At 47.3% G+C, this 144,179-nt stretch overlaps 1 protein-coding gene and 1 non-coding gene across 2 annotated transcripts; both read right to left on the reverse strand.

Annotated features, from left to right (window-relative positions):
• Positions 1-39,004: 39,004 nt before the first annotated feature.
• On the reverse strand, positions 39,005-108,888 carry LOC120849660 (cytochrome P450 2J2-like). Its single transcript, XM_040221879.1, has 8 exons — positions 108,871-108,888; positions 108,591-108,732; positions 102,645-102,751; positions 100,648-100,952; positions 89,578-89,693; positions 68,206-68,464; positions 39,892-40,082; positions 39,005-39,244 (listed from the first exon to the last, which is right to left on the reverse strand). The coding sequence occupies exons 1-8, from the start codon at positions 108,886-108,888 to the stop codon at positions 39,063-39,065; spliced, it is 1,320 nt and encodes a 439-aa protein (XP_040077813.1). The 3' UTR covers positions 39,005-39,062.
• Trnac-aca lies at positions 79,843-79,924 on the reverse strand. Its single transcript has one exon. It is a non-coding gene; the product is annotated as a tRNA-Cys (tRNA).
• Positions 108,889-144,179: the final 35,291 nt, after the last annotated feature.

A 144,179-nucleotide genomic window follows, 5' to 3' on the forward strand; every position in this document is an offset into this window, starting at 1 on the left:
TTCTATCTTTCTTACTTACATTACTCATCCATTCCTCACCCTTTCTCTGAATTTTCGCATTGATCAAACTGGATGCCTCTCGGCGACATGTTACAAAATTGTCCCATTTTCTTTTTACTTCCGTTTCGGACTCCCCACTACGCTTGGAATACCTGTGTTCTCTAGAGGCTTCCTGACGTTTTTGTATCGCTTGCTTCACTTCTTTGTCCCACCAACTTTTTGGTCTATGTCCTTGCTTCCCCTTTCGTTTACTCTTAACTTTGTCTAGTTCTAGAGAAAAAAGCCTAGTTAGGCTCTCATAGGTCCAATCTGTATGCCGTTGCCCTAAAACTGCTGCCTCTATTCTTTCAACAACTATTTCCAACTCTTTGTCGCTGCAGAAAGTTTGCTTTGAATTATGTTGTCTAGTTTCAGCATTTACTTCTCTGGCAAAATTCAGCTTAATACGTTTGTGATCACTACCAAGACTTTTGGAACCTTCTTCATCTATTTTCATTACTTGTAACTTACCATATATTTTGTGTGACATAAGTACGTAATCTATAGTTGAATGCAGATTGCCAGTTTCCCAAGTTATGTGCCCGTCACACTTCTGACTGGTATTACATAAAACTAAGTCATGTTTTTCCACCAGTTCTAGTAATATGCTTCCAGTTGAGTCCGTATACCCATCCAGACCCTCAATATGGGCATTCATGTCTCCCATAATAATTATTTCGGAGCCTTCCCCTAGTTCACTAATGTCTCTTGATATACAATCAATCATTTTTCTGTTTTCCTCTTTAGCACCTGTCCCTGTCCATAAGTAAACCACTCCAAGGACTGTTGATTCCCCAGCGACTTTTCCTTTCAGCCACAAATGTTCGGCGCACTCCTTTCTGATCCTTTGAAAGTTCATATTCTTCTTAATGAATGCTCCAATTCCACCTCCCTTCCTCGTTCCCTCCATTCTGTTGCATTCTTCCCACACATAGTCAGGGTTGCAAGGTGGCTGCTCCATGTCTCTGAGATGTGTTTCCACAAACCCATACACCATTAAATCCTCCTTTCTTAGGTGCTCCTCTACCTCTTCCCATTTTAACCTATTTCTACCACCCTGCATGTTAATATATCCAATGTCTGATTGTGCTGATTTTTTATACCTGTTCTTACGTTTTCTCCTCTTTTTAACCCTGGGTGCCTCTCCTGACTTTGTTGGGTTTTCAGTTACTTCAGTGCCCCCAGGGCCCTCGGTCCCCCCAAAAAAGCAGTCACCGTGCGGCCCATCCTATCCCCCACCCTGTAACCCGTGGCCTCACTGTAGTGAATGCCATCTGCAAAAGGGCGGGAGCCAGCCTCGTACACTTCTCTGTTTACTTCCATTACGTCGTACCGAAGCTGTCGACTCATACCCTTAATTACTCCGTTGGCTTCGACAACCCTCCTCTCCGTTAACCCGGACTGCCCCCGAACTTCTGGAATGGTGCACACAACCACATGCACATTCTCAGACACGTCCCTCAGCTTACGTATTCCCACGTTTAGCTGCTTTCCGAGGTTCTGGCTCCTACCCTTCAGCACATCATTAAGCCCCGCATGAACTATTACTAGGTTCCTTCCCTCCCGGTTATCCCACACCCCCTCACGTGCTGCGGTCATAGCATCCACCATACACTTCCCTGGCTGGACCTCTACGGTTACCCTCTGGTCTCCCTTCACCCTGTTATGTACACCCCTCCTAACCCGTGCTACGTTAGAGCTCCCCACTACCAGTACCCTAGATCCCCCTGGTGCCTGCGCGCCTTTGTCCTGCGACTTATCTCCTGTCACCTGACTGCCCGACGCCTGCTGCTCGAAGGCGCCATTGAGCTGAGGTTCAATCAGCTCTCCAGCGTCGTCGAGCCCGCCTGCCAACAGGCCGGACTCCCGACCACCAGGGACCCCAGCCTGCAGACTGGTGGTTCGTCCCGCTAGAACTGACACTTCCTCCTTTCTTCCCTCGCTACTCTCACTCGCTCGAATTACCCCTTCCAGGCGCTCTACCCTACTGTCACACTCCCTCTTACGCTCCTCTAAACCCGCCTTCCATACTTCCCCCAGCTCTTCCGCCTGCTTCTCGAGGCCGACCCGCTGCTCCCTCTCATGATTAAGCTGCCTAGTCAGCTCCTCTACCTGGGCCTCGAGACCCACCCGCTTCTCTCCTTCTGCCTTAAGCTGGGCCTCAATCTCCCGAACTCTACCCTCCCATTCCCCAGTTACCTGCTGAAGCTTCACACAAAGCCGACACTCGAAACTCACCTCCGCCGCCACCTCCAGGCTCCCGAAACCCGTCTCCTCCAGGTAACACCACCTCCCACACCCCTCGCACTGCACCAACTCGTCCCCACCCTTGTCATGCCGACCCAAATCTAGACCCATGTCTAGACCGGGAACAAACCGTCCCTTCCCGCCAAAAATTCAAACAGAGCCTACTTTGCGAAACTAACGTTAACTGCTGCTGTTCAAACCTAATACTGCTACCGCATAGTCACTTCCAATCAACTCTCAAAAAAAGAGAGAGAAAAGAAGAAAAACTGGCACTTAGCTTCGGATGCTCGAGGAGAACCAGGAAACACGTCCGCTCACCGCAACTCAGTCGAGAAGACTCGCCGACGCGCCACCAAGTGGCAACGCTCGTAACCCCAACTTCCACGCCGCAGCCTTTCCCGTCTGGCACAAGTGACGTCACGAATGCGCCCAATATCCCAAGACGCATCGCGCTCTCCGATGGCTGATTTTTGAGCGCGCGCCCAATCGGGCCCCTCAGGGTGAAAAATATAGCCATCCGTTCAAAATACAAACGCGCGATTACGATTTACGGATATCATTGATCATATTAAACCTTTTTTTGACCAGAATAGGTGTATTTCAAGTTTCGCTTCAGTATCCCTTTAAAGAAAAACATAAATGTTTATTTATGGTCCGTTCAAAAATGACAAGTCTTTTTCGTGTTCATTTTTTTTTTTTTTTGAAAAGGGGGGGGGGGGGCTGCAGCAGTTCCTTGCAGATTTAAGGATTTTTTTTTTGTAGAAATGGCTGGTTGGCTGTACTATATTGTTTTGTAGCCATTTTGTTTACCGTGTTTGTGCAAATATAAAAATTTATGTGCGTCGTTGTTTTTTTGTCCAGCGTGGAGGACAATCTGGTTTTAGTTCCTTGGTTTTTGTCTTTGTATACAGTGTTTCTTTTGCTGCTTGGGGGTCTTATGTTTGATCTGTCATGATCAAGTAGTTTTCGTCCTCTGTGAGACTTTCATTTTGTCTGGCTGCTGGATGATCCGGCCGTGGAGAGAGAGAGGAGGGGGGGGGGGCTGTCGCCTAGTCAGTCATGCCGATGCCTTTTGCGGCGGCTCCCCCAGACAACTGTATTCCACACGGTTGGCTGAATAAACTTTGGTTTGATTTAATTTGATTTGAAATCGTCGATTTCACCTGCTGGCTTTCAGAGATGAGCTAGTCCAGCAGCTCTTGGTCATAATGATAACGAGCAAATCAACAACCCACCCGCGCCCCCGATTGCCTGTGTTACAAGCCTGAAAAATTTCAGAAGCGAAGAAACTGCAAGAAATTTTATGAAGAAACTAAGATCTAAAACAAAACAAATATTTATAGTACATGTGAGGTGTGCCTCTGCCTCACTACTGTGCGGAACTACTTCATGGAATGGCACAGGCGCCACGAAACCTACTCTAAGAAAAAATGGAGGAAAAAGGTAACAACGGCACGTCTTCCTCCCTTCTACTGACGCGCCCCCAAGCGGACACGAGAAAAAGGGAAGAACAAAACGTTTTTCTCCTTCTTCAGGCAGACGGGAGAAAACCCTTCCGCCCTCCTCACTTATCTTCTTTCGGTTTCGTTTTTCGAGCATGTCGCGCACGTTGCTTAATAAATGTTGTTGAGTTGATTGAGCTTCAGCGGCAGCGAAGGCCGCCTATAATTCCGTCTTCTAGTCCAAACGTGCAGAACATTTCAGTTGCACTGATGTTTTTATCACGAATTTCATCAAACGAGTTGACGAAGCCGCTAGAAACAGCGAAGTTCCGGAGCAGTGCCAGCAGCGCTACGTACACAAGATGGCCGTCTCCGGATTGCGGAACCCACGTGGAACTACAGTAGCGGAACCACGCGGAGCTGTGTCGACGTTTTCGACGTTATAGAAATCGCAGGAACTGCGTCCAAGACCGGCAGGTTTCGCTGCCGGCTGCCTGGGGGCCTTCCGCGCTGAGTTCGGTTCTGTTTTCCGATGTCGAGAGCCAACCGGCAATCAACATAGCTCAGTATTTCTGCGTGTCAGCAACACAGCAGCAACATCGTGATGGCAACATCATGACGGTGGTGCCTTGTGAACAGAAGACTGGAATTATCGCCGATGTGACCGTGTGTTCGCGTATCAGTGGTGTAACAACAAGAGGAGATTACGTAAACTGTCGGGCATTGATGCCGCTGGTCGGGCCGTGATCGGAAGGGGCGGGGTGTCGCAGGTTGACATTCCGCTTTACATTAAAGAGTATAGGCGTAGACTACGGGGGTCATCGGGGCTCGTGCCCCCCCCCCCCCCCCCCTTTGGTGAGATCCAGGGAAAGCTCATCGGCTGCATTTAGATATATTATAATGCGCCATAACTCAATTAGTTACATTTTTTTTTGTAAACTTGAAATGTTGTTTTTTTTTTTTCTCATGGTCCACAGGTTTCTGGGTATCTGGTCTTTAATGTTGCCCGCTAAATTTAGTGGAAAATTGAAATCACGTGACCTATGTACCAATTCAGGTTCCCCGCTAAATTTAGCAGAAAATTGACATCATGTGATCTATGCACCAAGAAGTTTTCCCGCTAAATTTAGCGGAGAAATTGACGTCACGTGACCTATGCGCCAATTCAGGTTCCCCCTCCAAATTTAGCGGAAAATTTGACGCACGACCTATCTACTAGTTCAGTTTCCCCGCTAAATTTGGCAGGCTAATTGACGTCACGTGAGCTTAGCAACCTCAGTTTCCCCGCTAAATTTAGCGGAGAAATTGTCCTCACGAGGCCTATGCACAAATTTAGTTTCCCTACTAAATATAGCGAAACAATTGGTGAATATAGCTAAATACTGCTAAGTATTGCGAAAAAAATCACGACCTATGCATAGTGCATCAATTCAGCTTCCCCGCTAAATATAGCAGAAAATTGACGTCAGGACCTCTGCACCAATTCAGTTTCCCCGTTAAATTTGACGGTAAAATTGATGTCATGTGACCCAAGCTTCAATTCAGTTTCCCAGCTAAATTTGGTGGAAAAATTGATTTTAAGTGAGCTGACGTTACGGGACCTCGTAACCTAAGAAGCAGATGATGAATGTTATCGCAATACATAGACAACCAACAATAGTGGTCTCAGCAGCCATTTTTTATAAACAAATCATCTAGATACAGTCATTGATGTTTTCAAAAATATCCCGAGATTTTCTTTTTTCTTGTTTTGTTGTCAAACGATAACAAACATGGCTGCTGGAGTATAGGGCGTGCTCAACAAGCATAGCTCGTTGAGTCTATTTTTATCAGTACGGGAACTAATGTCTTTGTTTAGCATCGACACACGCTAGACTAAGAAATCAAGCCAGATCAAGCAGAATAGTTGACGTGAGACTCTAGGATAAAGTCAGCCCCGCCACTAAACCAAGCACCCACACAGCCCTTCCGAAATCGCGTACTTGCGACAACTGCCTACTGCAAATTACGTTGGTCGAGATCTTCCTCTAGACTCCTCGGAATGGAGACACTGGCCCATTCCCACTCATGGAATTGAATGAACTCCTCCATTCCATTCCTCTAATTTTTAAACGGGAAGGAATGGGCATTCGCAGCCACATATATTGTTAGTGGGGAAAAGCACCATAAACCTTCTGACTTTATCAAACGCGGAAACGACTGCAAATGTATGCAAAAGCTTCGTCAAAGCACTCATTCTACTAAGCCGAAAAGTGGCCGCACAAAGCGCTTCGCAGCATTTGGTGCCATTGCAGACATCTATCGCTTAGTCAAGTGTAAAAGGCTAGCGAGTCGCAACAGACTTCAAGAAGTAAGACCACCCATTTTCCTTGCAAACGGATCGTATGCCCTCAAGAAACATGGTTAGCGTGTTCTTTCTTTGATTAGGGAGTTTTCCCGCGTTTCCCCCTCCGCTAAGCCGTCTGCAACGAAGTTGCTACTGCGCCTGCGCGCCGATAGCTTTGACTGTAGAGTTCCGGGTATCGTAGCGGGTTGCGTAGAGCGTTGCGGGACGGCGAAAACAATCTACGAAAACTCCCTATTAAGGCTCTAAACTCTCTATTTCTTGCGTAGCGAACAAAGGGGCTCGTGGCTCGCGGTACAGGCTGCGCAGCGTGGAAGTGGACCTAGGGGCGAGGGAGAGGTGGCCTACTCAGATGTGTTTACGCCCTTCGCTCGGGCGCTCCCCAACCTTCGGCAGTGCGCCTCTAAAGGCCGATTCAGACACTTGCGTTTGAGTGCGTTTGACTGCGTTGCGTCGAGTACCGAAAGCGAGTCACCGGCACATCTGTGCTTCGTATGAAGCGTGGGATCCAATTCAAGGAATCATCTTGGCACGCGATATAAGCAGCAGGGATGTCCTGGTTTCTCGCTGCCGCAACGCAGTCAAACGCAGTCAAACGCAACTGTCTGAACCAGGCTTTAGTGCGCTGAACGCTATCACCGCTATCTTTGCTCGATCGGCGCGTGCGGCGTGAGGAAGCTCGGCGCTGGTTGTATCTAAAGCCCGCGCTGGCTGAGCGCGCGCTTTAGCTGCTGCTAGCGTCCCGTGACGTCGTCTTCCTTTCGCCTTGGTCCTTCACTGCTGTTCTCTCTACGCGGCGCGCTTCCCTTTGCTCTGGTTTGTCCGCAGACAGACGGCGTCAGTTTATCGCTGCCATGTAGATAGTAATGCCAATGCATTAAAAGTATGGGCCGAAATCGCCGCTGCCGCCACGCAGATTCTCGAGGAAATACGTTAGCATTTCGGCCAGCGCTTATCGATAACAAAGCATGGTGAGCGGAGCTTGTGAGCACTTTTCAGCTAGGTGAACATTCCAGAAGCGCCTCTCCTCCCTAGTGCAGGCACATCAGGTCACTTATAGCGCGAGTATAAAGGACGCGCGCGCGACGCGCGAAAAAACGACAAAGTCATTTCGTTGTTATCCATACATGTTGCGCGCACAGGGGCGACGACACCGTGCGCTTACGGCCTGGTGACGTGGTAAGACGACTGCGTGTCAAGAACGGCGTGGCAAGCCGAAGAACGGAACCGCAGCCCGTGTTCATCCACGGGTCACCAAAGCCGACGCCAGTAGCTTCCAGGGCGTCCAAAGCGCACACTCGCACGCCGGCCACGTGACGTGAACGGGGGAGGGGGGGGGGGGGAGTTTCCTGCACGACCCCAGTGATACACCCGCTGTTTCCCACTCCGCCGGCGGTCTTTAGTTGCTAGGGCTACAGTGTTCTAGAGGGTTTAGTGGCAAGAGCGGCGCCCGCTTACAATGAAGCGCGTGAAGACGGTCGATGTAGGTACCGCAAGTGGCGCTGGAGTTCTGTGCCGTAAGAGAATTAACGGCACGTGTGCGATGAACGAAGAAGACGACGAGGGTGACGCGGTACGCTTCTCCGAAATGTAGCACCGTAGAACTTCTTTCGCAGCTATTAAGCCTGCAGCCCAAGTGATAGCGTTGCTGAACGATGTGTCAGTACTGGGGGGGGCGGGGGGGGGGGGGGGGGGAGGGGGGGAGTCAATATTAATTAAATAATCTCCCTCAAAACACGGGAATATTTCAAGTAGAGGATAGCACACACTCTAGAAGCATTAGTCCAAAGGCAGAACTACAATTTACTATACTTCGTTTCACGTTATTTTGTACCACAGCGAAGGCTAGAAGCGCGAGCTCATAGCGTTGGCAGCTGCTCTTAATTCACGAGAGCGTCTGCCGCCGAGATGTGCCCCAGAGCAAAGAGCTCGCGCTTGTAGCCTTTCCTGCGGTACATCATAAGGTGAAACAGAGTATACAGAACAACATTAGCAGTTGTTTCGCACCTCGAAAAGCTCCAGTCAAACCACAGTAGTAAGCGCCTAACAGCGCTGATGATGGGGCTGACGGGGGCGCGCTCCTAGGGCACAGAACAGCAGCGCCATGGTGTCGTCTACGCGCAAAATCTTCACAAAGAGGCCGCCGCTCTTGCCACTACAACCCCCTCTAGAACACTGTACTAGGGCTATGGCGCCATCGTTCTTTCTGCGCGCTCTCGAGCACTCTTTCCAGAGAGCGCGAGATCTCGTGGTGGAGAGAGAGTGCGGTGGTCTCAGAGCCGTATATGTAGAGAGTTTAGTTTGGCCATTCGTTGGGAAGTATAGGAGACAAATGAAGCGCCGCCATTGGCCGAAAGCGGGCTGGGCGTGTTCCAGGGCGTCTTCACAAATTCGAATGTGACCAACCAGAAGCCAGAAATAATACCCTGGCGGTGGTCGCGAGAAACAAACCTGATAACTGCATTGGAGTAACTCTCGATGGCTGAAAATATGGTACACGTGATGTTTCAATCACACTCATCTAAAATGATGGTGGAAGAGTGCGACTAGCGGAAAGATCGACATAATCCTTACGCCAAACGCCGAGCGCCGGGAATCTGCCGTCAGAGCGGTCACACACTGTCCGCGCAAAACAGAGTTGAGCGGCGCATTCGTTTCTTACATCTTTCTGCATGATCATGATGAAACAACACGTGCACCCTATTTTCAACCACAAAAAGTCACTACACTTCACTCTTACGCACTTATTAAAACCATATACGAACATAGACCTTCGATGATCGATCGGCTCAGAACTGTTTCTCGCTACCACAGCTAGGGGATTCTTTTCGGCTTCTGGTTGGTCAAGAGAGCCTGCCAAGCCCTCTTTCCGAGTCTGCCGCACGCCCTGGCTCTGCCCGCGCCTCCCATTGACCAAACTCTCTACATATACGGCTCTGGGTGGTCTGATCGGGTGGTTCTTTCCGAGGGTGCCTCTCCCTCTCAGAGTGCTCCCTAGAACTCCGTCTCTAGACGCCGGAGTGCGGAGCGGCGCAGGCATCACGTAATACTTGGACGGGGATCACGTTTCAGTGTTGCCAGGTCTACTGATTTATCAGTAGATCTACTGATTTCGTTCCGGGTCTACTGACTCACTGAAAAAAAAATCTACTGACTTCTTTTTTGTAAACATACTAAAATTTATTATTTGGCCCCTTCAGTTCCCAGGGTCGCCCATCAAAGAAAACTGATATTCTCCCAGAATTAAAAACGAAGCACCGTCTAGATGGCCCAGAAGCCCGTCCTATTCGAGTGACTTGTCCGTATATTCATCTATCTATTCACCCAGAGCAGGTTTCACGGTGACATCCGGGCCAGAGCCATACACGGAAAGAGTTTGGCCAGTCGATGATCTCGCCGCCGTAACGTCCCTCTCCCGAGTGAACCAATCAACGTGTGGCGCAGAAATAGAGGCGTGAGCACATGCGCGTGAACTCTCGGCTGCTCCCAGCTGAGCGGAGAGGGCTGCCATTTTCATTCATTCGCCCGGCGGAATGCATGGGATCGACATCCAAATTTCGGTTCTTTCCTTTTATTTAGCAGGCTGTGGCACGAAAATGATATGATGTTATTAATCGGTGGCTTAGAAAGTTAACGAATTAAGTTTCTCCACGTTTCAACGCAAACTTTGAGTCAGGCGAAAAAGAAATAAGCCCGTAGCAGACGACGCGTAGCCTCAACAGTGCTCCGCAACCGCAGCGTTACGTAAAAAACTTTCCACAGTCCAGTAAGGAAAGATGGCAGCTTGCAGAGGACTTCCGTTGGACGCGTACGCGCGCACGTGTCACAACGTCTTGTTTTGGTTCGTTTTAGTCACTTTAACAATAACAGTATGCTTTCAGCATAATGTTATTGTTAAAGTGATTATCGTTATTTTTACGTGCATTCAGTTCCTTTTTTTCTTTTCATTGTGCTATGGGCGCGTCTCGTACCATATTTTGTAAATACGGTGTTGTTAAGTTTTTATTGGATGTATGAACTGTATCGTTTTGTTATATTTTATTCCGCCCTGCCACGGCCCACGGGCCAGCAGTGTGCATAAATAAATAAAAAAATAGCGACAGGTGGATGTCACATTGTCGCCCTCATCTGTTGATTCCAAAAGTGGCTCAGTCTCGATTTCAAAGAATAATCCTGGAAATCACAACACTATTCAATGCTGATAAAAAAAATTAAAAAAAAACATTCACAGTGTGATTTTACTTTGTCCTCCATAAAGAATTACTCGAAAACTGGCCTTTTTTTCGCTTTTTTTGTGTTTATTACCATGTTATTTGTTACTCTATACTATTTATTCGAAGTGTGGTTTAATGGAAATAGCAAAACATGGCAAAACACACATTTTGTAGTATCTACTGATTTTTGTGCAAATCTACTGACTTTCTGGGGATCAATCTGCTGACTTTTTCTTCCCCGTCTGGCAACAATGTCACGTGGTTTTGTGGGCGATGGCCGGCACTGGTCTGTGCTGGTATGCGGGGTCCGGTATAACGGCGATAGACCGATCTCACCAAGCGTTTGGCGCATGCGTGACGCCGCCATAACTTTAGTTCGCAGGAGGCAGGCAGCAGTGCACAAGACGGCTCGTGCCGCCTCATGCTCCACACGCGCAGAGCTCCAGCGAGGTTGCCGCACGTGCAGAAAGACTAAAGCTCCATCGATGCATTGCGGCAGCGGTGGCGTAGTCAATCTGGCTGGTGAGATCGGTCTATCGATATCTGGTTCTACAAGGTGCATGTGCATTCAACGGTGCGAGGATTACAACGAACGGGACGACATTCATTTGTGACCATAACAGGAAACGTCGACGTGGGAAGCATTCTCAGTGCTTTCACGAGATCCTTCATCTCACGGCGGTAGATCCGCTAATCGTAATCGACGAAGAAACACCTCGCCGATCTCGCCGCTGTTTTACCGGGTTTTGTGGTCCCTTCAAGAAATTTTCACGTCTGGTAAATGCGCGTTCAAAGGTATGTGTTGTAAAATAAAGGGAGAGCCGCAGATAATGCGCTGTGATTTGTATCATATGGCGAAATTAGGCGAAATCTGTCATATCCTGCTTACACGATATCCCGCCGTCGGAAAAATAGGGTTTATTAACCATTTTATATTTGCCAGTTCTTCCGTACGCATGACCGCTATCGCAGCGTGTTCGCTGTCGAAAACGCGATGAGTTGAACATTTTTTCCAAACATTGGCTTTTGTTGCGTTCTGCGAAAATTAATTCGCATACTGCTGATTTTACAGCGAAGCTGTTAAGCGCTAGTTCCCCCACATCGTGTCCGCGGACAAGCGGCGTGTCGACAGAAAACTCGAGCCAGTTCACCGTCGCCCTCACTGGCGTACGACAAGGAGAGTCGCCCATTGTGTTCCCTGCCATCTCTCCCCCAACGCTGTCGGCCACAGAGGCTAGCCGGTCCAAAAATTGGGTTGTGTGTGTGTTTATACAGCCTAGAACTTGGTCTGCCTCACAGGGGCGACGAGTCTCCCAGCTGTAGATGAGAAATTTAGCCAGTGCGGTACAGCCGCTAGCCTGGGGTCTTTAACGTGCATCACGCAGTAGTGATACACGACCGCACGCCGGTACGATGCTCATCCAGATCGAAACGGGCAGGGGTGGGGCTCGAACCCAGGATCCCAGGGTTCTGCAGCGCGAGCTTTCGCTCCACGTGCTCCGAGCTGGTGTGCGCTAGACCACTCGGCCACCGATCCCCCTGCTAGCCGGTCCATTGTGCTGCCACGCAGCTTCACCTTCTTCCCCGGCTTCCGCGTCAGCGTCCACCCGCGTTCGTGCCATCGAGCACGCTCCGTGATTGGCGCGGCCCTACTAGAATAAAACGTCATTGTCCCACCTACCAATCGTGTGTGTCCTGTGTCCCGTAAGTTGTGACGTCGAGATCGCGCTAGCGCTCTTATCAGTTGCCCTTTCGAATCAGGATTGGTCGGCCGCAGTGCCGTTCGTTTAGAGGAAGAAGAGCTGGAGCGCAAGGAGCGGCGACGTGCGCGGCAGCGCGAATGGCCGCACAAAGGGCCGCTATCGCCTCGAGTTCCACTGCGTCGTCTGGTTCCGAATCTCTTGCGAAAAAAGAGCAGATCGCTCGCCTGGAACGCCACCGAGAACCGAAGCGGCGATGTGACCGGCGCCGGCGGCCAACGCCACGGACGACGATTGTGCCACGGAAGCCAAGCGCAAGCGGGCTTCCGTGGCCCGGCGACAACAGGACGCCACGCCTGGCCCTGAACAGTTTTTATAAATACTTCAATCCCACCATAGTACAGCTTCGCTGGTCTTCCATCTTCACCAGTGCGGAAAGGCTGAAGGTTTTCTTTTCTTTTCTTTACATACGATGCGCTAAACAATTCACGTCACAACCGTTATTAAATCACGTTGCGAGCGTAAATTTTGCTCAATCGTCCACAGTATGCAGTAATAGTTTTTTATGCGTTAAAAATGTTAAGAGGTCTTACTTCCATGACTAGTCACAAAATGTCCGAGCGCTCTGAACCCAGCAGTTTTGATCGTCTGAAGAGGATCCCGAGTAGCTCTGGCGGCAAGGAGGGGGCGCTCTGCTGAAGCAAGGTCAGAGGGGAGAGGCGACCACCCAAATTCGCCAAAAGGCCCAAAACTCTATACACGAACTCATCTCTGCTACGTCACGGCGCGGTGGTGGGGCGTCGGGCGGACTTCCGGTCTTGGGGCTGTGGGCGGAAGTTTTCATGTGAGACGTGAATTCCTGCGTTGTTTTGAAAGTGTTAAGAATGGAACCTTCGGCGACCTTCTTCCGAGTTTCAACGCTGCGGAAACGAGTCAAGACGAGTCCGGGACCGTCGCCCGCTTGTCGGGACCGTCGCCCGCTTGTCGGGGCCTGCGCGAAACGAGTCCCGACGAGTCCGCGACCGTCGCCTGCGTGACGGGGCCTGCGGCAACAAGTCTCAACGCGCCCGTGACGTTAGCGGGACGTGTGTGTGTGCGTGGTGGTTGGTGTGCTCGGGAAAGGGAGAGAGGCATGGCTTAACTGCGGAGAACTTTGGCTACGTCGCACTGGACGGCGGACTTTGCTGCATCGCACTTGACGGCGGGTTGCTGCATCGCACTGGCTGTTGACTGGCTGCCCTGGCGGGGGGGGAGGCACTCACTTGATCGAATGACGTTTTAGCGAACGCCCACGTTTCATCGAACGACACTTAGCGAATAGTCGGACGCCGCGAAGCGGCGTTTTCGGGTGGGCCAAGTGAGTTCATATTTTTGTAATGAGTTGCCGCAGACTGTCGCCGCGAAGCGGCGTAAAGCGCAGCGCGACGGATGGGTTAACGCGCGCCCCCGTTATTCGCTAAAACGACCATTCGCTCAAATGTCGCCGTTCGCTAAAATGTCATTCGCTCTTGTGATATGGACCCCTGGCGGGGAGTGAGCGAGAAACGGACCCTATATAATGCGGAGCGCGAGGCTGCTCCATTGTTCTCTCGGATTTGACGACTGTATCGCTACCATGTAATTAAACCGTTCGTTACGTTACCAAGTCTCCCACCTCCACTGGACCCCTGGGTTCTTCACTTCGGGGAATGGACGTCGTCTAGAGCCAGGAAGCTTCCGGACGTGCGGCCTAAACCCCGCCTCGAACAACTGGTTGGCAGCGGTTGGGATCAGACCATGCGACATCGTGCTACATCTGTGGGTGAGCGTTTGGACTTTGCTTTGAGATTCGCCAGGCTTCAGATTATGGGTAATTAATTTTGAACTGCTGGGAATCCTTAGTTTGGACTCGTGCGCTAGGTTTTGGTACAACCTCGCGACAAGTTTTAGAACAAAGCCAAAGCTAAAAAGCAGCGATCATGGATCTAATGAGGTTAATGAGAACAGATTTACTCTGTTTATGTGAAGAATTGGGTGTGGAGGTGGAGCAGAAGATGAAGAAATCTGAGATCAGTAAAGCAATTTCAGAGAGCGCGGAAGCAGAGGAAATTAAAATTGCGTGGGAATTACTTCAGAACGCTAAAAGTGAAGCTGCGGCGAGAGAGGAACGAGCGCAAGCTGCAGCGAAAGAGGAACGAGAACAGGAGCAGGCTGCAGCAAGAGAGGAACGAGCGCTAAAAAGGCTAGAGCTCGAAATTGAACAACAGCGATTAAACTCGCAGAACAGTAGAGTTGGGGCTCCGGTACGAGCAAGTGAGGCCGAGTCGTATCAAATGAAGAAGCTCCTGCAGCCGTTTAAAGTTGGGGAAGACGTGGGCCTATTCTTAGTTAACTTTGAGAGGACATGTGAGAAGTTGAGCTTCGCCCCAGAAACGTGGCCGCAGCGGCTTTTGACTTTGTTGCCCTGTGAGGCTGCAGAGGTTGTCGCGCGCCTTAGTACTATAGAGACGCGGACGACTACGACAAGGTGAAGTCGAGCCTTTTGAAGCGGTATCGCCTTTCTGCCGAGGCATTCCGTCAAAGGTTTAGAAACGCATCCAAAAAGAGCAGCGAGGGCTACTCGGAATTCGCGTACGGGCTTAAAACCAACTTGATAGAATGGTTGAAGAGCGAGGAAGTGTACGAAAGCCGAGACAAGGTAGTCGAGTGTGTGTGCCTCGAACAGTTCTTTTTTAGCATTCCGCAGTCAGTCAAGCTCTGGGTGCAGGATAGGGTGGGAGTCGACTCTGTCGAAAGGGCCGCTGCGCTAGCCGAAGAGTTCGCGACGCGTAGAAAGCTGAGCGGAGAGGAAAGCGAACCAGGCCGGAGCGATCGCGCTGTACGTAAGCCCTTCCAACACCAACAGGGAAACGGCTCGCGAGATAAAAAGTCCGAGAAGCCCGAAACAGAAAAAAAGGTCCCCGAAAAGAAAGCAGATCACTCGAACGGAGACGAGGCGCAGAAAAACCAAAGAAAGCAGTTCGAGGCAAGGAAGCCGCTCCTGTGCTACAACTGTCAGGAGCCGGGGCACATAGCGGCCAGATGTAACAAACCGCGGGTTGTGTTCTCGTACGTGAACGGTAGTGACGAGAACCTGAAGCTTCTTCGTCCCTATCTTCACGAGCTCCAGGTAAACGGAAAGCCGTGCAGGGTGCTTAGGGACAGTGCAGCGACGATGGACGTTGTTCATCCGTCGTATGTAACTGCATCTGACTTTACTGGAGAGGTAGCTTGGATCAAGCAGGTGCTCGAAGAGCACAGTGTCTGTCTGCCTATGGCGAGAGTAAAGATAACTGGCCCGTTCGGAGAACTAGGGACAGAGGCGGCTGTCTCGCAAACAGTCCCGTCGGAGTATCCCTATTTGTTCTCTAACCGGTCAGATTTCTTGCTGCGCGAAAGGGGTCAACAGTTGGGGAAGGACTGGTTCAGGCGTTGACGAGGTCCAAATCGCGTCAGCTTGCCCCTTTGTTGACCAGTAAGCCAGAGCCAGAAGCAGCTAACGGGGAGCAAGCACTCCCAGAGTTGGAGGCAGAGAAACGGGATGAGGGGGACCAGGTTGTAGAACAGCCCGACCTCGTAGCACCAGAAAGCGTACGAGGCCCCAACGCGTCGGCGCAGGAGGCGGAGGAAGACGGGGTCGTTGAGGGGTCTCTCGTAGCTCCGGCGTCACGTAACTTTGGTCCTCCGTTACGAGTAGACAGAGTGTCTTTGACAGTCGAGTAGAAGAGCGACTTTAGTGCACTCTAAGAAAAAAGGGTGTATACGGGTACTCCCCTCAGGGGAGTTAGACCGTGTCCCATATGTGACTCCCCTGGGGTGTTTGTGGTATCCTCTCAAGTTGGGGATTTCAAGTACTCCCCAGATATACGGGATCACTTAGCAGCCCCCTCAAAGTCCACGGGCCTCAACCGACACCCCTCACTTCGGGTGCTGTTTGGCGCCCTCTGTTACATTCGGGTACTTATATTACACTGCTAATTAGAGGAATTATTTGAAACCATTTTCAACTCTCAGGGAGTCAACGGATCCCTTCTAAATAGAGTGCTTTTTGGCGCCTTTTGTGACACCCAGGCACTCATGTGACACCCGTAAATCCAGGCATTATTTAGTACCGCTTACAGCTCTCGGGGAATCACTTGATCGCCCCTAAATTGGGTGCTTTGTGATGCCCGCTTTTATACCTAGAGACTCGCGCGATCCCCTAATTGCGAGTGTTGTCAGACACTATACACAACCTTCGAGGTTTTCCGCGACTCCCCACTTTTGGGGTCGCTTTTGTACACCATGGTTCTCGCGGAGCTCCAAATAGTGAAGACACTTTTCCAGACCCCGAGACTCAGCTAACTGGCTTGTTCAGGTGTGCTGGAGGGGCGATGATTCCTAAGGCCAGCTGTCATATGAGAGAGTTCTGAATTCTTCGCGTGTCAAGTTCCTTAAGGAGGCACTTCGAGGAGGTTTCAGGGATAAGAGAATAATACCCACGGGCAACGTGCCGGCATCAAAATTTAACTGAAAACTTCTAGAAACACAGAATCCAGACATTTAAAAAAAGTCCTGCCAGTCATGTCAGCCAACAATTATGTCAACCACGTTTTTATTGTAAAATCAAAAACTTGATACAGGGCAAAAGCTTAAAAAATAATTAGTAAAAGCTTGTAGCCTGCCAAGAAGCTTCAGGGCAACCCTTTCCAGTGGAGTTTCTTTCAGCCCGATCGTGCGTTCAAAGAGAGCCAAGGCGGACTTGATCCCCGTTGCATATTGAATATCAAAAGTCTAATAGATTATGAGGCTGCAGCCATGGATGACGTCGCCAACATCCACCGACAGGTCCTCCACCTGGACTTGGACAGCTGCAGAATAGAAGACGTCCTCTGTAGAGAATAGCACCGTCGGATGAGTTTATCTTTCTCCTGGAACCTGCAATATAATAAAGTACCACACTTAAAAAAAAGTATGCAAACATGGGTCATGATTATACGTTCTATTATTTTTCATATTTAGATATCATAATCAGAGATTGCCTGCTTCCGTATGTTGTGTGAGCGATGTTCGCAGCCATTAACTTTGCATAGACTGTTGAGGCCTTTCACCAAATGCTCACATATCACAAGATGAAGTGAACAGGTAGTGTTTAAACTATTTTAACATACATATGACCTTCATGTGCCTAGTACGAAGCGGGCAAATGTTTAGGGGATGCATATAATTCGAATATGAATTTAGCTCACTTTGGACCCAATTAGTGCAACGCCAATTCTCGAAACGTCGCACACGATTTGGTCATGTACTAAGCTAGAAAACTGGGCCAGTTTAACTTCGTTATTTGTAAGGACTCATAAGGAACCCCGCCAGGCACGCACAGGAAAAGGAAAATATTGTCCTGCGCAGATCGCGTTTTCGATGTAAACAGTGTTATGAGCTGCGTCATTCGCTTGAAGATCTCTGTAGATCAAAGTGATTAACCCACCGCGTATTCTGTGAGGACATCGACACGAGTTTCGCTGCATTTTTGTGATAGGTAGGTTTTCTTGATCGGTTGCTTTAGCTATACTCTGCTCCAGCTTCGCATTTCTGAGGAATAGCGAGGCGTCCTTCGTGAGCCCACCTTCTCCATATCAGTTCAAGGATCTGCTAGGACTTTGGCTCGAAAAATACAGTGAGGCTTTCATAGGGCATTTTATCACTGCGCTGCTCAAATTTGTTGAGAATCTGTGGAAACAAAAATGATTGTCTGAAATTAATATTGTTCTTAGAAATAATTAGTATAAATCTGAAGAAGCGTAAAAGGTTGAATATAGTAGATGTTAAGCATAGATAAAACAAGGACCCTACTACCTAGTGAATAAAACAACAATCTCTTCGCATTCCCTCAAAGTCCTCAAGAGATCACCAACGATAAACACATCTTCGTGTGGTTATACGTGTCCCAGTAACGTTCAGCGCCTGGCGAGAGTCTGTTTAGGGCATAATCAAAGCAGTTCGCTATTGCCGGAGAATATGAAGGAACCTCTTTGCCTCCGCGGCAGGAGTAATAAATTGGGAGTGTGAATGCCTTTTGGCTGATTTCAACTACACATCAAGGTTGATTTAAAATCCTGAATTGTATATGGCGCCGTTTATAACAATATTCAGCGAAAGCAAAATATCCCATTTTGACTTTTTTAGTCTATTATTCATGGTAATAAACGAAACCGAATAATCAATTAGTTAATCGAATAAGAGAAAATATTTAATCGTGCTAACATGTTTTTTTACCGACGTTTAGCCCTACTAGTAACCAAGCGATTGAGATGCTTTGAAAGACTAATACATGAATGGTTTACTGAATTTCCCCTGAGAGCTCTTTCATTTTGTAGTCTTTTTATTTAAGCAAGAATTTTCTAGACAAGCCAATAACTATGTCAATATTTCGGTATTTAACATTTCGGAACCTAAATAAATATTCCAAAAATATTCCTGCTTACAACATGAGCTCGCCAATTTCGGCAAACCATTTACTATGCGACTTTTGTTTTCTAGCACGAATTATTCGACTATAACACCAGTCGACAGCAGACTATTCCGATGGCCTTAAATATAAATTGACGTAATCAGTAGGCTCTAAGCAATTTGCACTAAGAGAAATATGAAGCGCAACATCTTACCTGAATCATCAGTCTCGTTGACGAACACCTTGAGGGCCGATTCTAAAAACGTTTGGCGTACTCTTTTCTCTGTTCGACTGCCACCAACAACGATAATTTTCGTAGATGTCTTTTAACAAGTGACACTGGCGCACGCCGTTGAAAGTTGGACGGGAGGAGGAAGCAGAGGGATTGCTGGAGAGGAGAGGCGGGAACATCCCCTCTCTCCACCATTCCGCCTGCTTCCCCCTTCCCAGCGTATTTTGCCCTCGCCCTGAATCTCTAGTTGTTGCTTTTTTATTTTTTATAACTTTTTTTTTCTTCTTTTTTTACAACACCCGTAGCCGTACCACGTCGCCGGTGACGCCATAAGAGTACGGGATGACACGGCTGTGAACCGGACTTTGGAGGAAAGTCAGTGCTCATCCAAGGGCAGAAGGGAACAACAAACCTGTCGAGTCCGTCCTTCCCCTAGCTTAGCGAAATCGGGTTGGGGGACGTAAGGGATTATAGAGGAGCGGCCGGTTGCTGGCGCACCTGTATCCATTGTGAGCGCACGCTGGGAAAGCTTCAGCGAAAACATTTTAGAGCCTCGGGAGAGATCACCTTGACGTTAGTTTTTATAATTACTTCGTCTTCTTTAGGCCGCGCTCTGTATTCTCCATCGTGATTTTATGGAAGAGCAGAGCAATTATTAAAACACTGACCAGACTTGTTCTGACGTCCTGTATATTGAACCCCGTCTTGTGTATAAAAAAAAAGAAAAAAAACTGCCTCGAGAAACAAATATTTATGGAAGTTTTTAAAATTATTTTTAGCTTCTCACTTTAAGTCGTAATACTGCTTATATAATGGGAGAAAAGGTTGTGAATTTTTGTAGAATTACTGATTTAGATCCCGGCCACTACCCCATTGGATCCGGATTATCATCGTACAGGAGCGCGATAAAGGGACAATAAAACTGTTCTCCACTATCGTCAGAGAACTCCAGTTTATAACCTATCAAACACTTATTAGCACTTCTGGCCACGCAGGAGTAGGCGCAGAAAATGTTTATTAAAAACAACTTGCTTTTGCACTTTGAACAGAAAAAGCGGCCACAAGTTCGAGGCAATGAGCTGTGTTGTCTACAGTTTACAGAGTTTACAAATACAGCATGTTCTTTTCCAACCAGCTCGCCTGCTCTATGTATTTCTTGCACATGATGTGCCGCGAATGATCATTACAGCAATCCGCAGCGGTTGTCAATGAACGGTGCACGCGCCGTTCAACACAGCAATGAGCTGTGTTGTCTACAGTCTACAGAGTTTACAAATACAGCATGTTCTTTTCCAACCAGCTCGCCTGCTCTATGTATTTCTTGCACATGATGTGCCGCGAATGATCATTACAGCAATCCGCAGCGGTTGTCAATGAACGGTGCACGCGCCGCACTCCGCACTCCGTACACACTCCCCACTTCGTACATTTGGCTGTTCCGGCCGTCACTGCAGTGATTGAGCTCGAATCAACCAAAATTTGAATGTCCCGCAAGGCGTCAATTGCGGCTAAGCCTAAGTGCAGTGCCAACGCAGTGCTCGAGTCCAACACATGAACCCAATTCAAATATCAGTCACGACAGTTCAGAAGGTATACCCGTGGTATATCAACATCGTGGTTTCCCGAAACTGCGTCAGTAAGCTTTGCGTAGGAGCGACTGCAAGAGGAGTTCGCTTGTGCTTTTAAAACTATACAAAAAAAAGCACAGTTCAGAGGCATTGCATGTGAGCATGAAGTTCACATACTTCTGTCAGCATTCTTTTTTGAAGTACTTAATCTTTAAATTCAGTATCGTTTCATGGCAAAATTTATTATTATTGCATGATGAACATTAAGATCCCACGTTAGCTTCCGCACTGCGGTGGCAAAACTATTCGTCTACAGTAGGAACAGTTTCCATCCAGAACAACTTTTGATTGCCTAGACCTCCTCACAGAAAATATGTACATACTTTTAAGTTTGTGACATGTCAAATAGAGTGGATTGCACCAAACACCCGAAAACATAAACTAAATTTGTTAAACTTAATCACGGAACTGTTTTTGTTTTGTTTTTGGAGCATGTGTTTCGAACTTTCGATGAATGCGTGGGATTCCTAGATTGCTGTAAAACAAGCATCTGAATAGTCGGTCATCGCACTAAAGCGAAATGTGGAAGGGCGTTCTGTTAACGTTATAATATTGATCGGGACGCAGAAGAGACGATGGGCGGACATGAACGCCAGAGAAGCGGGGAAAAGTGAACTTTTGGGGCTCGGGACCTTTGTTTCTCTTGGGGAATGTCCGCTGCAGGCCACCTTCTATCGTTCAGGAGCCCCCTCCCTGTGCTGCCCATGCCGCGCCCCTTCCCGATAACTTGCGTCATGAAACCCTAAACATAGTACAACACGTTGTAAGCCAATTTTCTAACCGTGACACATCGAAAACTTAGAGAGACAATCCCCAACAAACCCCGGAATCGTGAAGCAAAAAATAAAAACACAACCGTGCAAAAAAAAAAAAAAAAAGTCATGTTTTGCGTTTTGTACACTTTATTCCCTAAAAAAGGGCCCCAACCACAATTTCAAAGTTGCTCATGAACACGTTTAGCTATTTCAGAGGTCGTTGTATTGGTCTTGGCATTCCTTTTATGCTCATTTAATCTGTCGTTAATGCGTCTTTATGTTTGACCTACATACGTAGACCCACAAGCTAGAGATATTTCATACACGACACAGTTCCAACAAACTGATTTTTCAAGATGACCCTTTTGCACTCATTCGTACCCGCGTGGAATGGCGTCATCCTCTTCTACTTGAAAACCGAAATAGACACAGGTATCTACACCAAAGTCATTCGCATAAAAGCAGGAGCACTGGTTTAACCTGTGTGTCTGGGTTCTGTAAATAGTCTTTTTAAGGTCGAGCCGCCTTTCATCGTCCCTTTTGTGTCTGAACGTGTGTGTGTTCACATTCTTTCACCACAGCATCATAGAGAATGGTTTTGTGCGCCTCATGCAGATGGCGTCGCGAAAACTCACCCAGATGTACCCAAATATCCGTCACGCCAGCCGCCGCGCGTGGTTTAAAGACCCGAGATATTACCGTTTTTTGCTTTGCATTTTACGAAACGGAATCGCGATATTTATTAAAAAAAATAGACGTGATTTCTATATATATATATTTTTTTTTTTAAGATAAACGATACAAAAATTACAAGCTGCGAATTCCTTCAGCATTAACATCATTCCATCGCCCCTTTAAATATTCTTGTTTTCGATCCGCCGCCCAGCCCGTCTCACGTTGTAATGTTACCTCTATTCGGTCGGATCCCTCGTATAACAGGGACATAATAAACGAAAACGACCTAAAATCCGCTCGCAGTTTACGCCAGGGCCGTAAGCTTGCCGAAACTGGAACACACAAAATGTAATTTACGGAATGGCGCCTCGGCCCACCAGGCAGTGCGCCAGCGCCGTACATGAAGCAGTCAAGAAACTTCTCAAACTGACAAAATAAAAAAAAAAGATGGCTCCCAGAAGTTTTTACCCTAAAATATCCTAACGCGAACAGAGAGGGTCATCATACCAAGTGAAAAATTTCGACGATGTCCTGACTCCTCAGCACTAATAACTTCGGTTGGGCGAGGTAGGGCGCTGTGTAACAAAAACTTTGTGAAAGGTTGTGCCCTGAATGAGTATGGTCGCGGGCTTTTTATTTCACAATTTATTTGTACGATATATAAAACGTGGCATAATTTAATATCGGGTAAGCTTCGAGAGTTCGCAAAAACGTCGTGCCCGCGGAACTTCAAATCTAGAATAAATGTTGTCTTCACGCTTTCTCCACGATTTTATCTTTTTGCTATATATTTCCTAAGTTAAAAGTTTTTCGGTCGCCAGCGCGTGCAGCTGACTAAATTGGTTGTCACCGGAATGCACCTTTCATTGTCTCCCACCGCTAAACAAATTAATGGCGAGATATTTTTATTATCGTTTTAGCTACCCAGATTGTCTCACATTGGTTTGTGTCCTCTATCTTACCGGATCAGACCAGCGACAAAGACATTTGTATCAGAAGCGTAAAAAAGACCAATCTAAACCTCCTTTGAAGGTTACAAGCTCAACCGTAAGCTTGTAAAAACTCGATCTCGCAAAATGTAAGCCACGGCATGGCGTGTCGGTCTGTCGATCTAGAGTTCCTGTATAGACCTTTCCAATGTTTACAAATCCACAGCTCAGCGTACGATCTGCACAGCTCAGCACGCGCGTGTGCGTCGCTCCGGAAAACGAGCAAAGCACGCGCCATACGCACGAACACTGGAAATGGCACCGGCCATACGCTCTTTCTTGGAAAGGTCTATAGGCTCCCTACGAGAGCCAGAGTTGCGCGTTTGATTCCACGTGCCGCGTGCCGCCCGCGCCGCTATTCGCCGAGATCCGATCACGTGAGGAGCCGTATCAAGTGTCCTGCAGCAAAGTAGACGTTGCACGCGCCCCGGCGTACGTTCCCGGCTTTTGAGCGCGCCGCGCGCCTCGAACGCGCGGCGCTGCTTTTCGCCGAATTCAGTCACGTGAGGAGCTGTATCAACATGCCATGCATGAACGCGCAACTCTGGCTCCCGTACGTCGACCTAAAGCCCCTTGATAAAAGCGTTTTTTACAAGTACCGCCAACCATTGTTGTGGAAGCGCTCGAGACACGTGCCATGAGCGGGTGCTCCGCCGCCATTCGCTTCCAAGGCCCGCTCATTTCAGTGCTGCGCCGCCATTTGCTTCCAAGGGCCGCTCGAGACATGGGCCTCATGCACTCGCGCATTTGACGCTACTTGCAAGACAAGCGCAAACACATCGAGGGGCTTTACGTCGACCTGCCCGCCAGCGCCCTCTATCAAACAGTCAGGTAACTTTTTGAACTTGGAAGTAAATAGGAAAAGTAAAAAAGAAAAGACGAAGGAAAAGGGAACGTCAGCAATTTCAAAGAATCTGTGAAGCAAAAAAAAAAAGAAAAAGTAAAGTAAAAGTATAAACTCCAGGATCGGATTTACCGTAAAAGCCCGCGTATTATACGAACCCGAATATAATACGAGGGGCGATTTTGGAACCGCGAAAAGAAAAAAAAAGTTTTCATCCGCGTATAATACGACCAAAAGATACCTGCATCGAGAACCTTTATTAGCACCATGCGCTCATTCATCGCTATCGCTCTCCTCGGACGACTCGGACGACGCCTTGTCCGACATCTCTTCCCACAGACAGTCATCCTCTGTGCCGTCCAGCGCGTTTGATATGCCACATTTTTTGAACGCGCGAACGATCAAGTCTTCGGGAATGGTGGCCCACGCGTCCGCGATCCAGTGGCACAGCGTACCCGGGGAAGCCCGTTTAAGCCGTCCAGTGGGGGTCACCGCGGGCTCTCCCGAGCTGATCCACTCCACGTAGTTTTGCCGGACACGGTGCTTGAAAGCAGTCAGTTCCTCCTCGAGATCTGGAAAGGACCCTTGCTTCGGACCTCGGAAACTTCTTGTGCCGCTGCACGCAAAAAGGGCGGCCTTTTGACGCCGCCAGCCTCGAATGCTGCCTTCGTTTACGCCGAACCGTCGTCCAGCGGCGCTGTTTCCGACGGCCTCGGCGGCCAAAATAACTTTCCTTTTAAACGCGGCCGAGTACTGCTTTCTTGGTGCTGGCGATGCTGGCATCGTGAAGCTCGTCAGTTGGCGTCGGTTGGCGAACGTGGTACAGAACTGTCGCAAAATGGCGTCGTCACATGGTCACATTTCGTTGCAAATGTCTTCTTCTTTTTTTTTTTTTTTTAGGACAGCTGCTGCTGATGATGATAGGCGTTTCTATTGCACGATATTCTGAAACCGAAACCGTAACTGGGTGCACGAAATAAGCCCCAAAAATTTTGGGACCCGAATATAATACGAGGGCGAAATTTTGGTATGCTAATATTAGAAAGAAACCTCGTATTATACGCGGGTTTTTACGGTAACTTTCACAAGGCTGGTCATCCACGTTCCCCCTTCGCAAAGGAAGCCTGGCCCGAGGGCAGGCTTCCCCTTCCCATAATCCTTTCGAATCCCCAGGGGACTCTTGTAGCACCCCATTCTCTTTCCCCTTGCTCGCTCCTTCTATTTGAGAGAGGATATTCCTTTCGAAGGGGTGCTAGCGCACACTCTGGGTGTTGTCACGCCGTCTAGCTCCCTCGAACTCCCCTCCTTTCTTAAGGTGAATTCGGGTGGTCGCCTCTCTCCTCTGACCTCGATTCAGCAGAGCGCCCCCTCCTCGCCGCCAGAGCTGCTCGGGATCCCTTTCAGCCGATCACAACTGCTGGCTTCAGAGCGCTCCGAGATTCTCAGACCAGTCACGGAATTAAAATTTCTGGACATTGGTAATGCATTAAAAACAACACCATCTTACAGCGTACGGTGGACGATTGAGCAAAATTTACGCTCGCAACGTGATAAAATAACGGTTTTGACGTAAATAGTTTTACTCATTGGAATGTAAAACAAAAAAAAAAAAAGAAAACAACAGTATGCGAATTGATGATTTTTGCAGAACGGAACGAAAGCCAGCGCTTGGAAACAGTTGTCAACTCATCGCGTTTTCGACAGTGAACGCGCTGCGATAGCGGTCATGCGTACGACTGAGAAGGCGAATATAAAATGGTTAATAAACCGCATTTTTCTCACGGCGAAATATCGTGCAAGCATCGCAATGTGACACAAATCACAGTGCATTATATTCGGCTCTCCCTTTATTTTACAGCACAAACCTTTGAACGCACTTTTACCAAACCTCAAAAATTTCTTGAAGCGACTACAAAATCCGGTAAAACAACGGCCAGCTCTGCGAGCTGTTTCGTCGTTGGTTAGGCTTAGCGGATTCACCGCCGTGAGATCAACAATCTTATGAAGGCACTGGGAACAGTTCACACGTCGGCTTTTCCTGTTACGGACGCAAACGAATGTCGTCCCGTCCGTTGTAATCCTCGCACCGTCGAATGCACAAGCACTTTGTAGAACCACACATCAATCGCCGTCACGCCGGACCCCGCACACCACCACAGACCACTGCCGGCCATCGTCAACAAAACCACGTGATCACCGTCCAGCTACCACGTGACGCCTGCGCCGCTCCGCACTCCGACGGCTACAGACGGAGTACCAGAGAGCGCTCTGAGAGGGAGAGGCGTCCTCGGAATGAACCACCCGATCAGGCCACAGCACTCTCTTTCAACCACCCGATTTCGCGCACTCTGGAAAGAGCGCTCGAGAGCGCGCAGAAAGAACCACGCGAATTCGCCATTAGAGTGTGTGTCAGGGTTTCGCGGTACAGCTCAGGAGATTGCTAGGACCAATGTGACGGGGCATGAAAAGGGCGGATTGTTTTATCGGCGCTATAAGGACCGCATTTTCACGTCTAGAAATCACGTGAAAATCGATCACTATGACTTCAGCGTAAGAAAAAGGAAAGGCAAATTTAACGGCAATGCCGATGGGTTGAGCAGATTTTTCTGATATCACCAAAAAGAGTAGGAATGATCTCGGGTCCATATCACAAGAGCGAATGACATTTTAGCGAACGGCGACATTTGAGCGAATGGTCGTTTTAGCGAATAACGGGGGCGCGCGTTAACCCACCCGTCGCGCTGCGCTTTACGCCGCTTCGCGGCGACAGTCTACGGCAACTCATTACAAAAATATGAACTCACTTGGCCCACCCGAAAACGCCGCTTCGCGGCGTCCGACTATTCGCTAAAGTGTCATTCGATCAAACGTGGGCGTTCGCTAAAACGTCATTCGATCAAGTGAGTGCCTCCCGAATGATCTCAGAGGTTTTCGTCATCCACGGGAATGAGGATCTAAGTGGGGGCACTTCGTTAAAACCCCAAAAGGACCTCACAAATTGCGAAGAGTTTTTTGTCTTGTATTTTGTTTATAGTGACCTCGTTGGAAAAATGAGTTTTGCTTTGGCGACAGCGGGTCTCGATACCCGAAATTGTCCTAAAGTTTTAAATTGCATTGTTTTGGCAAATTTTGGTAATCCGTAATCCAGTCTGGCGGGTCTCTGGCGGATTCCGAGCGTTTGACTGCGGTGTGGCGTGGTGTTGTGGGGGACGTTTCCGCTGATGCCTCCGTTGTGAGAGGTTTGGGAGTTTGCTTAGTGCTTGCAGCATCTTCTCAAGGCCTACTCCAAGCCCACCTCTTCAGGCCAGCGATAGTACCACCGGCGGGTCCATATCACAAGAGCGAATGACATTTTAGCGAACGGCGACATTTGAGCGAATGGTCGTTTTAGCGAATAACGGGGGCGCGCGTTAACCCACCCGTCGCGCTGCGCTTTACGCCGCTTCGCGGCGACAGTCTACGGCAACTCATTACAAAAATATGAACTCACTTGGCCCACCCGAAAACGCCGCTTCGCGGCGTCCGACTATTCGCTAAAGTGTCATTCGATCAAACGTGGGCGTTCGCTAAAACGTCATTCGATCAAGTGAGTGCCTCCCGAATGATCTCAGAGGTTTTCGTCATCCACGGGAATGAGGATCTAAGTGGGGGCACTTCGTTAAAACCCCAAAAGGACCTCACAAATTGCGAAGAGTTTTTTGTCTTGTATTTTGTTTATAGTGACCTCGTTGGAAAAATGAGTTTTGCTTTGGCGACAGCGGGTCTCGATACCCGAAATTGTCCTAAGGTTTTAAATTGCATTGTTTTGGCAAATTTTGGTAATCCGTAATCCAGTCTGGCGGGTCTCTGGCGGATTCCGAGCGTTTGACTGCGGTGTGGCGTGGTGTTGTGGGGGACGTTTCCGCTGATGCCTCCGTTGTGAGAGGTTTGGGAGGGGTCCATATCACAAGAGCGAATGACATTTTAGCGAACGGCGACATTTGAGCGAATGGTCGTTTTAGCGAATAACGGGGGCGCGCGTTAACCCACCCGTCGCGCTGCGCTTTACGCCGCTTCGCGGCGACAGTCTTCGGCAACTCATTACAAAAATGTGAACCCATTTGGTCCACCCGAAAACGCCGCTTCGCGGCGTCGGACTATTCGCTAAAGTGTCGTTCGATGAAACGTGGGCGTTCGCTAAAACGTTATTCGATCAAGTGAGTGCCTCCCACCACCGGCCATTCGAGGTTTCCCTGGCCCCGGAGGGGCTGTTAAGAATGGAACCTTCGGCGACCTTCTTCCGAGTTTCAACGCTGCGGAAACGAGTCAAGACGAGTCCGGGACCGTCGCCCGCTTGTCGGGACCGTCGCCCGCTTGTCGGGGCCTGCGCGAAACGAGTCCCGACGAGTCCGGGACCGTCGCCTGCGTGACGGGGCCTGCGGCAACAAGTCTCAACGCGCCCGTGACGTTAGCGGGACGTGTGTGTGTGCGTGGTGGTTGGTGTGCTCGGGAAAGGGAGAGAGGCATGGCTTAACTGCGGAAAACTTTGGCTACGTCGCACTGGACGGCGGACTTTGCTGCATCGCACTTGACGGCGGGTTGCTGCATCGCACTGGCTGTTGACTGGCTGCCCTGGCGGGGAGTGAGGGAGAAACGGACCCTATATAATGCGGAGCGCGAGGCTGCTCCATTGTTCTCTCGGATTTGACGACTGTATCGCTACCATGTAATTAAACCGTTCGTTACGTTACCAAGTCTCCCACCTCCACTGGACCCCTGGGTTCTTCACTTCGGGGAATGGACGTCGTCTAGAGCCAGGAAGCTTCCGGACGTGCGGCCTAAACCCCGCCTCGAACAAAAGGGACCAGACAAAAACCTGCCTTCTCGTCCAAACGCCGCGACTGGGGCTGTACCAAAAGAGTCGAGAAAGTATTGAAGGTCAGTTTTCATGTACTCGGATCGTCCGAAAACGTAATTATGTGCCGTGAAAAAAAAAAAAAAAAAAAACAGTCGCCGTCGGACCACGATTGCTTGGGCGGTAACACTTTGGGTTGAATTCACGAATACTTGTGGTATTCAGAATTATTTGTTTTGTTCCATGATGAACGCCGGAAAACCCTCAAGTTGTACGGACCACCTGCGGACTACGGTCAGTACGTCTTCGAGTTCAAACAGTCTCCTGATCGTTCGAACTGTCGTCTGCTTTTTCAAACGTTTCTGCTTGTCATCTGCTCTTTTAGAGGACACCGACCTGTAAATCAAATGTTGGCCCGGTACTTGCGATAAGAAGTAAGTGCAGGCCTCAAAAGACTTAAGTTTGAAAGTTGGTAAGCAGGCTCGAACTAAACAGTAGATACAATGAGATGTTGATCATTGTGACCAGTGGCCATCACCGACTTGTTATGCCTGATTCACTTGGTCCGATTCCGCTTGCGATTTTCAGTATCAACGTCGACCATCTCACCTACGGTTCACGTTGCGAGCGAAATCTCATCATGCGAATCAGGCTTTAGCGTACATTCTGCGGCGTCCACGCGGAATGAATGGCCGGATGTCACATTATTCACGCGAGGTTTTGCGGTGTAACGAGCCTCGGTAATTTCGCTGAGGCCGCTCAAGTAGCCGTACATTGCCAGAAAGACGTAGAACCAACAATTCGAACGCGAAATAGGGCAGGACGACTCACATCGACGCCGACAACATCGCATTTCAAAGGTTTGTTTATGGGCAAAGGCGAGCTTCCTGCCCACACTCCATTGCGCATGCGCAGGCGCCGGTGGCGTCCGCTAGGGGCGCTCCGGCTTGTTTGTAAACATGAGTTGGTGTATGGACCTTTTCCACAACGGCGCCGGCATCTTGAATTGTCGTCACTTCCAGTATGGGCGAAAACATTACTTTGCCGTCGCCACGCCAATAGAAGACATTTAGGATATAAGCCTAACCGTCACATATTCTCGTTTTGGCTCTCTTCTATTTTTTTACTGGATACAAGTTGAAACGTTTTACTATCTTGTCGTCGCCCACCCATACTGGAAGTGACGACAATTCAAGATGGCGGCGCCCTAGTGGAAAATGTCTATAAACGTGTGCTCCAACGACGTTCAAGGTCAGCGCGTGTACCAGTGCGCAGCGCATTAAAAGGCCGACACACACTTCGCACTTTCCATTTTTCCCACTTCCTCCTTACTTCTGTCCTCTCCCCTTTTCACCTTGACCTCACGTGGTCCCCCTCGCAGTTAGAAGAGGACGCTAAGAGGATTATCATCCCTGCAGAAATTCGAGGCTGCATGTGGTCCTTTAAAAGATCTAACTCAAAAGGAGGCTACAAGGAGTTTTCGTAGGTCGTTTCCGCTGTCGCGCAACGTTCTCCGCAATCCGCTACAATATCCGGGACACTGCAGGCGAGGCTACCGCCACGCATGCGCAGTAGTCGCGGCTTCGTTCTGGAGAGTGTAGCAGAGGTGGGAAACCGGTCAACAAAAACTCCCTATTGACGAGAAGGATGACATAACGGGAAGCCCGCGCCTTCAAATCTTGTTCAAGGTTGATAAGCTCAAGCACTCGTCTATATGAGGACTTGCTGGATCGCTGATTGTCCCTCCGCTAATGCGGCCACCGGTCGGCCATCTTATGTCACCCGCTCTAGCACTGTCAAGCCTTGCCAGTTACAATGGTTACCCTTTGTAGGTCACGTGACAACGAACGCAAAGGTCATATGACCACAGCCTTGACAGCACTTCAGCGGGTGACATAAGATGGCCCACCGGTGGCCGCAATCTCTCCATGAACTCGAATCGGTGATGCGCGATTTATCGAATCGGCATAGATCAGCGCGCGAAGGGTCTCCCTCGAAAATGCACTGAGAAAGGAGTATCGCCTCTCGTTATTATTTGCTGATATTTACTGGCAGATATAGCTGACTTTATTTCTTCTGAGAGTGTGACGATGACGAGCTCTTATAACGCTTCCGCAACGAGCATTGCATACCATTGAGGTTGTCACTCTTGTCTTTCAGCATCCCCGCCAAACACTACCGCTCGTAATGAATGCATCGTTCAGGGTAACGTGCTCGTCATAATCTAAACCCTTTGACACGAAGGATTAAGATAACGGACAAGACGACACAAAATCTCAATGTCTCAGAGCTCAAATTATAAGGCTGAGTGGGGGCGGTGAAATCCTGTCGACGATGTGCTACAACCTTCCGCTTTTCGTTCAGATCCTGCTATGTGGCTGCTGCATCACGCTGGACAAGTCGGCAACAGAAGCTGACGCTGCCAACTTCAGCACATGGACCGAACGCTCAATCGCAGAAGATATCAACACCACCAGACCATGGCGCTGACTGCTCTGCCAGTCAGCGCCATGGTCTGCCAGCTTCAGCTACAAAAGTCAGCGCATAACCAGGAAATTTCAGTGGGCATGGCGAAATTCCGTCGACGATGTTACAACCCTCCGCTTTTCGTTCAGATTCTAGCCGTTGCATCACGCTGGAAAGGCACGTAAAACAAGCTTAGGCTGCCAATGTAGCACGTGGGCTGACCGTGCAATCGCTGAAGATCTGACCACCACCGGTGGGTGATCGGTGGCCGAGTGGGCTAGCGTATAGTGCCACTAAATAAGCTACGCTTCAGCGTAACAACTCTTAACCATATTGTGGCTTAAAATCAAGGTTGCGAGTTGTCTGAAGCTTTATCTGAAATCACAGGAAACGCTTTCCGGCCTCCACAAATGTTTAACGAGGTCGCGAAACAGCAAAGCAATACGACATGAGCTTCCTAACACCTGCTCTAATGCTGAGGAAGTCGCACTTTGGAATCATGAGAATCGGCAATTGCCTTTGCTCTGCGCAAGCACCAAAATGGCGGCGCCCACAACAATTTCGAGGAACAGAGTGCCGATACTCTAATACCCCTGTTACACGGGAACCCTTAACCCTGGTTAACTCAGCTTTAACTGCTGTTGCGTGGCACCACAGTTACCGCACTAAACTCTCGGACAGCTATTTAAAAAGAAGTGAAGAGCGTGCGTGCACTGCTCCAAAGGGTGCTCAAGATACTCAAGCGCACGTTCGCCCATAGCTTTAACTGCATAGCCGCAGAATGTTGCCCGCAAGTATTGTGCGCTAACTGTGTCTTAGCGTAACTGCAGTTAAGTGCGCCCGTGTAACAAGGGTATAAGCGCAGCTCATTTAATGGCTCTAGGTTAGCGCGCACCAGCTCGGAGCACGTGGAGCGAAAGCTCGAAGCGCAGAACCCAGGGATCCTGGTACAATCCCCACCCCTGCCCGTTTAGATCTGAATGAGCATCGTACCGGCGTTCGGTCGTGTATCACTGGTGCGGGGTGCACGTTAAAGACTCCAGGTTAGCAGTTGTACCACACTGGCTGAATTGCTCATCTACAGCTCAGACACCAGACGCCCCCTGAGGCAGACTAACTTCCGGCTGTATAGGCATGCACCCAACGCTTTGCTTTTAGCTTTTGACCACCACAGGGAGCATGGCACTGCCTGCTCTTCCAGCTTCAGCTACAAAAGCCAGCGCACGGCCAGAAAATCTCAGTGGGCCCGGCAGAATCCTGTCGACGATGTGTTAGAACCTTCCGCTTTTCGTTCAGATCGTACTATGTGGTTGCTGCATCACACTGGACAAGCCCGAAAAAGAAGCTGACGCTGCCAAGTATAGCACATGGGCCGACCGTGCCATCGCTGAAGACCTAACAACCACCGGGACCATGGCACTGCTTGCACTTCTAGCTTCAGCAACAAAAGCCAGCGCACGGCTAGGAAATCTCAGAGGGCACAGCGAAATCCCGTCGACGATGTAACCTCCCGCTTTTCGTTCAAATCGTACTATGTGGCTGCTGCATCACGCTGGACAAGCCCGAAAAAGAAGCTGACGCTGCCAAGTATAGCACGTGGGCCGACCGTGCCATCGCTGAAGATCTGCAGCCACCACCGGGACCATGCCGCTGCCTGCTCTGCCAGCTACAGCTACAAAATCCTGCGCACGGCTATGAAATCTTAGTGGGCACGACGAAATCCCGTTGACGATGTGTTACGACCTTCCGCTTTTCGTTCAGATCGTATTATGTGGCTGCTGCATCACGCTAGACAAGCCCGAAAAAGACGCTGACGCTGCCAAGTATAGCACGTGGGCCGACCGTGCCATCGCTGAAGACCTAACCACCACCGGGACCATGGCACTGCTTGCTCTTTCAGCTTCAGCTACAAAATCCTGCGCACGGCTATGAAATCTCAGTGGGCACGACGAAATCCCGTTGACGATGTGTTACGACCTTCCGCTTTTCGTTCAGATCGTACTATGTGGCTGCTGCATCACGCTAGACAAGCCCGAAAAAGAAGCTGACGCTGCCAACTATAGCACATGGGCCGACCGTGCCATCGCTGAAGATCTGCAGCCACCACCGGGAGGGACCATGCCGCTGCCTGCTCTGCCAGCTACAGCTACAAAAGCCAGCGCACGGCTATGAAATCTCAGCGGGCACGACGAAATCCCGTCGACGATGTGTTACAACCTTCCGCTTTTCGTTCAAATCGTACTATGTGGCTGCTGCATCACGCTGGACAAGCCCAAAAAAGAAGCTGACGCTGCCAAGTATAGCACGTGGGCCGACCGTGCCATCGCTGAAGACCTATACCACCACCGGGACCATTGCACTGCTTGCTCTTCCAGCTTCTGCTACAAAATCCTGTGCACGGGTATGAAATCTCAGTGGGCACGGCAAAATCCCGTCGAGGATGTGTTACAACCTTCCGCTTTTCGTTCAGATCGTACTATGTGGCTGCTGCATCACTCTGGACAAGCCCAAAAAAGAAGCTGACGCTGCCAAGTATAGCACGTGGGCCGACCGTGCCATCGCTGAAGAACTAACCACCACCGGGACCATAGCACTGCTTGCTGTTGTGTGCTGGCAACCGAGGATATCCAGGGATGCCGGTGAACTGGTGCACGCGCGCAGGCACGAGACGTTCGACTGCTCTGGCCCCAACCCGGTCGGTTGTGCCCGCTGTATGCTGTAATGTATATATTATGTAAAGATTAAATACACAACATTGGCGACGAGGTGGAGTCAACCTGCGGCGGAAGACCTTCTAGAGCGCCGTTCACGGCGCCATGGCAGAAGCAAAGGCATCAGCGGCGCCGGCATTCGGCGGCATCGAAGAGTTCGCACCGAGCACCGGTGCAACATGGCCACTGTACCACGAAAGACTTGAGTTCTACTTTATCGCAAATGAGATCAAGTCAGCCGAGAAGAAGCGTGCAATCCTGTGCACGGTCTGCGGGGCGGCAACGTACGCCATCATTCGTTCACTCTGCTCACCGGCTCTACCTTCCGAGACGAGCTACGACGACATCGTCTCGCGACTGGCGGCCCACTTCAACCCGAGGCCGTCCGCCATTGTTCAGCGTTTTCAGTTCGGGAAGCGCGACCAGCGTCAAGGAGAAAGTATCGCCGACTACATCGCAGAGCTTCGTCGGCTGTCGGAGCACTGCGCTTTCGGGCCAACGTTGGACGACATGCTCCGAGACAGGTTAGTCAGCGGCCTCCGGGAAGAGTCCCTTCAGCGACGGCTTCTCTCCGAGCCGGAACTAACCTTCGCGGTGGCCAAAGAGAAGGCGATAGCAGCAGAGTACGCCCACCACCTGACAGAAAAGATCAGGGGGGCGTCCGCAGAGAGCCGCGATGTGTATCGTGTTGGTAAGCAAATGGCTCCGAGAGCTAAGCCTAATGCCGAGGCAGCAAGAGAGAGGACTGCGTCGAAGTCACAGCAAGACGCTGGCAAGTTTTTCGCTGTGGAGGGTCACACGCACCGGACGAGTGTCGTTTTCGACACGCACAGTGCCACTTTTGCAAGCAGCGGGGCCATATCGGGAAAGTTTGTCGACGAAAAGCGAAACAGTTCTCACCGACGCCTAGGCCTACAGGTGGCAGCCGCCAGAACGGCCGGCGGCGCGACAGTGAAACAGCGGATGTTTTCGGCATCTTCCAAATGACTGCCGAGGAACCTGCTATCCGCGTGGTCGTAGAAGTGAACGGGAACCCTCTCGAGATGGAAGTCGACTCAGGAGCGGTGTGCTCCGTGATCAACGAGAGAACTATGCGTCTGCTGCGGTTGTCCAAGCACAAGCTGCGACAGTGTGAACTACGTCTTCGCACGTACAACCAGCAGGAATTGAAGGTGCTAGGCTCCGTGATGGTCCAAGTCACCTATAAAGGGCGTCAAAAACGACTGCGTCTCGTCGTGATCAAGGGAGCAGGCGTAGGCTTGCTTGGCCGAGACTGGTTCAAGGCTCTTGGGATTGAGCTGAGAGTCAATCAGCTGGAAGAAGCAACGAGCAATCAGAGCCCGTCCAGCGCGGCAGTGCTGAGTCGTCACGCCGACGTTTTCCAACCAGGTCTAGGCAAGAGCAAGGGACCACCAGTTCGAGTCGAAGTGGAACCGACTGCCCAGCCCAAGTTTTTCAAACCGCGTCCAGTTCCCTTTGCCTTACTACCAAAAGTGGATGAAGCCTTGGACAAGCTCATCAGGCAAGCCATTTTGGAACCGGTCCGACATTCCAGTTGGGCGACTCCAATAGTACCTGTGGTAAAAAAGGATGGCACAGTACGAATCTGTGGCGACTACAAGAGTACGGTAAACCCTGTGGTCCGTTGGGAAAGCTACCCCCTACCCACACCTGAGGAACTTTTCGCGAAGCTGGCAGGTGTGCAAGGTTTTCCAAGCTTGATTTAGACCAAGCGTACCTGCAGCTGACAGTTGACAGTGAGACAGCTGACCTTCTCACCATCACCACACACCGTGGACTTTTCCGTGTCGCCGGACAAGCCCGAAAAACAAGCTGACGCTGCCAAGTATAGCACGTGGGCCGACCGTGCCATCGCTGAAGACCTAACCACCACCGGGACCATGGCACTACCTGCTCTTCCAGCTTCAGCTGCAAAAGCCAGCGCACGGCCAGGGAATCTCAGTGGGCAAGGATAAATCCCGTCGACAATGTGTTACAACCTTCCGCTTTTCGTTTGGTTTGGTTCAGATTGTTTCAAGGATAGGTACTATAGTCGGTTACAAGTCAAGAAGGTAGGAGAAGCTCCTCCCACAAGTGTGATGCGCCCGTTTCAAATCTCTCCGCAGTCGAAAGAAGAGTTCACTGGAAACGCTCCTTGTTCCGCTTCAATGGATTCCCACTTGTCTCCGATCCCACTTTTTAAGAAAGCGACCTTTGTATTCATCGGAGGGGGAACCGAGCCCCTGAAAGCAGCTTTTGTATCCATCGGGGGGGAAGCTAATCCCCGAAAGTCGATTTGTTTCCGTCGGTGGGGGAGAACTCTAATCTCCCTCTCGTGGCTTCCACAATGCTAAGTCAAAGTCGAAAGATAAAGCAAATATGTACAGAAAGGCAAGACCCTCCTCGCGCGTTGTCCGCGACGTCACGGAAACGGTGGGACGCTATTGGATGCAAAGGTGGCGGAGGGATACCTGATTCCCTTTGAGGGGCATTTGCCGCTACCTTCTTAACCTGTAACTGACTATTAGCCCCGAGAGCGAACACAAGCGTCGCTGCGGTCGCCGCGCCCTGATTGGGTGAGGCGTACCGTGACGTCAGGGGGAGTACTCCGCTCCGCGATCTCGCATCGGCTCGCTTCCCAGCACCGGTTTCCTGGGTTGGCGTTGTGTGCCGCAAGCTCTTCGAGGAGCTGGACTTCGTTTACCCGGTCTACAAGACGTTGAGTTAGGCCGATATTAAAGTGCTTCCGTACATTTTATAGGCCTGCTCGTCCCTTTTACTTTTAAAATTGGTTTACAAATCCCGAAAGCTATCAGCGGAGGCAATTCCGCCGATGAACATCCCCGTCCCTCCACACGACACAAGGCAATCTTGCGAGGGGTAGGTGGAGCGGTGGCGCAAGTGTTTCAGACGCTGGAATTCTGTCCCTTGCATGTTCATGATTTAGGACGATATTACATCCCGCTTTAAGGCATTGGAAGTGGCATTTATATCATGGGCCTTTGGGTGGTCGGCAAATTAGCTCGCGACCCCGACTTTGCGCTGCCACTCTGCATGCGCTGGTTCGCAGATGTTTTAAAGGCCCTCTCTGATTATCTTTGAAATGCTCATGGAACAGGGTTGTTTTACATAAATGTAGCTCCTTCGTAAATTAATTACTGTAAACGAATTAATTTTCGCGGGTTCAAATTTTCGCGAATTGGGCCAAAGCTGTAAATTTGAAATTATTCGCGGGTTCTAATTTTCGCGAATCGAGTGTAGCTTCCGTGGCGTTCACATATTGCCCGAATTGTTCGCGGGACGTATTTTTCGCGAATTGGAGGTGATTCGCGAAAATTAGGCCCCCGCGAAAATGTAGTCGTTTAAAGTATATAGTTTATATACGTACGCAGGCATATTAATTATGCACAATTACTGGAAATTAGTTTGTACGGTTGCAGCCAAAAACGGCCGAATTGCCCGCAGTTGCCTGTATGATATGTATTGAACTACCCAAAATATGCACAGCAATAGTGCCGTAATTTGGAATGTTTATACTTCTTCTGAACATTTTTATTCCAGCCTTGAGTATTCGGAAAATACACCGTTTAGTCTGAATTGTCATTTACAATTAAAAGAGACACTGCTGCAGGCCTCAAAAGCTTCCTCAGCCTCCAAACTCCCTACAGCTGGACTGTCTTACAACAGAGGAAGACAGGAGTAAAAGCAAGCATTCGAACGTCTGTCCAGTGGTAGTTGCAGCACTAGTAGCACAAAATGTGGAACCTGTGAAGGGCGGCAGTCTGCGTGAGAAAAGCTTCTGGTATTTTAGCTTCAGGAACAATTCGATTTAAGTAAAATCTCAATTTTAGGGCTTAACGGACTAATAACGAGCTAGACACCTTCACTTACGTTTGTTATACATTACTTGAGGGTTGATATAAACGAGTCCACAGATATCACCTGTGTAGTCCATTGAAATACTATCCGAATCCAGCAAAGCTCAAATGCGAGCAATTTATATAATGTTCCTTGCTTTTTTACTTTGCCCCTGCACTTGGGCTGTCTTACTTGTGATTCTCTCCCCATGGCCCAGGCTGTATTTAGCATGTTGCCCGAGTAGCATGCCGCTTTTATGCTTCGGCGATCTTGTTTAAAAACGGAGATACAAAACAAAAAATAGTATACATAACCTGCCAATTCATTCAGACCATCAGCGGCATTTACTGTGCGAGATGTAAATCTATAGTGATGCTCCTGCAATTGTGGTGATATTTCTTTATTTTCACATACCAGCTGCGATTCATGCGTTGCCTGCCCTGTCGACCATGCTTAAAATGTTGGTTGAAGTTTCGTATGTAGCTACAGGCCATACCTCAATAAAGGCACATAAAAACATTTACACTTCCTACGAAAACCACGCAAAAAAAAATTAAATAGAAACGAGCGCGCCGACAGCTGGCGTCGTCACATCCTCCACAGGGCGAGCGGGGCGAGCCGCGGAAAAATTCTCTCCTCGCCGTGACGTCACCCCGGTTCGCCGTAAGGGGGCGCCACGCGAACTTCTCGTGGCTAATAGTGTTACCGAAACGACTGCCGATATATTATTGTTGCCCCGAGCCCCAGCGCCCTTGTAAATTATGTGAAAGAGTGCAGGAATCTGTTGCTTCGACTATTTGCTGGTGATAGCGGAAATATTTTCCCACTATCTTTAGCGGAAACATTTTCCCAGTTTGAGTGGCCTCACGTGTGACATCACTGGGGTAAAATTTTCCGCTAAATTTAGCGCTAAATTTTCCCCTCTAAGTTGAGCGGGAAAATTTTCCACCAAATTTAGCGGAAAAATTTGCCCTTGAGACGCCATTATGAGAAACATCCCACAATGCAACGCGCGGTTACGCCGACGGCGACGCCGCTCGAGCCAGAAACGTGCGCTTAAGAGCTGCGCTCTAAAGCGTGTGTCAATTAAAATACTATTATAGCGCAGAGAAACACTTTTACAGCCAAAATTTCGCACGGTAGTTCTCTCCAGTAAATTTGAGATCTAAGCACGGTGCAAGCACGGGCGGGGTTTAGCGGACCGCGACCTCCACCTTCGCCACCTAAATTGCATCAAGTGGCATAAATATTGCTCCCAAAATACGTTTTCTTGTAATAAATGATATTTTGTGAAATGTGTGTTTCATCTACGATTTTTACAAAAAAGTTTTTTCAGTGTTTCTTTATATTCCTACATATCGTACCAGATTGCGAAAGTATACCTCATGGTAATGGTGTGTTATATATTGAACTGTTGTGCATAATTATAAAAGATTTTTAATCACATATTTTGCGAAAACACATTCTTAGCTAGATATGAAATAATGAAGCCGTACAGCATTAAGATTTGTATTAGCAAATCCATTTTATATTGTCTATACTCTAAAGAGAGAAAACGTTTTATAAATGAACAAAAAAGACATCATAAATCATCACAATCCGCAGCACATTGAGGAAACCTCGCTAATCGCCACGGCTATCGGCGACTGACGAAGCGCAGCATCTTTATAGAAGGATGACGAGATGATGTGGAAAGGCACCCGAGATCAGGCAGCTGTGCTCCATAATCAGGAAGCACACTGAACTTCTGCAGAATGGTCGCCAGGTACAGGAACATTTCGACGTTCGCCAGCATCTCTGCAGGACAAATTCTTTTTCCTGGAAGCAGTAATGTACGGCACTTTTTGTATATTGAAAGAAGTGGACTCTAAGCGTTGAACAGTTATCTACTGTTCATTATTTGTTGTCGTATAGATGACTATCCGTTTTATAATTCCTGTAAGGGTACATGTGCGCAACTGAACTTCACGCTGGCGCGTACAACTCGAGTGATTTGGGTGAACATTGGTGACAAGCCAGCACGCACTTTCAGTTTCTTGGTTTTTAGCGCCATATTGGAAACTGCGGCATTCTCTTGATTATTGATTCTGCCCTCACAGTGTTAACGTGAGTGCTAGTATGTTACCTTTACCTCCTCTACCGCTTTTTCCTCCTTCTTTTATCTCCTCATGCCCTTCCCCAAATCAAAGTAGTCAACCAAAGCAGGCCGCCTTGGTTAACCTCTCTGTTTTCTCCTCCTGCCCTTATCTTCTACTCTATCTAAGCGTGCGACGTTAATTTAGGTTGGGTCAATATCATTTAAGCACATTATCTTGATCGATCGATTAATCAATCAATCAATAGTTTGTGTGTTGTTTGATTGATTGATTGATTGATTGATTGGTTGATTGATTGATTGATTGATTGATTGATTGATTGATTGATTGATTGATTGATTGATTGATTGATTGATTGTACTTTCTCACCAAGCGAGAACGCGATGTGGTGTTCCGGTTTCTTCGAGAGTTCACTGCCGTCGGCTGTTAAGAATCGCTCTGGATGAAATCGGTCCGGATTTTCCCAAAGCTCTGGATTTCTGTGTACTGCCATAACATTCGCCATAACCATCGTTCCTTCGGGAATCAGGTACTCCCCGATGAAGGTGTCTTTTTTTACTCTACAGAAATAAGAGGTCAGACAATCTTTAACGTAAAATGGGCATATTTGTGAGAACGTGTAGTCCATACAGCAGCAACAGCATTTTTTTTACTGCCAGCACACTTTTATTTTTAATATCAACAAAAAGGTTTTATAATAGAAATTAAAATAAAGGAAAACTGATGGGGTTCTTTCTGTATTTGAGAAAAACACTTGAATCGTCTTTATTTAGCCTCCAGGCTTACGAATCTCAAAACTATATTCCAGATTGTTGCGCCAAGTATACCAGAAGAGTGATTTCAAAATTGCGCTGAAACCTCTCTTTCCCCTCGCATTCGGTGCGAGGAGGGCATCATGACGCATTAAACCAAGATGTCAACATTTGCGCGCTTTCCGCAGGCTTCACCCGAGCAGCCAAAAGCGCTGCACGCGTTCCTTCACAAGCGGCAAACACAAGACAGCTGAAACCTCTGGGTATGACGTCATGCCCAGCGGTTGTCCTTTTCGGACTTTTTTCGCATCCATTGATTAGTTCGACTCAAAAGCTTTTAATATTCAAATTCACAAAACAAAGATACGCTCGAATTCACCTCTAACTTGTTTTTCTTTTCAATAACCTCTTCTGTTTTCCTTTAAGTGAACTTTATAAAAATTGAAGAGTGGAAGAGTTTGGATGGCGAACTTTAGTTACAAAGCAGAAAAGTTCGAAAATGTTTCGTTTGATATGTATTGATAGACGTGCTAGTCCGCGTGAGATGCTGATATGGTACGTGTTAGGGGGATAAGTTTGTGAACGTTCATGTTTAAGCTGAATGGCCCTTAAATTAGGATTGCATTGTTTGCGTTTGGTTGTTGCAAGGTCCTTGTTTGGTACACTTTTTTTTTTAATTAACACTTTTTGACACAGCCCGAAGTGCTACCAGTTTTGTAATTATATGCATTACCTAAAATATTAAAATAGGTATTTTTTCAGGCTAACACATAAAAAGTAATCCCTTGTGATTTTTTTATGTTTTCTTTTTTTGACACATATATAAATTAGCAGTAGAAGGTCGTTATTAACCCAACTGTATTTACCATTATTCTGCCACAACGTTACACAATTTAATGCCCTTGTTCATTTCGCTTGACTAAAGCGTCAGAAAGCATCATGATGTACATTTAGAGCTTGATATCTTCCATATCCAATAGTTAAAAACGCCATCAATATTACACATGTACATTTACGCAAAAATATTCCAAAAGCCGGGAATCATAATGATAAAAAAACTGCGCCGACTTTACTTAACAAAATGAACAATTTAATCAAACGTTTCGTCTCCCATGCGAGAAACATCATCAGGGAAACCTTCAAGCAGGAATGAGGGGAAAATCTTCAACAGTCCTATTTAAGCAAGTCCGCGTACACACCGGGGAGGGGGCCGCGGTTGGAGTTGCAAGCCGATGAGTCACTTCGGATGAACCATGATTCCACGAACCTCCGTGGACCCCACCTTTGTTCACGCGCCAGAGTGGACGCATTCTCAAAGTCGAAACTGTGACCCGTATTCCAAAAATAATATACGAGTTCCGTCTTCGCTCTTGTCGCATGCGTGGCCTTCGCCACGTCCCTTTTGTGTTCGTTTGGGCGAGTGCAGCGCCTCCGGCCTGTCTCGCCAATGTAGGTTGCGTGGGCCTAGCTCGGGATCACGTCCTAGACGAAGACGACATAATGGTTTCATTTGATGTTGTGTCCTTGGTCACGAATGTCTCCACCTCTCGGGCTGTTGAGATAGCCGAAACACGCCTACGTAAGAACGACAGCCTCACCTCACGCACATAGTTAGCGGTGGATGATATTGTAATTTTGCTGCATTCTTGTCTTAAACAGTCGAATTTTACGTTTCGCGGACAAATTTATCACGAAATTGAAAAATGTCTAATAGGTAGCCCAATTTCTGTTGCAATGGCAAATCTTGTTATGGAGTATGTGGAAGAAACTGTCCTTGAACAGAGTGTGCACCCGATAGGGTTTTACAAACGGTATGTGGACGAGACCCTTGTAATTTTAAACAAGGACCATGTTGCTGACTTTCATTTAGCTTTAAACAGCTTTGAATCATCAATCTAATTCACACATGAAGTTGAATAGAACGGTGCGCTGCCTTTTCTGGACGTGAATTTGTTCCGAAATAGTACCGGTCGCTTAGATACAACAGCGTACCGCAAAGCTTGCGATACAGGCAACCTCTTAAGCTTTAACTCACATCATTCTATCGAACATAAAAGGGCTGTCGTAAAAACCCTTCTACATCGGTCCGAACGCGTTTCTTCTAATCCTCAATTGCGCGCTTCTGAAGACGCTGTTATTGTTGACCTGTTAATGAAGCGGAATTATCGGAAACTTTTTATTCATAGCACGCGCAAACAGATGGGACAAAGAAGTCAGGATAATGGACGACTTAGGACAGGGCAAGTAACAATAAGCTATTGGAAAGGTGTTTCTGAGTCCATTCGCAGGGCCCTCGCCCCTTTGGATATCCGCACGGCTTTCAAACCCCATCGTAAACACGTGACCTCATTTCTAGACCTAAAGATTACCCCCCTCCCAGAGTCGCAGTGCGGTGTTGTGTATAGACCTTTTCCGCATAACCTCAAACCAGCCAGTAACTGACGTACCCTCGACCTGGTGCATTTTTGGATTGCCCGCTGACACAGGGTATGCAACCGCCAAGGGTATGGGCGAAAAGGCTTAAAAACGGACGTCGTGCATGAGTTAGTTCCGAGTGCTCCTTTTTACCGCGCTGCAATTTCTGAAAATCTACGGTTGTCTGGCTACCACTGCGTGGTCGATGGATAAATAATTTTAAATAGCATAAGAACAATAGCAGCAAGTGTGCCATGAGCACAAGAAGCTGCAGCGCGAGTGTGGCTGCAATGTTATCGAGCTTCGCATTTTCCCCAAGAATCCTTATTCATGAAGTCAGTCGATTGCGAGCTTGAATCGCGAGAGATTCGTATCAGAATCAACGTCACGCTTAAGCTCACGACCACTTCGTCTACGACAAGAGGACCAATTTTAATCCCCGGTGCAGGTGGTCCACTTAGGTTATCACTGCAAGCCCCGTGGTATCTGAAAGGTATGAAAAAGTTTACATGCCACCACTCAAGATGGAGCTATCAAATGTCGAGAGCTTACCTGCATAGACTACATTAAACTGCTCCTATATACTTCGCTGTGGAAACTCAATCAAAATACCCCACCGTTTTCGTCCTCGTTCTCTCAAGGAGGCAAGGTGTTGGCCTGGGAGTAGCCAGCTGGATTCAACCGGACAAGCTCCAACCAAGTTATTGCAGCCCACCATAGCCAAGTCTAGCCAAGTTCCCCCATACCCACACCGTTGCCTACCCAGATAGCTGTGCTGCCAGAACTAGCCGGTATTTCTTTTTCTAAGCCGCTAGACGGCGTCGTCGGCTCCGCAAATCCCAAGATGGCGGCGACATTAAAGAAAAGGTCTATAAAGTGAACTGTCCAGACTGTGACGCATCCTACATTGGGGAGACAGGCCGGAGGCGCTGCTCTCGCCTAAACGAACACAAAAGGAACGCGGCGAAGGCCACGCATACGACAAGAGCGAAGACGGAACTGCTAGACCATTGTTGGAATTCGGGTCACAGTTTCGACTTTGAGAATGCGTCCACTCTGACGCGTGAACAAAGGTGGGGTCCAAGCAGGTTCGTGGAATCATGGTTCGTTCGAAGTGACTCATCGGCTTGCATCTCCAACCGCGGGGTTGCCAGGTTGGGCTATTAATAGCCCAATTGGGCTACTTTGTCATGCATTTGGCGTCGAAATTGGGCGGTTGGCTATGTGGCGATATTTGGGCTATTTCAGGACCTAACGCGGCACTTTTTTACTTTTTTTGTGTGTGACAATCCACCCTTTCTGGATTCCCGCTTTCAGAAATTTTCTGCGTGAAGATTCGTGGGTGCGATGCCAGAACCTTTTAGCTCAAGTCAGCTACCGTGACCTAGATTCAAGTCCGACGACATTCCTTTTGTATTAATTCTGGCTTTTAGAGCGCAGCTCTTAGGCGTCCGTTCCCGGCTTGAACGGCGTCGCCTGTCACCGTCGGCGTCGCCGTCACCGTCGGCGTCGCCGTCAGCGTGACCACGCGTTGCATGCAACTCAGGTTGCATGCAACCCGCGTTGCAAGCCACTCGCCGCCATCTACGTAAAAATACGTTGCATGCAACCCAAATTGCATTCAGCCCCAGTTGCATGCAACCCGCGTTGCAAGCAACCCCCGGAGTTGCCTTGCATGCAACCCGGCGACTCCGGCGGTTGCATGCAACCCGGCGACGCCCCCAAGGTCACGTGGCCTCGGGGGATCACGTGACCTCAAACTTAAACCCTTTATTTCTCTCCATTTAAAGAGGGGAGACAGAGAAAAAAGCAGCTCAGTTGTTGCTTGACCAGCCTCTGCCTCCCCACAGCAGCGAAAGAGGACAGCATGTACATACAAATGTTTTTTTCACCATCACACTTGTAGCACAAAAATAAACATTAGATGGGGGAAGGGGGAAGGGGGAAAAGTAATCGATTTAGCCAAGTTTACAAATTCCAGGGGCACTCTCTCACAAACATGGAACGTACATTGACCAAGTGACCCCCCACGTCACGCGACACCCCCAGATCACGTGACTCCCCAGGTCACGTGACCCCCCAGGTCACGTGACCCTCAGGTCACGCGACACCCCCAGATCACGCGGCCCCCAGGGCCGGGGGTCACGTGACCCCCTCCTTCCTCCCGAGATCACGTGACCCCCGTGAGGGGAGGAGGAGGCAGGAGGGGAGCAGGGAGGATGAGCAGGGGGGACGAATCCGAATTTTCATTACTCCGAAAAATGATTTTAAAAGACTCTTCTCTCTTGTCCCTCGGCCGGCTTCGAACCGTAGTCTTTTCGTTCAGTAGCCCCACGCGGTACCTCTCCGCCAAACTTAAATAATTGAAAAACCCTGCAGCACGAAAATAAAAGAACAAAAAGAAACTAAAAGCCCCTTCATGTCTTAAAAGTAGCGCACGGTGCGTCGATGTACAAGGCACGTGCAACGTGCAGACTTTGGAAAGATCATGGCGGCTCAGCGCAGATTCAAGCTAGATTTCAGATGCCATGTTCTTCCCAGAATTGGCGCGCGGCACGTGTCTCGAGCATTTCCACAACAATCAATGCCCCCACTTTTCTCACGATAGAGGGGCTTTGGCAGCTGCTGCTGAACGTGCTGCCCGAGCAGAGGCTCAGCGCCGCCGGCGCCATGATCCAGCATGAGTGATATCACAACGACGACGACGACGGGACGTAATCAGGCAGTTGTTTTTCACAAAATGAGCGACTCAGATGAAGCAGCTGCTGCTAAACGCACTGCCCGAGCAGAGGCTCAGCGCCGCCGGCGCCAAGATCCTGCAGTGTGTGCCGCCGAAGCTGAAGCTAAACGGCGCCGTCGACAAGACCCGGAAGTGCGCGACGCCAAAGCAAAGGCTCATCGCCGCCGCAGAGAGCAGCCAGGAAAGAGCGCCGCCGAAGCGGAAGCCAGGAGCCGCTATTGAGAGGGCCCGGAAGTGCGCGACGCCGAAGCAGAGGCTCATCGCAGCCGCCGAGAGCAGCCAGGAGTGAGCGCCGCCGAAGCGGAAGCCAGGAGCCGCTATTGAGAGGACCCGGAGGTGCGCGACGCCGAAGCAGAGGCTCATCGTCGCCGCCGAGAGCAGCCAGGAGTGAGCGCCGCCGAAGCGGAAGCCAGGAGCCGCTATCGAGAGGACCCGGAAGTGCGCAACGCCAAAGCAGAGGCTCATCGCCGCCGCCGAGAGCAGCCAGGAGTGAGCGCCGCCGAAGCGGAAGTCAGGAGCCGCTATCGAGAGGAATCGGAAGTGCACGACGCCGAAGCAGAGGCTCATCGCCGCCATTAAGAGCAACCAGGAGTGAGCGCCGCCGAAGCGGAAGCCAGGAGCCGCTATCGAGAGGACCCGGAAGTGCGCAACGCCGAAGCAGAGGCTCATCGCCGCCGCCGAGAGCAGCCAGGAGTGAGCGCCGCCGAAGCGGAAGCCAGGAGCCGCTATCGAGAGGACCCGGAAGTGCGCAACGCCGAAGCGGAGGCTCATCGCCGCCGCCGAGAGCAGCCAGGAGTGAGCGCCGCCGAAGCGGAAGCGAGGAGCCGCTATCGAGAGGACCCGGAAGTGCGACACGCCGAAGCAGAGGCTCATCGCCGCCGCCAAGAGCAGCCAGGAGTGAGCGCCGCCGAAGCGGAAGCCAGGAGCCGCTGTCGAAAGGACCCGGAAGTGCGCAACGCCGAAGCAGAGGCTCATCGCCGCCGCCGAAAGCATCCAGGGGTGAGCGCCGCCGAAGCGGAAGCCAGGAGCCGCTATCGAGAGGACCCGGAAGTGCGCAACGCCGAAGCAGAGGCTCATCGCCGCTGCCGAGAGCAGGCAGGAGTGTGCGCCGCCGAACCGGAAGCCAAGCAAAAGGCAGCAATCGCTAAGCCTGACGGTGCAACAAACATTTTCCAACAGCTGTTCAGAGACAACCCGTTTGGGAGCGTGTGTTCAGTCTGTGATAGGCTCTGATTCCAAAACGACTTGCAACCGCTACCGGACAGATGTCACGAGACCCTAGAGCAATCATTTCCAAACTCGGACCTAACCCAATTCAAACTGTGCTGGACCAGCATGCAATCAGTGCACAAGGGTCATATTCCTCATCTTTCCTCAAGAAACGGTTATGTATATCCCCCGAAGCCAGCCCACCTTCCACAACTGAACACGGTGAGTGAGAGACTCATATCTCCACGAATTCCTTTCATGCAACTACGACGGCTGCTGCACGGTTGAGGTCAACACGACATTAAGGGACTCGTAGTGAACGTCTGTGTTGATGTGGATGACATGGTAACAGTGTTGCCTCGTGCCATCGAGCAAGACCGAGCCCTCAATGTACATTTGAAGCGGCGTATGCTTGCGAAGACGACGTACCTGGCAGGGGAAGTAAGGAAATGTGATCTGCTGCCGTGGCTTAAGCTGCTGTGCGATAGCACGCCGTACAAGCATTATAATATAAAGTGCGATTGGGCCCGTTTGGGTGATATCGTGGAAGTGGACGAACACGGCGAGATTGAGTTGCTCCCGCAATGCTCAGACCTGAACGGTCCGATCCAAGTGGCTACAGCCATGACGCTGGCTCAGCACACTCTCGTATGGGACGAAGACAAGTTTCTAGCGATTGCGCCAGGTGAGGGAAAAAGGCCCGTGAGCATCCTTTACGACGAACATGCAGAGGAGCTCTCGTTCCCACAGATATATCTCGGAGAGCCGCGCCGAGTAGATGCCAGCGCAAAACCGACAGTCTTCATGCACGCCATGTGTGAGATCCGCAGATCAGACCGTCGAGGGGCCACCCCGCAGCACGTACTGTACATGGCCATGAAGGTGTTTAGGCACCGAGTAGCCGGTGACAAGTGTGTGGCCTTCCGTAACATAAAGGCACTGGAAACACTAACGAAGCAACAGTTGCTCGACAAGGATTTTGTGCAGCAAGCGGTCGAGCGCGACATGGCTTTCATGCATGGTCCACCCAACACCGTGCAGTACTGGCCAAAACGCAAGAAAGACCTCTTTGCTATGATATGGCAGTTAGGTAAGCCGACCGCGTTCCTCACTTTTTCTGCCTCGGAAATTCACAGGCCGGACCTTGTGCAGCTGCTTCAACGCCTTCGGTTGAAGCCCGGAGAGATCGGAGTACCACTGGAGCAAATGAACAGCATTTATCCAGCTCAGCTGGTGAATGACGATCCTTTGGTCTGTGTCATATACCTCCACCGATTCGTGCGTGTCATTCTCAACATTCTCCGCAACACCCGTGTATCGCCTTTTAGGCCGTACATAGTCGTCAACTACTTTAAGCGGATCGAATTTCAGCATTGCGGGTCGGCACACGCGCATATTCTCCTCTGGCTTCATAACGCGCCCAACGAGGAGCTCTCGATGCTCATGCCCCAGACTCTTGAAGTGGCCAACGTTCTGCGTTGTCGATGGACGCGATCGCGTCCATCGACAGCGGATATTTGAAGCGGGAGCGGACTCAGGTGCACCAACACATGCATACCTGCTACAAGCACAACACGACCAGATGCCGCTTTAACGCGCCTTTTATGCCCATCGATGGATGCATGGTCGTTTTCCCTTTCCCCACTGTGGACAATGAAGCGCAGAAGAAGCAATATGAGAGCCTCCTAAACAAGTACGAGGCCATGCATCAGGCCCTGGAAACGACAAATTATGACTATATGGAGCAGTTTTGGGAGCATCACGGTGTCGCGGACAAGGCGGAGTACATTTCTGTCCTCCGAGCAGGCACTCCTCGTGCCACCATCATGCTACCCCGTTCTGTGCATCAAAAGTGGGTGATTTACTTTAACCCATGGGTTGCATCAATTCTCGATTCTAACATGGATCTTCAGATCGTCCTCGACATGTACGCGTGTGCTGCCTACGTGGTGGAATATGTAAACAAGGCCAACCGAGGTATGTCAAACCTAAATAGGGCAGTGCAAGAAATTGTCAAGGAGAAGGCGGACATGGCCTATTCTCAGGCACTGAGACATCTGGGTGTGAAGAGGCTGAATGCCATCGAACTGTCCGCACAGGAGGCCGCCTGGTGTTTCCTGAACCAGGATATGTTGGAGGCGAGTCGCAAAGTTATCTTCGTGAACTTTGCATGGCCCGAGGAGAGGACGCGCATTCGGAAGTCTAACGCTCAGATGGTGCAGGAAGGCTTAGTAGAATCAAGCAGGAATGTTTGGAAACGGACGATGATCGAGCGCTACGGATACCGCGTTCCCGAATTGGAAGCCGTTACTCTGGCAGAGTTCGCTACCGAGTACAACATATATACCTGCAGAAAGAGGAATCAAGGACGGATACTTCGCTACCGCGGTTACTCCGTAGACGATTCAGCCAACTTCAAGCGAGAACGTGTCCTGCTCTTCTATCCATTCCGCAAAGAAGTAAACATCTTAGACCAAAACTGTTTCGAGCGTTTTTATGAGCAAACTATCGACGTCATTCTACAGAACAAAGCCCGCTACCACAGTGAAGTAGACATTGAGCAAATTCGTGTCGTTTGTAATTCCATGCTCCAGTCAAGTGACGTTGAACATTGTGCCACTTCTGAGCTTCCAGATGTGAGACTGCACCCGGTGGCCATGGAAAACGACGACTCCGATCTCCTAGACATCGGTACGGTCCCATCCAATGCCCCGTTTAAACAGTGCCCCGCCGTGTGCACGCGCCAAGGCGTCATGAGCAGAGATCAGTACCTGAACACAATGCGGAAGACGAATGAGGAGCAGTACGAGATCGTCCGAGAAGTCGTGCACAGACTCACTATACCGGACTCTCCGCCACTACAAATCTTCTTCACGGGAGTGGCTGGGTGCGGGAAGACATTTGTACTGCGTCTCATCATGGACGTCTACAACAGATACTGCAACCCTGCTGGTTCAGATAATGTAAACGCCTATGTTGCCTGTGCTACAACTGGAAAGGCGGCGGTCGCGCTTGGTGGAATAACTGTACATACAGCGTTCAGACTTACCATCAATAGGGATGGCGGATTGAGGGACGAGTTGAACACGTTCCGCTATGCGTTCAGGAACGTCAGGTGCGTGATTATCGATGAGGTTAGCATGATGTCTGCCGACATACTTCAGAGAGTGGACTCGCGACTCCGCATCATCACTTGCAAATACCTAGAGCCTTTCGGCGGGTTAGACATCATCCTCTGCGGAGACCTCCGCCAGCTTTCCCCCGTTCGTGCCGCCGAGGTTTTCAAGCGCTTCAAGACGAACAGTGTGTTTAACACGGAAATCGCATGGCACCATTTGTCATACTTTCTCCTCACGAAGGTCGTAAGGCAAAACGATCTCAGGTTCTCTACCACACTTACCAAAATTGGAGATGGCGCAGGATGGGATTCCGAAGAAATCGCATTGATCGAGAGTCGGTTCGTCACGCCACAGCAAGCAGAAACGTGTTGTACCGGTGGCATCCGCTTGTACTACTCCAACAAGGAATCGTACTACTACAATACAAACACGGCCATTGCAACCGAAGATAACGCTGTGGCATGTGCGGCACGGGACACAATCGTTGGATGCAGGTCTACGCAGGAGAAGAAAGAGGCAATGCGCAAAGCTGAAACGCTGCCCATGGCCGAACTCGGAAACTTAACAGCTAATATAATGCTATGCATTGGAAAGCCGGAAAACGTCATGCCAGATGGGCTGCACTCGTGGCAGGACCGTGTGTAGAAGTGAACGGTCTTCGGCAGCTTGGGCCAGAAATACCTTTCGAGAATTCGGGCCAGCGTACGGCTGTAACCAAAGTGTCCGGACGTCGGGTCGTCGTGGCAGGCTTGGAAAATCTCCGCTCTAAGGTCGGTAGGGATTTCCAGCAGTCATGGTGTGCTGTTGTCTCCGAAGTTCTCCTTATAAAGTACACCTTGTCGGAGGATGAAAGTCGACAGGGCTCTCGAGAAGACACGGGGGACAGTAGCCCCCCATCCTTCGAGGTGCTCGATTAACGCGCGCAACTCAGGATCGTCTCTTTGACGTCGTGCCATGTCGTCGGTGTTCACTGCACCTAGGAAGCACTCGTCGTCATCGTCGTTGCTGCTGCCGGAAGGTGTTTCGAGGGGGGCTCTGGACAGGCAGTCAGCGTCGCTGTGCTTGCGGCCTGACTTGTAGACCACAGTCATATTGAAGTCTTGTAGTCGTAGACTCCATCGAGCGAGGCGTCCTGACGGGTCCTTGAGGTTCGCAAGCCAGCAGAGCGAGTGGTGGTTCGTGATTACATGGAACGGGCTGCTGTACAAATACGGACGAAACTTCATGATTGCCCAGACGACCGCAAGGCATTCTTTCTCAGTCGTGGAGTAATTTTTCTCCGCCTTGGACAGTGTCCGACTTGCGTAGGTGATAACTCGCTCGGTGCCTTCTTGCACTTGAACCAGTACCGCGCCAAGTTCAGCGTTACTTGCGTCCGTGTGAATTTCGGTTTCCGCATCTTGGTCGAAATGTCCTAGAATTGGAGGAGTCTGCAGTCGTCGCTTCAGCTCGTGGAATGCCTGCTGCTGCTCCTCGGTCCATTCGAACTTCTCGGCGTCCTTTGTGAGGTTTGTGAGCGGTGCGGAAATCCTTGCAAAATCCCGGATGAAGCGCCGATAGTAGGCACATAGTCCAAGAAACCTTCGCACGGCCTTCTTGTCTGTCGGTGCTGGAAATGCTGCGACGGCGCGAGTCTTCTCTGGGTCGGGGCGAACGCCTTCGTTACTAACCACGTGACCTAGGAACTTCAGTTCGTCATAGGCGAACCGACACTTTGACGGCTTCAGGGTGAGTCTGGCGGTCCGTATGGCTGGGAGAACTGCTCGGAGTCGTCGCAAGTGCTCGTCGAAGTCGCTGGAAAACACTACGACGTCATCGAGGTAGACGAGACAGCTCTGCCACTTCAGTCCTGCCAGTACGGTGTCCATGACACGCTGGAAAGTTGCTGGAGCCGTGCACAGTTCGAAGGGCATCCCCTTGAACTCGTACAGCCCATCTGGCGTGACGAAAGCTGTCTTCTCTCGGTCCCGTTCGTCGACTTCGATCTGCCAGTAGCCGCTCTTTAGGTCCATGGATGAAAAGAATCGGGAGTGGCGCAGCCGGTCTAACGTGTCGTCGATGCGGGGGAGTGGATAGACGTCTTTCTTCGTCACTGCGTTCAGCTGCCGGTAGTCCACGCAGAACCTAAGCGCTCCGTCCTTCTTCTTAACCAGTACAACTGGAGAGGCCCACGGACTGCTTGAAGGTTGGATTATGTCGTCGTTCAGCATCTCTTGCACTTGCTCCTGGATCACCTCCCTTTCTTTAACGGAGACTCTGTACAGCGATCGATGCACAGGGCGCACGTCGTCCTCGGTAATGATGCGGTGTTTCGCAACGGCGGTTTGGCGCACCCTCGACGACGTCGCGAAGCAGTCACTGTATTCGGCGAGGAGGTCACTTAGCTGCCGTCGTTTTGGGCCTGGAAGCTTGGGGTCAATGTCGAGCTGCGCTGGAGGCGTAATGTGTTGCTTAGGTTGGAATGATTCTTCAGCAAACGTGGCGATTTCGGCGGAGTTCCGAATTTCTTCGACGTGGCCCACAGCAGTACCTCTTGTGAGGTGTTGCGTTTCTTTTTGGAAGTTTCTCACGAGGACCGCGGTGCGCCCATCCTGAAGTCTAGTCACTCCTCTTGCGACGCCTATTCCTCTTCCTAGGAGTAATTGAAGGTTGCCTTCAAGAACAACTTCGCCGCAGGTAGCTGCATCGGCCACTACGGGTACGACAACACTTGATCGCGGCGGCAGGTTCACGTGGTCGGCAGCAACTCGGACGGCGGCTGACGCTGTTCGAGGTTTCTCTGAAGACGGAACAGGCTTGCGCAGATCTGTTCTCACCAAGGTCGATTACGGCGCCGTATTCACACAGAAAGTCCATGCCGAGAGTAACGTCTCTGGAACAGTCTTGTAGAACGACGAACTTCACAGGGCACGTCTCACCGCGGATCTCGACGCGAGCAGTGCATCTCCCGATTGGTGTGATAAGATGCCCTCCGGCGGTTCGTATTTGAGGTCCACCCCACGGCGTCGTGACTTTTCGAAGGCGGCGGGAGAGCCTCCCACTCAAGACTGAGTAGTCTGCTCCGGTGTCCACAAGTGCTGATGCGTCGTGGCCGTCGATGACGACGTTTAGGTTATTGGACACCACTGTAGGGGCGTCGTCTTGGTCTCTGGTAGCCTTCGAGTGGGGGCCCCCCGACGTTCGTGGAGGATCTTGGCGTCGGTCGTCTTCGGCAACTCCACCTCCAGGGGTTGCCGCGCCTAGTTTCCCCGGCGAGGAGCGAGGGGGGACAGGCTTTCACGTCTTGGTCAGTGCATCGGCGAAGCTGGACGTCGCGGTGACGGCCACCGGAACTCTCGGCGGGACACAGGCTCGGGGGACTGAGGTCGTCGCAGGTACTCGTCGATCTCAGTAGTGCGTTCACCATGACGGGGGCGCGGGTCGTTCGGGTGGAACCCACGTAGCCCGAGTCGTCGGTATGGGCATCGGCGTTAGGTGTGGTCCGCTTCCCCGCAAAGGAAGCAGAGAGGGCGTCGGTCGGGTGTTCGCCATACGTCGGTCTTGCGGGGTGCGTGAGGCTCCGGGCAGGCGTACTGGACCTGGTCGTCGCGGCGTCGGTCGTGCTGCGGCGCAGGAGACTGACGTCGGGGCGGCGCGTCATAGGTGCGACGAGGAGGCGGTGGCCTTCGGGCCACTGCGGTGTAACTCAACGTCGGTGGTTCCGGAGCGGTGCTGACGAGAACCTCAGGCTGCAGCGCTTGCTGGACTTCTTCCCTGGCAATCTCGGCAATTGAGGGCGAAGCTGGGCTTGCGGCTGCAGGTAGAAGTTTCTTGATCTCATCCCGGACGACGTCCCGGATTATCTCACGGATGTCCGTGGTGTTGCAGCCGAAAGACGAAAAGGAACCGACGCCGGGAACTCGGTGATAGTGGGCGGCTCGTGCTTGAAGGGCACGTTCGATGTTGGTGGCCTCCGTCATGAAGACTTCGACGGTGGTAGGCGAGCTCCGCACAAGACCACCGAAAATGTTCTCCTTCACGCCGCCCATCAAGACTCTGAGCTTCTTTGCTTCGGATGCTTCAGGATCGGCGCGGTTGCTCAGTCGGAGGACATCTTCCACCAAGCTAACGACGCTCTCGTTAGGGCCTTGGATCCTTGCTTGAAGAAGCTCTTCCGCGCGTTCTCTTCGTTGTTGGTTCGTGAACGTTCTTCGCAACTCAGCCTTGAGTTGCTCCCAGGAAGTGATCGATGCTTCGTGGTTCTCGAACCAGTTCCGGGCGGTTGCTTCCAAGGCGAAGTAAGCGTTCTGCAGACACTGTTCCGGTGTCCACCCGTTATGACGGGCCACTCGTTCATACTGTTGGACCCAGTCGTCGATGTCTTCGTGGCTTTCGCCGTGGAAGGGAGCCGGTGTCCGAGGAGCGACGGGTAGGTAGAGGACGGCAGAAGCGGCGGGGGTCTGCGACTGGTTGGCCATCGGCGTCTTCTTCGGCTTGGGCTTGTCCAGCAGCAAACCGTACTCAGGATCCTCTCCCTTGGTGCGGCGGCTGGTCCGAGTTTCAGGTTCCGCGCTGAGTGGTCTTCTCACCGAGCCGGGAATCTGGCTTGCACTGCGGGCCCTGGGAGGGGAACGCTGCACGGGCATGCGGTACCCCGCACCTCCGCCAAAATATCACGGGTGGTGACCAATAAACAAGAAATAAACAGGAAGAAATAAACGTTTAATGTGGCGAACTTGTGCCAAAAATAAAAGGGTACAAAAGATAATAATAGAGCTTCGCGGCGTCGAAGTCGGCGTAGCAGCAGAGTCGAACGCTGGGGCGAAACTGACTGCAGATCAACACGCAGAGTCCCTTATGTACGCGCGTTGGGTTCTGGAACAATCGGCTTAGGTTGTTCGGCGACTGGAACATTCGGAGCTCGATCATACAAGAATGTTCTCAAACACACTAGAACGCGATGTTGAAAGAACAAATAAAAGAGCATTCCACTGACTGGAATCGAACCCAGACTTTCAGCGCGACAGTCAAGCACGGTAACCACTCGGCCACGCACGCGGTCGCTCGCCGACGAGCGTGGCAATATGCTCACACTCAATGTCAACGTTTCCGACGGTCTGGTCAATGGATCTGTTAAAATACTGCAATACATACAATACGACACGCTCCGAGAGCCGGAACGCATATGGCTGCATTTCGGTGCGCTTGGTTCCGAAATTGCGATTGGAACCGTGGCGGCCGCAAAATCCCGGCAGTTACCGGCACTCGACACAAATATTCAGCAAAATTGGACACCTATCGAAAGACGCACAGTCACTTGCGTCATTGATAAGAAGTCAAAGATATTCCTGAGGAGATGCCAGCTACCCGTTGTGCAAGCAAGTGCTATCACCATTCACAAATCACAGGGAGGCACGTATGAAAACGTGGTGTACTCGTATGCCAAGAGTCATCCACAGAAATTGGTATACGTGGCACTGAGTTGTGCTACAGACATCAACGGGCTCTACCTCACCAATGTGGACAATGACTTTACGTTCTACCACGGCAAGCCCAATTCGGACAGGGTGCTATTTGATGAGTTTCGTCGGTTGCAGTCACACAAACTCCAAACTGTCACTGCTAAGTGCTACGCAATGATTGAGCAACCGCACTTCTCGGTCGCCGCGCTTAATGTTCGCTCTCTGCCAGCGCATTCCTTGGACGTACACCACGACCACATCCTACGCCATGCATCTGTACTTTGCCTCTCGGAAACGTGGATGAATCCAAAACAGGCGGTAGAAATCATGAACTACCAGTACTGCTGTGGCGTCAGTAGAGAGCACAACAGAGCGGCGGGAGTGGCCATCTACGTGCGTAAGGGTCTGGCTGCCGTACCCATCGAGATATTTGGCACGTCAGACGAAGTTGGAGAACTTTGTGCCACCAAGTTCGACAACGGCTTGCTAGTGGTGGCTCTGTATCTCCCGCCTCCAGCCCTCACCAAAGTTGTCGTGCATTTTCTGCGACTTGCATTAAGCACACGTGGGTCCACACCCATGTTAGTAGTGGGGGACTTTAATGCAGACTTAAAGACGAATAAAAACTTCATACCACTTCTGCAGGAAAACCTCCCATTTCTCTCCCTCGTAACAGCTTCCACTCGTGTAACGACCTCTCAAAACACATGCATAGACCTCGTCTTTCAAAATCAGCTGTTGGTCCAGCACCTGGAACACATATCCTGTCACTTCTCAGATCACAAGGCTTCCTTCATAACAATCACGGACTGGGATAGGAGTGCTATTTAAAGTACCAGTATAGGAGAAGATTGCTCTATATTTGTATGTATTGTGGGATTTTGGACGCCTAACTTTGGCGACGATGTGGAGTGCATGCTAGGAGGAAAGGAGGAGGAGAAGAACGAAAGCTGGAGAATTGTTCCCTCGGACGGTCTTGCGAACCTTCGAGAGGTGATATGCGGGCCGTTCGGAGGAGCATCTACCAGATCGTTATAAGTTGGAGCGTACAAGTCGTACAAGACGAAGAGGACGAGGAGGACGATGAGGTTGAGGAAGAGGAGGAGGAGGAGGAGGAGGAGAGGAGATGCCAGATACCTGTTGTGCAAGCAAGCGGTGTCATCATTCGTAAATCACACTGGAACTTCCAGATGTGACAACTATATCCCCCTTCTCCGGACAAGCGGTGAGCAAAAATACCACAATATATATATATATATATATCAGATAGTTTAGTACGGTATATATTGTTCTATCATCAAGTATTGAAGTTCATCTTGCGTCAGATATAAACAAATCACAATACCATGTTTGGGGTAAGTCCCTTATCAAGTTTAAAATGGTGTGCCTGCCTGTGGCATCTCCAAAGTGTATTTTCTCGCGCTTGTTTCACTTACTGTAAGTGCTTTTTGGTATTATACTCCGCCGAGTGCCCATCTACTAGGGCGACGAAAACGACCCCAGTTTTAGTCTGGTGATCACGTCACCTTGAAATCCTTGTAAGCTTAGAAGTGAAAACGTTTTGCTGCTTATGCACAGCAGACAAAAAGGTAGGCAGCATTTTAACTTCTCACTGTCTAAGCATGGGTGTCAAGCATGAACCCTGGGAAAATTTGCCCACTGCTTAACTATATGCTTTTTCTTTCATGTCCTGGTTGGCTGCTACACTGGAGAGGCTGCTGAACATCGTACCACGGCGGCTGATCATGGTGTTTTAGTTAAATTAATAATGGGGCTTTCATCCAGAACGTAAATTGGAAACTCGCGGAGCAAACTTTAAGGTACATTGGTATAACAAGTGCGTACGTTGGTTTTGTACCTTATAGGCGTAAAGCTTGGCTAAATATGCAACGCAGTTTCCTAAATACACAACGGCTTTTCCCCAATCAATAAAATGTCAACCTGCCAAAATATTTGTTCTGATTCTATATTTCAGAGCACAGCTCTTACGCGACCGTTTCTGGCTTGAGCGGCGAGGGCAGCAGTAGGAGGAAGGTGGAGGACGAGGGGGAGGAGAAAGGAGGAGGCGAGGGGAGGAGCGTGAAGGATGAAGAGGAGGTGAAAGAGAAAGAGGGTGTAGAGGAGGAGGATGAGGGGAGGAGGAGTAGCAGGCAGGATCACGAGGGAGGAGGAGGGAGGAGGGGTATACCCTCCCCTCAGTACCCTTCCCTGCTCCTCCTCAAGAGCTGCGCTCCAATTCGGCGTTACACGGAGTTGTAAACGGCTTCCTTTTTTTTATGCTTCCCGATTTCTTTCTGCTTCCTACTAACGTCTCTCATTATCTCAAGTTTTCCACCATCCTTCTACAGGAAGCATCTCATCCGAGGAAAAATTATACTAAAGGCAACTCAAGACATCCTGCATAATTTGATGTCGCCCGATAACGCGTGCTGAACCGGATATAACAAAGGAGGCTTTTCCGCGAAACGTGGAAGTTTCTCGAAGCGCAATGAACCATAACAAAAGGCAACAGATTTGGGACAATGAACCTTCCGAACAAGGCCAAGATCATTGCGCAGGAGCAGCCCGGTTTCCGTTGCTATCCGAGCTTGTCATCGCGCTCCCGACACAGCCCATGTAGAATGCCGCCGTGGAGGGAGTATTCAGTCACGTGTCCCTCACAAAGTCAGGCCTTCCAACTTCCCCCTACAACATGTCCTTCTAACTCTTCAAAAAGTACTCTACTTAAAGTTTGCTTTCCTTGGGAAGAACGAGTTCCATAAGGGCATCAGCCCTAATGAAGAATTGTTTGCCCGTTTTAACACGGAAATCATGTATGAGGCGAATGAGCCGGGCACAAGCGAGTGCTTCGTAACTATGCGACTGCAAAAACGCGTTTGGAAAAGTTTTGTACTTTTGTGTTTGGAATAAGTTCAATGGATTTCAAGACGTCGTAGATCTTTCAAGCTCTTCCTAAACCCTAGATATGCAGACGCAGTGCCTTCGAATTGAGCTCGCATATACGAGCGCACGATTTTTTTAGATCTGCAGATTATGGCTAATTTTGGGCTACATAAATCTCTTGCATTTGGCTACTTTTGGGCTACACCGTCTGGCTTTTGGCGGTTTGAGCTAGAAGCTACCTGGCAACCCTGACCGCGGCCCCCTCCCCGATGTGTACGCGGACTTGCTTAAATAGGACTGTTGAAGTTGTTTTTTTTTTCGCTCATTCCTACTTGAAGGTTTCACTGATGATGTTTCTCGCATGGGAGACAAAACGTTTGAGTAAATTGTTCATTTTGTTAAGTAAGGTCGGCGCAGTTTTTTTTTTTTTTTATCATGTACTATTACATTGGACAAATACCAGCACATCATAAGAAGTCGTTCTCGCCCTGTGGGTGGAGAGCTAATTGGTATACAGTACACTGACAGTACAATCCTAACATAAAAAATCCGGATCTTCCAACTGAGCACTTTTATACTCCGGTGGTGAAAAGGTCTCCAAAAAATAAATCTTAATTGCTGTCAGGTTTACAATATTCGACCTCTGAATAAAACCATCGAGTAAGCCAAGGTTACTGAAGGGGGGTGTATAGTAATTCGTCATGGAAATAAAATGTAGTATTTGTTTCTTCGTTTGGTAACACCTTAATAAATTTCGTTTTTTTTTTTTATCCCGTAAAGCGCTTTCACGGGAACATGTATGATGGTCCTTTTGACCACGCACTTTTGTACTAGATTAAATTTACTGTCCTGTATGCAGAAATGTGGGAATTTCACCATTTGATTTACATGTATATTTTATTTAAGAAATGTGCAGGCCAAATGCCAAACACATAAGGGCGGAACATGCATGAACACACAGGTCACGAAACAAAAACTCTAAATATTATTGTCTCCCAAGAGAAAGCGAACATCCAGATTTTTTCCGAACCGAAACAAATGTATGTATATGGCATATGCACAACACTTGTATTAAGTTGCACGACATACCTCAAATATAGAAACATATATGTATATATATGTATGTACAGGGTGTTTCAGAGAACTCAGGCCAAATCGCTCCTGCGAAAACTACTTATCGCAACGAAATAAGCCTTGTGTCGTTTTAGTCCTGGGCCAGGGGCCCATTTAGTAAAATTATTAAAGTCGGGGATAATTAACACGTCAATTATTTTTCCGTAATTAACTTCTTTATTATTGTGTTTAATGGCATGGTTTCAATTAGAAAATTGCTCAGCGTCATGAAAAACACTAAATCAAAAAATTGCAGAACGATAGAAGGCACGCAAAGCATTTTACGGCTTTCTGAAAAACCGCACGAATCTGCCGGGTTTTTAAGTTTCGGTTTGCTATCGGAGCGCATATCGGCCCCGGCGGCACCACGCCCCGTGGAGAGATAGTGCAACCAACCTCTGCTGCGCCGTCATCGCGCGACGCAGCAGAGGCTGGTTGCACTATCTCTCCACAGGGCGCGGTGCCGCCCAGACCGAAAAGCGCTCCGATAGCAAACCGAAACTTAAAAAACCGACGAGTTTGTGCGGTTTTTCAGAAAGCCGTAAAATGATGCGCATGCCTTCTATCGTACTGAAATTTGTTGATTTACTGTTTTTAGGCGATGCTGAGCGATTTTCTAATTGAAATCATGCCCTTAAACACAATATAAAAATATTAGTTACGCAAAAATAATTAACAACTTAATTATCCTGGACTTTAATAATTTTTCTAATGGGCCGGCGGCCCGGGACCGAAACTACACAAGCCTTTTTTGTTGCGATGAGTAGTTTTCGCAGGAGCGATTTGGCCTGAGTTCTCTGAAACATCCTATATATATATATATATATATATATATATATATATATATATATATATATATATTCGATTTATGTCGGCCAAAACACTAGCTGTTATTTTTAATACAAACTTCCTAAAACTTGTTTAAAAAGTGTTTAGAAAATATTTCTTCTTTGAAACGTGCGAATAAACACGAATAAAAGTTGTCAAACTGAATAAATGAGCGTTGAATAACAATTCGTGACAATGTCAAAACTAGGATGCATGACAATGTCACGCCCATTAACTTTTCCAAACTTAAGAGTGTTTGCCTTTTTTGCTAAGATCGCGTCGCAGCTGCGCTAGATATACGAATAAAACAGAACACTCCTGTTAATTGCGGAATTGAATCAATGAACGCCAAAGATCTGGCATTGTCATGTTCCTCCGGGTGGACGAGGGCAGGTCGAAAGACGAAGGGACACATAAGTAGACGAACAAAACGTAATTTACTCAGAAGCACAAAAAAAGTGCACAGCAAAAAACAAAATTATAAGCGGAAGCGAAAGGAAAAAGAAAATAGAGTGATTAAATAGCTGCAGTCACTACAGTCAGTCTCGGTCGTCTTTAAGTGGGAGCTGAGAACACTCACAGTCTCGAGCGTCGATCTTGCTTGGAACGGAACCCGGCCTTGTTCTTCGATGTCACGGGTGTGGATCCAAGCTTGCTAGGAGCTCTGGGCCTTTCAGCGCCGGTTCGATGGTGTCGCTTGACCAACCAGGTACGCGGCCTGGGTTGACAGGAGTGTTGCGAGGCCACCCCTTCGCGTCCGCCTTCGAGCTCGAAGTCCAATGCTCCGGGCTTCTTGTGCGAGCAGCAGGCACGACGTCGCTCCGGCTCGATGGCGGCGAGAAGACCTGGAGCGGAGCCAGGGTTCACCAGGAGCGAAGCCTGGTCTGCCGGGAGCGTTGGCGTCTCAGCTGCCGCCCTTCAGGTTCAGACGTCGAATGTCCTGCGCGAGCTTCTCCTTTCCCTTTTGCTTGAGCTTATCCTTTCCCTTTTGCTCGAGCTTGCCCCCTTCTTCGTCTTTCGCTTTCACCGTCACTTCAGGAACGTGACACTCCCCCCTTCTTCAAGAGCGTCACTTCCTGAGGCGAATAGCGGTCAAAGTTCTGATGAGATGTGCGTCACGTCGTTGGCGTCGCTTGTCTTCCTCACAACGCTCACCACACACACACGCATAAAAACATCAACGTACACATAACAACAAAATAAGACCTTGATATTCGCACCAGTCTTAACACTTTTCATAACGCTCGTTCCGGCTTGGCAGTTTATCATTTGAAAGTTTCAGCCAGACGCCTGCTCCTGGAAACCTTTCTGTAACTTTTCTTTAACCTTGTTTCAAATGGACTCAAAGCTCCCTGGTAAATTATATAAGCCAGTCCTGACTCCTCAAACGCGACTCATGAAGTCAGCCCCCACGTTGTCTCTACCCTTAATATATTCTACATGAAAGTTTTGATCTTGTAGAGTCATACTCCATCTCATCACTCGACTGTTGGTGTGCTTGGCTTTGTTAAAGAATTCCAAAGGCTGGTGGTCGGTCTGGACCCGGAACGTCCTACCATACAAGAACAACTTGAGCCTGGCAACGGCCCATACCAGCGCCGAACATTCTTTTTCCACCGTTGCGAACTTCCGTTCTGCATTACTAAGCTTTCTGCTTGCATACGCTACTGGATGTAGCGTGCCATCTTTTTCTTGAAGCAGGGCTGCACCTACGCTTTCATCAGAGGCGTCCGTTCTTAGTACGAACACTTTTTCTGGGTTCGGTGCTAATAAGATGGGAGGCTGTCCCAGTCTGCTCTTTAGCTCCTTCAACGCCTCTTCTTGCACTGGCCCCCACTCGACCTCATTCCGGGCTCCTTTTTTTGGTTAATTCTCCTAGCGGTGCAGTCAGACAAGCGTAGTCTTCTGCAAACTCTCGGTAGAATCCCGTGAGACCAAGGAAGGACCTGACTTGTCTTTTTGTTCGAGGCCTCGGAACATCTTGGATTCTTTCAATTATATTCGGGTCCGGCGATATCTTGCCCATTCCGATGTCGTGTCCGAGGAAGCTGATTTCCAAGAATCCTATTTCACACTTCATCGGCTTGATCGTGATGTTGGCCTCTCGCGGGCGTTGAAAGGTACGGCTAAGCGTCTCCATATGTTCCCTCCACGAGCTTGTAGCGACTAGGACGTCATCTATGTAGTGATGCGCGTCTGGGATTCCGTTCAACAACTTTCGCATCAGCTTTGTGAACGTAGCTGAAGCAGTTTTTATTCCAAAGGGCATGAAGTTGAATTAGAAGAGCCCGCTCGTTGATGAAAAGGCCGTCTCTTCTTTTGCGCTTTCCTCCATAGGAATTTGCCAATAACCTTTGGCCACATCCAGCTTTGAGAAAAAGCGCTTCTGCCCCGCTTTGGCAAATGTGACGTCGATCCTCGGTATCGGCTCTGCATCGGGTTTAATGGCATCATTCAATCTCCTGTAGTCGATGCAAAATCTATTCGATCCGTCCTTCTTCTTCACGATCACCACCGGTGCGTTGTATGGTGAAGAGCATCTCTCGATTACTCCTAGCGCCAGCATCTCTGAGATCTCTTGCTCGACCACCTCTTGAACTGAAAGGGGCAGCGGGTATTGTTTTACGTCTACCGGGCGCGTCGTGGTTACTTCCAGGTCGCATGTCAAGAGATTTGTTCTTCCCGGCACTTCGGAAAAGATCTCGCTGAAGTCTTCGATCAGCGCACGCACTTCGGCACTTTTTTCCGCGTCCAAATTCTTGTTCACATCAACGTCCTTCCATCCTTGTTGCTACGTCCAGCTCGCTGTGGGGACCTCTCCAGCGTCTTCGAAGCTTCGCTCTTCTAGAGCTTCATTTTTGATCTCAGCTGCGACATGACAGGCAGTCTGCTCTTGTCGAGTCGTCTCCCTCTCCTCGTACTTTTTTAACATATTGACGTGAAAGACCTTCGTCTTCCCTCCCACGTCCAACTCGTAATCGACCTCGTTCTTTCTTGCCGTCACCACGAAGGGTCCTTTCCATTGCATGATCATTTTGTTGGCATCTGTTGGAAGAAGGATCAAAGCCAAGTCACCTTGCTTCATTTTGCGGTTCTAAGACCTTTTGTCATAATAGCCCTTATATTTAGCCTTCGCCTCTTCCAAGCATTTGTGCGCCAACTCGCACGTGTTCTCTAATTTTTCTCTCAGTTCGAGCACGTAGCTGTACGATGTCTCCGCCTCACTTTCCACCTTTTCCCTCGACCACATTTCTTTGAGAATGGCCATGGGCCCTCGCACTCTCCTGCCGTACAGCAGCTCGAAAGGAGAAAACTTCAAACTTGATTGTGGAACCTCCCTATATGCGAAGAGCAGCGCTGAGAGGTACCTGTCCCAGTCCTTGGGCCTCTCTTGGCACATTCTTCTTAACATTTGTTTTATAGTGCCGTTAAACCTCTCGACCAATCCATTGCGCATGGAATGGTAGGGCGTGGTGAGCATGTGCTTCATTGATAATAAACGGCTTACTTCTTTCATCAGGTCTGATGTAAAGTTAGTACCGCGGTCGCTGAGTATCTAGGGCCCTAAACTCGTCAAACACAAAGTTGGGGCGGAGTTTGACGTAGCGCACCGATTGGACATTCACGATGATGACTTGGCGTTTCTGTCGCCGATGTCCAATCGGCGCGCTCTACGAACTTTCGGCTCCAACTTTGTGGTTGACGATCCCAGGGCCCCTGTTGGCACGCCGTAGCGTGTAAACATCTCGACCAGAGCTTCTGCTACCTGCTCAGATCCAACGGCCCGCAGCGCTACTGCGCCTGGATATCTTGTAGCCATGTCTACCATGGTCAGGATGTACTTGTTTCCCGCACTCGACATCGGAGTGATAGGTCCAATAATGTCGATGGCTGCTTTCTCGAAAGGCCTCTCGACCGTGGGCATATTGCCGCGCGCAGGGTCACGGACTTCTAGAACTTTCTCGTTTTAACTTCTGTCGGTTATCCCTGCTTATGTTGTTCTAGAAAGTGCGTGTTCATTCTCGCACCGAGCGCGCTACGCTCGAACCTTCACCGCCGAATCTTCGAGATAGTGCCTCATTCTAGATAAGAGGCCACCCGCAACCTTGTCGAGTCAGTTTCGCCTCAGCGTTCGACCTTGCTGCTTCGCCGACTTCGACGTCCGCGACGCTCTGCTGTTTTCTTCTATTCCCTTTTTGCTTTGTTTAGTTTGGGCACAAGTTCGCCTCCATTAAACGTTTCAGTTTCCCCAGTTATTCTTTGTTTCCTTGCGTGTTTATTCGTGACAATATTCCCTAAGGGAGCCCTACCCACTTTACCCTTCGGCACCATGCGTTGACAGACGTCGCATGATCTGACGTATCTTTTGATCTCGCTTTGGATCCCAGGCCAGAAAAACTCTTCTGTCACCAGGCTTAGCGTATTCTTCATCCCTTGGGGCCCGGACATTATGCCATCATGCGCGAGCGTTATCACTGCCGGTCTGAACTTCTTCGGGAGTACCAGTTGAGTTGTCTTTCTCCCGACGTGTACTCAACAGATCTGTGTAACAGGTCGTTTTTCACGACGAACTGAAACTTTGTCCTAGACTTAAGCTTTCTCGTGATTTGCCCAACCACATCAAAACACCTACTGAGTGTGTCATCTTCTCTCTGCTCTTTAGCGAGTGCTTCTGGAGTCGTATCGATCACTGATACCTGCGGTACCTTCAGGGATGCCTCTTTGTTTTTCGTTTCTCCACTTCGCGTGACGCTCGTACCGCGAACGGCAGCAACTTCCGCTAGATTCACCTGACACGACTTCTCGTTGTTCTTGACTGAGCCGGACCCTCCGTAAACATCAGACCACCTTTCGGATCGTCGACACAGCTCGGCCCGGTCGTATGGGCTCCCAGGTGTCACTTCATTTGTCTTTTCCCAATCTGGGTCTGGATCGTCCGCATTTCGGACTTGCGGGATATTCCCCAGCACCAGATCATACAATGGATTTTCGATACACTTCGCTAGAACCGTGCCTGTGTAGAACGGCGTCCGGACCGAAATCTTCGCTTCAGGTAGATACTTGACCGTGCTGTCCAATAAAAAGACGGCACTCGACTCTCCGGTGAATTTGTCGAGAGGAACCAAGTCCTTCCTGATCACCACACTGTTACAGCCGGTGTCCCTGAGTACCTTTATTCGTCGGTCCCCGAGTCGTCCCTCAACCACAGGCATGTTATCTGCTAAGAACTTTTGAGGATTCCCAAAGGCAGCGTTTACCACAGGTACCTTATCTCCGCTCCTCAGAGTAACGAAGGAGTCATCTGGCTCGTCCCAATCTCCTGGTGGTTTTGTCCACAGGCAAAAGGCCTGGTGTCTTCCGTCCTCTCCCGCCTTGCACTGATTAGCCCTGTGACCCATGCGTCCACAGTTCCAACACGCGGGTGATTTAGACCCTTGAGCTTTGCTCCGGCAATTTTCTGCTTTGTGACCCGCTTTCCCACAAAAAAGCAGCGGCTACTTCTCCTGGCCTCGCTTTTATCATTATTACCTGGATCTCCTGCACTCAGTTTCTTTCCAGTGCACCTGTGCGCGATTGCACTTGCGCCTCTAAAAAGAGGTCAGCTTTTACTGACACTTCACCCAAAGTTCGGCAGTCCCTCTCTTTAAGTAATACAGCTAGCTTGCTTGAGCAGGTCCCAAGAAACTGTTCCACCAGAACCGTGTCTCGTAGCGCTTCGAAGGTCTTTTCGGTCTCTGACACCTCAACCCACCGATCAAAGTAACCTGCCAGCCTAGCGGCGAACTGCCTCCTAGTTTAACCCTCCTCGGGTTTAGCATCCCGAAATCTCTCACGGTATCCCTCCTTTGTGTACTTAAATCTCTGGAGCAGAGCCAGCTTTACTTTAGGATAGTCCAACGCGTCCGTGGGTGTCATGCGACCAACCACCGTGAGCGCTTCTCCTGTCAGACACAGGCCTAATGTCGTCGCCCATTTGTCCTGAGGCCACCCCAGACCTGTCGCCGTGCTCTCGAAACGCTGCAGGTATGCATCGAGATCGTCCGTCCGCTCGTTGAATTGCGGGATCAACTTGTGAGGACTCCCTCGGAGAGCTTGGACTTGCGCGTCTCCGCGTCGCCCATCAGCCCCTTCCTGGTGAACCCCTCGCGCAGCGATTCTCAACTGCAATATCTCCCTTTCCTTCTCTAGGGTAGCTTGCTTAGCTAGTTCCCCTTCGCGGGTTTCCCTTGCCAACTCACGCTCGTGAGCTCTCTTCTCTCTTTATCGCGCTCTTTCGTCGTCCACCCATTTTCTCAACTCTGGCCCAGCATAGCCCAGTTCCTTTCCGACAGCCGTTAATCTCTCTACCTCCATGACCCTGAATGCCTTTTGCCCTTCCGACGCTCCTCTACTTCTCAGAAGAACAAGACGTCAGAAATGGGCCACGTATCCTGGCAGGCTCGCCAATTGTCATGTTCCTCCGGGGGGACGAGGGCAGGTCGAAAGACGAAGCGACACATAAGTAGACGAACAAAAATTAATTTACTCACAAGCACAAAAAAAAGCAGAACAGAAAACAAAATTATAAGCGGAAGCGAAAGGAAAAAGAAAATAGAGTGATTAAATAGCTACAGTCACTACAGTCAGTCTCGGTCGTCTTTAAGTGGGAGCTGAGAACACTCACAGTCTCGAGCGTCGATCTTGCTTGGAACGGAACCCGGCCTTGTTCTTCGATGTCACGGGTGTGGATCCAAGCTTTCTAGGAGCTCTGGGCCTTCCAGCACCGGTTCGATGGTGTCGCTTGACCAACCAGGTACGCGGCCTGGATTGACAGGAGTGTTGCGAGGCCACCGCTTCGCGTCCGCCTTCGAGCTCGAAGTCCAATGCTCCGGGCTTCTGGTGCGAGCAGCAGGCACGACGTCGCTCCGGCTCGATGGTGGCGAGAAGACCTGGAGCGGAGCCAGGGTTCACCAGGAGCGAAGCCTGGTCTGCCGGGAGCGTTGGCGTCTCAGCTGCCGCCCTTCAGGTTCAGTCGTCGAATGTCCTGCGCGAGCTTCTCCTTTCCCTTTTGCTCGAGCTTATCCTTTCCCTTTTGCTCGAGCTTGCCCCCTTCTTCGTCTTTCGCTTTCACCGTCACTTCAAGAACGTGACAGGCATTAATTGTCATCTTTATAGTACCCATCTCCACCTTAGCAGGTCTATCGAGAAAAAGTCAAAGGCAGACAAGAGAGAATTCTTATCGGCGTGTAGACTCAGAATCATAGTTCTCTGGCTCAAAAGAGCACTATTTCCCTGAAAAAACTCGCTCAGCGCGTTATAAGTAGGGCTTCATGTTTATCTGTAAATACCAGTGGGCCCCACCAAATAGCCCCCAAACTTGCTTTATTGAAGACGGGGAAAACCGAAAATCTCAGAATTCAAGTTCTTGAATACAAAAGAACACAAGTTTCGCTAATAAATATTTATATCTTGTGAAGGATAGCGTGGCACCGACAGGGGCGCCTCCAGCGGCAGTGCACGGAAAGTGAGCCAGAGCGAGAGAACTCCCGCAGATGCGCGGGAAAACGGGAGGGATGAGGAAGAAGCGGGAGTCAGAGCGAGCGTACGCGGTTGCAGGTGGCTCCGGGGACTCTCGAACAGTTTCGGAAGTGGCGTTATGTGGATCGGTGCAGTGTAACAACTTAGATAGAATAAACCAGTGTTATATTAGATCCGAGTACATAACAATCTAAGGCTTTATTTCGTGTTCATATGAAACATAACCCTCACTGAGCTGTCGGCGAATCCGTTCCTTTTTTTACGGGGAACCACGCCGATTGTTTCGTTTATTTTTATCAATACCGAATTCTTCTCCGGGTATTCAGGTCAGTCGCATTTTCACTGTGGGGTAGGAGAATTCGATTCCCGTGTACTGTTTTCTTCGATATGGGCCCCGATAAACGCCGATTTTTTGTCCGGTGCAAAAAGCTGACACCAAAAAACACCGAATCTGTGCAAACACAGAAAGAACACCCCCCAGATTCAGAGGAAATAATCACCGAACACACGAAACTCTTGTTATAAGACGTTTCTGAGTAAAATCAAACTATGATCAATTAGAGTGCAACTCAATGATTTGGTACATTTTAAATCAAAGCACTGCTTTCAAGCCCTCAGGTTTAAGATTATATATCAAAATAACGGTAGAAAAAAATATAATTTACCCTCTAGGCAACCCAATGGGTTCCGTGACCTTCCACCGTGTTATCTCAAGTACGCTGGCCATGGTAAAAGGCATCGCCTTGCGGTCCTCCCATCTGGGCTGTCTGTCACGGCCGACAACGTCGTCGACCTCTTTCTGAATCCTGGCTTGCACCCTCTCTGGATTCTGCGCGCACACCAGCAGCAGCCAGTGCATCAGGACTGGCACGTTGCTCGAGGAACCGAAGAAGAGTTCCACGGTGTTAGCCACGAGGTGGCACACTGCACAAACCCAGAGAAATTAGTAGCGTTTTATGTAAGTTACCACGCAGTGCGGATTCTCACTTTATTGCGTACTTACGCACCACAGAAAGAATACGTGACGGCACTACATCGTTGTATACATTGGTTAGAGGGTGGATCCCTTTCGGTGCTCATGTAGCCTGCATATATGTCGATATTTATGGGTCGAGTGTGAAAAGTAAAACCACAATTTCCCTCTCCCTGCTGCCTAGAAAAATGTAATGCGACAACATTGTTTTGTTTACCTGATGCTAACGGAACAATTGCATCACCTCACCGCGCGCTCCTGCTACGGGACACTCTAATGTGCTTACACCACCTCGTCTAGATCGCGCCACAGCGCCTGCTCTCTATGAGAGGGGCTGGTTCGCGCTCCTATCACTGGCATGTTGGAAAAGGCGCACATTCAAACGCATAGTGCGGCGGTGGTCAGCATATGACTACTGCTACTGCTTTATTGTACAGCTGATACGCTCGAATTCCCATGCTCCTACGCATAAGGTCAGTGTAGACAGAATGTGATTTTCCGTGGCATACTGCGGGCTTTCGTGGCTAACTTTTATCTTTTGAAATCGTGATCTTTATTTTTTACCTGACGTCAAATTACTGGACATGGACATGTAATATAGTCACGCGATATTTTATAGACCAGGGGCCTCAAACACGCGGCCCGCGGGCCACATGCGGCCCGCGACAAGCTGAGAAGCGGCCCGCAGGCAACCGGCCCTGCGAGTCCCGGTTTCCATATCTCGAGCGCTAGAAATAACATGTGTCATAGCGATCTCATCTCGTCGATTCATTTTTGCTCGGAAAGTATATAGCTCTGCTCTTTTAACGTATGCACACATTTTATAATGCTCTGTGTTCATTTGCCCTTTGTTTCGCTTTAATTCTTGCTTCCCAGCTTTTAGTAATGTACAACAATTCCGCTACTAGTCTGCAACCTCGAGCTATTTGTTGAAGAATGCATGTCGGCTGCGAAAACTCTCGCTTAGCAGGAGCAAGTACCAAAAGATAAAGCTATAAGCTCGAGATTCTCACCTTCAAAAAAAAAAATCACAATAAAAGGTATTTGTTCAGAGCGTTATAATAAAAATTGTGAGGAGTTCAAGAACTTTCAAATTAAACGATTTTTTTAACATGTTGAGCTGAGAACGACATACTTGCTCTCTTATTCTATTAGAGATGCCACCACGTTAGCGGGGCAGTGTAATTTTAATTTCTGTTATGACATCAAGTCGGGGCCCAAAGTAGGCATATAAAGAAATCAAATTTAAAGATGTCAATGGCAAAACCGTGATTTTACGAAAAGCATAGGGCACGAGGTCTTTTTTCATTCAAATCTTCGAACATCCCCCCCCCCCCGGTCTTACGTTGGCCCCCGGTCGTTTAGGTGTGGGCTACCTGGCCCCCACAGTCAAATGAGTTTGAGACCACAGTTATAGACCATTCTAATAATCCCTTACTACAAGCTTCCATGTTTGTCGCCAGGGCTTTGGAGCGCAATCTGAGCATCCGCTTTCTTATATAGAATATCAGGCGTATCTCAACATTTCTTTTCGCCTGGTTGAATAGCGCTGGAAAGGTATACACACTTCCCCACTTCAACACAGCTTTGTTATATTTGTTTCGCGACGGCAAGCTATGTTATAAGGTCATATATGACATAGTTATACGGTAACTCACAGGCTTCACGGCCTTGGCATGGGAAATAATCTATCCGTCTTTAAATATTCCCTTGGTAAAGACAATAAAGAATAAAAAAGTATACTCCTTGTAGAGGAAAAAACTGCCGGGGTCCCAATCTCTTGGTCCTGGGTTCCATTCTCGTTAGAGGATGTTCGAATTTCTTTCGTCTCAATTATGCGTTATTGTACATAATCTTTTCTTCCTTTTTTTTTTTTTTTGCCTCTAAAGTTTGTGTTTGCGGACAAACACGATATAATGCTTAAGCGTCAATTTAAGGCTATCTCACTTAATATAGGAAGGTTATCAGGTTCTGCTCGTTCAGTCACCCACACTAGGTATCCCGAACACGGCGGTAGCTCTTTGTCGGGGTTCGCTTATTCAGGTCAGCCGGAAAAGATTCGTGATGAACAAATACCTCATACGTCTGTGTTCCCAAATTGTGCACCGCCAAAAAAAGGTGCACAATTTCACTGTACCGCACTCTGTACATTTACTCGGTTTGTAAACCCCCTTCTAGCACGAAAAAGCCGCGTGTTCGCATGAATGCACAATAAAAGTGTAAACAAACATAGGAAGACATGCATTAAAGGTGTATGCACACTCTTTATGCGCCCAGCACGTGAAGGAGAGGAGAAGAGGAGTGCGCGTGGGGGCTTCGGAACGCCGAACTCTGGTTGGAATGATCAGTGAGTAGATTCGATGCTGACTCTGTTTATCTCTGCTGCATTCATCGAACGTGTTCGAATGCGAGACCCAGACGCTGGATCCCAGCCACCGTGACCCCAGCGCTCTGCGTTCTAACGTGATCAACGAGTCCAGTGGAGACAAAGGCATCTAGCTTCAGGTCTACCCACTAATCATTCCAACCAGTGCTCGTAGATCTGGTATCCCCGAGCGCTCTCGCCTCCTGCTCCCCCTCAGTTTCTTGGCGCATTGGCAAGGACCACTTTTGACTATATCGGGGGAAAATATTGTTTCATGCCCGACAACATTGAATTTCTTTAGAAATTATGATTAAAAATAGCAACAAATTATTGACATCTTGTATACCCAGAAATGGGGAACGATAAAAAGACGATAAAAAATTACAGGGTCTACAAGATGCATGTCGATTAATTAACAGCTGGCCTGCACTCTATCACTGTTAACAAATTATATTTTTGCGGCTACTCTTTTTTTTTTCTAATCACAACTTTACTTTACCCACAAAATATCCGATACAGTTACTGTTTACGTGCTGTTGGACTAATTCGCAACTGCTGAAGAGGCAACACCACCTAACGGAAACGACGTGAAGTAGGAAAGCGGGGAGCTGTGGAAACTGTTCCGGCCCGTATGGGCGGAAATTTCAAAAAGAGAAATTGGGACTATATTCCCTACGCTAGAGTTGCGAAAAGAGAGGCTGCTTTGATTGGGGACTCTGGATACGGAAGAAGTTAAAATAAGAAGCGTTCCCTTTACGAAAACTCACTACATTCGTGCTCAAACGTCGAGAGGCCATAATGCAATGTCAGTCATCCTATCATCATTTAAAACATAAATGTGATTTAGGGACCCTGCCCAAGGTAAAGAACATAAGTGAATACTTCTAAAAAAATAGTATGACTTGTGCCCTCTAGGCGACTGGTCCGCAGCTGTTAAAGCACGCCAGGGCGGAAGAGGTGAAGGTTTGAAGGGAAGATACCCTACAGTGGCTTTGAGGGCGCCAAGTGATCATTTATCGTCTGGTCAAAAGCAACTAACCACTTACCATCACGAACGAGATCAGGGGTCATCAGTGTAATACTATTGATACAAAGCGCACCGACGCCACAGGAAAAAGTGTATTTACTCCCAACATGAGTTCAAAAGGGGGAGCGCTTCTATGAACTTCTGGTGCATTACTATACTGCTGGTTTTACAGCTTTTTGCCTAAGAAAATCCGCCGGGTTCTAGAAATGAACACTCCAAAAATTATGCAATATAGTGCGTGCCTATGACGTTGGCTCTACCAATTTCTGCAGACAGGAAGTACACCAAATGATAACCAATCAACGCTTCACTGAGTATGTTATTTTATCAATAGAAAACGGTGGGAAAAGCCGGAAAGTTGAAACTCACCGGAATTCCTAGCTCCGACGGGCCGCAATAGCATTGCTTATACATCATACAAAAGCGACGATCCGCAGACATGAGAATTATCTCCGAACAAGCCTCAAGCATGTTCGTAATATGTTGGATTCATGCATTCGTATGCTTCAAACATGTCTGCAGACAGTTTTTGTATGACAAATGTGACATGATCGTTAGGCAAGAAAGAGACTTGCCTCGGATTCTGTCTCCAGGCAGTCTTTTGTATTACCAATGTGACATTATCGTTAGGCAAGAAAGAGTCGCGCCTCGGATGATGTCTGAAGACAGTTTTTGTATGATCAATGTGACATAATCGCTAGGCAAGAAAGATATACATGCCTCGAATGATGTCTGCAGACAGTCTTTGTATTACCAACGTGACATGATCGTTAGGCAAGAAAGAGATGTGCCTCGGATGATGTCTGCAGACAGTCTTTGTATTACCAATGGGACATGATCGTTAGGCAAGAAAGATAGACGTGCCTCGAATGATGTCCGCAGACAGTCTTTGAATTACCAATGTGACATGATCGTTAGGCAAGAAATATGTGCCTCAGATGATGTCTGCAGACAGTCTTTGTATTACCAATGGGACATGATCGTTAGGCAAGAAAGATAGACGTGCCTCGAATGATGTTTGCAGACAGTCTTTGTATTACCAATGTGACATGATCATTAGGCAAGAAAGATGTGCCTCGAATGATGTCTGCAGACAATCTTTGTATTACCAATGTGACATGATCGTTAGGCAAGAAAGAGATGTGCCTCGAATGATGTCTGCAGACAGTCTCTGTACTACCAATGTTACATGATCGTTAGGCAAGAAAGAGACGTACCTCGGATGATGTCTGCAGACAGTTTTTGTATGACCAATGTGACATGATCGTTAGGCAAGAAAGAGACGTGCCTCGGATGATGGCTGCAAACATTCTTTGTATTACCAATGTGACATTATCGTTAGGCAAGAGACATGCCTCACATGATGTTTGCAGACAGTATTTGTATTACAAATGTGACATGATCGTTATGCAAGAGACGTGCCTCTGATGATGTCTGCAGACAGTTTTTGTATGACAAGGTGACATGATCGTTAGGCAAGAAAGAGATGTGCCTCGGATGATGTCTGCAACCAGTCTCTGTATTACCAATGTGACATGATCGTTAGGCAAGAAAGAGACGTGCCTCGGATGATGGCTGCAAACATTCTTTGTATTACCAATGTGACATGAACGTTAGGCAAGAAAGAGAGGTGCCTCGGATGATGTCTGCAAACAGTCTTTGTATTACCAAGGTGGCATGATCGTTAGGCAAGAAAGAGACGTGCCTCGGGTGATGTCTGCAGACAGTCTTTGTATTACCAATGTGACATGATCGTTAGACAAGAAAGAGACGTGCATCGAATGATGTCTGCTGACATTCTTTGTATTACCAATGTGACATGATTGGTAGGCAAGAAAGAGAGGTGCCTCGGATGATGTCTGCTGACATTCTTTGTATTACCAATGTGACATGATTGGTAGGCAAGAAAGAGGCGTGCCTTGAATGATGTCTGCACACACTCTTTGTATTACCAATGTGATATGATCGTTAGGCAAGAAAGAGACTTGCCTCGGATGATGTCTGCAAACAGCCTTTGTATTACCAATGTGACATGATCGTTAGGCAAGAAAGAGAGGTGCCTCGGATGATGTCTGCAGACAGTCTTTGTATTACCAATGTGACATGATCGGTAGGCAGGAAAGAGACGTGCCTCGGATGATGCCGTCAGACAGTCTTTGTATTACCAATGTGACATGATCGTTAGGCAAGAAAGAGAGGTGCCTCGGATGATGTCTGCAGACGGTCTTTGTATTACCAATGTGGCATGATCGTTAGGCGAGAAAGAGACGTGCCTCGGATGATGTCTGCAACCAGTCTCTGTATTACCAATGTGGCATGATTGGTAGGCAAGAAAGAGACGTGCCTCGGATGATGTCTGCAGACGGTCTTTGTATTACCAATGTGACATGATCGTTAGGCAAGAAAGAGACGTGCCTCGGATGATGTCTGCAACCAGTCTCTGTATTACCAATGTGACATTATCGGTAGGCAAGAAAGAGAGGTGCCTCGGATGATGTCTGCAGACAGTCTTTGTATTATTAATGTGACATGATCGGTACGCAAGAAAGAGACGTGCCTCGGATGATGTCTGCAGACAGTCTTTGTATTACCAATGTGACATGATCGTTAGGCAAGAAAGAGAGGTGCCTCGGATGATGTCTGCAACCAGTCTCTGTATTACCAATGTGACATTATCGGTAGGCAAGAAAGAGAGGTGCCTCGGATGATGTCTGGAGACAGTCTTTGTATTACCAATGCGACATGATCGTTGGGCAAGAAAGAGATGTGCCTCGGATGATGTCTGCAGACAGTCTTTGTACTACCAATGTGACATGATCAGTAGGCAAGAAAGACACGTGCCTCGGATGATGTCGGCAGACAGTCTTTGTATTACCAATGTGGCATGATCGTTAGGCAAGAAAGAGACGTGCCTCGGGTGATGTCTGCAGACATTCTTTGTATTACCAATGTGACATGATCGTTAGGCAAGAGAGGTGCCTCAGATGATGTCTGCAAACAGTCTTTGTATTACCAAGGTGGCATGATCGTTAGGCAAGAAAGAGAGGTGCCTCGGATGATGTCTTCTGACATTCTTTATATTACCAATGTGACATGATCGGTAGGCAAGAAAGAGACGTGCCTCGGATGATGTCTGCAGACAGTCTTTGTATTACCAATGTGACATGATCGTTAGGCAAGAAAGAGACGTGCCTCGGGTGATGTCTGCAGACATTCTTTGTATTACCAATGTGACATGATCGTTAGGCAAGAGAGGTGCCTCAGATGATGTCTGCAAACAGGCTTTGTATTACCCAGGTGGCATGATCGTTAGGCAAGAAAGAGAGGTGCCTCGGATGATGTCTGCAGACAGTCTTTGTATTACCAATGTGACGTGATCGGTAGGCAAGAAAGAGACGTGCCTCGGATGATGTCTGCAGACAGTCTTTGTATTACCAATGTGACATGATCGTTAGGCAAGAAAGAGACGTGCCTCGGGTGATGTCTGCAGACATTCTTTGTATTACCAATGTGACATGATCGTTAGGCAAGAGAGGTGCCTCAGATGATGTCTGCAAACAGTCTTTGTATTACCAAGGTGGCATGATCGTTAGGCAAGAAAGAGAGGTGCCTCGGATGATGTCTTCTGACATTCTTTATATTACCAATGTGACATGATTGGTAGGCAAGAAAGAGACGTGCCTCGGATGATGTCTGCACACAGTCTTTGTATTACCAATGTGACATGATCAGTAGGCAAGAAAGACACGTGCCTCGGATGATGTCGGCAGACAGTCTTTGTATTACCAATGTGGCATGATCGTTGGGCAAGAAAGAGATGTGCCCCGGATGATGTCTGCAGACAGTCTTTGTACTACCAATGTGACATGATCGTTAGGCAAGAAAGACACGTGCCTCGGATGATGTCGGCAGACAGTCTTTGCATTACCAATGTGGCATGATCGTTAGGCGAGAGAGAAGTACCTCGGATGATGTCTGCAGACAGTCTTTGTATTACCAATGTGACGTGATCGGTAGGCAAGAAAGAGACGTGCCTCGGATGATGTCTGCAGACAGTCTTTGTATTACCAATGTGACATGATCGTTAGGCAAGAAAGAGACGTGCCTCGGGTGATGTCTGCAGACATTCTTTGTATTACCAATGTGACATGATCGTTAGGCAAGAGAGGTGCCTCAGATGATGTCTGCAAACAGTCTTTGTATTACCAAGGTGGCATGATCGTTAGGCAAGAAAGAGAGGTGCCTCGGATGATGTCTGCTGACATTCTTTGTATTACCAATGTGGCATGATTGGTAGGCAAGAAAGAGACGTGCCTCGCATGATGTCTGCACACAGTCTTTGTATTACCAATGTGACATGATCAGTAGGCAAGAAAGACACGTGCCTCGGATGATGTTGGCAGACAGTCTTTGTATTACCAATGTGGCATGATCGTTGGGCAAGAAAGAGATGTGCCTCGGATGATGTCTGCAGACAGTCTTTGTACTACCAATGTGACATGATCAGTAGGCAAGAAAGACACGTGCCTCGGATGATGTCGGCAGACAGTCTTTGTATTACCAATGTGGCATGATCGTTAGGCGAGAGAGAAGTACCTCGGATGATGTCTGCAACCAGTCTCTGTATTACCAATGTGACATTATCGGTAGGCAAGAAAGAGAGGTGCCTCGGATGATGTCTGCAGACAGTCTTTGTATTATTAATGTGACATGATTGGTACGCAAGAAAGAGACGTGCCTCGGATGATGTCTGCAGACAGTCTTTGTATTACCAATGTGACATGATCGTTAGGCAAGAAAGAGAGGTGCCTCGGATGATGTCTGCAACCAGTCTCTGTATTACCAATGTGACATTATCGGTAGGCAAGAAAGAGAGGTGCCTCGGATGATGTCTGGAGACAGTCTTTGTATTACCAATGCGACATGATCGTTGGGCAAGAAAGAGATGTGCCTCGGATGATGTCTGCAGACAGTCTTTGTACTACCAATGTGACATGATCAGTAGGCAAGAAAGACACGTGCCTCGGATGATGTCGGCAGACAGTCTTTGTATTACCAATGTGGCATGATCGTTAGGCGAGAGAGAAGTACCTCGGATGATGTCTGCAGACAGTCTTTGTATTACCAATGTGACGTGATCGGTAGGCAAGAAAGAGACGTGCCTCGGATGATGTCTGCAGACAGTCTTTGTATTACCAATGTGACATGATCGTTAGGCAAGAAAGAGACGTGCCTCGGGTGATGTCTGCAGACATTCTTTGTATTACCAATGTGACATAATCGTTAGGCAAGAGAGGTGCCTCAGATGATGTCTGCAAACAGTCTTTGTATTACCAAGTTGGCATGATCGTTAGGCAAGAAAGAGAGGTGCCTCGGATGATGTCTGCTGACATTCTTTGTATTACCAATGTGACATGATTGGTAGGCAAGAAAGAGACGTGCCTCGGATGATGTCTGCACACAGTCTTTGTATTACCAATGTGACATGATCAGTAGGCAAGAAAGACACGTGCCTCGGATGATGTCGGCAGACTGTCTTTGTATCCCAATGCGACATGATCGTTGGGCAAGAAAGAAATTTGCCTCGGATGATGTCTGCAGACAGTCTTTGTACTACCAATGTGACATGATCAGTAGGCAAGAAAGACACGTGCCTCGGATGATGTCGGCAGACAGTCTTTGTATTACCAATGTGGCATGATCGTTAGGCGAGAGAGAAGTACCTCGGATGATGTCTGCAGACAGTCTTTGTATTACCAATGTGACGTGATCGGTAGGCAAGAAAGAGACGTGCCTCGGATGATGTCTGCAGACAGTCTTTGTATTACCAATGTGACATGATCGTTAGGCAAGAAAGAGACGTGCCTCGGGTGATGTCTGCAGACATTCTTTGTATTACCAATGTGACATTATCGTTAGGCAAGAGAGGTGCCTCAGATGATGTCTGCAAACAGTCTTTGTATTACCAAGGTGGCATGATCGTTAGGCAAGAAAGAGAGGTGCCTCGGATGATGTCTGCTGACATTCTTTGTATTACCAATGTGACATGATTGGTAGGCAAGAAAGAGACGTGCCTCGGATGATGTCTGCACACAGTCTTTGTATTAGCAATGTGACATGATCGTTAGGCAAGAAAGAGACGTGCCTCGGATGATGTCTGCAGACAGTCTTTGTATTACCAATGTGACATGATCGGTAGGCAAGAGACGTGCCTCGGATGATGTCTGCAGACAGTCTTTGTATTACCAATGTGACATGATCGTTAGGCAAGAAAGAGAGGTGCCTCGGATGATGTCTGCAGACGGTCTTTGTATCACCAATGTGACATGATCGTTAGGCAAGAAAAAGAGGTGCCTCGGATGATGTCTGCAGACAGTCTTTGTATTACCAATGTGGCAGGATCGTGATGCAAGGAAGGAACATGCCTCGGTCGATGACTCTAGGCTGTTTCTTGTACGATGTATTAGCAGTGGACACACGGTCTCAACAATGTGGGCCACCTATGACAACGAAAATGGGGGGGTTTCATCTTATCTTGGGTTCTTTCTGCCGCGAGACGCCACTTGCGCATTAGTCGCAAAAAGTGCATACGTGTAGGCTTCACCGAAAACAACAGCAAAGTATCAACCTCTCTCTCTCTCTCTCTCTCTTTCGATCGATCGATCGATCTTCCCGCCGTTGTGATTAGGCGAAACCTCCCGGAGGCACTCTTGAATTACCTGTATTACGTGTCATTGTGCCCACGAGGAATGCGGCTTGCGTGCTTTCTCACAGTGACACAAACTAATCATTATGCTGCTCGTACCGCATCGACCGCCCTCACTCATTTGCGGCCCAATCCCTCTCCTGCCGTTAATACATCTCCCAACGTTTTCACTTTCCGCTCTCCCCGCCACCCAGCCTTGACTGGAACTGGCGGGAACTAAAGAGACAGGTGTATAGGTGCGGATATGGTGTTCCTATGTCTACATTTTCCTATTTCAACCATAGAAAAGCCTACTTTATTACACACACAAGGTATGTTAAAATTAACACAAATGTGACTCCTGGCTTTATTGCAAACTATGCGTACAGCTGAACGTCGAACCTAAAGTATACCACACAGGTTGGCATATAGGCACATTTCATATCAGAGGCACCTCCGATGGCATGGCAGTATTGAAGACATCTAAAAAAAGCATAATTATTGTCGATTGCCTATTCGCGTAATAGTTGCCTCCCCATTTTCTTTCTCTCTCTCTCTCTCTCTCTCTGCGTGTCTGTGTGTATGTGTCCGCGCATTGTTACTCCTAAGCTAAAACATTTAGGACTTACCTGCGCACGCTACGGGCAATCGATGTTACATAATAAACCTTTCCTGAAATATGTGGTGCCCTCGGCGCCTGCTTTACGCATTGTGACGTTCAGATGTGCGGCACGTGAAATCATGCAAGAACCGAAGACGAAGTACGTTGCTTTAACATTTAGTGATTTCAGAACGCAATGAAGGCAGGAGGAAAGCAAAACAAAGTATGGGATAGCCTTCTTTCCCACTCGCTTTATTTTTATTTATTTTTTTCTGTTTTGAGCATTTAGTGGTAAAAAATAATTAATGGTGCCGCTACCAGAATATACGAAGCATTCAAGCAGGCACGAGCGTGCATCCGAATAAAAATAAAATAAAATAAATAAAAAAAAACTCTAATTCTCTTCGTTGCAAGGTCTACTGGGATTTTCCGGAAAAGTTTATTGAATCCAGAATCGCTAGGTTCTGCAGCAGGAGCTTTCGCTCCTCGTAACACACTCAACCAATATATTTTTAGGGACGAAGCTCCTTAGACTCTAGCCTTGTTCGTCCGTCTGTCCGTCCGTCCGTCCGTCCGTCCGTCCGTCCGTCCGTCCGTCCGTCCGTCCGTCCGTCCGTCCGTCCGTGCTCACATAAAAAGAAAACACGTTTGCGCAGTCGACAGGACTCGAACCTGTGCCTGGAGACCCCAATGGATTTGTAGTTCATCGCCTTAACCACTCGGCCACCACTGCGGGACGAGTAGGAGGCTCTGAGATGTGGTAGTAACTCGACAGCTGGGGTTTCTATCATGGATGAAACGTGGCATGTAGCCGTTCAACGTCTAAACAGGAGAGAGTGCTGCAGTCAAATGCGTATATAATCGCGTTAAACTTTTGCATGCATTGGCTCAACTTTTATAAACGAGACGGCGCTGCGGTCAAAGGCTGAAATGCGTATATGACCACGTTCCGTACCACACATTCTCTTTCTGACATGAACTGTTGACTTTAGCGGTGGAGACGCGTTCCCACGGCTTCTAGCGTATCCAAGCTGATCCGCTAGAAGAACCACTGGCTCTGCATTTCACCAACCATAAAGCAGTAATAATGAAGTCGAAACGCAACCCAGAACTCAGCACTACCTATGAGCAATAAAAAAATCAGCACCATCAGCACTACCTATGAACAATAAAATCAGTACCATCAGCACCACCAGAGCTTCGCCCCAATCAACATCATTCACCACGTGGAGATGCGGTCATTTTTTTTTTCTTTTTTAACTCGGTACGTGATTTTTGTTTGTCTACTACATTAAAATAACTCTGATTTCATTTCAGAACATGTATTTTGAAGTATGAGGGCGCAGGAAACGCAGAGGAAGTCTTCTTGAACGTTTATTATCGTCATTTGCAATTGTTTTCAGTATATTTCGTAGCATTTAAAGTATTTACCTTCTCACAAGCAGTCGGTCAAAAACTTAAACAAGAAGAAACTTCTGCTTGCTTCTCAGAATTATGAAAAAGAACGAACGTTAAAGAAAACCTTAGTCACCTCTATATGAATGAAAAGTCAGAGATTTATGCAAGGTTATATTGAACGCCACCCTAGCTCGTATATATGTGAGTTAACTCTTAAAGGTCGCTGTACATATTCACAATAAGTTAGTAACTGCTTCTCACATATATCACTAACATCTTAGTAACCATACAGCTAGCGAAGGGTGTGTTAACTGCAGTTACGAACAATGGAAGTTAGTAACCGTTATCTTTCACGTGAAACGTTTATAGGCTAGGTTTTCAGATGAGTGAAGCCACAAAAAGCGTAACCAGAACTTCTCCGCTAAGTTTAGCGGGAAAAATGACGTCACGTCTTTAAGTCACGTGACCTATACACAAATGTTTCCTCGCTAAATTCAGCCGAAAATTGAAGTCACGTGACATTATATCGCCACGCGCGTCTCCGAACAACCGCGCCCGTGGCCGAATGGTTATCGCGTTTGGCTTCCACGCAAAGGGCCGAGGCTCGATGCCCTGGAAGCGGACGCGCCTTTTTGTTATTTCTGTAAATGTCGCGTTCTCGTGTATTCGAGAACCCTGTTGCTTGTTCGAGGACCGAATGTTCTACGCGCCGAACCTTGTACGCCGATTGTTCTAGAAGCCCACGCGTGTACAAAAGGGGGTCCGCGTGACGTACCGGAGAAAACGTCACCCCAGCGCTCGATCCTGCTGTTTTGCAGACATTGACTCCAGCGACACTAGCCTTTCTGTTTTCGGCACAAGTTCACCCCAATAAACGTTCAGTTTTCTTCATTCGTCACCTCATCAATTGTCATTCGAGACAATATCACGTGGTCTATGCGCAAATTCAGTTTACCCGCAACATTTAGTGGAAAAATTGACACATGACCGGAGGCTTCTCTTCAGATGAAGTGAAGCCGCAAAACGACATCACGTGATCTACACAAAAATTTAGTTCTTCATGTAAATTCAGCGGGAAAACGGGCACGTGACCAGCCGCAGCCCATCTAGCAGGGGAACTAAATCTAGGGGGATCGGTAGCCGAGTGAGCTAGCGCGCGCCAGCTTTGAGGACGTGATGGTCAGATATCGCAAGCCCGTAGCCACAACAAACGGATCCAAGATTGGGAAAGCTCGATTGAGAAGCTAGCCGTCTGCACAGACGCGGCTTTCGCGACACTCCACACCAACTTGCTACTGTCGCAGTGGCAATACCGGGAAAAGGAATTAGATGTACCAAGGAATTAACGAACAGCACCTCTGTCAAGGGTGGCGAACTCGGAGCTATTCAAAATGCAATTAAAACAGCCCTCAAGAACAAAACTATTAGACCAAAACAGCTGCACGTTTTACTGACTCGGTAGCCTCGCTCACCGAGCGCAAAAATAGAAGCAGCCCATGGAAGAGAGCAAACGCCATCAAAAAGATGTTCCTCCAACTTTCTCCGTAAGCATAGCTGGTAAATTAATGAGCAGGCACACTTTGCAGCTCGAGCGTTAATAGGCATACACTGCGCGAAACGCAGAAGCAACTCAGCTACCTCCAGGCAGACTTGTACATGTTATTATAAAAAAGGAAGGAATTTCATCCACAATCACCCATACCCTAAATGTAACTAACTGCAGTTACAATTACACCTCCATAAAAGTAAGTGACCGTTACTTCAAAAAGTAATCCGTTACTTTTGCGGCGTTACTTTCAACCTTACTGTCCTAGGGTAAGGAACAAGACACAAATGTTATACAAGCGGTTATTGTTCCCGCTACTTACACTTTTGTAAACTTGAGCCACATCTGGCTCTCAAAACGTCTGATCGGACATTTTGCCTCGTTTCTATGTGAAGATGTCGTCCGCTGCACTAAACACCTTTTTAATCCACCTTTTTCCAAATAGGTGCTGCCACCTGGACGCGCGCCTGAGTAGCTAGAAAACAACGCGTTCGCAAGGCCTCCCCTACCCGCTCGACACCCAAAACGTCAGCTAGAGCTTTTTGACCCATTGAGATGCTGTGTTCTTACTACGGCTCCACCACTGATCTCTATGTCTATTCGCTGGATCGCGTTTGCCCGCTCTGCGAATGCGGCCACTGGCGGCCATCTTTTTGGTAGAGTTATATTAACTCTACGCAATGTACAGCTGGTGCAGTCACTTTGATCCATCCATGGCAGGCAGCGTTGTGGAAGTTGTGGTGGCAGGCTGCCATAAAAATAGCCGTGGGTGGTATTTCGTTCTTGATTGAAATTATTCGACCAAACATATTGTTGAAACCCGGCGTGAATGGTAGGCCAATCTTTGAGGACCCGGTGAAAGTTTCACTAAATCACAGCACAGGGGAAAAGTAGCACAGCACGCATCGAAAGTCGCATCGAAAGCAGACGCCGGTGCGGCGTCTGCTTTCCATGCGAGCTGTGCTGCTTTCCCCCGGTGCTGCGCTTTTGTAGAACTTTCGCCGGGTCCTCAAAGATGGAGCTATTGTTCACGCCAGGTTTCAAGAATCTGCTTCGTGGAACAACTTCAATCAAGCACGAAATGTGCACGGTACAGAGTACTAGACGCACAGCTATTTTTATGGCAGCCTCCCGCCATAGCGCTGTCCACTATATTTGTATGATGGCTAGAGATAATATAACTCTACCAAAAAGATGGCCGACAGTGGCCGCATTCCAGTCCATAGGCGGATCTGGTCAAACGCGATCCAGCAAATAGACATAGAGATCAGTCGGCTCCACCAAACTTCGCTTTTCTCCCCAGTGCAGATTATCTTGGTCCCTAAAAATGATATAAAACAAGTCGTCTTCTCTTTCTTTCCTTCTTTCTTTTTTTTTCTCTCTCTCTCTTTATCTCTCTCTCAGCCAGAAGGAAGCAAAGAAAGAGTAAAGAGATAAAAGGAAAAGGCGCGCACAAACCGCTAACCAGCTCGCGTGAACTTTGACTTTTTTTGTATTTCTTTTTGTTGGAAGGAAACACTCTGAACTCGGGAGTTCGCCTAATATTGCTTGCGCGGAAAGTTCGGTTTTCTATATCAGTGTGCTTCCTACTTCTTTGTGGGCGAGCAAGCTGACGAGTTACAATTTGCAAACAACAAACCACACAAGAAAAAAGATTCGAGTTGAGGTTTAAAGGAGCACTCAAGCGGTTTTTGGAGAAGCTACTTTTTGGTGCGATGGCGTTAAGGAAGTGTCAGTGAATGAGTATCTTCAGTTTTAGAAGGCAGAACCGCCTATTAATTACGCAAGAATAAAATACGTGCAGACTCTTTTCTGTACTTGCGAGGACCAATGAAATTATCGTTGAAAATGTTGGCGGTCTTTGTAAAGTTTTGCTAAAGAAACAATATTCAGTTCATTTAAATATGGTGTGCATGATAATTTCACAAGACGTAAAATATTTCTAGTTTAGAACACGCGATAGTGCAATTATCGTTTCACAAACAAGGGACTACGTTTTCTCCTTGCCTTCCTCCGCGGGGGGGTGAATTTCCCGTTCCCCAGGGATGCGCGGAAGCACACGTATCTCCGCGCGTTGCAGACCGGTCGTGCCGGTCGAGGGCCGGCCGGCTCCTTCCATCCGCAAACGTGGCGTCGGTGGAGATCGTCGGCGTAGACGGCGTGGTGAAAGCTCATCATTCCGCGTAAAAGCGCTGTCCTTGACTGTGAATTTTCGTCGTGTGTCGCTATGATAACCCAGCACGTACTAGAAGGGAAGATCCACCTACGCGTGCGGCGATGTCGTGACGGCACTCTCAAGACAGCAGAAACGCCCGTGCCGTCGTGTTTGTTTACTTCGACTACAGCGGCGCTTTCTAAGCATTTGTGTCTTCGAACATCGCCCGCATTTCTTATTTGGCGCATTTCATGCGTGTGCTCAAGTTCAAAGTATTACTGGCGCGTACCGTATAAAAAATGCGAATTTTCACGCGTTTTCATCACCGGAGAAAAGTGATTAGTGTTAGCAATCCTGAACGCTCGCAACGTCTATCTGATCACGAAATCATATTTCTACGTTGCTATATCGCTGCTAAGATAACATTGTCTTTTATAATCGTAGAAAAGGCATGTGGCGATATTTTTACTATTGCAATGTCGTGTATTAGAGTCGTGATCGTCCAAGACGGCGGACTGCATCTTTTCATTTTCTTTTTCTTTTTTTCATCCACTGTACCCTGCAAGCCTATCAAGAAAAAATAATAATAAAGCTTTAGGCTAGAAAACTGTCTGTCTATATTCTGTTACGGCATTGAGTGGCAGTGCGTCCGCTTTTTAGAGGGGCCGCTGAAACAGCTGACGGCGGAAGCGGTCGCCGTGCTGACGACCCGCTGCGCTTGCTGTAGTGGTTACAGGTGTGTGTACGCGCGGCGCAGAGCGGTCGTTCCGGTCGCTCCGATTGCAACGGACGCAGTCGTAGGTACGCGCTCGTTGCACATGTCTGAACCAGCCTTACCCCCGTCCTCCCGAGGCGAAAGTCAACGTGGCGACATCGTTTGACATCACGTACCAGAGGTAACGCAGCGATGTCAAACGTTGGTTTGGTTACGACTTTCCCCAACCGCAAATCGAAGAACGCCCGAAAAGGTCTGCGTTTCGTCGTCTTCGGAACCCGAACATGACTCCGAAGCGCCGCTATCGTCCACATCGCACGTCGGAGTGGCGTCATAGAAAATCATCCCCAGGTCGGCTATCCGCCGAAGAATTTCAAGCTCTAACGGCGTCAGGTCCTCGAGCGTAGAGAACTCCGCCATGATCGAAGCTCGAATGACAAAGAGGTTCGGGATCACTGCGCGACGGAACGTCGTTCAACGCCATTGGCCCGAGATCCTTTTGATAAGCGTGCAAGGACCAATGAGAGTGGTTTCGTTTCCGGATAGATCCGAGGTTTGGCGGCCTTCAATTACATTTTTATTAATGAAATAATCACCGTATGACTATACTTTTTGGTTTTTAGGGATACTTAGGGCGTCTAAATTCAGCTGTCATCATCAAAACACGAACTCAAGAACCACTTGAGTGCCCCTTTAAGGTGGCGTGAAGAAAGACTTTGAGCATCTAAAGAAGGCCAGGCTTTGCGTTTTCTAAATGCAGGTGATAGTGTAATTTCGGTAGAATCACACTGTCACCCGGATTTGTTTTTACAAAAAAAAATTTTGACGATTTTTGTCAATATTCAAAGTTTCCTCATGTTTCCTCCACGAATGAAAATAAAAATGTAACGGATTACAATCGTTCCTTTACGTAAAAAGTAAAAAAATTACTTTACTAGTACTTTCTGAAATATGTAATTATTCCCTTACAAAATTACTGATAAATGTAAGGGATTACAAGTGACTGCGTTACTTGTAATGGATTACGTACAAGTCTGCCTCCAGGATCACGGCTACGCGCCTTCCTCACCCGAAGATGACGAAGACGGAGACTATTATAACCGTGACAAACCTTAAGAACAGATCAAACTTTCGTCCCGTCATACGCAGAGGGCACATCTACCAATCTCTGACCCACTGCCGCGAGAGGCTTTGGACAGAGAATGAGTGTGCTCTTAAACGTGCCCTGAGGAGGTTTCTGAGATCGCCTAGATACGGCGATAAAGCACCCTGCTGGCTCTAAGCCTCCTAGAAATCCCTAGATCACGAGGATACGCGGCCGATGCCCCTATTGAACAAGCAATCAAAGATCGAAACGCCGTTTTCATCTCCGGCGATGGGTGGAGCATGTTCCGAAATCGGGACCACTGTCAGTCAATAGCAAACGAAGCATCCTCCCGCCTCCGACCGGTTGAACCGCGGAGTGATATCTCGAATACGCTCGAGAGCTGACGACCGGACAGCACTCCAGCAAAAAAAAAAAAAAAACGACAGTTTGTTGCTTTGAGTCGATTCTTGCTCTGTTATGTACCCTCTCCGCGAAAAATTGACATTTTTCGACTCATCCCGCTTGCTTCTATCGTCCGCAAAAGCATACACATTATGTAATAACAGCGTTTGCAATTCAACGAAATGTCGCGTTTTCATTGGTCACATGCCGTCCTGGCTGCCGGTACAATGCCCCTTACATTTCAAGAGATAATTTGGATCTTTGATTGCTTTCTTAATAAGGAAATTGGCCGCGCATTGGTATGTTTAATTGATTTCTTTGATGTTTAGAGCCCACAGAGCGAGTTATCACCATATTTAGGCGATCTCAGAAACCTCCTCTGGGCACCTTTCAAGCGCATTAGAACCAATATTGCCTGAACGCCGAACAAAAGAGCAGCGTGGGACAAGGCGCGCACACCACCGACATGCTGTTACTGCAAGGTCCCCCAACACGTGGGCAACCTAGTTCACCTGTTATAAAATTGCAAAGACCTTGTGGCAACACCAAAGAAGTACTTATAACACGAAGCGACATTCATGGAGGACTGGATCTTTCCCCAGGCCTTCCAGAAAAGCAATATCGAATTCTACGCACGCTTCTTGATTATGTCCACGAAACTGGCATAGAAGTATATACTTCCCTCCCCGCATACCGCCAGTCCAGGCCTCGATGCCATTGACACAGTGCCCTCCACCTACCCCTTAAAGCGGTCCAAATAAACGTTTTATACTACTACTGCCCCTAATCTGTAGACACAGGCCTACTCGACTGGGAAAATCAATGGGCCAATGAGACAATGAGGTGGAGAGGAGTCAACGGGGTGGACAGGAGCGCAGAGATCTGAAGGCACAGCCCTAGAAGAAATGCCGGGAGGTCACTAGAAACCAAGAACGTTCTACGTACTAACACAATTGCAGGGCATTTGTTTTTCCTTGTGCTATCTCCTCCTAGCTCAAGAAGCCGTAGCTACCGCCAAATTCAAACCCTACAAAAGAATATTGGCTTTGCTCGTGTGGCTACAGATTTTCAGGCACTGCGTCTTCTGCATTTAATATTACACACTCTGGGAACCATGGGGTTCTCTATATCCCTATCTAGGTCTAGCTTCAAGCAGGTCGTGGGAGTCGTCGTCACCAATGGCGGTGGCTACTCGGATGCGAGGAACCAAGGCTGTATTCTTCGAACGGAAAATACAGCCTTGGGTGAGCCGGCGCACCCAAGGCTCAAGGGTGCGCCGGCACCCTTGAGCCTTGGTACATTTACGTAGCGTAAATGTACCGCCGGCGCACCCTTGAGAGTGATAGTGGACGTGACTGCTACCGGCCTCCCCGGGCGCGTCCATATCTCCGAGGCTACATACGCCGGCCCCGAAGGAGGGCCGGGGGCTGGGGAGGAAGTGGCCAAGTGGGCTAACGCGCCTCAGCTCGGAGCGTGGAGCGAAAGCTTGCGCTGGGAACCTCCTGGGTTCGATACCCGCCGCCCCCGCCCGTTTCGTTCTGGATGAGTTTCGTACCGGCACGCGTTCGTGTGATCACTACTGCGTGATGCACGTTAAAAGTCCCAGGTTAGCGGTTGTACTGCACCGGCTAAATTCATCATCTACAGCTAAGAGACCGATTACCCGTTGAGGCGCATCTCCATCAAGGCTGTATAAACATAAAGAGCAAACCAATTTTGGGGGGGCCGGGGGCTCTCGTCGGCGGAGGCCCTGACTCTACGGAGCTCGGTTTTTCTTTGTAGGCCTCCGACTTCCCGTAAATCTGTCTATTGCGGCAGCGCGAGAAAGCGACCGGGTGATACTGGCGATTGAGCCAGCGCCCAAACCTTTCCTGTCTAAGAGCAAAACGTGTTGGCGTTTGAGTCAATAAACACGTCGAAAAGGGACTCACTGTGTTGGTGTTGTGCAGGGTGTAAGATAGACAGGTGGGGAAACGAGAGCCAAATGAGCGACACGATTGTGTACCCCTCGGTTTTCTCTTTTTCTGTGGCGCCATCTATCTGGAGCACCGCGAACTCTCACTCCGGGTGGGTGACCGGTGGCAACCGGCTAAACTGAAGGAGATGGTTTCTCGTGGATTTTCAATGGAGGAATTTCGTGCTCTCGGTTTATTTTGGGCACTCTCCCATAAAGTTGCATGCAAATCCCATAAAGTTGCATGCAAGCAGACGAGTACACAATCCGGTCACGGCGCTGCGGTAGGCTTCTATGGGCCGTTTCCCCACTTGTCTATCTTACACCCTGGTGTTGTCTCTCGTCCACTGGTGCCCAAAAAGGCAATCAATGGACGGACCCGGCCGTAGCCGCGCATAGAGCGGACTACGGAGTGACTATTTACCTCAATGAGGACCAGGGGTAAAGTTTGGAAATCCCAGAACACAAATTGAACACGTCATCAACCTGCTTAACATATCGCTTACAGAAATCACATACACAAACGGAGAACAAGAAAACACTGACATAAACGCGTGCCTCATCGACCACTGATTCCGTCGGCTGCTCCTTCGCCTTATAAACCCGCCATTTTTAAGGCACGCCTTTCCTCAATTATCACCTCAGCAATAATGCATTTAACAAGAATTTTTTTTGCTTTTTTACTCATTTCATTCTTCAAATTTAATTTGAATGGTTCAAGGGGTGAATCTTTTTGTTGCAAGTATCAAGTTGCAAGTCCACGCTGTAATTATTTACGACGATCGATAGAACAGCCTGATCATCAAGGCTTCCTAACGATCGTGTTTTCGCTTCTTCACATAGCTACGCAAAAACAGTAATAATGATGACTAGTTCGACTGTCTTTGCGAGTAATAATTACTAACTCAACTTGTTTGGCTAGTATCAATCGAATTATATTGTCTGTGGCGTAAATTATGCAGTAAACAGTTAGTAGAAAGGTTAGCAGACGGTTGGTAGCTGCCTGCATTTACTAACTATTGCTGACTTTTTTTTTTTTTTTTTTTGAAGAGTGTAGTGCTTGAGAAATTTAGACATTATATGGTTATTGCAGCGGCGACTTGGTGTTGCACATTTGTTGTCAACCTACCTTCAAACGCAGGATTGGGATCACGCCGGTGCTTCTCAACCTGCTTGAGGAAGCCATCGATGAAGTCTCGGGTCACGTCTGCCTGTATTGTGTCTTCGTGTTGTTTAACTTGATACCTTACAACAAAAACAAACAAATTAAAACTTTATGTAGTATGACATGGACATTCCTCAATGGTTTATTTTTATTTATTTTTTTTTATTCTGGCGAGTATCTCTGGTTATCTGAGGTGGCAAGCCTAATGCAACTGCTTATATTTTTAATAAACTTGCTAGTGAACACCTTTATCACTTAAATGTTGGATTGGTTTTATCTTGTCTAAGGAGGCTGAAAGTATTCTGATGGTTTAGGCAAGAGAAGTTTTGAAATTTTTCTCTAATAATGTTGACCCAGTGCCAGCAGTTCCAACACACCTTCGTTGTTCCTATTATATATATTAATTTAATTTAAAATTATTGGAAATTGTATTTCTGTATTGTTATATGTTTATTTAGTATATCTTGAAAGCCCTATCATAGGGCATTACACAATAGATGGGCTACTGAAACTTGTCAACTAACAAGATACTAATACAGAAACGAACAAAAGTGATTCATGCAAAGAAATAAACTAGGAACACGTAATCACCTCAATAGTTATAAAAACGCACAGAGTACATGTAGTCGCCCAGTATATATCTAAAAGTATATATATATACATATATATACATATTCTTACGAAGAGGAAGGAAACAAAGACGGACAATCAGGCAGGGAGAAAAGGAAGAAGTGCCCAATCGCCGGATCCCTCAAGTTCGAAGCACCCACCTCATCCTTCTCCTACAACCCTCCTTAATCGTCTGTAAATAAAGCATCTTTCACCGTAACATTCTTTGGTGGAGGTGCGGATCGGCCCCGACCTGGACACACGAAGCAGACGTCGCCAACCTCCCACCGACATGACTTCCAGTTCCGAAACACCACCCGAAGGCGCTCAAGCTCCGCCGCAGCCTTCACTGGTTATCGCCAAACCGCGAGATCCTGGCCTTTTCACCGGCACAGGAGACCAGGAGGTTGAAGACTGGATAGACCTCTATGAAAGAGTAAGTGTCCACAACCGCTGGGATGGCACTATCATGCTGGCGAATATCATATTCTACTTGCGTGATACCGCCCGAACATGGTTTGAAACACATGAAGAGGAACTAACGTCGTGGGACCTCTGCAAAGCCAAGCTTCAGGACCTCTTCGGACGTCCAACCGGTCGCAAGCTCTCGGCCAAGCGAAAGTTGGCATCCAGAGTCCAAACATCGACCGAGTCATATGTGACCTACATCCAAGACGTCCTATCTCTGTGCAGGAAAGCGAACCCCGAAATGCCAGAAATCGAACGGATGGAACACATCCTCAAAGGCATCGCAGATGATGCCTTCCAGCTACTTGTCATTAAAGATTGCTCGACTGTCGACGACGTCCTGAAAGAGTGCCGCAGGTTCGAAGCTGCAAAGACTCGCAGGATAGCGCACAAATTCAACCGTTTGCCAAACACCCCGGCAACATCATCTTGTGAAGATCCTGATACTAACACAGAGCGCATCACGAAAATCGTCCGCCGAGAATTGGAGGCGATGATGCCCGCTGACGGTGTTTCCCCGTCTCCCCGCTCATCGACTAGCGAGTTATCCATCGCCGCCGTCAAAACTGTCGTTAGGCAAGAAATAGAGAAGTTCGGCGGCTCGCCGCGTCCAAGTCTTCGACCATCATTTGATCAACAGGCACAGACACCCCAATGCTGCGCCTGTGAATCTTCAACTGCGACGCCATCCTTCAGACTGTACCACCGACGTGATCCCGCCACGTGGAGGACCCCCGACAACCGACCCATTTGTTTTACTTGCGGTATGGCTGGTCACGTCGCCCGCTACTGTCGAAATCGCTGGAACAACCGACAACCAAACAACCGGACGTCTCTACCTACCGATGGCGGTCGTTATTACAATAGAAACTTCGCTTCACCCTCTGATGACTACCCAAGCCAAGATGCAACATTCTATCGCTCATCGCGGAACCCTCGCCCTCAGTCGCCGCGTCGCCGCCAATCATTGTCCCCACTCGTTCGCCGCCCCGTTTCACCGTCCCATGATCTTCGACCCTCGGAAAACTGAACCATGCAGCTTCAGGAGGTGAGGCTGCATCACAGTTTATAGCCGCAAATCCTCTACAGAATATCGTCGCTACATCTCATAATCGACTCATGGTTCATATTGACGGTATTAGCGCATTAGCCCTTGTCGACACTGGAGCCGCAATTTCCATAATGCGCGAAGACCTCCGACGACGCTTACGAAAAGTACTGACGCCACCTGACACAAAAACGCTCCGCGGTGCAGATGGCGGCATTATTTCACCTCATGGCATGTGCGGCGCTCGCCTAATTGTTAACAACAAGACTACCTTCATCCTTTTTACAGTCCTTATAACCTGTCCCTACGAGATCATCCTCGGCTGGGACTTTCTCTCCTCACATTCGGCCCTCATCGACTGTGCCAAAGGCGAGATTGAGCTCGATACCAGTGAGTCCTGCGACGTTTCTGACTCGGTTGTGTCCAGATTATGTTGTCTTGAGACATCACGCATTCCTCCCTTGTCTGCTGCCGCCATAAATGTCACAACGACCCACTCGATCCAAGACGGTGACTACATTATCACACCGAATATGAGCATCTTGCTTGAAAGGCAACTTGCATTACCACACTGCGTCGCAACTATCCAAAGTGGTGCCACAGATTTATGGGTAGTCAATATTGGTCAGAGTCATCAAATATTACCGAAAGGTATGACTATTGCGCGAAGTTTCCCTACAATCAATTGTGTCGTCGCAGCCATTTCCGAGGAACAATCAGAAAGCACCGTCGCAACGCAACTATCGAGCCCTGCCTTGGCCAGCATTACAACCATGATTGATCCGACTTTGGACGAAGATAAGACCCATCAACTTCACGACCTACTTTCCAAGTACCACACCATCTTTGACTTTCCAAGTCGTCCTCTTGGCCAGACAAATGCAGTTACTCACCGAATCGACACCGGTACTGAACCTCCAATCCACCACCGTCCTTACCGAGTATCACCGAGCGAACGCCGCGCTATCCAACATGAAGTTAATAAGATGCTGTCACAAAACGTTGTCCAGTCCTCGTCAAGTCCTTGGTCCTCTCCTGTCGTCTTAGTAAAAAAGAAGGACGGATCATGGCGCTTCTGCGTCGATTACCGCAAATTAAACAAGATAACAAAAAAAGATGTGTACCCTCTGCCCCGTATCGACGATACTCTCGATTGCTTATATGGCGCTGAATATTTTTCCTGCATTGACCTACGCTCGGGGTATTGGCAGATCAGCGTCGACGTATCGGACCGCGAGAAAACTGCGTTCATCACACCTGATGGACTCTTCGAATTTAAGGTGATGCCCTTTGGCCTTTGCAATGCGCCAGCCACGTTCGAAAGAATGATGGATCGTCTCCTCAAAGGCCTAAAATGGGTAACCTGCTTATGCTACCTCGATGATGTAATCATTTTCTCTGACTCATTCTCCAAGCACCTCGAACGTGTGCAGCAAGTTCTTGAAGTTTTTCAACAATCTGGCCTACAACTCAACTCATCAAAATGTCGGTTCGGAAGTCAGCAAATTAAAGTCCTGGGACATCTCGTCGACAAAAATGGTATCCTCCCAGACCCAGAAAAAATTCAGGCAGTCAAAGATTTTCCCAAACCTCAATCAACGAAAGACGTTAGGAGTTTTTTGGGGCTTTGCTCCTACTTTCGCCGCTTCATTCGAGACTTTGCACACATCGCGCTACCACTGTCCTCTCTCCTCAAGAAGAATCAACCTTTCGAATGGCACCATCAACACCACTCGTCGTTCGGACATCTCAAGGCTGCTTTGACATCAAGCCCCATTCTTGGACATTTCGACGACACGGCACCCACCGAAATTCGAGCCGATGCCAGTGGTCACGGCATCGGAGCTGTTCTTGCGCAACATCAACTTGGTACAGAACGAGTAATTGCCTACGCCAGCCGCCTCCTTTCGCCAGCTGAACGTAATTACACCATTTCTGAGAGGGAATGCTTGGCTGTGGTATGGTCAATTTGTAAATTTCGGCCATACCTCTTCGGGCGTCCCTTTCGTGTCATAACTGATCACCACGCGCTCTGCTGGCTGTCGTCCTTGAAAGATCCCATTGGCCGCCTCGGCCGCTGGTCGCTTCGACTTCAAGAATACGACTTTACCATCGTATACAGATCCGGAAAAATGCACCAAGATGCTGACTGTTTGTCCCGCTACCCAGTGAGCCCAGTCGATTCCTCAGATGACACTGAACTGCCTGTCCTTCCAATCTCAGACCTCCTCAACCTTGCCCAGGAACAACGCCGTGACCCAGCTCTTCGAGCTCACATTGAACATCTAACGTCAAACCTAAACCAGCCACCCTCAGGACTCTTTCGCATTCGAAACGACATCCTATACCGGCAAAATTTCAGACCAGATGGATTACCGTGGCTTGTAGTTGTTCCTAAACACCTAAGGATAACTATTCTCAACGAACTACACGACGTCCCTTCATCAGGTCATCTCGGTCTGCTTCGCACCTACACAAAGGTTAAGGAACGTTTTTATTGGCCTGGCATGTATCAAACTGTTAAGAAATATGTCTCCTCATGTGACCCTTGTCAACGTCGAAAGAAACCGCATACTCGACCATCAGGACTCCTTCAACCATTGCACCCTCCGCTCAGCCCATTCCAGCGACTCGGAGTTGATTTCCTAGGACCATTTCCTTTGTCACGCACTGACAACCGCTGGATCGCAGTTGCAATAGACCACACCACTCGTTATGCGATCACCCGCGCCCTTCCAACTAGTACTGCTGTTGACCTAGCCAATTTCATATTGGAGGACGTCATATTGAAGTACGGAGCTCCCCGAGAACTTCTCAGCGATCGTGGACGTTCTTTCCTCTCGCGCGTAGTCTCAGAAATCTTGCAATCCTGCTCCGTACGCCATCAAGTCACCACCTCTTATCTTCCACAAACAAATGGATTGACCGAGCGATTGAACAGGACATTATCCGACATGCTGTCTATGTACGTCTCGTCCGATCACAGCAATTGGGACGCCGCCTTACCCTATATCACTTTTGCATATAATTCTTCACGCCACGACACAACGGGTTTTACCCCATTTTATCTACTCTTCGGCCGTGAACCTCCCTTAATGATTGATTCTCTCCTTCCACTTCAACCAGACGCTTCGCTAACAGCATTCACATCCGATGCAGTAAGTCGAGCCGAAGACGCCCGCCAATTAGCTCGTCTACGCACACTCGATTCTCAAGAGCGCCAGTGCACTCGGTATGACAGTTCCCACCAGCATGTTAGTTTTTCTCCCGGAGATCTTGTCCTTCTTTGGACACCGCAGCGCCATGTCGGATTGGCCGACAAGCTACAACATCGTTACATTGGACCCTACCGGATCTGCCACAAATCTAGTGACGTCACCTATGTAATAGAACCCCTCCATCAACAAAACGACGGACGCCGCAAACAACGAGACACAGTGCACGTGCTCCGTCTAAAGCCATACATCGCACCGTCGGCCCCGTAGCTCAACGACGAGACGTCGTTTTCTTACCGAGGGGGGTAATCTTACGAAGAGGAAGGAAACAAAGACGGACAATCAGGCAGGGAGAAAAGGAAGAAGTGCCCAATCGCCGGATCCCTCAAGTTCGAAGCACCCACCTCATCCTTCTCCTACAACCCTCCTTAATCGTCTGTAAATAAAGCATCTTTCACCGTAACAATATATATATATATATATATACATATATACACGCTGAGAAGGTTCAACGGGCCGGTTGGACGTGAAACGAAAGTTGAGGAGTTCCAGGAAAGGCCGGATGGTATGTAAAATGCCCTTTTCTTCTAGTTGACGTTTGGTCCTGGTATCGAACCAGGGACCTCTGCATTACCAGTGGAGCGCTTTACCAACTGAGTTAACCAGGAGGTAGACGTCAATAGAACAAACGTGTTTTATCAGCTGCCCCCCGTCTAACACCAACAAGAGTGAATGGTTTGCATTTTTAAGGTTATGATGATAATGAAATTAAATGCAAGCGATGAAAGCGAGATGGACAAGAATTACAAAAATAATCCCTGGAGAAGGGGAAGGGGGTCCCAATAAAGGACAAACACATATCTCCAAACACAGCTAGGTGACTTGTGCACGACCGAAAGAACCCGCCTGGTCCAGGGCACACTCTGCTTATAGCCAGTTACAGGCTAAAAAAGTTTTCGAGGCAACGACGGCTGGGGAGGAGGAAGCAGACGGAACACTGGAGAGAAGAGGGGGTTTCCTCCCCTGCTCTCTAGCATTCCGTTTGCTTCCTCCTCCCCAGCCGTCCTTTCCCTCGAAAACTTTTCTTAACCTGTAACCAGACTTGGACGTAGTTCAACTACTCTACTCAAAGTACTGTAGTTTAACTACTTTTCCGAGTAACTTGGTAACTTTCAATTACAACTTGATTTGGGTAATTAGTAGTTTAATTTAACTACATTTTTCAGGTAACTTCTACTCAAATTACTAACTGCTTTCAAAATCTAGTGCTAATTTTGCTCATCACGAAAATTTGAGCGCAGAAATAAATAAGACGCCGGCAGATGAAGTGCGCATTCCCCGAAAAAGGGGCCCCCTTACATTCCGTTCCCACGCACTTATACTCGGCAGCCGTAGAAACTGCATCACAGACGTCGTTGGCCCAAGGTGGCGACGGGCAGCCAAAACATAACACCGGCGCTCAGGAACGCAGAAAGAGGTGCTTAACAAGCCCTGGACGGGTATTGACCTAATCCGGTAATGCACGCAGGCGCCGCGTCTCCAGCTGCAACCATGAAAGACACTCCGAAGGTTGTTGTTGTTTTCGTGTTGTCTGTCTTTAGTGAGTTCTGCCTCAAGCGGTTTGGGGGTTCAACGGGAGGCGCCACTGGAATGACTTTGCTGGGCGCCTGTTCCTATGGTCGCCTCGTCGTCAGTGCATACGCCTTTGCAAAGCCGGACTCCCCCGCGCACAACCCCAGACACGGATAATCAGTTCATGGGAGCACGTTCCCGCGTCCAACTGCAACTGTACGAGCGACGATGCTTGTTCACGTAATCCTTTGCGCCCTTCCGACCTTCCATGCCAGGGAGACCTCCTCTTTGTTGAAAACAATTTACTTGTCGGGCATGTCAGGCGCGTAGGATACCATAGTCGCCTGCGAGGATAGTGAGTTGCCCTTGGGAGATCCTTTTGTTGGACCCGGCGTCAGCGGCGAAGTATACTTCGGTTCATCTTCTGTTAAACCTGAACATTTTTTTTTTTTCAGAAGCGTAGCACTAGCATTGCAAAGAGACGCGCAGTCGTCCGGATGATCTTATCGTCGTGGCGCGAGAGACGACGATGAGATCGTCGTGTCTCGCGCAAGGGTCAGGCGAGTGCACCTGACCCTTGACGGTCAGGTGCACTCGCTCAGCCTACTCTCAGAACGTCGAAAGAATTAAGAGGGGCCAGTCATAACAATCTCAACTTGACAAAAAAAAAAAGAAGGAGGGGAGTTTGTTATAAAAGACCCCCTACTCGAGGCGAACCTCACATGTTTCGTCATGGACACCTAAGATTCCGACACTCGCTTACCCGACCCTGCACAGCCTGTTTCTCAAATTCAACGCTACCATTGGGCGCGTTCAGTAGCGGCCCCGGAGTCAAGGAGTCACTGACTCCTTCCACTGGACGGCCAAAAGTCATTTCCGGTGCACGTAACTCCGGGGCTTCGGAGTCAAGCTCCGAAGCACCGAGTCCGGAGACGGTGCACGTAGAGTCAAAGGAGCTAAAATGACGTAATTTCCTGACTGTTGACGATTTCCGGCGCTAAAAGAGGAAAAAACAAACAATATGGCGGGATAAGCTGCTTCGGTTCTGTCGCGGGTGGTTTGCTCGCTTTTGTTAATGAAAAGTGCTCAAGGTGAGACGAATAACGCGTTCGAATATCTTTTTGAGGTAAGGCTCTTTCGGAAAATGCATTGGACCGTATTTTGTCTGGTTTGAATATGCTAATAAACAACGCAAACGTTCATTTGACGCGCCGTCTCTTGATCGCCGTTGCACGGAAACTCGGTAATATTGACGATAGTCCGGTCCGCACTCAACAGAGAAAAACAGGGTATGAACGCGACTTTGGAAGCCGGTTGGACACTCACGCAGAGCATGATACCGATTAATGTTTTGTTTGCGTAGCTAAATCGGGGTGCACGTTGGCTGAGGCTCGCTTCGGCCGACAAAACCTTGATCGCCGAGCGCGGCCGAACTTCCCGTTCGTTACGAAGGGCAGAACAAACTTATGGCCGTATAAAAGTATCGCAACCGGCGGGGCAGATTCGCTGAGCTCGGTATTTTGAGTGTACTGACGACGATTTTTGTCGGCTTTTATAACAGTAGCTGCCTTTGCACCGCCAAGCGAAGGGCTCGATCGCGTTGCATCGCTTCGAACAGCAGCGCTGATGTGTACAATCACCCGCTTTTTCTTCAACGACCTTGTAAAGACTTCTTCAATACCGGCGTCAAATAAAAGCGATCGTGCTCGCCATCGTCTGCTTCCAGTTTATTCGCAGACCGTCTGGCATAGGGGAGGAAGCGGAAGTTGCGTAGAAGCAGGTTTGGAGCCGCGGTTTTTTTTTGCCGTTCAGTAGGCGCTCCGATGACTCCGACTCGAGGCACTCCGTTCGGAGGCGAGGGAGGCGCTACTGAACGCGCCCATTCCATCCAGCGCGTCGGTGGAACGTATTTTCAGCTTGACTGGGGACGTCTTTAGGAAGAAAAGTGGAAAATTCTTCTATTAAGAACTTTCAAAGTTCTTGATAGGATTCGAGCGAATAAACTACTTTGGTGAAATCGTAAGCCATAATATGACTGCATTTATCTTAGGCTCGCAGGGTTTTTCAGGGAACAAAACTGCTGTTCATTCACGGATCAAAACTGCTGTTCAATATAAAAAAGTAACTTCAAAGTAACTTCAAAGTAACTCGCTACTTTGTCCAGTAGTTAGTAGTTTACACAATTACTATTGCAAATGCGTAATTTCTACTCTACTCCAATTACTTTTGGCGTCGATACTCAGTAACTTAACTCAATTACCTTTTTTGAGTAATTTGTACATGTCTGCCTGTAACTGACTATAGCCGGAGCGTGTCCTGGCGAGTGGTGGCGAGGAGTAAAGCCTCCACGGCTCTGCCATGAAGTTTCTCCGGCTCGCCACGACCACGGCACCAATTTGCATACCTCTTAGCAGAATCCTGCGCAGACTTTAATTCGTTACCAGTAATAAAACTACTACTAATCCTTTACATTTGTCAGTAATTTTGAAAGGGAATACTTACATATTTTAGAACTGTAAAGTAATTTATTTATTATTTTAAGTACAGGAATTATTGTTATTCGCTACTTCCCTTCCCCCCCTTTCCCCCCCCCCCTCCCCCTCCCCCCAGGAGGAAAAAGTCGAAAATTTCGAATATTGGCAAAAATAAAGTAGTCAGAAATATTTTTGATAAGGGTAAACTTTGCCGGAATGACACTGTCACGTGCATTTACAGAACGCAAGGCCTGGCATTCTATAGTTGCTTCAAGCCTTTCTTCCCGTCACCTAAAGCCTCGACTCGAATTATTTTTTCGTGGCTTTGTTGTTTGCAATTCCTAACTCGTCAGCTTGCTTGCCCAGAATTCAGAGGGAACCACACTGGTTCAAAGATCAGGTATCTCTGTGCAAACAATATTAGGCGAACTCCCGAGGTCGAAATGTTTCCTTCCAACTGGAAAAAGACGCTCTAATGTGCACGCCAGCTATACTTTAGCGCATCTGTGCGCACCTTCTTTTTGTCCCTTCACTATTTCTTTGCTTCCTTCTAGCCGACAGAAAAAAAGAGATTACTTCTTTATGTGAACTTCAGGGACGAATATAATCGACGCTGGGAACAAAAACGAAGTTTGGTGTGTGTGTGTGTGTGGGGGGGGGGGGGGGGGGGGGGCTTTAGTGAGGTCACAGCGTCTCAATGGGGCAACAAGAACTTCTTGGCTGTCGAAAGGGTGGGAATGGCTCTGCGAGCACGTTGTATTCTAGCCACCCAATCTAGAACCCAGTCACGTGTCCAGGTGGCAGCACCTATTTGGAAAAAGGTGGACTGAAAAAGTGTTCAGCGCGGTGGACGACATCGTCACATGGAAACGCGGCAAGATATCCGATTAGACTTTTGGGAGCAAGATGTTGCTCAAGGTCAGAAAAGTGTGAGTGGCGGAAACAATAAACGCTTTCATACCACTTGTGTTTTGTTTCTTACCCTAGGAAACTAAGTTTGAAAGTAACGCCATGAAAGTAACGAATTGCTTTTTTGAAGTAACGGTCACCTACTTTTATGGAAGTGTAATTGTATCTGTAAAACATAATGAGATAAAACATCGCAAAAAAGTACAAAAGGAAGCGACAAACCGGACAGGACAGCGCTCTGTCTTGTCCGGTCTGTCGCTTTTTTTTTTTTTACCTTTTTGCGCTGTTTTATCTCATCATGTTTAACAACTGCCAACTAGCCCAGCTCTCAACCTTATTATAATATTGTGACTGTAATTAGTTACAATTTAGCCGTGGGTAATTGTAAATGTTATTTCTCACATTTTTTAGTAGCGTGTATGAGTCTGAATCCGCGGACCTGGAACGGACCTCGCTGGACCAGGAAAAAGCGACAATACATCGGTGTTTAAAATCTCAAGAAACGCGGTACTCCAGGTCCACAGACCTATTTTCTGACGTTTACCCACGTAATACACAACAGTCCAGAAATCCGCGGACTTGTCCCCAGACACGTTCCTGTGATCCGCGGTCCAGCTCTTGAGTTTTGCATGCTTTTATCGCCTGGAACATGGCGAATTTTTAAGCGCAGAAAACGTGACATCTCCGATTTTGTGGGAACTTGTGCGGGGACAAGTTCGTCTTGTGAATACACCTTTACCTGATGAAGTCGATCATCGCGAGACGACATTTGCGCATAGCACCCGTCCTCGTGAAGGGCAGCTTGGCTTCAAATCGGCAGAGCCACTGCGGTTTGAATTGGATTATCGGTGCGCAGTGGACTCGCTGCATGTAATCCGTGGCGAGCTGTGCCAGGTATTTTCGCTTGGGGTCGCCTAGAGGGTATCTGGTTCCAAACAAGAGGGCGCTTGTAACGTTCATCAGGCTTTGGAGGATCAACTCGAGAACAGGGACACCACGTTCTTTGGTTCCGTCGATCTCGTTGACAAAGTCAAACAGTTCCTCCTGAAATAAAAAAAAAAAAATAAGGAATACTCCAGCGCATACACACGGTTTTGCGAATGCTGTGAAATAAAACTCTTATTGAAGATGTGAACATTTATCACAATTTAGACAGACTGGAGAAATTATTTCCCTTTTTGGGGAGAGCGACGCCAGAGGGCCCATTCTTTCCAGCGATGTGAGCAGGAATGAGCGAGCGACCACCAAAGTCAAATATCGGGGTTTTGCGTGCCAACCCAACGAAGGGCATCTGGCACACCACTGCAGAGGACTGGGGATTCATTTCGAACACCGGGTGATCTTTTGATGGGGAACCGAAACCTCGATTACACGGCACCTTTTTCCGCAATGCGCCTCCATCAGATTGCGGGGACCTCGGCTGGGATCCGAACCTGCATGCAACCTAGGAATCTGTTGGCCGGCGCTCTGCATAGGTGTCACCGGGGCGACTTTTTTTCTTCTTCTAAATTGCATGCACGCACAATTGGTGTCCGTTCAAGTTAAACATATTGAAAATTCGCGCACAAATAGACAAGGACAAAAGAGGAACGAGCACAGAACACAGACAGGCGTGCTCACCACTCTGATATCATAGGTGAAAAGAAGAACGATGAAGCAAGACTCAAGCAGGGGATACCGGCACCAGGGAGGATGCCAGAGTTGTGAGTACGCGCGTGTCTGAGTTCTGTGTTCTTTTCCATTTTGTCCTTGTTTCTGTGTCCGCAAATTTTCATTATGTTCAACGTTTACCAACACGCCCAGTTTACAGTCATACTACAGGTTAGGTTAAAAGTGCGCTGCACGACTTTTGTATGTCAGATTAAAAAGCACGGATTTCCAAGAGCACACCCCAAAATAATTCGGTTCATGTGTAAACAAAAACTCTTTACACTCGTTTGACAAGGTTGAAAAAAGAAAATCTTCTTTTGCGCTCGGGTCGGCATGCCGTACTGCCATGCGCGACCGCCATATGATGCACAGCCCCAAAAGAAAAAAATATCGAATGGCACACAGTCGTCATTTTTGACATTCAAATAGCGTATGCTCAATGAGCTAACACTAAAGCCTTTCTTCAAACTTCTCTGTAGGACGCCCCTTCAAATAAATTGCGGTGGCTTAGCTTGGCTATGCCAGGATATACGTAGCGTGAGCTTATGCGCACAAAATGAGAGGCGCTATAAAGCGGCTCCGGTGCAGCGTCAGACTTGGCTACTGCGCAACGGAGGCGCACAGCTGGGCACACGGGGGCGCCAGTGCGTCTGCCGCGGCTATGACGTCACTCCTCTGGAATGCGCACACCGGCGAGGCGGGCGCGGCGACGGCGGAGCGCGCGGCGGCGGCAGCTCCGGCGCGCCAGCTGTGCGCCGTGTGACGTCAATGCTCCTCGCGCATGCTCAGCACGGAGCACGGCTCATTGTGCGAGCCACGCGAAATTGCTCAACCTCGGCCAGTGTAGCTCACGCTACAAAAAGGCGTCAAAACAAAATACGTGCTTGATGGTCTCAGGTTGTTAACACACCGGGCATGTCACCGAGGTGACTACGAACACAGACCTTTTGAACCATTGTGCACCTACAAACCTCTATCCTTATTTTATAAACAAGCAGTTCAACGCGATAATTCTGAAGATCATGTCTAATCAACAGACCTGCTCTGTTTTATGTCAATGATTATTAGGTAAGCCGTTACACTTACCTTGATATGCTCTTCCATTGATGTCTTTCCGAAACCCAGATCTCGAAGCACGCGAAGACTGAAACTTCTATGTTTTGTCGACGCATCCCCACCAAGATTGAACATACCTGATAGAAAGCAAGTGTGAAACTTATTTACTCTTGATGCCTAGGGTCACACTGTCTTTGTGAGCGCCAGGATATGCGTATCACTACCTTCTTGACAACAGACGCTACTTTCAACCGAAAAAACGATTGATTTCAAGAACTCGCGAAATAAATAAATCGCAATTTTCACTTTACAACGTTTTACCTCCTTCATCCCTTGCATTGATTCATACCTGTTTACGCTGTTCGTCCCTTAGCGAAAACAGGGTGTACCTCAAGTACATTCCAAATGTATTTAACACACGTATTTACTTCATTTTAGTCACATATTTTGGCCACCCCTGCATCCATTCAATCGCAAAGCAAGAGCGAGAGAGAGAGAGAGAGAAACATATTTATTGGAAAGATCAAGAGGTTATCCTGCGGGAATTTCCAGGATTGCTATCTTCATACATGGAAAGGGGGAAAGAAGCAAAAAAATAAAAAAAAGAAAGAGAACGTTGAGATAGGGCTGTCAGTTACTTTTGGAGCGTGTACTACAGTGTTTTATCTAGTTTGGCCGCTTGGAAACAACGAATCACTGAGCTCGTCAACTTGACTCTTTGCGATGCTGATGGCCATGGCCCCAGGAGACGATTGAGCGTTAGCGCTTCTCCGTTGCGGGGATTGGGAGTTTATCATTTTGTTTCTTTGGACAGCGTAGGGGGCGCAGTGGCAAAGGACGTGTTCCGGCGTTTCTACGACGTCACAGCTCTCGCAGATAGAGCCCAGCTGACCGGTGATATTCAGGTAACATTTCGTTGAGGCCACGTTCAGTCGCATTCGGTGAAGGGTGGTTTGTGTCCGACGTTTGAGCCCTCGGAGAGGACGAAAGCTGAGAAAGGGGTCAATCCTATGAAGGTGCCTGTGTTGGTATAATAAATTCGCCCAGAGGGTGTTTACAAGAGCCGCCGTAATACGGTTGGTTGTGGCTCTGGCGTCTGAACGTGAGAATGGAATTACCAGTCTGGATTTAAGATGATGAGCATTCTGGGCTGCAAAGTCCAGCACTTTCGTTCCTTTAATACCGCAATGGCTCGGGATGCACTGAAAATTAGTGTGCGGCCATTATTTACAGCAGGCAGCCGCCTCGGTGGCTCCGAGGCCAGAGCGCCGGCCTAAGGATCCCCGTGTGGCGGGTTCGAATCCCGGCCGAGGTGCCCGCCATCTGACGGAGGCTTATTGCGGACAAGGCGCCGTGTAACCGAGCTTTCGGCTGCACGTCAAAAGATCCCCAGGTGGTCGAAATTAATCCTCAGTCCTCCGCTGGGACGTGCCAGATGCTCGTCGTTGGTTTGGCACGTAAAACCCCCAAATTTGACTTTTTTTTATAGCAGGGGTCTCAAACACGCGGCCCGCGTTCCGCATGCGGCCCGCGACTCGCTGGGAAACGGCCCTCAGGCAACCGGCTGCGAGTCCCGGTTTCCATGTCTCGGGCGCTAGAAATGGCATGTGTCATAGTGATCTCATCTCGTCGATTCATTTTAGCTCAAAAAGTAGCTCTGCTTTTTTAACGTATGCACACATTTTATATTTCTCGGTGTTCATTTGCCCTTTGTTTCGCTTTATTTCTTGCTTCCCAGTTTTTTTTTTTTTTTTTTTTTTTTTTTTTTAATGTACAACAATTGTGCTACTAGTCTGCAACCTTGAGCGATTCGTTGAAGGATGCATGTCGGCTGTGCAAACTCTCGCTTAGCAGGAGCAAGCGCCAAAAATAAAGCTATGAGCTCGCGATTCTCACCTTCAAAAAATATCACAATTAAAAAAAAATCACAATTTGTTCACTGTTATAATAAAAATTGTGATAAATTCAAGAACTGCCAAATTTAATTATTGTTTTTTAAAGACATAACGAGCTGGGAATGACAGATTACTTGCTCTCTTGTTCTATTAAAAATGCCAGCACGTTGGCGGGGCAGTGTAATTTTAATTTCTGTCATCACATCAGGTCACCCAAAGTAGTCATATGAACAAATCAAATTTGAAGATGTCATTGGCAAAACTGTGAGTTTACGAAAAGCATAGGGCACGAGGTCTCTTCTCATTAAAATATTCGAACCCCGCCCCCCCCCCCCCCCCCCCTCCCCCGTTTTACGTTGGCCCTCGGCCTTTCCGTTGTGGGCTATCTGGCCCCACACTTAAATGAGTTTGAGACCACTGATTTATAGCCTTTTTAGGAATTTTTAGGATCTGGTGTACAAGCTGAGCATTGATATTCTTGCTTTTGGTAAATTTAAGGCTCTGAAGAGCTGGCCTTGAATCAGTTAAAAGTGGCCAATTGTTTGGGGCACCCGTAGAAATGAAGTGAATTTCTTCTCTACTCACTACTAGTTCTGCTACCGTCGATGATGTTACATGGCCCAGCTTTCCGTGGAGTATTTTATTTAGTGGTGGTGTAGCAAAGCCGTAGCTAGAAGTTTCGTGAGTAGAAGACTCATCAGTGTGCACTTGAATTCGGGAATGGTGATGCACATTAGTGGTTTCTGGAGAACGTTGCCCCAATACCTCCGTGGAGTATGTTTTCTTGAATGTATCCCTGGAACATCTCGTTTTATAGCAATTACTGAATACATCTATGGTGTTAACAACAATAATTCTGCTGGTTCGAAATCTCGTAGAAGATCCGAGTTGCCGACATTCATAATTTGGAAAAAACCAGACCCGCTTCTGCTGTTTGCGAAATCTGCTAGGTAGTGGTTTCTCTCCCTTGTCAGGTGGCGGAGGCGCGCTCGAGGGATTTCTTGAAGTCTGGGCGCACCAATCGGAACAACCCCAGCCTCAGCGACAGTTCCGACATTCGAGGTGCACCTTGGGAGTCCTATAGACAGGCTCGTAGAGCTTGAGCCTGCATACCCTCCAAGGTTCTCATATTTCTATGGCACATCCCATGAAGTATCGGTAGGCTGTATCGAAGAAAGCCGACTTATGAATCGCATGAGCTGAATAATGCCCCGAAGCTTTCTTTTCAGTTGTTTTATGTACGGTCTCCATGTCAAAGTCTTGTCCATAACTATTCTGAGGAATCTGTGCGTTTTTACATAATATATGAGATAACCATCAAGTGTCAGGCATTACTTATGAACACCCTTTCTTGTAAATGCCATAGCAGCTGACTTTGAAGGGGATCGAGGTGGTCCACGGTGTTGTAAGTAGCTGGAGTTGATCTCAAGTGATTTTTGTAAGCGGATCCGATTAAATTGCTGCGTAATTAATGACGTTCATGTGCAGTTGTCTTCCGCGTAAAGAGTAATGCTGACGTCTTGGGGAAGTTTGTTTACGAGTGCCAGAAGAGTAATACTGAAAAGTGTAGGACTAAGACCTACGCCTTGCGGCACGCCTCGTGATACTGTATGCTCCGTCGTCTTTGCGTCTGCTGCCAGCATGTGAACTGTTCGACAATTTAAGTAGCCTAATATCCACGCGTAGAGACGTCCTTTTATTCCGGCATATCTTCGGGCGTCACGGATAGGCTTGTGACCTACTGAGTCAAACGCGCCTTTTATATAGAAACACAGTGGTAGTCGTTCGTCGCCATGTCCTTCCTTCTTGGATGCTAGTTGTGAGATCAATGACGTTGTCAAGAAAATTCCTCCTTTGTCTGAAGCCTGCCATATACTCAGGGTATATCTCAGATTGTTTAAGGTACCACTCCTGTCGTGTGTGAATCGTTTTTTTTTTTTTCTATCATTTTGCTTACACAAGAAGACAATGCGATTGGGCAGAACGATGATAGGTCCAGAGGCGATTTCCCTTGCTTAAGGATAGGTATGATGCGCAGTGTTTTCCACGCCCGGGGTACCTCGCAGGTTTCTCACAACATGTTGTAGAGTTTCAACCTTTGTTACCCAGATGAGCTCATGCTGATTAAGTTATACCATCCGGTCCGGGAGAAGACGAGCATTTCATTTCGAAAAGTGGGTTTTCCAGTTCATGGGGATCAAATAATTAGCCCATGTAGATACAGGCTCGGATGCGACTATGAGTTTTTACAAGTGCTGCCACCAGATGTGTGACATTTTCTGTGCGTTTTTTGCTGTAGGCTTCAGCCAAAACTAGTTCCGAAACATCTTGCTCAAGTGGTAGTGCCCGGAGAAGGTGATGCCCTTGGGGTGGTGTCCGTAAGCTTCAAGCTAGATTGTATATCTCAGAAAGAGGCTTGAGAGCATCAAAAGTTACGCTATGAGCCCTCCAACGGCGCCTAGCCAGTTTGTCTAGGTGACGTTTTAGACGTTTTTGTTGGCGTCTCGCTTTTCGCATATATTCATGGTCCTGTGTTTTTCTAGCCTTCGAAGTGCTCGAAGTCGTTCGTAATCTGCATCGATGACAGGGTAGGTTCGAGGCAAATTATATGTTTTCGTGGATTGCTTCACAACTTCTTTGATACCATGAAAAAAACTCTTCCTTGCTGTCAAATTAATCACACCCGTTTTCAAAGTTAGTTTTAAAAAGATACCAATCGGTGCGTCTAATTTGAGTGGATTTATTATTTGACCCAAACCCTTTGAGAAGAGTGTACGTTGAAATATGATCGCTGCCATGGCATTTGATGTCTGTGAACCACGTAATAAAATTTGAGAGGCCTGCGCTGGCAGATGTCAAATCCAAGAGGCTTCTCACCGTAGTTCTACGAAAAAAAAAGTAGGACTTCCATCGTTCAGCGAAAAGAGGCCATGCTGATGAGTAAGTGTCGCAAGTAAGGTGCCCCAGATAGTTGTCTTCTCACTTCCCCATAAGGGGTGATGGGCATTAAAGTCCCCCATTAAGATATGCGAAGGAGTGCTTTCAATAATAGAGTTAATAAGTAAAACTGAGTTTTCGGGGGGATATACGCCGTGATTATGGTGAATATACAGCGATCGTCTTTGACTGTCAACGCTACGTACTCTTTGTTAGCGTCAGGTGGAAGTGTCTGAGAAATATAGGTAAGGTCTTTCCCAACCCCGACCAGTACTCGGCTTGAAGCTGTACCTCGCGTCGAGTGAAAAACCTCGTAACCCGATATACGAAAATCACTAGCAATGTTTGATTCCGGCAAGGCTCTGACAGGAAATCGGTAGTTATGGCAAAATTGTCGAAAGTCAGATAGCCGGCTGCGAAGACTCCTTGCATTCCATTAAAAAATAGTTGCTTGTGACCGAATTTGCTCTACTGATAACATGTGTAGGCATGGCGGGAGGGCTTGGACAGAGTGTAAGGTCAGCCACAGCTAAAATTGTTATTGCGATACTTTGAGACGCTGTGCCTTTTATACCTTGTGAAAAAGTTTTTTGGAGTCTGAAAAAAAATTTAAATAGAGGGTGGTAGTACTTGTATGGTGAGAATCGGTAGTGCCCTTGGAGCAAAAATGTATCCTTGAAAGCCAGGGTGTTAGTTTGTGAGTCAAGGGTACAGTGACAGAATTCGGAAAAACCCCTCAAAAAAGACATGTATATTTCCCTGCACGCGGGTTCCCTGAAGTCTGTATTTTTTTGCGATTGAGGCATAACCTGAACAGTGTTCGTTTTTTTTAGTGAAGTGAGCGTGGTAAAACTTCAGAGCATCCCTACAATAAAAAAACTCGACCGAAAGGATCACTTCAATCGCGTGATGAAACGTTGACGCCGGTGGGATTGTTTTCAATATTTGACGAAGAGCGGTGAATACCAGTGGTATTATGGTTTTGAATAACGATGTAGTACCTGTTTCCCCAGCCTGGTTTGGTGCCGAGGTACGCGAATCACAAGGCGCGTGTGAAGTGATGTCTTTGATGTTTTGTTTTTCCTGAAAGAAGGTTTCCGAGCATCTTTGAGTTGTAGTGAACGCTACGGCTCATGATCGTCACTTGTGTTCTCCAGGTTTTTAAGAGGAGGGCACTCCTGCGCATTTAGTGACTGCACATCAATGGTGGTGATTTTGAACGTCGGTTTGCCTCTTTCACCCGTTTCCTTGTTCACCTGACGTTTAGCGTGCACGGCATATTTTGCCTGACGAGAAGTGGGGTTGTGTTCTAGCCGATAGCTTCTAACTTCAGTCTCTCTTACCTTGACTGCATGGGTACTCTGATGTGTTGGAGGCATGCTGTCCTTGACAGTTCACGCAGCTGAGATTGGCTTCACACTTGCCTTCGTGGCGTAGTCCATATCGATAACATAATTGAAACTCTGCTGTGCACGTAGCTCCAATATGTCGAAACTTGTAACATTTGTAGCATTGCAAGGGACATGCTCGGTAGGGGATCACCTCGGTTATTACAAGCCCCACTTTGTCATGTTGAGGAGCCAATTTCCCTGTGAAGTCGACTCGCACTACGGGCGACGTGCTCCCAAGTCGCTTCACCTCTGCTGCGCCAAGGGAGGACTGTAGATGAACCTTAACGTAGTGTTCTGTACAGTCAGGGTCAATGTCTCGCAGATTGCCAAAACAGTTTGAGCGATCTTTCGGCAGAAAGGATCTCATCGGCACTGTGCAGAGCTTGGACAGCTTAAGAAACTCTGCTTTAAAGAGAGGTCGGTTCACATCAACTGCGATATTGTTCCGAGCTTTGTTAATCCGGACCACACTCACCATGCGTGACGCAACGTTGTTCAGGTAGTCTGTAAGCTTGAATTTGCTGAGCGGCTCAACCTTGTGGTTCTCCGTCGGGATGTACAATACGGTTCATCCAACTTGTAGGTTGCCTTCATCCTTGAAAGATGAAGCATGACACCGTGGGTCCGTCTTACGTCTCTTCTTTGCCTGAGCATTCTCGTATTCGTCGCCGTCGGGCAGCCTGCCGTCGTCATCGAAGGCAGGCACGGTCGTCGAAGAAGCGCAAGTCGTTGCATCTGTGCTTGTTTCCTTGGGCGGAATTTTATAGCCGTTTTTCAAGGAGGTCCCCAAAGCTCCTATGTCTTGCAGGGCGGCGAGCATCAGTTGGTCTGTTGATTCAGTGTTCATTTTGGCAGGAAGCTTGGCTTTCCTGAAGGGGGCCCTTCGCTTAGAGGGTCCGATGCTTCTCTGCTGTTACCCAATCGGTGGATACAAAGTACAGGCCCGCTATTTAGCAAATATATGGTTATATCTCTGGGGCACAGATAGAACTACCGAAAGCAGTGTGGTCGTCGTCGTCGTCGTCTTCCCTCCACCGGTGTCATTCTTACTCTCACGACGCAAGAGCTGACTGGGCCTCGATCTGGCCGATAGTTCTCGCTCTGTTGAAATATGAGCGTAGGACTCTCGAGCACCGTTAGCTCTGATGATGCTGGAGGCTACTTCTTCGTTGAGGAAATTTCGCCCTGTGAACGCCTGCGATAAAGTCGTCCAAAATGAAACTACCCTTTTAACTTTCTGCCCAACGTACTCGGTTTACCCATTTGCCTTTGAAATAAACTACATTTTCTCTCCTTTAAAGATGCAATAAAAGTTTCACGCGTTATTGGAGTGTCTGCTTGGTATTACTGGACAAGATTCGACTAGGCTTCGAAATTTTTAACAAAATAGTTGTGTGTGTTTAAAGAGTAAAGAACTTTAATGTAATGGCATGCATGTCTACTTCTGCTCTTTAATCATCTGATTTGATTGTCCCTCAGACTTGACCATCCAAGCATTTTATGTTTTCCAAACATCTACTTCCCGTCTACAGTCAGTGGTAATTAGGTGTTCCAATTTAATATGAATATAGCTGTTCTACGTTATAGTTTTTGGAAGCCCATAGATTGGTGACTAGGCATTCAGCGTACTAGCATCGTGCCAACAATGTCAAGAACAAAAACCTTAACACCGGAAAGGATCGGTACGCACCACGACAAGGTAGATGGAAAGTAATCGATATGCTATTACGGCTTCAGTCCAAAATGAAAGCATTAATAAAACTACCACCTGCACTGACTGACCAGCGCCATATATGGTGTGCATTACACAATGTGGTCGTCAAATTCAACAGGCTGTTTGTGCTGCCTTGGGGAAAAAAAATAAATAAGCGATCGAAGAGAAGTATCTTTTTTTTTGCCCTCGTTTTTTCTTTTGTTTTAAAAAACTATTTCGCGTGCATTTAGTTCATATATAGAAAGCGTATGTGCAAAGAATTTTGAATTTACTAAAATACTATGTAGGCTCCCAATGTATTTAAACCAACTTAAAATTTGATTTGGGACATTTTTCTATAGCGTTTATAGTATGTTTTGAGTGTATTTATCTAATATGATAACGCCATTTCAAATCCCTCATGTTTCGCGAAGCTGCCACTTCCGTTTTGCGGAATTATTGCTTCGGTAACTTTTTAGGTTGGTGAATTGTATCCTAGAACTTAAAGGAGCTGTGCAACAATTTCAGTGCTTTGCTTAAACAATTTGGGAGTTGTCTCGACCTTTCTGAAGTAACGAAGAAAAAACCGCTTTTGCCTGCATGTCCTAGTTTTTATTTTAATAATTGACAGAGACTGAGCTTTTCGGCACCTCTCAACTCCTTCAGCATCTTCCGAGTCACGTGTGCTCTGACGTGAATGGGGGACGCGCGGGGTTCCGGTTAAGCTCTCTCTCCCTCGAACCATCAGTGAGCAGCAAGAACTCAACCGCTCGCGACCACGTGACCACGTGCTTGCGCAGCACGAGAGGAGGAAAGTCTCGCCCGTGTCCGGCCATCCCCGTCCCCCTCCGGCTTCTGGCGGCTGTTCGCGGTAGCAGATAGAGCTGACGGTTTTCTTGACCTCGGATAGATGGCGCCACCAAAACTCCGTATAATAAAAGTTTGGTCGATGATACCAAGTTTTTGACGCATTTATATTTACGTTGGAACGAAAAGATTTATAGAAAAGTTACCTTTTATCGAGCAGGTATTTGCACAACTTCCTATCTTTTTACAAGTCCCCCATTGATGTCATGTCGCAACGTTCTCATGGCCGCCGCTCGCGGCTGCAGGTCGGGAAGTATAATCATTTTTTCCTCGCGATTACGCGGTGGAATCGCAACATTTTGAAGGAAGGAGATGTGTTTTCTGTCCTTTGTGACAAGGTGAACAATGTCAAAAGTAGAAGATGCAAATTCTATCAACGTTAAAATCGTTGCACAGCTCCTTTAACTTCTTCACTATTGAGCTCTAACGATGTATATACCTGTTTGTATATAATTTTACTTCTTTTTTTATATCACGATATGGCCGATACGTAGATTACCACCTCTGCTAGATGTTAAACGGTCTCGGTAGACATTATATGAAAGAAGATGCGGCACGATAACTAAATTATTAAAACTCCCTGCACTAACGTTTTGTTACACAAATATTGCGTCATGTTTCACTGCGGCTTTAGAGACAGTCTATTCTAGACGCGAAGGCAATTTAAACAATCTGGTAAATACAAGAGTATAGAGGCATTGATGAAGCCGTTTTCCCGCAGTTGTTTTTTTCTTGTTGTTTTTATTTTGTCTCGGCTTATTTTGGATCTGGCCGCAGAAAGAACATCAGGTGTTTTTCCCACAATGTTGAGTAGGAAAGTGGCGTAGTCGTCTCATGCACTTCGTCATTATATCTTTACACGCTTTCTTAGTGAATACGCTGACCGATCTTTGCCGGCATTGGCAGGTGCCCAAAACTAGAACGATCTCTCCTCTCTAATGGTGAATTCCATTCGCAGATCTCGAGCGCTCCAAAAGCGCTCCATTTGGAGCGCGCATATTCCGCTCGCAGATCTGGCTCAAGCTGGTCATCTTCCGCTCGTAGATCTCTGGCAGCGCCCGCTCCACGGAGCGCCCCAAACTCCGCCGAACTTGCTCTGCGGGGTTTCACAGATCTCTCCGGAAGTTGACAGAGCGGCCCACGTGATTTCCGTCTAAATCGGCGGTGCGCATGCGCGGCGAGGTTGGAGAGATCGGCGGGCCGGTCGGGTCGTGGAGTTGGATCTGTTCGGGTGCGTCGGTTGTTTACTCTGGATTGTGACGGCTCCAACGCTTCTACTTCGCATTGACCAGGGATAAAAAGCCGGGAATGTGGAGCGTGGCAAATCGTAAGCGCTGACTCTGTGATCGCGAGAGGAAGAACGAGAAAAGGAACGACCGAAAAGCCGGAGGCAGACGCAAGGTTAGGCCTATTCATTCCGCAGCCAATGATTGTTTACCTTTCTGCACTGCATTCCGTCGGTGTTTTCCCGTGAAATAAAGCAAGAAGTGGTTAGGCAACGACCGCGCAAGTGATGGTTTGTTACCTCTGTGTTTATTCAAGTCGTACTACAAATCTGAACTCCACCGCTGGCAATCGCTTCCGTGCCCCGCCGCTTCGAGGCGGCCGAAAGGTATGTGACGGTGCCGAACGCGGACGTCTTCGTTATTTTTGACATGGGCGCCGTGGTACATATAATTTCTCCCGGCCTGTGTCGCGTGTTATTTCTGCAGCTAAGCAGTGACAGTCGTCACTGGTCGTTGGAAAGATTAGCCGGCTGAGGCGTTGGTGGGGCTGTTCGAGCAGCGGCCATTTTGTACGGCGGAGGGAGAATGGGTGGGAAGGGGTGTGGGAGAGGTCGCTCCAAAAATGCAAGTTTATCTTCCCCTCGTCGATTCGGAGCGAGTCCCACGGAGCGGAATTTTGCCTCCCTCGCGGATTTTGGAAAGCGCTCCAGATCTACGAGTGGAATTCACCATAAGAGTATTGTGGAAAGCGCCCGCGGCGCATCTTCTGCGACAAAAGCGTGGAGCTCGATCGAATCGACCTTAAATGTTAAAAGATCGATATGTGACTTTAATGGGTTTTTTTATCTTTAAAGTTGTTTATGGCAGTAATTGAGGTGAATACTGCGGCTCCTAGATGACCCTTCCTAGTCAATAATTGACAATAGGCCATATGCAAAATCCTTGCCAGCTGCAATCATCATGCCATTAGGAGTCACCATATTGGAGGGTTTATCACATCTTCCAGTTGTGGACGACGGGCATCTGCATTTAACTCGGTTTTTATGATATTAGGGCGGTTTATTTGTACACTCAACGGGTTGCTGGTTAGTTTCCGTTCAAATAAAAAAAAAATGACGGCCTCACAAAAAAAAAAAAAAAGAAAGGAATTTTCATTAGCGCGGTCGCAAGGCTCTTCACTCAAGCAGTGAACTGGGCCATCCAGCTCTATGAACGGAATTTCTCGAAGACGTTATGTGAAGGCTTCGTACTGGACTTGCAGCAGGTGATCATATTTTAGTTCTACGACTTCTACTTTGCCGGGACTATAGGGAGTATTCACTGGCAGCCATATCTGTGTGCGCGACTGCTGAGCGCCTGCTGACGGTGTTCTTCCATAGTTCTTTCGCCACGTGCATTCCGCCCTACCAAGACTGCCGGTCTTAGCAGCCTATGAACGTGAGCTCGTTCCGAGCATGCGCTCTAAACATCGCCCTAAAATATGGCGTCCAGCGAATACTCTATTTTGATTCTCGGGCGAAACCATGGGTACGGGAACCGCCAAAAATGGAGGAAATTTTATAATTGATCATGAATACACTAGATGGCACTTCTTTTTGTATATGATCTATTTACGTAGCCGGATGTAGTCCATTAGCTTCTGATGGTGACGGTCCTTATCCCTTCTAAATTACAGCGAGCAGACTAACATCCAGTAAAGACAATATTTATGCGGCAGTCACCCCCCCCCCCCCCCCCCCGCTTCCCCCATTCCCTCCCATCGAATAATGAAATATACCTTCGAATTAAGCGAAAGAATATCCTCTATATTGTAAACCTTAATAATTAACCTCTCGCTCGCTCATCCTTGAATTTTTTTTTTTTTTTTTTTTTTAACGAATTGAAATTGCATTTTATATTTTACGTCACTCGGGGTGCCATTTCCGACAATTTAATCGAACGCCTATTTATCGCGCATTCCTAAAAAATATTGTTCAGCTGAAAATTACGTGGGAATAAAACGAGCGGATGCCTATACACTCAGTATATCGGCATGGCGCACGCAACTTGCTCTGTAAATTCTCAACCATATATATGCCCCGTTTCAGACCCACCAAGGCTCGACGGTACACGACTTTACACACCGAACCAGCGTTTCCAAACAAGCCCGCTTTGCCCACACCAGGTGTGGGCACTGCGCGTGCGCAGAAACCATATTCGGGACGAGGGAAGCGTCTGCGCATGCGCAGTGCCGACTGCAGCGCCACCGCAGTTGCGTGACGTCAGAAAGTTAAGTTGGTCTATGCGATCCGACGGAGCCAATCGTGCAGCAACAAAAGTGTGACGTCACAGCGCTCACCGCCTTCGTGCACGTTCGGCGTCGACAGCTAAACCAATCACGCACACTAAGTTCCCCATGATGCTGCGCTTCTTTTTTTTCTTTTTTACTCCGCGTGATTCGTTTGGCCAGTGATAGCTAACTCACCACAAAGACAAAACGAGCACCGTGACGGTGCACTTTTGGCAATGTTTGCTTGGCTCCATCGACAGTCCGGCGCACACCGCTGCACGGTTAATTGATACTTTTTATTCTTTTTGTTTTGTCCCATGCATGATAAATTTTGTTGAGCACGTACCTAAGGTTCCCCGCGACACTTCGTAAAATATACTTTCCACGGGACGGCCTTGTTCGTCCTCCGAGCAGTAGAATTGTTTTATCGATGGCATGTCATTCAGGATGACCACATCTGCCGCGCCGAGTCTTACGCTGTAAAACAAAGATCCCATAACGAATTATAAATCGCGAGGCTTCATCTAAATACAGGAAGCCTATAGACCATTGCAGCGCTTATCCCACGGGCGAAAAATGCTGAGTCACAGAGCTGTGGACGCATGCGCAGCATCCCGTATAGCGCACAGCAGAGCAACAGCGCATGCTCAGAAGGCGTTCCACAGCCAAGCAGACGAAGATGGCAGTGCACGGAAGACGATTTTTGCAAAAGTTTATAGATTTTGTTTTTGTTTTTTTCTGGGGTAAAAAACTATGTTCCAAGCTCTGAAATACGCCACTATTTTTCTTTTTTTCGCCAAGTACATTTAATAAGAAAATTAAAGCCACATTTTTTTTTTAGGTTAAGACTTTTTTAGTATTCCTAAATGTAACAAAAACATCGCAGAACCTTCGAGGCATTATTGAATTTATTTTACATTAAATATTATCTTCGAAATATTTATTCAGCTCGAACAAAGTAAGCGGTATAATTAGAAAACGCTTTGCCGAGGCGTGTCTATGGCAAGTGCAGCATTTTGGTGAAGCGGATCTAATTTTACGCAGTGAATTACGACAAATTTCAAATGGCACCGAATCAGCGTTAGCAATTTGTGGAGATAAAGAAGAGTGTAGACTAGGCAGCCCCAGAAATGTGTCCCATCGGATGCTTTGGTCATCTCTTAGCGGGATACGACAGCGCTCCCGTAGAAGGCGGCGTATCTAATATACAAATATGACCATAACATTGAGACGTTACGCTTTGAACAATTTGCCACGCTACTACTATATTCTATCCTATAGCGCTATTATTGTACCACTATTTCAAATTGACGTGTAAACTGCAGGTTCCCCAGTAAAATAGATCTTTTGATGTACGGAAACTACGAATAGGATCCAAGTTAATGAAAGTGTACAGTTTATTCCTGGGTATAGAAAACTCGTTATGGATGTATAAAGTAAACATAATCCCTCCCCAATATTATAGAAAATTCTGTAATGTCTAAACTAAGATGTCTATTACACCTGCAGAACATATATTCGCGGGAAGCTCATGCAAATTTTCGAGAAAAAGCGAAGTTCAAACGAGCACAATTTAAGTTTGCTACAAATTACAAGATTTGCCATACGACCGCAGTAAACCAGAAAAATCGATAACGTGCTGTTTACATTTTGTTTTTTCTTAAATATTTTTGTTTTGTTCCCGAGACCAATTTGTTAAATTGTTCAGCTTAACAATTTGTTTCAATACAAATTTGTTACAATTTGTTACAAAACAAGGAAATATTAACAATAAAAATTTATCAATAACAAAAAATTAAATAAGGTAGATTTTTTTCTGGGTAGGCGTTTACGGGCCTCCAGTATCCTGCTACTGGCATCAATAAACTAGTAAAGACAGCCGTTTTTTTACGATAATCTAAAATCATAAAAAAAAGTTTTAAAAAAATTTTGCTAATTATTAGTTACTAGTATATAATTTATAACGAAGTGATTTTTATTGTAAGGTGGGATCACTGCGGTGAGTACCCAATTTATGAGAGGATCATTTTTTTGTAAACTTACCATTCACATGTCAAATGTCATATATAATCACGTACTAAATGTTTACAATAAATTAATTATCCCAATCGCCCTGCACACAAACAGCAAAAGAAAAACGAATTCGGGAGAAGAGCGTATAGAAATATCCGACTTGATATTGTATTCTTCAAAGATGGAGAGGTCGAAGATTTTGAAATATCACCTGCTTGTAGTCGCCGACCTTACATCTTATATTTCATCGCCAGCTGAAAACACGGTAGATCTCAAAACCTCGCAGGACAAAGCGCGGGTGGCAAAATTTAGAACGATGAACGAATGCCTGAAACAGCCGAACCATGTCCACTTCAAGAGAAGTTTGCTCAAAGATGAAAAAGTTTAGAGGATTTACCATAGCAGCGGCTTGTTGTCGATTGCCCTAAAATTTGTATTCGTCACCAGTTAAGAACTCTGCCCATCTCAAAAAAAAAAATTCCTGGATGAGGCGCAGGTGCCCGAGTGGGAAATGATGAACGATCGTGCCTAAAAATAGTCGAGCCATATCCATTTCGAGACAGTGATAAGGCCCAGGCGAGCTGGTTTACGTTCATGGTGTAAGACCCTGAGACTCTGGAAATCAAGAAGGACAAACACGACGAAATGAGATTTCGGCGTGTTTGTCCTTTACGTTTTCCCCACTCTCAGTGTTGTCTTAAATCATGCAAGTTTACGAAAGAAAAAAAAAAGTTTATTTTAGAGGACCTGTTATAGCAGCAGCGTACATTCGAGGATCCTAAATTTTGTATTTTGTAACCAGTTAAGCTCTCGGCTGACCTCAAAAAGTTCCTGGATGAGGCGCGGGTGCCCAAAATTCAAAAGGTGAACGAATGCGTTGGAACGGCCAAACCATCCGCATTTTGAGACCTGTTTTCTCAGAAAGAACTCATTTTGAAGTATTTGCCTTAGTACAGGGGCTCTAGGGCTCTAAATTGTATATTCCACGTTTAGTTCAAAACTAAGTTGTCCTCAAAAAGTTCCCTAAAGAGGCGCGTGTGCCCAAATTAAAAAAAAAAAAAAAGAAATGGTGAACAAATACGTAAAAACAGCCGTATCAAGCGCACTTTGAGGCCGGTTTTTTTTTTTAAGTACTCATTTTGAGGTATTTGTTATAATACCAGGATGTGCTCGAGGGCACTAAGTTTTCTATTCCACCTTGTACTGGAGACAGGGTTCTCCTAAAAAAATTTCCTTGCGAGGCGCGGGTGCTTACATCTCAAAAGATGAACGAACGCGTAAAAACAACCAAACCATCCGCAATTTGAGATTTTTTTTTTTTTTTTAAGGGAATAATTTTGAGGTGTTTGTCATAGTGCCAGGATTTGCTCGAGGGCTATAAATTGTCTATTCCAATTTTAGTTGCCGACTGGCTTATCCTCAAGACCTGGCGAGGCGTGGGTACTCAAATATCAAAAGATTAACGAATGCCTACTTTGAGACCGGTTTTCTCGAAAATGGCTCGTTTTGAAGTATTTGCCATAGTACCAAGATGTGCTCAAAAGCTCTAATTTTTTTTTTTTTTTAATTCTAGCTTTAATTTGGGATTGGGTTGACCTACAAAAGTTGCCTGGCGAGGCGCGGGTGCCCCAATTTTAAAAGATGAACGAGAGTGTAAAAACGGCCGAACCATCCCCACTTTGAAACGATGCCACTCGTTATTCTTTCATTTTTAATGAATTGGTACGATGGACGCGGAGAATGAAATTATCATCCACGTTTTTGTAGCGCCAGCCTTGCGCCTTTTGCAGGAGTAGTAACTTTAGCGCACCACTGCGTTTTCCATGTGCTGCGTTTCTTTTTGAAATCTACTGATTTCGTGGTTTTCAATTACGCTCAGCAAGTTTCTGATTTGAGCAGTATGTTTTATTTTACAAATTAAAACTATTCATCAAATTTCAGTTAATTATTCAACTTATCGTGGGTATTAGCCCGCTATATATTATCCTCCTGACCGTATAATTTACGGGATTATACTGCAGTATTGTAGCCTTAACGAAGTTTTAAAAACGATGTGAAAAGCCTGAAATAAACACCCTGTATACATGATGTAAATGTAATCAATTTAATATTGGAGTACATTTGGACGTGGTATTAATGTTGCATAAGCAATAGTTTTTATACTTCGTTTCAGTTTAGGTTCAGACGCAGCCGGAGCTAATGGACCAATCAAACCGCGTCAAAAGTGCGAGTCACTGTCCCTTTTTCTGATTACGATTTGTTCAGCGGTGATAGAACACGTACAGAAACGGGACGAGCACCATGATGGTGAGCTTAATAACGCATGCCGCTGTCACGCAGACGAATGGGGTTCGAATCCCGCTCGGCCCGGATATTTATATTAATATTTATGTACTTTTGTAAAGAAATCTCAACACATTCTTGGCTGTCATCGAGTGTTCTCGTTGAGAACATTCCTGAACGTGCCGCGTGTATGAAAGTAGCGATAACGCACTGCTTCGTGTCAGTCACCCTTCTCGTCGCCGACGCAAGAAGCGTGGTACTTTTCTCTTTATGCTTTTAAGTACAATCTTGTCTCATTCAACGTGTATCTTGCGTTCTAGATTCATCTGTTCTTTTTATTGGGGACAATATTGCAGGAGGTGGAAACTGGATATAAATCGACACGTTAAAAAGCGTGTGAATTAAATACATAAGCTGACAAGCCAGCTTTAGACACGCCTTCTACGGAATCAATCACTACGAAGGGTATACATTTCATGCACTAGACTCACTGAAGGCACTGCTATATTTGAAGGTACCTAACTGTAACGTACTACAAGTCACCTATAACTTAAACTATAGAAAAGCGTACGATAAATTTTGTGAAATCGCAGTATCGCCATTGAAAACTGAGAACGATAAAGTTATCACTATGTTGCAACAGCAAGACGCGCCTTATCTCATCCACCTTTAATATTTGATGTTACCGTTTTCTTCACTTGGCACACATTCTGCTTTGGCGAGAATTTACTCACGGCGTAAAAGTTAAAGCTGAATACGCCACGTAGAGACAGATAAGTGAACTAGAAGTGCCTGTCTCATATTTCTGGCTATGATTCTGCGTGAGATTCAAACAACTTGACAATATATTATTTTGGTATTAGTATAGCGGTAATATGTTGCAGATTAAGAAAAGCATGGCTAGTTCTTTCCGCAACGCCCTCAGCTGTTTCCCCTTCAACAAAGCGGACGCTGGAGAGAAGGCGAGACGAGGTGGGGAGGTACAGGCTTTTTCTCCGGCATTCGCGCTGCTAACAGAAAGAGTGGAAGGTTTTGCGGGAGGATAACGTTCCGCTTCTTATACCCGGTAACAAAGTATATGTTGTTATTTATTTACTGGATACACAAATTACAGATTTCATGCAATGCGGCGCGTGGAGAAAACCTACAGCGTCACCGAGCTCGCAAATAGCATAAATAGCCACTTATGAAAAATCATTTAGTAACCTCGAGAATGGCTTCTCGCGAACGAAAGACGCAGGTGCTTCGTATGGAACTTTATGAATCGCACAATGTTCAATTTAATTGCATAAGAATTTATTTTTGTTTTATCTTGGTGTTCAAAAAGAAAGGAGACAAAAGGGTAACTCCGGGCGATGGGAAACCCACCTGTTTAAGCATACGTCTCGGTAAAAACTTATACTAAAAAGCGAATTACAGAAGAGCAATGAAAAAGAATGCATCGTAACCGCCGCAGCGAGGCTGCCTCGCGTGCGGCGCCTTGCTCCAATTGGTTCTGTAACCAATCAAGTGACCATAGCTAAAACCAATCGCCTTCTAGTCTAAAGCCGCAGTATGATTCTCGCTACGTAAACAATTGCCCCGAGAATCACCGACCGAAATATGTAATTTACGTTCAACGATTTTGTTATGCACGGCCAAAATACTGTCGCAAACGGTTTCTTCGTTTTGTATCATATAAATTTTTTTTATCTGAACTTTTTATAATCTTTCCACTTTTTTCCACATTGTAGCGAAGCAGCACATCGTCATTTTTGCATATTTGTCTTTTTTGTAAGAAAAACCTGTGTAACTTAACTTATTTTTAAAAAAATAACAACAAAATTGGACGGAGAACACCAAGCGAGACATTGGACGGATATGGCGGTGCTCTAAAACTAACATGTTCATATATTATATCACCTGAAAACTGGTCCGTAGATCTTTACGCATTCCTTGCATTTCTGATACAAAGACTCGTGGTTGTTGAGAGACCAGTTTTGCCATAATAGAAATTTCGAAGGGCCAGGAAGGCGCTTCCCTTTGTGAAACCTCGTATCTCCCAGGAACCAGTAAAGCACCAGTGAGAACATCACCACCACAACTGCAGTGATGGGGAGACAGGAAGGGCACTGAATCTGAAGTTGTAAAAAGATCAAGAAGGACAGGCGTCATTTTTCATTCTTTCAACAGAAAGCCATCTTCGGCACCTTTGCAATATGCGATTACACGGAACATCGCATTCAGGAATAGTTCCGCAAACTATCAAACATCTAGCAATTAACCGCATGTATATTTCAAGTAGAATACGAATCGTTTAAAAGTAACGTTAAAATATATTATGAAGGGTACTCTAGCATCTTCTTTTATTATACTTTCCTTTCCCCGACAGTCTCATAAATGAAGAGATATATTTACCGCTTTCATAGCAATCTACGTCACGACCTCCTTTTAAGAAGGCAGACGAACGGTCGCTTCTCCCTCGCAGAAAAAAAAATAGTTCCAAAGCACACCGCAGGAGGAAACAAACCCCCCCCCCCCCCCCCCCCCCCCCCCCCCCCCTCCACCGTCCGGCAAACTTTCACAGGTCAGAGTAAACCGTAACTGTGTGGACAACCGTTAAGGTAAGATTGGAAGTTTTTGTAGATTGTTTCGGTAGCTCCACTATCGAAACCCGATTTAAATACAATTTGTTCGCCAACTCTACTTCAAAATCTTGTATGATTTTTGTTTCATTCTAAACGAGAAGCGATATAAGGAATATGTGAACATATGGGAAGATATGAGAAATTTCACATTTCTATCAGAACATATGGGAAGATATGAGAAATTTCACATTTCTATCAGAACTATATCAGACATGATATTTCTTATATAGTGTCTTATAAGAAGGATATCCCTAGTGAAAAAGTCATTTGTATGAGAACTTTCTTGTGTCCAATAAACACCATATGAATCATACAAGATATAAAAGAACATTTAAGAACCATATAAGAAATATATAAGTACTATATAAGACATATAACAACATGTAAGAACCATTTGAGAAACCTCTAAGAAACGCTTCATGTTTCTTTTATCGTTTTTATATGCTCTTATATATATTTTATAGTTCTTATGTGCTTCCTATATGTTCATATATATATTGTATGATTCATATGTGTTTATTGGATACCGACATTTCTTATACAAATTAGATTTTTGAATAGGATATTATCCTGTATATGCAAATAATTATTTTAGATTATCACTTATGTGAAAGAGAACATTTGCAGGCATATTGGGCATGTTTGAAACAATACTTCTCGTATGAATGAGAAATATTGTTATGTAAAATACAGCTACGAAGTGTCGGGTATTGTTATGAGAGTTACCAGAACAATCTACTAAAACTCTCTATTCACGACAAGGGGGAACGGCAGAGCACCTGCAGATGGCCTGCTCTTAATTCCAGCGTTCCGAGGGCGGTGGGAAGCGTGGCAGCAGAGGTCCGCTGCCGCAGCGTCTACGCGCGCCATCCTTTGCAGCCCTCTAGAACTATACGTAGCCCTTTGAAAGTTCCGGCAACCGGTGTCAACTTCTGGTTGCCAGATTTGTATTTTTTTTTCTGTACCCCGCAAAAGCTACACGGGCGTCGTGTACCGCTAGCAGGTAGTTTTATTACAACATGCCGTTGCCGGGGACACAGTAAAGCTGGGTGATTTCAGATAAGATCGACCAAAGGATGGCTAGTCGACATTTTCAAATCAACTGATGTTTTTATATGTTATTGTCTAGTGTCTGGTATGAACGAATCCAAACTTAGTTTTGACTAGAAAAAATACTTGGGGACAGGAAAAATCGTAAGGCATGAGGTGGTGGACAGTTGCATTAACGCGCACTGATGGAGGGGGCCCGTTTGAGAGTGAATAACTAAAGCGATAACATTAGGAGAACTCTAATATGTTTTAGGCGCAAACTATGGGTATAGCTTGCTTGTAATATAAAGTAATCATATTTATTTAAAATTTATTTATTTTTCTAAAAATTGACAAACATGCCTGCTCGAACGACAAATGGCAAACTTTGGAGGTCTGTATCTCATGAAATAATTTAATCATTATGATATAATTTGCAGATATTATTCTACTAATATATCGCTCATATTTAAAAAATAACTAAGGTATCTGTGTGATACAATAGTTAGGATATATTTAGTCAAACATGGAAAAAAAATCAAACAAAGAAAAATTCCGATGCGAATAAAAACAAAACACCACCCTCGATTTTTTTTAAATTTAGGTAACCTGTCATACTCTATTTCGGCATTCATTTCCATTAAAAACATGTTGCATCATTTTATTGAGAAAGAAGATACAACTCCCCAAAGTAGGGTCCTTTTTCAAAGCCTACACTTGGCAGTGTTTTATACAAGAACTGACTCTGAGTTCCAGTTTCATGAAACCAACACACATCTTTTATATATTTTTATTCAGATGAGGCCAATGATAACTAAAGAAATCGTTCACACACTTAAATTAAGGAGAAACTACTGTGTACAAAGAGGTATCATATTACGGACTAGTGATCCGAGAAAAGATCATGCAGCCATCGGCCACTAGGAACTTTGTTTACTTTATTCTCCTGCGACACTATATGCTATTCCCTCTTCCGCTCTACCTTCATCTCTCTCTCTCTCTCTCTCATATATATCCCTGATATATATCCAGAACAAAAACATGTTCAAGCATTCCCTTTCTGCGTGGTAGTGTTCTGTGGCTAGCAAAAATCATTTCCTCGCTAAGCTCACGATTATGGCAAAATAGTTGCCGGAAACCGCAGACGACACTCGTCGCTAGTTCTGGCAAAACGGCCGATACAATCTTTTTTTCGCATTTCCCCGCTCGCTGTCAAGGACAAGGGGGTTCGCTTCAACCAGCAAAACATGGCCGCCGACGCCTGTTTACTGAGCAGTCATGCCTGTCGCCATCTCACTCGCTGGCGTTACGGGCGATAATATCAGGCACAAAGGGGCACACCAACCGGCAGCATTATCCCCAAATACTCGAGCCTCGCGTAAATACATAGAGTGTAAACGCTGTCGCCATGTTATCGTAGTAAGACCGCCCCCCCCCCCTCCCCCAACGGGGGACTGCAGTACGCGACGGCGTACTAACACAACGGCGACGATATCGACATCGCGGGCTCCGACTTTTCCCATAGTTCTACTCCACGGGCATTTCTCGAAACGCTTGATATTGTGTACGCCCGCCTGGAAGGATTACAGGCGCGTAGTTAAGATAAGGCGGTTCTCCGCGGCAAAAGAAAGCAATTTCACAAAAGCTTAAAAGCGGCGGCGACGCGTGTGCGGTGAACGCTTGTAGTTTTGGTGTAGACAGGGTGTGTGTGTTCTCGTTGTTGACACCAGCCGGCGATAAGGCACTGCAGGCGGTAGCTCAGTACAGCAAGGGCTAATCCGAGTGACCATCAACGTAACCTCACCGCCAACCCCTCGCGAACCGGTCGCCGACATGGCTCAGGCTGTGTCATGAACCAGGTGGTAGAAGCTCGGGTGCTTTCATATCAGCGCGTGGAGGGACGACAGTGCGATTCCGGAAAGTCTTTTTCGAAGGCCGCTGACCACAATTTTTTGTCTGGAGACTTTCCCTCTTTCTTCCTTTGACGTGGATCAAGCTTTGCCGACAGCCTCAGTTGTGACCTCTCTTTTCAAATGTACGTTTGCAGTGAGTGAGCTCCTCAGCCTCGGACTTGTCACTTGTGCACCCAGTAGTTCTTTCACTTGGCAATTATATGCCATCAGTTGGGGTTTAATTTCTATTATTTATGTATACATTATGAAGACGTCCTGGAGCTCCGAACGAGTGTTTTGTGCAAATTACTTTTGCAAACACAAAAAGACTATACCAAAGCAGCGGAATTTTCGAAGTGTTGGCGAGTTGGACCTAAACTCGTTGAAGCAAATTCTTCCGCCTGACTGTTCCACCAAAGTGAGTGCGACGGACTACCTGTGCTACCATTGCTTCATGCACATCACTAAGGAGATCTCGATGCGAAGCTCAGAGCAGTGCCCTGACATATCTGTGCCAGCTGAAGAAGCAATTGAAGATCTAAATCGCAGCATACTACCTACAGATGTGTCGCCGCTGAGACAACCAAGCGTCGTAAGAAGTCGGGACAGGCCTGCCTATGTCAAGAGAAAGCAGACAGAACTGGAGCAGGTTGCTGTCAAGAATATACGCTCAAGGCTACGTATTGCGTACGACAGGGACGCACCATCGGGGTCGTCCGAACCAACATGCTCCACATGCACTGAATGGGTGGACAACTTTCGGCAGGCCTTTGAAACCGCCACCTCTCTCCGGGAACGTTGTCAACTGCTTACACTCCTGCCGTCAACACTGACGAAGAATGAGGTTCAAAAGATGATTCCACAGGCCTCAATGTACCTCATCAGTAAATCCCGAAAACTCAAGGAAAAGCATGGCGTGTGGTATGAGCCGGATCCTTACACGAGCTGCAAGGTGAGCCCTGAGAACCTGTCTGCTGCCCTAGAGTACTTCACGAAAGACGGGCTACAATGTTCGCGCCAAAGTCCCAACCAGAAGGACGTCATCTCTGTCATGCTCAACGGAGAGAAAACGTTCGTGCCAAAGCGCTTCATGACACGCTCAATACGAGAGGCCTTCCGTATATACAAAGACAAGCATCCCGATTCCGGCGTTGGGCTAACGAAATTTTATTCGTTGCGCCCTAGATGGGTCCAATGTATTTCACACCAGGAAGTGTGCGTTTGTGTGCGCTGCGCCAATTATTATCTTTGTATTGCCGCTCTAGAGAACGTTACAGGCTCAACATTCAACACTGGTGAAATGAACTCGGCATTTCTGTGCGACCCAGCAATTGAACTGTGCCTTCAAGGAGACTGTGATCACTGCCCAAAAGGCCAGTTTCTTACACTCCAGGAACTTTATATCCCGGAGGATGAAGAGATTGTGCTTGCAACATGGGAGTCCGGCGACCTTGTGAAAAAAACTTTGGAACCTGAGACTTTCCTAAAAGTCATCCAAGTGACGGTTGGAAGTTGGGTACTTCACAACCATATCCGGCAAACGCAAGGTAAAGCGATCTACGATGAAAAACAGTGCATGCAACGCGGGAGCATTGTCTTTCATTTTGACTTTGCTGAAAACTGGACCATCGTGCTTCCTGACGAAGTACAAGAATATCACTGGAAGAAAAGCAAGTTTCGATATTTACATGTGTAGTGACGACAAGAAAATCTACAAACAGCTTTGCCATCATCAGTGAGGACCTGTGTCACGACGCCGCTCACGCTTGCTTGGCTCTAGAAAAAGTGAAGGAGTGGGTTGAAGACAACGTTGCGGTATACTCGTACGTAACGTACGTAAGTGACGGCGCCGCCAGTCATTTCAAGAATCGCTACCAGCTTCACCAATTTGCAAAGGACGATTGCCCACAAGCCCAGTGGTTATTTTCTGCATCTGGACATGGGAAAAATGCATGTGACGGAGTTGGCGGACTCGTGAAGCACCAGGGCACGCTGAACAACCTGAGAGAACGTTCAGTAAGCGCAATTCAGACGGCCAGGACAATGGTGAGCGTTCTATCAAAGAAACTGAAAGGCGTGCATCTTGTATATCTGGACGAAAATGAGGTTGTTCGGTATCGTGAACAAAAAAAAAGAAGAGTGGCTGACGGTGCGCGCCTTCCCTGGCATTCAGTCTTGGCACGCGTGGCGGCTCAGCAAGTCATCAACAGAAGGGACCTGTGACGTATATGTAGCACGGACAGTCGGATCTGCTTGGAAGCAACTTTATTAAATGGGTACAGCGAGGAAAACCTTAGCGTAAAGTGCCGAATTTGATTTCCCAAGGACTGCTCATTTTGAATGCAGGGACATCTTATTTATCACATTTTTCTTCACGGGGTATTTAACCTACTGTTTTTGTTGGTGGTTACTAATAATTTTTATCTGATCACTATAAAAAAAATCCCAAAATGTTATCCTCGACCAGGATAAAATATATCGGCTTGCCACGATTCATTCATACACCGAGAGCATCGAAGCTGCTCCAGTTAGGCACTATGGCATCCGTCACCTGAAATTGTTTGTAATCGTAAATACACAGCCAACCTAAATATCTTACTATTATATCTTTGTTTTTGTGTGTGGAAGTAAAGTTATTTATTTTACTCTAGATGTAAAATATACCGGAAGGTACAACTTCACACTGCATCATCTTTTCTCAAATCATTAGTCTCTAATATGATACCACTTTGTACGCTTATGTAAAATGCTGTATATAGTTTCTCCTCCCTTTTACTGTGTGACCGATCGCTCTTTTTATCAATGACCTCATCTGAATAAATGTATATAAAAGATTTGTGCAAGTTTCATGAAACTGGAACTCAGAGTCACTTCTTGTATAGGACACTGCTAAGTGTAGGCTTTGAAAAAGGACCCTACTTTGGGGAGTTGTTTCTTCTTTCACGGTGCAATGATGCAACATGTCTTTAATAGAAATGAATGCCGAAATAGAGTATAACAGGGTACCCAAAGTTTAAAAAAATCGAAGGTGGTGTTTTTTTTTTTTATTCGCGTTGGAATTTTTCTTTATTTGATTTTTTTCCCATGTTTGCCTAAACATATTGTAACTATTGTGTCACTCAGATACCTTATTTATTTTTTCAATAATAGCCATATATTAGTAAAATAATGTCTGCAAGTTATGTAATAATCATTAAATTATTTCATGAGATACAGATTTCCAAAGTTTGTCATTTGTCGTTCGAGCAGGCATGTTTGGCAATTTTTAGAAAACTAAATAAATTTTTAATAAATATAATTACTTTATATTACAAGCAAGTTGTACCCATAGTTTGTTTGTAAAAATTTTTAAAATTCTCCTAATTTTATTGTTTTAATTATTCACTTTCAAACTTGCCCCCTCCATCAGTGCGCGTTATTGCAACTGTCCACCTCTCCCTGCCTTACGATTTTTCTTGTCTCCAAATTTTTTTTTCTGGTCAAAACTAAGTGTGGATTCGTTTATACCAGACACTAGACAATGTCATATAAAAACATCAGTTGATTTAAAAATGTCGACCAGCCACCCTTTGGTCGATCTTATCTGAAATCACCCAGCTATAACTCGAAATTAGGTGCAGAAACAAGTGAGTGTTTCTGCACCTAAAATGAAAACCGAGATGCAGGAGGTCTTGAGGACAGTACAAATGCCTAGGTATGTCAATCCATCACTTTTGAAAATACTTCCTTATTTTATGTTTTGTATTAATTTCAGTGACAAGCACATGAATACAGTAGCGCAAGTCTGGTTGACCAAAATGCTTTTGTTTGTAAGCAGCAGAGGCTGGTTCAGGAAGTTTTCGTCGTCTTTCTTTCACCTTTCTCGCCGAATTCGACGGCGGAGGGCAACTTTGTTTTGGAGAGTCATAGCTAGCATTTCGCTTGCAGATTGTTGTCTTTTTCAGTCATAAACTTTAAACAATGCCTTATATAAGGCAATGGTATGACAGAGCATTCGTCCATAATCATGAAGAGTGTTGTATTTTGTAAGAAGGCGGCTTTTATTATAGGAGAATAGTTACTAACATAATCAGGACGGTAAGATGCAGAGAAAATAAACACGAGTAAGACAAGAACTACCAATCAAAACAAAATCGTAGTGGTGAGTCCAAGAACAGATGCTAGCATATCACTGGTGCATGTTACAAGGTGACATCGTAAGAAGACAAAGAGCGAATAGATGTTCTCTACCTATCGTCGCATTTCTTAAAATTACATATTGCGGTGGACTTATGTTGCGAACCTTGGACCAGTTGCGTCACTAGATTTCGCGGCACCCGGGGTAGTTAAAGTTAAAGATCCCAGATAAGCGCTTCCAACAAGTAGCGACATTCCTTGAAGCGTCGACTGCGTGACGTTGCAGGTTTTAGGAGACGAATGGCGACGCACACCAGAAGACTGAACTGATTGACGCCATTTTGTTCCACCGGAATGCACTTTGCCATTTGTATTGATTGTCGTTACTTGTAAAAAGAATTATCAACGAACTTTAGTTAAAGTCCCTTGATACTCCCCCCCCCCCCCCCCCCGCTTTAGTAACGCCACTACCTTAGACGCATCCCGCAGGACGCATTAATTAAATTTGGCGTGCGTAAGAGAGTGAGTGAATTGCAAAGAATTCTCCCGTATATAAGGCAGGGTACTTGCCACACCTTCCCCAATAAACATTTTTCTAGTAAGTTTCTGTGCATGCGCACACTCTCCCTCTTGGCCTTGCTCCCGCTGTGTCATTGTCGGAGGGCACCATCCCGCATGATCAACAGTGTCAGCGCCTATTTTCAGCGTATTCCGTCTTTTTTTTTTTTTTTTTTTTTTACGATTCCTTTTCTGGGTATTGGTAGCCTGGGGCATAAAACGCAATGAAGACCGATACTACAATGGCACGATGTCAATCTGTTTTGACGAGTGGACTCGTGTTGTACTGCCCTTCATTTTTAGTTCGCGGACAAGCCGCCGCACGGCGCTCGTTTCTCTCTTCCACTCAGAGGGCACATATATTTTATGTGCAATGAGAACCGGAAAGTGAGGTAAACAAAAAGTGGGATATATTCATTAAAATTAGACGGGAGGCATTCTAAATATCCGCCGAATGCCTAGTTCGAAAGCAAGGGATCTTCTCCTGTACACAGGGATGCTGCTGCCGTTTACTGCTCGTAGATAACAGATGGGAGGGGAGCCTTTGTCAGCGGTTTGCGAAGGAAGAATGCTGACCTTGGCCCCTGTATGAATGAGAAACTCAACATTTGAAAGTCCGTCTTTGACAAAAAACAGGCGACTGTCAGAAGGTTTTGGAGGAGCACTCGTCGCCGCTAGTGTTCCCTGGTTTCGTTTCCCGACCATCCACAAGGCTGCTTGCAGGGCTCTGCTCTGGAGCCAAATTTGTGATGGTACCGGCAAGGTTGAACGTCTGGAGACTGGCTCCTTGAAGAGGGAAAACGTCGAGATTGTGACGATCGGCTAGGAGATCGAGCAGATCGGGACGAGTTACGGCATGGTTCTGAATGACGAACAAGAGAGCTTACGACAAGTGTGGTCAGGTTCTTGACTTCCTCCCGAAGGGCCGTCATTTCTTCAGAGGAGGCGAATCTCTGTTGTTGTGGTTCAGACAGCTGATGTACGTTCGAGTTGTGCACAGAAGCCTGTGGTGGCGCGACCTCCATGATTTTGTTAGCGTGCAGTGCCAGAGCAGGCAGGGTTAAATATGCTGCCGTGGTAAGTAGCATCTTGACAGTGGAAGGAAGTCGTTGTAGAAAAAGTTTTTTAGCAATGTCGTATCAAACGTCGCTGCGCGCTCGCCAAGAAGGGCCTGCATGTGACGAAGTAACTGTGAAGGTCGCCGATCTCCGAGCTCTTCTGCTGCCAACAGCTGCTGTAGGCGCTTGCGTTCCGAAACCGTCGTTCGTTCTATGATTGCCACTTTCAGTGTGTCGTGCGGTGTAGCGGTGGGGGGATCTGAGAGGATGTCATAAACTTCCAATGCTACTCCGTTGGGAAGGGTAGCTACCAGGGCCGGTTTTCTCGAAGCGATGGTAAACCCATTTTGGTAAACCACGGTGCCTAGGAAGGAAAAAGTACCTAGGTACTGTAATAAACGGCTGGATATAGAACAACAATAATTATTTTTGATTGGGCAGTAAGATCTATCGGTGAAACAAGCCGATGGTTGTTATCGATCTAGTATGGTATTTTAAGTCAAAATATAGTAATGTTGTACTTGAAGACCAATTTATTTGCTTCCGATTTTACGAAGAAATTTTAGCTACTGTGCTAGGGTTTGCCGATGAATATTCGAAAATGTAAGAAACATTTCCTTCAATATGTTTCGCCATAAACAACGCATAACTTTCCCGTGTGCCTTCCAGTCTGGCAACGCCGGTGCTGTAGTCTCGTATTTGTTCCTTGCGACGCACGTTTCTTCGATTCCTGGTGATCTCAAGTGTTTGCCCTCTTTTCCTTCTGCCCAACCGATCCACCGGTGACGAGGAGCTAAGCTTCTCGTCACCGCTGAATTGCTTGCCACCGGGGATATGTAGAAACCTCGATGCTGCCGGCATACTGTCGGCGCACTGCGAACAAAAAAGCAGTACAATCTCCCAGTTGTTCACCCGGAACGAAGACTTTATCGAGGATAACCCCCTTTCTTCGCAAAGTAATCGCTGCTCACGATTTGGCGTGCATAGTGTAACAAATTAAACGTGTTAGTGTAAATATATACCAACACTCGTTCGCAAAACATTTTTTTACTCCTTACTCACCATAAAAACACTTGCAAGGATTATGTACCGTCATATGTCTTGGAACCCAGACTGCTGAAGAGTGATGCGTTCGCGGAATGCTGCCGTCGGTTAGTTTAGTAGTCTCTCTGAACTACCGCTTTGCTTGACGAGCTAATGGGCTGATGGTGCGTCATTAAGATAACAGCCGGATCGAAATGAATGTTCAGCAGAACTAAGAAGAACTATTAGCCCTCATTAAGCGACTTCGCGGCCATTTTGCTTGTAGGTACTGCTCCTCCCTCGGCGCCCCTGCTCTTCTAATCACGTGACCTAGAATTCCCTCTTCTAGGGACAATAGTTAACTTTAAACCACGGTTCGCGTTCGAGAAAACGGGCCCAGGTGGCCGAAACGAGTCGTTTGTGACGTGACGTTCAAAACGCCGAATCGGGCTTCAACCTGCATGTAGAAACCAGATGTCGGGGTGCTGTGCACTCTAAAAAAAGCCCGTGCATCAGCTTTCCCGCGCAACACTCAGAGAGCCAATCACGGCAACTTACGAAGGCTGCTCGGCGTATGACGATGGCTAAACATATGTTTAGACCAAAAAACGCAGTCTGAGTTGTGACATTAAGCAATGCAAGCGTGACGTTTTGCATTGCTTAATGTCACAACTCAGACTGCGTTTTTTTGGTCTAAACATATGTTTCGGCATCGTCATTCGCTGAGCTGCCTTCGTACGTTGCCGTGATTGGCTCTCTGAGTGTTGTGCGGGAAAGTGGACGCACGAGCTTTTTTTAGAGTGTGGCCAGAAGGGCGGGAGGCGTACAGCGTAGTGGTTGACGGTATGGGGAGGCTCACCCATAAAATCCGTTTCTTGCGTGTTCGTGGCCATAGTTCGCGGGTCACCAGTGTGGTGGCGAAGCAAGGAAAGGAACCGAACACGACGAAGCTCGGGCCAAGATTATTTTTTTATCACCGTCAAGCGCTTGTCGCCTTTTAGCCCCGCGCACCCACATCCGATGGACGTCTTTTTCTTTGATGCTCTGTCACCACAAGTATTTTGAGGCCTGCACTTTCTTCTTATCGCAATTACCGGGCCAACGTTTGGTCTACGGGCCGGTATTATCTGGAAGAGCAGACAAAAGACAAAAATGTTGAAAAGAGCTGAAGACAGTTCGAACGATCAGGCGGCCATTTGAACTTGAAGACGCACTGAACGTAGTCCGCAGGTGGCCCGTTGTAGTGATTATGTTTAGGGATGTCTTTCATTCAGAGATGGCACCACCTACATTGCGCCGATTGCACGTGTCAGGTGTTGTACAAAACCACGGACCGCGTGGCGGCAAGACATGATTCGGTCACCAAAAATATGATAAATATATCTGCTCGAGGCGCTCGCCTCAGATCTGCCCTCGTCACCGTCGAGATCGGTTGCCTGTCTTCTCGTTCTCATCGGCAGGTTCTTGCCCGGAGCCGGCCAACACCTTCCATGTGTCGGCCGGCACCAGCGCAATAAATGCACTTCTTGCTGTTTACAGTCCTTCGACTGGTTGAGGCTTCGCTCTTTCCAGCGGTCTTCTATTTCACGGCCAAAACACACGCTTCAAGGCTTGCGGACTCTTGCCCTGCTAGTTCGGCTTGTTGTTCCTTTACTGTTTCGCTTGTCTGTGCTTTCGATAGAGCTATGAGGAACGTCAGCTTTGGATCTATTTGAAGTTCTTCTGAGAGAGTTTGGTCCAAAGGACCGACTACAATTCGATCTCTGATAAGACGCTCTTTCATGTCCTTAAACTCGCAGCGTTCTGCTAGCCTGTGTAGCTCGGTCGCAAATTGGTCTACCGTTTCTCCCAGTTGCTGTCGGCGTTGGTTGAAACGAGCGCTTTCGTACACCATATTCTTGGTGTGAACGAAGTATCCGTCTAACCTTCACTTTATTCGGTCAAACTTCTTTAATTCTTCGTCTTTTATGCCAACCGAACGCATAATTTTTCGCGACTTCCGACCCATCATATAAAGAAGTGTTCTTATACTTGAACTTCCTCAGCTATCTCGTGCAGGCCCGATGCGAATCTGTAGTCGTTAAATGCGTCTATCCAGGCGGGCCATCAGCGGTGTTATGGAGGTCGAACGGCTTCAAAGGCTTGAGTCCTGCCATGTCGACGTGACGCCGGCTGCTGCTGTGGTGGCGAATTCGACGCTGCTTCAGTTGTTGCTTAAGGGCTCGCACTCGTCGTTAGCGGCCTTACGTCGGAGCCGGTCGGAATCCTTCCCACTCCTGACACTATGTCAGGCAAGCCCTCATGGGTGAGCAAAAACAGCCTCGTTTATTCAAACACCCGTGATTATATACAGATTATTCGGGTCATGTGACCAGTGATAACAGTTGGCGAGGAATCGGCCCGTCGGCGCGTTATCAGGATGACATCACACCTTTCTCGACTCTTTTGGTACAGCCCCCGTCGCCTTCGACGAGAAAGCGCGTTTTTGTCTGGTTTCTTCCAAAAGAACGCAGGAATGCATGTCTCGCATGGGGACTTCTGCCCACAGCCCCAGATCGGTAGTGCGCCCGGAGCGCCACCACCGTGACGTAGCATTGAGTTCGTGCATAAGGCGCTAAAAAGTTTTTTTTTTTTTTTTGAGCACGCAAATGGAAGCAGATGTGGGCGTCATCTGACGATACAAAGACATAGATATTAATCAAGTAATGTCTCGCGTGCGCCTGTTGCACGAAGAGCACTCCGATCTAAGATCTATCGACGATGTGGCAGCGGCAATTTGGAATGTGCATGAGTCGACACGCCAGTACTTCAAAGGTGTAGAGAGTGTCCTCAGAGTCATCCTGGTGATGCCAGTCTCCTCCTGCGAGGCGGAATGATCGTTCATGTGCCCTGAGAAGGTTGAAGACACGGCTGCGGAGTACCATTGGAAAGACACGCCTAAGCTGCATGGCACTGGCACATCTTCATCACGACGCGGTAGACCGGATGGAGTTGTCGCAGCTGATGGGCAGTTTTGTCAGCGCATGCAAGAACCGCGCTCTCGTTTTTAGACCCTCTCTAAGGTTCGAAACCGGGAAGCTTAAGGGCCTATTACGATTCTATATTTTGGAGTCCTTGGTTGCCATTACGGGTGTTACTCGCAAGCAATAAAAACTAAAAAATTTATGTTCGCAGCCAAAAGGATGGCATGGCCCTGTCAGGCACTTCTGCCTTTAGCCATGTCACCTGAGACATTTCTGTGCAGTTCTGTCTCAAATAAAGGTATAAACAAACCCAATAAACAAACAATTTTCTTTTTTTTCTTCCACTGTTTTTCTACGTTTTTCTCGTTTCTGGTGCGTATTTCTCATTGGTTCATTGTTTTATATATATAATTTGAGTTCGGAAGGTTGTTCGAGCAAATAATTTGTTCTGCACTGTAAATCGTTTACAATATTTTAATAACGCTAGATGTGAACATATGTACATGTTTCTTGTTTTTGTGTACAGTTTTGAATTATGTGTAAAATAAAATGCATTATTTGAATAATCAAGATAGCTTCCATGGCAAAGTTCGTGACCCCCGCCCACCCCCCCCCCCCCCCCCTCCCCTGATATTTTCCTGCATTTAAGCCACTGCAAGAGGGAATTGTCTTGGTCGTAAAGTTGTCTATTCGGCTATGTTCTTTTCTGTTTTACAAAATGCGTACTTTCTTTCTTATTTTCAAGAATATCCTTCATATCTTTTTGTGCAATAGGTATTTCATTCATGTAAACCCTACCGAGAAAAAAAACTGTTTAAACTAGATTATGGAACAGGAAAATCTAACTGGATTTCTTATTGGAAACCAAAAATCCAGTTTTCGGTCTGCAAACTGGATTTCAGGTTTCCAGGAACAAAACCAGTTAGATTTTCCTGTTCAATAATCGAGTTTAAACTGGTTTTTCAGGTAGGAAACCCCTGCAAAAGTGCCCTTCGGGCGATTTATGTTTCTGAATAAATAAATTAATGAATAAATAAAAGTCAGTCGTAAAGGTGAGCTAGTTTGAACGGTTTTGGAATGTGAGAAAATTGTTTGTATTCTTTTAATATGAAAACTTTGCTTTTTGAAATAGACAGATTTCTTGAACGCTGTGCGTGTGCACTCTATTAACTAGTCAATTATTATTGGCGGTTTTCGTTTAAAACTGCTAATATTATAGCACGAAACAAACAATAAATTTCTACTTACTGTGGGAGTGCCGTGATCGTGAGGTAACACGACTTCCATAGCTACGTCTATGCTAACGTCTTGCCTATGCAATGAAAGTAATTTAAATTTAAATATTTAAAACTAGGAGCAGTTTGGACTCCACTAAACTTAAAAATAAACCGACAAAAAATAGTGAAGCCCAATGTCCTGTGGATTCAAGAACCCTCTCGGAAATTCGAACAAACCGAATCCTCTGGGCTTGTTATTCAATGTAGCTTTACACAGGATGTAACTGTAGGATAGTAAAAAAACTGGGGGCCGGATTTAGCGTCAACAACCTGCCAAAGAGCCTTTTTTATATGGCCAATTTATCTGGGAACGCATCGTGCCGGTGCAGTGCGGTTCATGGTACACGCAAGGCTAGAGGGGAGAGGAGAGCTTCCTTCTCTCCCCGCTAGTCTTTCGTGTACTAAAGTGGAAAGAGTGTACTGAACTCGACGGATGCGGTGCGGGCCCAGACGAATTGGCCATATAATTTCATTTGAAATCAAACACGCGTGTCTGGGTGGGTATTTTCATTGAATTTAAAAAGTTATTATATATATATATATATATATATATATATATATATATATATATATATATATATATATATATATATATCAAGGATTCGGTTTAAACCGATAAAAGTACGCCGAATCCATTTTCGGAAATTCGGATTTTAACCGAAAAAGGTCAGTTTCTAGGTTCGGCACTTTCGATCGAAACCGATAAAAACCGATAAAAGTACGTCGAATCAATTTTCTAAAATTCAGTTTTTACCGGAAAAGGTCACTTTGACCTTCCAGTCGTATCGCAGAGCCGTGACGAAAAAGTGGAACGACAGAGTCTATCGAAATGAGTCCCGATGTATGGGATACACGGGTGCCATCACGACGTTTTGGTTTAATGTGCGCATCACCCACCGGAACGTGAAGTCCGAATTGCCCCATCACTTCGCCATGTACGAGCGTGTCTTCAAACTCGTTGTAAGGAAGACTGACTTGATGCAACCTCTGCATGCTGTGTTGTGCTTCAAAACGGCGCACCGTGTCTCTTTTGGCGGTCACAATTGGTTGATTGGCCGATTTTGGCTCAGGCAGCGCTTCATCTCCTCAGCCTGCCCGTGTCCAGTGTTAGCGTTGATGGGGCATTCTCGAAGCTCAGGGTCATATTAACAGAAAAGAAAGAATGCGGATAAACGAGGAGAACTTAAGAAAGTACATGTGTGTTTACTAAAGTAAGATCACGTAATCCTGATGTACGGAAGGTGAAGCTCCATGTTTTTGGGCATAGGCTTCATATCTGACTTGTTTGTACTTCTGTGTGTTTGTCTTGTTTCTTTTACAGTTGCACACATTTGCCAAATAAAGTGTCCATTTCTTTTTCAATGCATCTGTGCCGTCATTCTATGAGTAATCACAAATATCAGACCTACAAGGATCATCTGATCCGATGTCCATTCGTGTTTATTTTATATTTACCGCAAAAAGTCGATAAACGTTTGTGGGCATAAATATACGCCTAAAACAACCGAAAATTAAATTTATTTTTAAAAACCGAAAAAAGTACGCCGAATATTGTAAAAAATAAAAATCAAAAACGCAAACAACATTTTAAAAAAAAAACTCTTTTTTTTTTTTTTTTTTAGAGTGCAGTTGTTGGGTGTTTGTTTCCAGCTTGAGCGGCGTCGGCGTCGCCGTCGGTGTAACCACGCTTTGGATTTTTGGAAGGTTTCTCATAATGACGTCACACGTGACGTCACGAGTGAGGAGGAGGAGGAAGCTGGAATCTTACTGCTAAGTTTAGCAGAAACATTCCACGCTAGATTTAGCGGAAAATTTTTCCGCTAGATTTAGCGGTAAAAATTCCCCACTAAGTTTATCGAAAAATATTCTCCGCTAGATTTAGCAGGAATATTTCCCCACCAAATTTACCGAAAATAATAGCCCGCTATTTTAAGGATAGCTAAATTTAGCGCAAACAATTTCCCGGTAAAGTTTGCGCGAAAATTCCCCGATAAAGTGTGCGGGAACATTTTTCTACTATATTCAGTGCAAAAATTCCCCACTAAATTTATCGAAAAAAATTTTCAACTAGATTTAGCGGAAAAATTTCCCCAATTGAATTTTGCAAAAAAAAAATCCCCACTAGATTTAGCGTACAAATTTTCCCGCTAAATTTAGCAGGAAAAATTTCCCCGCGAGATTTAGCGAAAAATATTTCCGCACAATTTGGCGCAAACTTTTCCAGCTGGATTTAGCGAAAAAATTCTCCGCTATATTTAACGAAAAAATTGCCCGCTATATTTAGCGCAAAAATTTCCCCGCTAAGTTTAGTGGAAAGACTTCACCGCTAAATTTAGCAGAACATTTTTCGCGCTAAATTTATTAGAAAAAATCTTAACGGAAAAATTTTCCCGCTAAGTGTAGCGGGGAATTTGCCTGCTAAATTTAGCAGGGAAGTTTTTAACTAAATTTAGCTGGAAATGTAGCACAAATTTCCCGCTAAATGAAAGAGGAGCGGGAGAGGAGGAGGGGAGGACGTGCATACCCTCCCCTCCACCTCCTCAAGAGCTGCGCTCTATTTCGGCATTACAAGGGGTTGTAAACGTCTTTCATTTTAGAGCGCAGCTCTTAGGTGCCCGTTCCCGGTTTGAGCGGCGTCGGCGTCGGCATCGCCGTCGGCGTAACCGCCCGTTGCATGCTGTTCAGGTTGCATGCAATGTTAGTTGCATGCAACCTGAACAGCATGCGTCGGCGTAATTACGCGTTGCATGCAACCCAGTTGCATTTAAGGTCTGTTCACACGGTGCATCTTTTAGGCGCGCCACAGTTGCGCGACACTCAAGTTTCGCGAAATGTGCTCGTTCCCATGTACCACTTCACGTGCAACAACGATGACGTTTAGACTCGCGAAAATAGTTTGGGTGTTGACCATAAAGTGGTGCTTCAGTTAAAAGCCAACATCATCATCATCACCATTAGCCATTCAGCGTCGTGTAATTTACTTCCATTTACTTAATTTACTCTTAAATTGTCACTTACTAGTGGTTGAATTGTCATTTACTGCCATTTAGTTTATTTACTGTTGAATATGTATAATTTGGATGGAGGTTGACAAAGAAGAAGACTGTCGTGGAAGTAAATGAGAGCTGTACGCAATGCTGGTTTTGAGACGATACTGTGTACGTCACTTTTTGTTTCCTTGTCTCAAGGTTTTATTTCTTAATGATGACTAAAAATAGACGCGAATTATCATCATCACCAATTACGTCTTCGTCCATCGCTGGATTTTTCTCCGATATGCTACTCACGTTTCCTTCAGTGGTGCTTGACGTGCTTGCGGAAGCGCCGGCAGTATCCATCGTTCGTGGTTTCGATTTTTTTCGGATTTGGCTCGGCTACAACACCGGCAGTGAAGTGGTCTTCTCAAACAGCTCGCTCCCCCCGCAAAGGCCACGTGAGAGCGTTTCTGAGCGGCCATTGGCGGCGCCCTCAGAGTGATTGACAGGACTCGTCAAAGTTTCAGCAAAAGCTCGCTCCAGAAGCGAGGTGTGCGCGCAATTTTTTTAGATGCGCGCGTCCTTTTCGGTCTCGTTCAGACGGCGCAACCATTTCGCGAAACTACGTTTCGCGACACTAGACGCGCGAGAAAAATGCATCGTATGAACGGGCCTTTAGTCCAAGTTGCATGCCACCCGCGTTGCATGCAACCCCTTACGAAAATAGCAGATCTGGACTTATGCAAAAAACAAATATGGATATATAAAAAATTGGGCAGATCTGGCCATATCAAGCACATCAGTTTATATAAGCCTTATATAGCCAGATCTGCCCAATTTTTTATATATCCATATCTGGGTATGCCAAATAAGGGTATATCTGCCTCCCACATCAGGGTGCTTTTTTTTTTTTATTCTTGCAGATTTGTTTTTAAAAAAAGTCATGAAAGCTACACTTATGCGGTTTCTGCGAGTGAGTTATACGCCCAGGGGGACATTACGTGGGCGCTAAGCTTTGCGATTACTCGGCTAATTAATTAAAATTCACTAATGAAATTTTCAATTAGTGAAAATAAACGTGCGTTTCCAATAAGCAGCTAGCGAGGCGTACGTCGTGGAAATCCCTAAATCAGTCATTTTCAGAAAGTCTTTCAGCGCGTGAGAAGCGCACTTAAGTTACCATTCGTGGAGCAGGTACAAGGCTGGCGGTTTCGGTAAAGTTAATTAATAAATTTTAATTAATTAGCCGACTTATCGCAAAGATTGGCAAACTACAGAACGTCCCCCTGGGCGTATCACTCTCGCACAAACCGCATAAGTGTAGCGTTCACGGCTTCTTTTAAAACAAGTCTGTAAGAATAAAAAAAAAATGGTATCCACCATGCGGTAGTTGACTCTTCGACCCTCCACAGCGGGAGCAATGGTAAACTGTGCTGTGCTCGGCTGTAGCGATTACCCGGTATCCCGACGATCGTTTCGTCGGCATGAACTGCGAGACAGTGTCCGTCAAGTTAGAGAAAGTACGAGCGGGAGGGGAGGGATACGCCCGCGGATGACCGAGTTTGCGGCACACATCTCATAGCGGCGAGCAAGAGCACTTCTCTACCGTTGTTTACGTTCGCGCACGCCTTTGCATCGGCTTTTGCCCATTCGTGGAGTAGATGTCCTTTGCCTATCGTTACATAACGCCGATAACGGCGATCGGTCGGCGGCGGCTCCGTGTGCAAGCTCGCCGAGACGCCGCCGTCAGGGGATCGGTTTGTGCCGTCCGCGAGACGGTAACCCTTGCAAGGAGCGAAGGTATGTTGGGATGCCGGTTAGGAAACATCATAATTTAAAGCCCGAGTCAATGAGAGTTGCTCGTTATTTGATTTATCCTCATCTCAGGGTTTAGGTTATGACGGTAACCTAGCATTGTTTACCAGTATTTCGCAAAATCGTAACAATCTTTCTACAAGCGACTCGTAAAGCCGCTCGTCAAATTTTGGAACGCGTAATTAAGAGTCTGTGTTGCTGCTGTTTTTCGGCGACACGTCAAAACTTTGTCGGCGGCATGTCGAAACTTTCTGCTTGTAGCGCAATCGCACCAATGCCGAAACATTCTGCACAATGGTTCTCCCGGCTGCCAGGAGATAGACACGACCTAAATCTAGAGGTAATTTGGAAGAATACATTTAGGAAAAACGATCAATCGTCACGAAGTAGGTTGCAGCGCACTTGCGTTGACGAGACGCGACTTGAAAGGTGTTATCCGAGGGAGATGTCGACACGGCCACGGCAAAACCACCACTCGAACACAAAAATGAGAAGGTGCCCGTGAAGATTCAACACGATGTAGCACAAGCTGTCGTTTGTAGAACCGAACATTAAACGCATCACAAAAAATTCTTGGACTTCTTTGAAGAAATCGCTTGCAGAAGCAGACATACGCAGCAGCCACGGGGGGAGAATTCCCACGCCAAACTAGGTCCGGCTAAAGGCATTCCGAGATCGGCAACGGCTAATGCGTCATCCGTCAAACCACGTGACCACTCACCTCTTATAACGCTTTCAGCTTAGGGAGAGAGAGAAAAGGATCGAAGGAGAGGCCAAAACCGGGTTTCACGAAAACGGGCTTATCTTATGGGGCCACAACAAGGGGATGTGTCACTTGTAACGAAGGTTGACAGTGCTGTAAATGCTGTGTGGCCTTGGGCGCCAGGCAGGTGCGATGTCCTGCTTTGTCACCAGATTCTAGACAGTAGTCACGTGACCCTAACCGGAGACACGATTGGCCTAAAACACGCGTAGCATCTACCCTGCTGTCAATACCGAGTGAACATACAGCTCTATTAAGTCCAGCTTTTGAACTCAAAACGATGCGAGTTTCAAGATACTATGTTTACGCTCTATAACTCACATTATAATTTTAAATAAAAAAAATAAACGCGACTATTTTTTTGTGCATGATGTCGACAAATAAATAGATAAATAAATATGCATATATACATTTTTACCAATAAATTTAAAATCATGCGTACACTGTTTCAAATTTTTTTACGAACGAGTTACACATAAAAGACACCACGGACAGCACATCTTCCGACTTTCAACACACGATGAATCGCCGTCGCTCGCAAACGAACGGATGCGATGCTGCGCGAACGGTTTTGAAAGAGCTGCGTATTGTACTCCGGGCGCAACGGCTTCCGTTCGAAGGGAAAAGGATTCGGGACAGCGAAGTAGCGTCTTGCATCTTGAGTAAGCTAAAGGTTCGTGTTTACCCGCTCAATTTAGCGGGGAAACATGAAAAAAATTAGTTTCACTGCCAGGTTTCGCGGGAAAATAGACGTCACGTGACATACGTACCAATTAAATTTCTCGCTCGGGGCGGTTACACCGATGGCGACGCCAACACCGCTTAACTCGGAAACAGGTGCCTAAGAGCTGCGACTAAAATCCATTATTTGATTAACTCGCTTTCCGATCGCACTTTGTCATATTGTCACACATCAAACATAAAACCAAATTTCATCTGTCTTTCAATCTTCAAATTGCGCAATTGATTAATTGGTCCAAATACCTGGAATAACTTCACTTTAAGGATGTTGACAATAGTTAACCAATTACATGAGACTCATGCCATATAGATTAATCAACTAGTGCATATAACTTCTTGCTTGCACGACTGAAACGGGCCCATATATCATTATCAGGGGCTATATGCACGCGTATATGGTGATATATGGCCGTATTTACGCACTTATACGGCCAGATCTGGCAGTATTTGCCCACCTATATGGCAAAATACGGCTGTATTAGCTCCCATATCTGGCGAAATACAGCCCTATTTGATTGCTTATAATATCATATCTGGCCGTATATAAAATATATCAGGGCCACATCTGACATTTTCGTACGGGACCCACCGAAATTACCGAATTGCATGTAACCCGGCGACGCCCCGGAGGTCACGTGACCTAGGGGGGTCACGTGACCTAAAGTAATCACGTAACTCCGGCGGGTTGCATGCAACCCGGCGACGCCCCGAGGTCACGTGACCACCCCCGAGGTCATGTGACCCCCCTCCGAGGTCACATGACCCCCCTCAGAACCCTTCCCTCCTCCTCCTCAAGAGCTACGCTCTAATTCAGCGTTATAGGGAGTTGTAAACGGCTTTCATTTTTTTACATTCTTTTTATGTGATGCAAGGTGAATTTGTTACATTTAGGCACGATATTTTTGTACCCTGTTCTGTCGGTTGTAATAAACAAGTAAAACCAAAAACACTCAATATTTATTTTTTTTGTGAATGCATGGGATTGTGGGGATATTTAGACAGCGTGTAGTTGGTCAGCCATTCCAAAATTTTGACGGGTCACTCGCTGTACATAAGAAATTTAGCCAGTGCCTTACAACCGCTAGCCTGGGACCTTTAACGTGCACCACGCAGTAGTGGTGCATGACCGCACGCCGGTACGATGCTCACCCAGATCGAAACGGGCAGGGGTGGGGATTTTGGGTTCTGCAGCGCGAGCTTTCCCTCTACGTGCTCCAAACTCTGACAACAAGCTTCCGCAGTTCTTTTGCAAAGTGCATTCCGCACCATCCAGATTGGCGGTCTTGGCAGTCTATTAACGCGAGCTCGTTCTGAGTGTGCGCTCTAAACATCGCCCTCAAATATGGCGTCCAGTGTATACTAGAGCCGTATATGTAGAGTTTGGCCATACGTTGGGAAGTATTAGCGACGAGATGTTTTGGTGGCGCCCTCCTGTGGTGTCCTCTCGTGACGTCATTACCTCGCGAACCGCAAGTTCAATGGCGTTTGTAATTAGCATGGTGAAAGCTCGAAATCATTGTGTTTTCAAAGCAACACTGCCAACACCGTTAAGAGTAACGTTCTCACATTCCTCTTATTTCCGTCGATGGGAAATCCTTTGCTGACGTCATAGCAGGGTTGGGCAGTATCGCGATACAAATGTATCGCGATACTATCTCTGCTACCCTGAAATACTATCGCGATACAAATGTATCGCGATAGTATTTCAGAAATACACTTCGTATCTGTATTTCTGTATCGCGATACATTTTTTTCATCAGTATCGGTATTCCTGCATCGAAATACATTTTGAATGTTTCTTTGTATCGCGATACAATCAGGATGAAATGTATTTCGTTACATTTCTTGAGAAATACTCCACTTCCCTCCCCTCCCCCCCCTCCCCGAAAAAAAAAACAAGTCAAAACGCACTTTTTTTTCTTTTCTTTTTTTTTCTGAGGGCACCAGGGTCAAGGAGATGCTGGGACATTGTTACTATTCTGACCAAGGTTCCTTTTTATTCTCCAAACTATTTTTCTATGCGTCCTCTTCTCTATTCTGAGAGGTGTTGCGCAGTCGGGGACTCGAACCAGGTGGCGTGACAGGGGTGGAGTCAGAGCATCTTCTGCCGCAGGTAGGGATTTCTTGAGTCATTGTTTGCTGGCATCCACTGCC

This window comes from Ixodes scapularis, unplaced genomic scaffold (assembly GCF_016920785.2).
Source record: "Ixodes scapularis isolate PalLabHiFi unplaced genomic scaffold, ASM1692078v2 PGA_scaffold1__304_contigs__length_218370807, whole genome shotgun sequence".
In the NCBI taxonomy this organism is placed as follows: Eukaryota; Metazoa; Arthropoda; class Arachnida; order Ixodida; family Ixodidae; genus Ixodes; species Ixodes scapularis.

Excerpts from the sequence above, each read along its gene's own strand:
- LOC120849660 (XM_040221879.1), bottom strand. Across the intron at positions 102,752-108,590 it reads TAAAAACCTGGAGAACACAA|GTATGTTCAATCTTGGTGGG; the intron begins GTGACGATCATG and ends GCTTTCTATCAG. Across the intron at positions 89,694-100,647 it reads GCGATGATCGACTTCATCAG|GTATCAAGTTAAACAACACG; the intron begins GTAAAGGTGTAT and ends TTTTGTTGTAAG.